This window comes from Microtus pennsylvanicus, chromosome Y (assembly GCF_037038515.1).
Source record: "Microtus pennsylvanicus isolate mMicPen1 chromosome Y, mMicPen1.hap1, whole genome shotgun sequence".
NCBI lineage: Eukaryota > Metazoa > Chordata > Mammalia > Rodentia > Cricetidae > Microtus > Microtus pennsylvanicus.
The window spans coordinates 38,223,184-38,367,362 of NC_134602.1; the positions used below are offsets into that span (position 1 = coordinate 38,223,184).

Sequence of the window (144,179 nt, forward strand, 5' to 3'; positions counted from 1 at the left end):
CTGAGCCTAACTCCTGGGGGATTCCTCCAGTTATTTCTCCTTTCTTAGATAGTTTACACTCTCACTATTACTGTGAGAGTGTTTCTGTAGCAAATATTCTTCTCAAGATGAGAAGAAATTTCAATGTTACAATCCATTTGTTATTGTGATTTAAATACACACACACAAACACACACAAGTTAATGCACATACACTAATGTTATCTCAATTAATGGGGCCATTCTGGGGATGTCAAGATCGATATCTCTCGAGTGGTTCTCAGAAGGCCATAGGGTGACCCTCTCTAGGTACTTAAGCAGGGAGGAGAAGTTGACCGCTCTGTGACATGTCCCTAGGAACTATGTGTGCCTTGTCCCATAGTCAGACTGATGACTGACTATCTTGAAAACCACCATGGAACTTTTGTTTGGCAAATGATGGAGATCAAGTCAGGGTCAAAATCAGAAAACTAGATGGAGCTTCCAAGCTCCAGTGGAAGAGCAGATGGATGGAGAAAAAGAGCAAGGATGTCAGGAATATAAGGGCTTGGTCCACACTATGTGACACTGTGCCTGAACTAAGGGGATTTCAACTAATCCAGTGACCTGGGAATGAAAGAACATGGGATAAAACTGGAAGCTCTGAATGTGGCTGACAATTGGGGCAGACGGGGAAGCCAAAGATAATGGCACTTGCAATTGTCTGCATATCATACACTGGCTTTTTGTGATCATATTTTTTGTGGATGCATACCTTGCTAAATCTAGATGGATAAAGGGGGGCTTGGACTTCCCACAGCTCAAAGTACCCTGCCCTCTATTTGGACTGGTGTTTGAGTGGAGAGGTTTATTTGCAGAGCAAGAAGAATGTGGGAGGAGGAAGAGAAGTGGAAATTTTGATAATTATTATTATGAAGTAATGGAAAAATCAATAGAAAATAACCAATGAGGACATTGGAGCTAGGAAAAAAAAACATTCATGTGAGTTGTTGACTCAAACCAAAAATTATTTTACAGAAAAAAAAAACACATAAAGGCGTTTTGTTACTTGGAAAATATGACTCAAGTAATTGGGAAGAAGATTGGGGTTTTTATTTTGGGTCTTCATGGGGCTGTATGAGCAGCATTTTAGGACCTGTATGCTGGATATTTCTGGGGGTTAGTAGGGAAGAAACCTGGCTAGGAGGAGTTTTATGACATAAGTAGAGCCTTGATGATGTCACAAAGCTTTGGTTGGGGGTGGCAACTCTGTTCCACATGAAGCACTAGTCTTCTGTGAAGGTGGGCTTACTATCTTCACGGTGGCTGAGGAGGTCAGTTCAGCTCTTGGGCTCCACAACTGTTCAACCGAATTTCCAGAAGTTGGAATCTAGAGAGCCAAGATATTTTCTTTTGGTAAATATGTTTAGGAAGCAACTAGGACCACTGTAGTGAAAGAAAGGTTTCTTTCAAATCTGCTCTGGGTCCAAAATTTATGTCGTTAACAGCTCCTATATTTGATAGCTGGGGGACGGTTAATGTCGGGTATTCTCCCCACTCTATCTTTGCTAAAAATGTCCAATTCCTCAGTCCACTTAAATGGCAAAGATCCTCTTTGTCCATATGTGTTTTTAAAGATAATTATTTCTAATAGGTGCTGTTGCACAGATTAATGTTTCTTTCTTTTGGCAGTTTGACTCACAGTACTCACTTCTCTAATGAAGATACAGAATATCTTTATGTAATCAACCTGGATCTGGATCAGGAGACACAATAGAGAGAGCCAGTGGACTGGAGTGCCATGACCTTGGGCAGGTGGTTATAGATCAGCCAACTAACCAGTAGCTTGAGTGGTAAGAAGAGGAGTGGCTGTTCTTTGAATTCTTTGCCATCTGTTCAGATATTTCTTTCTCACTTTAGGTATAGGCATAGCTTCCTCTCTCATTGATATAGTAAGTCAGGAAGTAGGTTTCTCAGCAGAGGTCAATTGCATTTTGCAGCAGGAATATGTCTCTGATACACATATACTGAGCTGTAGACAAGATTTTGATAATTTTCCTATTAATTTCTTAAGAACATATTACATTTAGGTATCCAAATCTATTCAGCCCTGCCTTTTTCACCTGCTCCAAAGTTATTCCTAAAAAGAGCCTTGACCTCACATCCTACCTTCTTATCATTGCAGGCACTTATGGTGGAGGAAACCACTTTGTGTCTGATTTAAACTGAAGAGTTCTTCCTATGCAGAGATTGGCAGCTATGAAGCCCAAGCACAGAAACAGAGCCAAGAGACAGAGGAACAGGAGTGCTGTGGCCTATCTCAGAAAGTCTCCCGCCATGATGAAGATGCCTCTTAGTATGAGTTGCATGCCACATCTCCAGAAGAAGAATAGGCCATCGCTCCAGAAGCAAAAACTTAGTAAGCCTTTTGAGGCCCTGGAGAATATTGTTGGCCGCAGAATTTCTCATGGCTGGAAGGAAGCCAATGAACCAGTCACCCATTGGAAAGCCATCATTCTAGATCAACTGCCAACATATCCCTCTCTCTATTTGTTGAAATATGATGGGATTGATTGTGTCTATGGCTTGGAGCTTCATAGTGATGAAAGGATTTTAAACCTGAAGATCCTGCCTAATAATGTGCCATTTCCTCAGGTGACAGACACTCATCTCTCAAACACCATAGTTGGCAGAGCAGTGAAACATACATTCATGGGCACAAATGGCTCTAAGAATGACTGGAACGGGATGGTCCTAGAAGAGGTGCCAATCATGAAGACCTGGTTTTATATTACCTACAAGAAAGATCCGGTCTTGTACATTTACCACCTCCTGGATGACTACCTGGAAGGCAACCTCCACATCATGCCAGGCTCTAAGGAAGAGTGGAGTGGCGTGGTCCCAGATGAGGTGCAGACCATAACGACCTGTTTCTACATTGTCAACGAGAATGATCCGGTCCTGTACCTTTACCACCATCATGATGATTCCATTGAAGGCAACCTCCACATCACGCCTGAATGTCCTCCAGGAGAGGTGACTTTGGAATTAGGCAGGGATTCCTTGGAGGGCAAAAGAGTGCAGTACAACAAAAAAGATGGAAACCAAGAGATAGGTAAAATTATTTGCCAAGTTCCCACCAAACCTTCTGTGTATTTCATCAAGTTTGATAATGACTTCCATATCTATGTCTATGATTTGGTGAAGATCTGTTAAAGTGAAATTCTCAAATTTTGAGGGGCAGACTTAATTCTCTCCTTGGGAATGTGTGTTTTCAGAGATACCTCAGGTCTTCTATGAATCCTGGTATCTTTTCCAATGGATTATTCTTTCTCAAAGAATAAAAATTTGTTAACATGTTGTGTTATTTGGTCAATGATGGATTGTGTTTGGTGGATGGGGCATCAGAGAAATACATGCCTTAAAACAAAGCAGGATTTATGGTCTTTTCCCCTTGGAGAGTAAAGGACTGGGGATGCGTGGTGTGGTAAAAGACAAGATGGCTGTCAAGGAAGCAGTGGAGAGGGGACAAAAAGTTGTATGATCTCGGGGCGGTATGAAGCTTGAGGGAAAACCATGTCAAATGGAAAGATGTGACCGCTATCAGCGTGAGGTATTGGGACTTAAGAGGATAAAGAGTAGATTAATCAGGAAGGGACACAAATGTATACTCAAAATCAGAGAAAATTAGGTTTCATTTGATGAATGGTTTAATTCGTACTGGCTGTAAGTCAAAGGATGTTTGATCTCCACTAGAGCATGTTGCTTAGTGAAAAGTGTCTCCGCTTAGTTGATCTTCTCCAGTAAGTTGGACATCAAGCTACCTACTTAGTTTTGACAGAATTCTGTCTGCCACCTACTTTGTCATGCCTGGATTCGGTATGCCTTGAACTCTCATAGGTCTTATCCATGCCATCCAACCCTTGTCAGTTCATTTAAATAATTGCACTGCCATATCTTGAAAACAGTGTTCCCTTTCATTGATCATGTTCTGTAGTACTTGTGCTATAAAACTCATGAACACACTCACCCACACACAGGATAAACATGTACATATGATGCCCACTAGTGTGTGACATGCACACATATGATGAATGCACCAAACTCCATAATATCAGTAAAGTAGAGAATCCATGATGCTAGGTGGAGTCTGGCAAAGACCCCACACACCCATCAAACCGCCAAATACCAGTATGGTACTGATGTCTGACTCCCATCCTGTAAGGAACCTGCCATCCTGTAACTGGGCTATTTTTGGTTCCTTCATCTTCACAAACTTGGTTAAAATGTTAGAGTTGTCAAACTGGGAGTTAGGGTCCAGCATGTAGATCAGCTGTCCCAGGTCAGGTGATTTGGCTACAATTTGGGTGAGAAATTGTACCAGGGAATTCTGGTACACCCTCTCCTCTTCTTCTCCCTGTCCTCATCATCACTCTTGTGGGTGGGCCTGGAGAAAAAAGAAGGTAAAATGGAATAAGCCTCCTCCTTAGTGGAAAACCTTGTCAATCCTTAATTTGACCTGACTCTCTGAGGGAATGCAGCACATTTTTTCCTACTAGGTCTCCTCATTCATTGGTTCACTCATTTTTCCAATGAATGATTGAATTCATCCATTCTTCCTTGTCTCTCTCTCTTCTTTCTTCCCTTCTTCCATGTCCCCCTTGATTGTAGAAATTTGAGCAGCAGGGCTGCATCCCCATGGGGCCGCTTTGTAAGGTTATGCTCCGAAATAACAACACAAAACTATTCATTTCAACACTGCCTGCCCCATTATTTTCAGCCTCTTAACCCATGTCTAATAATGTATGTTGCAGCACGAGGTGCGCTTAGAAGGAAAGATTTAGCATGTCTGACCTGGTGGCTGGCTGTATCGCCATCTGCCTCAGAGTGCAGAGCTACCATTTCTGCCCATGGGAGAGGTGCATGGCATCTCTAAGCTCAATTCCTATTCCTCCCAGCATTCTCTTATGTTTATTCCACCCACCTATGTTCTAACCTTTCAGGCCAAACAGTTTCTTTATTTAATTAACCAATGACCTATACTCCATCATTACTCCTATTTCTGTTTAAACAAGAACGGAATCTTTAACTTTAACAAAGCAAAATTACATATAACAAAACAGTTATCAAGCAAGAATTACAGTTACAATATTTATTTCTATTTTCTTTTATCATAACAATGGAAAACTATAGCTATCTATCTATTCTTCAACTCCATCAGAGACTCCAGAATAATACAGTATTACCTAAGCAAACAAAAAGTAAGCCATTTTCAAACTCTAGAAATGACAGAGACATGTCGCTGCCTGGACAGTCACCCAAAGTTCCTCTGTACCGTTGGTGTTACCATCCTCAACCTACAGGCCCATAGTTTCCAGCAGACATTTCCATGAAGCAGGAAATTTCAAAGGCAGTCACTATCTGCTTGTCTGGAAGAATGTTTTGCTGACACTTTCCTGAATCAGGAACACGAAAAGATCATCTCGCCTTTAGGCAAGTTTAGTAGTCCTCTCTCTGAGTGTTTTCTGTGTACAGTTTATGCAACAATCCAGGCAAGAGCAGTTTCTTCCCCAAATGGCTATCAAACTCCATAAGGATCCTTTTTGATGCCCATCTTCTTCCTGAAGTAGATATGTGCTGCCAAGAGTAGAGTGTCTCACTGTCATGAAAAACCCTAAGGTACTAAAACATTAAATACCCTATTTTGTAGTCTAGAGAGATATGAATAATGCCTATCTAACTGAAATATATATATCTATGTAGCTAGAAAATCCAACTAACATGACTACAAACTTGACTATTATTAATGATTATCCATTAATAACCTATATACATTATATTTTTAAATGAACTACACAATCACAATACCTTAATTAAGATCAAAAATGCATATACATATAACAAAATTGACGTAAAATCTCTATCAGTAAAGCAAAATCTATACTAATGCAAATATTCATATCTATATCACATCCCACTTTAAATATAAAAGAACATTTATAAGCCATATTTGGGAACGTGGGTGCAGTTTTTTCTCTCCAAAATGCTTCCTGCTGAATGGTGGCATCATTATTGATTTATCTCAGTTGGCAGTTGAGCGAAGCAATTTTTTAAAGGTGTTCACAGCAACTTTTAAGTAGGGCTTGGTCCATCCTACCATATTAGGATAGAGGCATCCACAGACTATCACCCTCTGTGAAAACAAAATAGAAACTCCTTTCCAAAGCATCATGTCCTTAGATCCAAATTTCAAAGTCAAGGCATTTTCAAAATATCTATGTTGGATTATTTCAGCAGCTTTTATAAAGAAACATCTTTTAGCAGGTATTGCTACTGCCTCAAAATTCAAATGATTCAAAAAGAGCATAATAGCATACAATATCAAAATTCGCTGTGAATTTTCCATCTTTGTGCGCTTCAACTTAACCTCTATTTTGTTTACTTTTCCTTTTTATTTTTTGCCTTTTGAGACATATTCTCTGTATCTTTGACCTGGAATAACTCTGTATACCTGTCTGTCCTTGAAGTCTCAGAGATCTGCCTCTCTCTGCCTTTCAGGCATTGGGATTAAAGGTGTATGCTACTACACATTGAACTCACAAAGATCTGTTTGTCTCTGCCTTCAAGGCACTGGGATTAAAGGCATGTGCTACCTCACCTTGAAGGTACAGAGGTCAATCTCCCTCTGCCCCCCATGTGTTGGGTTTACAGGTGTGTACTACCACACCCAACAACTCTCTTCCTTTTTTTAACTTTAAGAACTTCAAATTTTAGCCTGCACATATTTTTAACACACTGTAAATCATTTAAAAATTTTCTTTGTCTTTGAATCTTTCTTTACTCTATTTCTCTCTCTGTTTTTCTGACCACATGAGTCTTTCATTTACCAAGCAATCTCAGTAGGACTAAAGCCGTGGCTTTGCTGACCAGATGTAGCCCATTCCTTAGCTTTCTGCCATTCCAAGCTTGTGGCTGAGGTACCGAACAGAGCCGCATTCAGTGCCACAAGTCTACAGTGTTTCAAGGTCCTTGCCATCAAAGAGGCTGCAACAGACCACACTCAAGCCCTCTTTCTGTAGCTGGCCCTCCTTCCTCAAACAGTCAGAGTTTGCCCAGGCAGGATGACACAGAAAGCCGGCATTTTAAAACAACACAGTTTTTTTTCCTGCTACTGCTGAAAACATATAAGAATTCAGTTGGCTTTTATCAACACCATTTAAATGTTTTGTGGCAGGACCTCTTAAGGGCTTCAGGGTTTTGCAGCTGAAGCTGAGTCAGCAAGCCTCTTTTAGATGAGAGCCCTTGCTTTCTTCTAGCAAGCAGAGCAGACCGAGAAATCGCTGCTACCAAGAAAACATGCTTTAATCTTTCCCATGCTTTCTCAGGCTTTCAGTGGATTCAGTTGTCCACAAGGCAGCAAGCCATTTTGTAGTTATTTGAGCAGCGAGACTGTGTCCCTAGCACCATGGCCGCATGAAGGTTATGCCTGAAATAAATACACAAAAACTGTATTCTTTTAAAAACTTCTGGCCCATTAGATTCAGCATTTTAACCCATTTCTAATAATCAGTGTAGTATAACGAGGTGCACTTACCAGGAAAAATTCAGCATGTCTGACATGGTGGCTGGCTGCATCGACATCTTCCTCAGAGAGCAGAGCTATGGCATCTGCCGGGGAGAGGGGAGCATAGCTTCTCTGAGCTCACTACCTCTTCCTCCCGGCATTCTATTTTGTTTACTCCACCTACCTATGTTCTAACCTATCAGCTGAAGCGGATTCTTTCTTTAATTAATCAATAAACTTCTTCTGACACTTTATCCCTTCAACAGCTTGCCCATATAAATCTCCCATGTGTCTTCTGTTGTATAATCTTTCATTTGTAAAGAACTTGCACTCTCAGGGGAGGATTTTTCTGACATCTCTGTGGATGAAGATCATATGAGGAAGATCAGATGAGCAACCATGACAACTCTAATGCTGTAGAGTTAGGTGGATCAGAGATTGATGGCTGACATTCCTGTGCTATGCATCAGATGCCCCTGAACTCTGGCCCTGTTGACAGACAGGCAGACATCAAGTTGGTCACACATACTTAACTCATTCAGGTTCACAGATACTGTAAATGGAGTTTTAATTCTTCTCCTAAACTAATAAAAAAACCAAGATTAGGAGAAGAGAAGAGCCTGAAGTAAGGCCTCAAAATGGGTCATTTTGCAAAGGAAAGGTTACCTGCCTCCATGTATGCTGTCTCCCTTTCTTAGTCAAATCCATCCTTCCAGTGTCTAGCTAACAGCTAACCACAGGATTGAACCCAACTGCCTTTGATTTCTGAAATAAGTGATGTCCCCTTAAGGTCTCATAACAGCACAGGAAGGTTTGTAAGACTGTCCCAGCAACAATTTAAAGCAATTCTAGGACACCAAAGATGCAGCAAATTTGGTTAATTGGTAATAGAGATCGTTCTGAAGGGACAAAATAATTTAGAATTAAACAGATTGGTGTACTCACGATGAATTTATGTGATATGGCACACACAGGCTTCTGGTTCTGAATACTTCATGCTCGGTGGGTTTTGGAGATTGTCGTGACCCTGAACCTAGCTGGAGGCTTTGGGGCCTTGAAAGGACAAGACTTAATATTTCAGGACATCCTTGTACTTGGTCCCCACTGTTTACTGATTTCCTTACAGAGAATGAGCAGCCATCTACTCCTGCTGCCATGCCTTCCCCACATGAACAGAGAGAAGACCCTATACACACAGGTCGCTTGTATCACATGTGAAGGCATAAGTCACAAACAAACTCCCACAGCAGTTTAGAATTGTGATTAATAGAATGATTAGTTCTTGAAAGGGGAAAAACTTAGAGATCACAATCCCTTACAAAAGACCTCTGCAGGATCAGAAAAGGAGCCTAGTAGCTGGAAGGGAAGCTCAAGCAAGAGATCAAGCTGAAGGTAGAAGTTGCTTTTTAAAAGAGAGAGAGGCCACAACTCAATGGGCTGGTATCTCAGTGGCTATTCAGGAAACATCACAGAGAAAGGATCTGCTTCATGCATGAGAGTCACCGATGATTTCCCTTTAAGAAAAAAACCCATCAAAACTCCCAATAACATCATCAGCATTCAACAACATGTCTATGATTTCTTTGCCTTGCCTTTGATTGTGCAGTAAATGATGCTGATAGTTAATCTGTGCAATTAATGCAAATTTCCTTGTAACTGACTAGACAGAATTGACAAGTTATCTTAAACACAGCAGGGAGTCACTCTACGATGGAACTGGTTCATCATCACCTGTGTGACAGTGACATAATTAAGATCTTTCCTTTGTCTATAAATCTCATTATGTTCAACATGATATGTTGTCATACAGGTTTGTTAGGGTTTTGTCCCACTGGTGGTTTCCTTGGTATTCTTACATAATTTTTGCCAGATCCAATCAGTTTTGCCATGCACTCTCAGCTCCACGTCATTGTGTTCCCCTTATGTTCCAGTCCAGGCATTTTAGACCTCTTGTAACTGTTGTAAGAGTATCTCATGTTCCACCTAAATGATTTAGGGTTTTATTTAGGCTGGGTTTTATCTTCCATCACTGAGTTCATTGACTTTCCTTGGGCGTAATTCCTGGGACACTGAGCCTAACTCCTGGGGGATTCCTCCAGTTATTTCTCCTTTCTTAGATAGTTTACACTCTCACTATTACTGTGAGAGTGTTTCTGTAGCAAATATTTTTCTCAAGATGAGAAGAAACTTCAATATTACAATCCATTTGTTATTGTGATTAAAATACACACACACAAACACACACAAGTTAATGCACATACACTGATGATATCTCAATTTATGGGGCCATTCTGGGGAAGTCAAGATCGATATCTCTCGAGTGGTTCTCAGAAGGCCATAGGGTGACCCTCTCTAGGTACTTAAGCAGGGAGGAGAAGTTGACCGCACTGTGACATGTCCCTAGGAACTATGTGTGCCTTGTCCCATATTCAGACTGATGACTGACTATCTTGAAAACCACCATGGAACTTTTGTTTGGCAAATGATGGAGATCAAGTCAGGGTCAAAATCAGAAAACTAGATGGAGCTTCCAAGCTCCAGTGGAAGAGCAGATGGATGGAGAAAAAGAGCAAGGATGTCAGGAATATAAGGGCTTGGTCCACACTATGAGACACTGTGCCTGAACTAAGGGGATTTCAACTAATCCAGTGACCTGGGAAAGAAAGAACACGGATCAAACTGGAAGCTCTGAATGTGGCTGACAATTGGGGCAGACGGAGTAGCCAAAGATAATGGCACTTGCAATTGTCTGCATATCATACACTGGCTTTTTGTGATCATATTTTTTGTGGATGCATACCTTGCTAAATCTGGATGGATGAAGGGTGGGCTTGGACTTCCCACCGCTCTAAGTACCCTGCCCTCTATTTGGACTGGTGTTTGAGTGGAGAGGTTTATTTGCGGAGCAAGAAGAATGTGGGAGGAGGAAGAGAAGTGGAAAGTTTGATAATTATTATTATGAAGTAATGGAAAAATCAATAGAAAATAACCAATGAGGACATTGGAGCTAGGAAAAAAAAAATTCATGTGAGTTGTTGACTCAGACCAAAAATTATTTTACAGAAAAAAAAAACACATAAAAAGGTTGAGTTACTTGGAAAATATGACTCAAGTAATTGGGAAGAAGATTGGGGTTTTTATTTTGGGTCTTCATGGGGCTGTATGAGCAGCATTTTAGGACCTGTATGCTGAATATTTCTGGGGGTTAGTAGGGAAGAAACCTGGCTAGGAGGAGTTTTATGACATAAGTAGGGCCTTGATGATGTCACAAAGCTTTGGTTGGGGGTGGCAACTCTGTTCCACATGAAGCACTGGTCTTCTGTGAAGGTGGGCTTACTATCTTCACGGTGGCTGAGGAGGTCAGTTCAGCTCTTGGGCTCCACAACTGTTCAACCGAATTTCCAGAAGTTGGAATCTAGAGAGCCAAGATATTTTCTTTTGGTAAATATGTTTAGGAAGCAACTAGGACCTCTGTAGTCAAAGAAAGGTTTCTTTCACATCTGCTCTGGGTCCAAAATTTATGTCGTTAACAGCTCCTATATTTGATAGCTGGGGGACGATTAATGTCAGGTATTCTCCCCAGTCTATCTTTGCTAAAAATGTCCAATTCATCAGTCCACTTAAATGGCAAAGATCCTCTTTGTCCATATGTGTTTTTAAAGATAATTATTTCTAATAGGTGCTGTTGCACAGATTAATGTTTCTTTCTTTTGGCAGTTTGACTCACAGTACTCACTTCTCTAATGAAGATACAGAATATCTTTATGTAATCAACCTGGATCTGGATCAAGAGACACAATAGAGAGAGCCAGTGGACTGGAGTGCCATGACCTGGGCAGGTGGTTATAGATCAGCCAACTAACCAGTAGCTTGAGTGGTAAGGAGAGGAGTGGCTGTTCTTTGAATTCTTTGCCATCTGTTCAGATATTTCTTTCTCACTTTAGGTATAGGCATAGCTTCCTCTCTCATTGATATAGTAAGTCAGGAAGTAGGTTTCTCAGTAGAGGTCAATTGCATTTTGCAGCAGGAATATGTCTCTGATACACATATACTGAGCTGTAGACAAGAGTTTGATACTTTTCCTATTAATTTCTTAAGAATATATTACATTTAGGTATCCAAATCCATTCAGCCCTGCCTTTTTCACCTGCTCCAAAGTTATTCCTAAAAAGAGCCTTGACCTCACATCCTCACCTTCTTATCCTTGCAGGCACTTATGGTGGAGGAAACCACTTTGTGTCTGATTTAATCTGAAGAGTTCATCCTATGCAGAGATTGGCAGCTATGAAGCCCAAGCACAGAAACAGAGCCAAGAGACAGTGGAACAGGAGTGCTGTGGCCTATCTCAGAAAGTCTCCCGCCATGATGAAGATGCCTCTTAGTATGAGTTGCATGCCACATCTCCAGAAGAAGAATGGGCCATCGCTCCAGAAGCAAAAACTTAGTAAGCCTTTTGAGGCCCTGGAGAATATTGTTGGCCGCAGAATTTCTCATGGCTGGAAGGAAGTCAATGAACCAGTCACCCATTGGAAAGCCATCATTCTAGATCAACTGCCAACATATCCCTCTCTCTATTTGTTGAAATAAGATGGGATTGATTGTGTCTATGGCTTGGAGCTTCCTAGTGATGAAAGGATTTTAAACCTAAAGATCCTGCCTAATAATGTGCCATTTCCTCAGGTGACAGACACTCATCGCTCAAACACCATATTTGGCAGAGCAGTGAAACATACATTCATGGGCACAAATGGCTCTAAGAATGACTGGAACGGGATGGTCCTAGAAGAGGTGCCAATCATGAAGACCTGGTTTTATATTACCTACAAGAAAGATCCGGTCTTGTACATTTACCACCTCCTGGATGACTACCTGGAAGGCAACCTCCACATCATGCCAGGCTCTAAGGAAGAGTGGAGTGGCGTGGTCCCAGGTGAGGTGCAGACCATAACGACCTGTTTCTACATTGTCAACGAGAATGATCCGGTCCTGTACCTTTACCACCATCATGATGATTCCATTGAAGGCAACCTCCACATCACCCCCGAATGTCCTCCAGTAGAGGTGACTTTGGAATTAGGCAGGGATTCCTTGGAGGGCAAAAGAGTGCAGTACAACAAAAAAGATGGAAACCAAGAGATAGGTAAAATTATTTGCCAAGTTCCCAACAAACCTTCTGTGTATTTCATCAAGTTTGATAATGACTTCCATATCTATGTCTATGATTTGGTGAAGATCTGTTAAAGTGAAATTCTCAAATTTTGAGGGGCAGACTTAATTATCTCCTAGGGAATGTGTGTTTTCAGAGATACCTCAGGTCTTCTATGTATCCTGGTATCTTTTCCAATGGATTATTCTTTCTCAAAGAATAAAAATTTGTTAACATGTTGTGTTATTTGGTCAATGATGGATTGTGTTTGGTGGATGGGGCATCATAGAAATACATGCCTTAAAACAAAGCAGGATTTATGGTCTTTTCCCCTTGGAGAGTAAAGGACTGGGGATGCGTGGTGTGGTAAAAGACAAGATGGCTGTCAAGGAAGCAGTGGAGAGGGGACAAAAAGTTGTATGATCTCGGGGCGGTATGAATCTTGAGGGAAAACCATGTCAAAAGGAAAGATGTGACTGATATCAGCGTGAGGTATTGGGACTTAAGAGGATAAAGAGTAGATTAATCAGGAAGGGACACAAATGTATACTCAAAATCAGAGAAAATTAGGTTTCATTTGATGAATGGTTTAATTCGTACTGGCTGTAAGTCAAAGGATGTTTGATCTCCACTAGAGCATGTTGCTTAGTGAAAAGTGTCTCCGCTCAGTTGCTCTTCTCCAGTAGGTTGGACAACAAGCTACCTACTTAGTTTTGCCAGAATTCTGTCTGCCACCTACTTTGTAACGCCTGGATTCGGTATGCCTTGAACTCTCATAGGTCTTATCCATGCCATCCAACCCTTGTCAGTTCATTTAAATAATTGCCCTGCCATATCTGGAAAACAGTGTTCCCTTTCATTGATCATGTTCTGTAGGACTTGGGCTATAAAACTCATGAACACACTCACCCACACACAGGATAAACATGTACATATGATGCCCACTAGTGTGTGACATGCACACATAGGATGAATGCACAGAACTCCATAATATCAGTAAAGTAGGGAATCCATGATGCCAGGTGGAGTCTGGCAAAGACCCCACACACCCATCAAACCGCCAAATACCAGTATGGTACTGATGTCTGACTCCCATCCTGTAAGGAACCTGCCGTCCTGTAACTGGGCTATTTTTGGTTCCTTCATCTTCACAAACTTGGTTAAAATGTTAGGGTTGTCAAACTGGGAGTTAGGGTCCAGCATGTAGATCAGCTGTCCCAGGTCAGGTGATTTGGCTACAATTTGGGTGAGAAATTGTACCAGGGAATTCTGGTACACCCTCTCCTCTTCTTCTCCCTGTCCTCATCATCACTCTTGTGGGTGGGCCTGGAGCACAAAGAAGGTAAAATGGAATAAGCCTCCTCCTTAGTGGAAAACCTTGTCAATCCTTAATTTGACCTGTCTCTCTGAGGGAATGCAGCACATTTTTTCCTACTAGGTCTCCTCATTCATTGGTTCACTCATTTTTCCAATGAATGATTGAATTCATCCATTCTTCCTTGTCTCTATCTCTTCTTTCTTCCCTTCTTCCATTTCCCCCTTGATTGTAGAAATTTGAGCAGCAGGGCTGCATCCCCATGGGGCCGCCTTGGAAGGTTATGCTCCGAAATAACAACACAAAACTATTCATTTCAACACTGCCTGCCCCATTATTTTCAGCCTCTTAACCCATGTCTAATAATGTATGTTGCAGCACGAGGTGCGCTTAGAGGAAAGATTTAGCATGTCTGACCTGGTGGCTGGCTGTATCGCCATCTGCCTCAGAGTGCAGAGCTACCATTTCTGCCCATGGGAGAGGTGCATGGCATCTCTAAGCTCAATTCCTATTCCTCCCAGCATTCTCTTATGTTTGTTCCACCCACCTATGTTCTAACCTTTCAGGCCAAACAGTTTCTTTATTTAATTAACCAATGACCTATACTCCATCATTACTCCTATTTCTGTTTAAACAAGAACGGAATCTTTAACTTTCACATAGCAAAATTACATATAACAAAACAGTTATCAAGCAAGAATTACAGTTACAATATTTATATCTATTTTATCTTCTATCATAACAATGGAAAACTATAACTATCTCTCTCTTCTTCAACTCCATCAGAGACTCCAGAATAATACAGTATTACCTAAGCAAACAAAAAGTAAGCCATTTTCAAACTCTAGAAATGACAGAGACATCTCGCTGCCTGGACAGTCACCCAAAGTTCCTCTGTACCGTTGGTGTTACCATCCTCAGCCTACAGGCCCATAGTTTCCAGCAGACATTTCCATGAAGCAGGAAATTTCAAAGGCAGTCACTATCTGCTTGTCTTGAAGAATGTTTTGCTGACCCTTTCCTGAATCAGGAATACGAAAAGATCATCTCACCTTTAGGCAAGTTCAGTAGTCCTCTCTCTGAGTGTTTTCTGTGTACAGTTTATGCAACAACCCAGGCAAGAACAGTTTCTTCCCCAAATGGCTATCAAACTCCATAAGGATCCTCTGTGATGCCCATCTTCTTCCTGAAGTAGATATGTGCTGCCAAGAGTAGAGTGTCCTACTGTCATGAAAAACCCTAAGGTGCTAAAACATTAAATACCCTATTTTGTAGTATAGAGAGATATGAATAATGCCTATCTAACTGAAATATATATATATATATATATATATATATATATATATATATATATATAAATATATATATCTATGTAGCTAGAAAATCTAACTAACATGACTACAAACTTGACTATTATTAATGATTATCCATTAATAACCTATATACATTATATTTTTAAATGAACTACACAATCACAATACCTTAATTAAGATCAAAAATGCATATACATATAACAAAATTGACGTAAAATCTCTATCAGTAAAGCAAAATCTATACTAATGCAAATATTCATATCTATATCACATCCCACTTTAAATATAAAAGAACATTTATAAGCCATATTTGGGAACGTGGGTGCAGTTTTTTCTCTCCAAAATGCTTCCTGCTGAATGGTGGCATCATTATTGATTTATCTCAGTTGGCAGTTGAGCGAAGCAATTTTTTAAAGGTGTTCAGAGCAACCTTTAAGTAGGGCGTGGTCCATCCTACCATATTAGGATAGAGGCATCCACAGACTATCACACTCTGTGAAAACAAAATAGAAACTCCTTTCCAAAGCATCATGTCCTTAGATCCAAATTTCAAAGTCAAGGCATTTTCAAAATATCTATGTTGGATTATTTCAGCAGCTTTTATAAAGAAACATCTTTTAGCAGCCATTGCTACTGCCTCAAAATTCAAATGATTCAAAAAGAGCATAATAGCATACAATATCAAAATTCGCTGTGAATTTTCCATCTTTGTGCGCTTCAATTTAACCTCTTTTGTTTATTTTCTTTTTTATTTTTTTCCTTTTGAGACAGGTTCTCTGTATCTTTGACCTGGAATAACTCTGTATACCTGTCTGTCCTTGAAGTCTCAGAGATCTGCCTCTCTCTGCCTTTCAGGCATTGGGATTAAAGGTGTATGCTACTACACATTGAACTCACAAAGATCTGTTTGTCTCTGCCTTCAAGGCACTGGGATTAAAGGCGTGTGCTAACTCACCTTGAAGGTACAGAGGTCAATCTCCCTCTGCCTCCCATGTGTTGGGTTTACAGGTGTGTACTACCACACCCAACAACTCTCTTCCTTTTTTTAACTTTAAGAACTTCAAATTTTAGCCTGCACATATTTTTAACACACTGTAAATCATGTAAAAATTTTCTTTGTCTTTGAATCTCTCTTTACTCTATATCTCTCTCTGTTTTTCTGACCACATGAGTCTTTCATTTACCAAGCAATCTCAGTAGGACTAAAGCCGTGGCTTTGCTGGCCAGATGTAACCCATTCCTTAGCTTGTGGCTGAGGTACCGAACAGAGCCTCATTCAGTGCCACAAGTCTACAGTGTTTCAAGTTCCTTGCTTCAAAGAGGCTGCAACAGACAACACTCAAGCCCTCTTTCTGTAGCTGGCCCTCCTTCCTCAAACAGTCAGAGTTTGCCCAGGCAGGATGGCCCAGAAAGCCGGCATTTTAAAACAACACAGTTTTTTTTCCTGCTACTGTTGAAAACATACAAGCATTCAGTTGGCTTTTATCAACACCATTTAAATGTTTTGTTGCAGGACCTCTTAAGGGCTGCAGGGTTTGCAGCTGAAGCTGAGTCAGCAAGCCTCTTTCAGATGAGAGCCCTTGCTTTCTTCTAGCAAGCAGAGCAGACCGAGAAATCGCTGCTACCAAGAAAACATGCTTTACTCTTTCCCAAGCTTTCTCAGGCTTTCAGTGGATTCAGTTGTCCACAAGGCTGCAAGCCATTCTGTAGTTATTTGAGCAGCGAGGCTGTGTCCCCAGCACCATGGCCGCATGAAGGATATGCCTGAAATAAATACACAAACACTGTATTCTTTTAAACACTGCTGGCCCATTAGATTCAGCATTTTAACCCATTTCTAATAATCAGTGTAGTATAACGAGGTGCACTTACCAGGAAAAATTCAGCATGTCTGACATGGTGGCGGGCTGCATCGACATCTGCCTCAGAGAGCAGAGCTATGGCATCTGCCGGGGAGAGGGGAGCATGGCTTCTCTGAACTCACTACCTCTTCCTCCCGGCATTCTATTTTGTTTACTCCACCTACCTATGTTCTAACCTATCAGCTGAAGCGGATTCTTTCTTTAATTAATCAATAAACTTCTTCTGTCACTTTATCCTTTCAACAGCTTGCCCATATAAATCTCCCATGTTTCTTCTGTTGTATAATCTTTCATTTGTGAAGAACTTGCACTCTCAGGGGAGGATTTTTCTGACATCTCTGTGGATGGAGATCATATGAGGAAGATCAGATGAGCAACCATGACAACTCTAATGCTGTAGAGTTAGGTGGACCAGAGATTGATGGCTGACATTCCTGTGCTATGCATCAGATGCCCCTGAACTCTGGCCCTGTTGACAGACAGGCAGACATCAAATTGGTCACACATACTTAACTCATTCGGGTTCACAGATACTGTAAATGGAGTTTTAATTCTTATCCTAAACTAATAAAAAAACCAAGATTAGGAGAAGAGAAGAGCCTGAAGTAAGGCCTCAAAATGGGTCATTTTGCAAAGGAAAGGTTACCTGCCTCCAGGTATGCTGCCTCCCTTTCTTAGTCAAATCCATCCTTCCAGTGTCTAGCTAACAGCTAACCATAGGATTGAACCCAACTGCCTTTGATTTCTGAAATAAGTGCTGTCCCCTTAAGGTCTCATAACAGCACAGGAAGGTTTGTAAGACTGTCCCAGCAACAATTTAAAGCAATTCTAGGACACCAAAGATGCAGCAAATTTGGTTTATTGGTAATATAGATCGTTCCGATGGGACAAAATAATGTAGCATTAAAAAAAAAAAACAGATTGGTGTACTCACGATGAATTTATGTGATATGGCACACACAGGCTTCTAGTTCTAAACACTTCATGCTCGGTGGGGTTTGGAGATTGTCTTGACCCTGAAACTAGCTGGAGGCTATGGGGCCTTGAAAGGACAAGACTTAATATTTCAGGACATCCTTGTACTTGGTGCCCACTGTTTACTGATTTCCTTACAGAGAATGAGCAGCCATCTACTCCTGCTGCCATGCCTTCCCCACATGAACAGAGAGAAGACCCTATACACACAGGTCGCTTGTATCACATGTGAAGGCATAAGTCACAAACAAACTCCCACAGCAGTTTAGAATTGTGATTAATAGAATGATTAGTTCTTGAAAGGGGAAAAACTTAGAGATCACAATCCCTTACTGTAGTAATATGGACGGTGGCAGGGTTGCGTCCCCAAATCCCCAGCCGCCTGGCTCGGCTAGCTTATGCCCCAAATAATTACACGGACACTGTATTCTTTTAAACACTGCTCTGGCCCATTTCTAATCATCTGTGTAGCGCCCCTATGTGTGCTTACCGGGAAGATTCTAGCCTAAGTCCATCCTGGGTTGGAGCTTCATAGCGTGCGTCTTCCCTGGAGCAGGTAGCATGGCGTCTCTTCTGTGTCTGCTCCGGAGAGCAGAGCTGCGGAGTCTGACCTCACTTCCTCTTCCTCCTGGCATTCTGTTCTGTCTACTCCTCCCACCTATCTTCTAACCAATGAAATGGGCTGAGGCAGTTCCTTTATTGCTTAGCCAATGAAATCAACAGATTGATATATGACACTCCCACATCACTTCCACTTTTTCTGTTTAAACAAAAAAAGGAAGGCTTTAACCTTAACATAGCAAAATTACATATAACAAAACAGTTATCAAGTAAAAATTACATCAGAAACATTCATACATATAACAAAATTAACCGTAAATCTCTATCAATAAAGCAAAATCTATACTAATGCAAATTATTCATGTCTATATCATATCCCCCTTTAAATGTAAAAGAACATTTATAAACTATATTTGGGAACATGGGTGCAGTTTTTTCTCTCCAAACTGCTTCCTGCTGAATGGGGGCGCTGTTAATCAGATCATTTAGGGTGTAACCTGTGTGCCAGGTTTATCTCAGTTGGCAGTTGAGTGACGTAATTTTTTGAGGGCGTTCACAGGAACATTTCAGGAGGTCGTGGTCTATCATACCAAATCGGGATAGAAGAAATCCAAAGGGTCTGGTCCTCTGTGAAAACAAAAGAAGACTCTCTCCAAAGCATCATATCCTTAGACCCAAATTCTGATATCATACCCTCATGATATCCGTTCTGGTTCCACTGGGCAGCCCATATAATGAAATGTCTCTCTGTACTTAGCTCCTTCACAGTCAAAAATTTTAAAGAAAACACAATAATACAAAGAATCCAGACTCTCTGTGAATTTTTCATCTTTACGCGGCTTATTTTTACTCTATCACTTTACTTTATTCTGTCTCTTTAAAGACTTTATCTTTTTTTTTTTAAACCATTAACTTTATTCTCTATATTCTTTTTCTTCTCTCTCCCAAGCCTACGTACATTCATCCAACAGTGTGACTCGTTTAGTGGTCTGAATCTGTCCTATTGTGAATCTGCAATTTTTTACTATCCAGGAGCACTTTTGATTTGCGCCTTTAAATCACTAGGCGCTTAAGAATCTAAGCTGTGACATTCCTACGTTAACTTTTTGCTTTTTGAGCGCACATCTGTAGACCAGGCTGTCTTTGAACTCTCAGAGATCCGCCTGTCTCTGCCTCCCAGGCATTGGGATTAAAGGTGTTTGCTACTACACCTTGAACTCACAGAGATCTGTTTGTCTCTGCCTTCTAGGCACTGGGATTAAAGGCGTGTGCTACCACACCTTGAAGTCACAGAGGTCTATCTCCCTCTGCCTCCCAAGTGTTGGGATTAAAGGTGTGTACACACAACAACTCTCTTCCTTTTTTTTTTGTTTTTTGCTTTAAGAACTTCAACTTTCAGCTTGCATATATTTTAACACACTTTAAACCACTCAGAAATTTTCTCTGTCTTTGAATCTCTCTTTAACTGTATATCTCTTTTTTTCTGACCACGTGAGTCTTTAATTTGCCAAGCAATCTCAGTAGGACTAAAGGCATGGCTTTGCCAGCTAGATCCAGTCCATTCCTTAGCTTTCCAGCCTCATGGCAGATATACAGGCTGCAGCCATGTTTATAGCCACACCTCTATGGCGGTTCAAGGTCCCTGCCAGCCAGCAAGCTACAACAGACAACACTCAAATCCTCTCTCGGTAGCTGGCCCTCCTGCCTCAAACAGTCAGAGTTTGCCCTGGCAGGATGGCCCAGAAAGCCGGCATTTTTAAACAGCGCAGCTTTTTTCCTGCTACGGCTGAAAACCGAAAAACATGCGTTCAGCTTTTCGTCAACACTGTTTAAGTGTTTCGTGGCAGGACCTCTTAATGAGCTGCAGGCTTTGCAGCTGAAGCTGAGTCAGGAAGCCTCTCTTAGATGAGGTGCTTGCTTGCCTCTAGCAAGTAGAGCAGACCCAAGAAATTGCCGTAAGAAACATGCTTTACTCTATTCTTTTCTAAGCTTTCTCAGGCTTTCTGTGGACTCAGTTAGCCACACGTCTGGGCGTCATTTGTAGTAATATGGACGGTGGCAGGGTTGCGTCCCCAAATCCCCAGCCGCCTGGCCCGGCTAGCTCAGTCGGTAGAGCATGGGACTCTTAATCCCAGGGTCGTGGGTTCGAGCCCCACGTTGGGCGCCATTTGTAGTAATATGGACGGCGGCAGGGTTGCGTCCCCAAATCCCCAGCCGCCTGGCTCGGCTAGCTTATGCCCCAAATAATGACACGGACACGATATTCTTTTAAACACTGCTCTGGCCCATTTCTAATCATCTGTGTAGCGCCCCTAGGTGCGCTTACCGGGAAGATTCTAGCCTAAGTCCATCCTGGGTTGGAGCTTCATAGCGTGCGTCTTCCCTGGAGCAGGTAGCATGGCGTCTCTCCTGCGTCTGCTCCGGAGAGCAGAGCTGCGGAGTCTGACCTCACTTCCTCTTCCTCCTGGCATTCTGTTCTGTCTACTCCTCCCACCTATCTTCTAACCAATGAAATGGGCCGAGGCAGTTCCGTTATTGCTTAGCCAATGAAATCAACAGATTGATATATGACACTCCCACCTCACCTTACATAAGCCCTCTGCAGGATCAGAAAAGGAGCCTAGTAGCAGGAAGGGAAGCTCAAGCAAGGGATCAAGCTGAAGGTAGAAGTTGCTTTTTAAAAGAGAGAGAGACCACAACTCAATGGGCTGGTATCTCAGTGGCTATTCAGGAAACATCACAGAGAAAGGATCTGCTTCATGCATGAGAGTCACCGATGAGAGTCACCCTTTAAGAAAAAAACCCATCAAAACTCCCAATAACATCATCAGCATTCAACAACATGTCTATGATTTCTTTGCCTTGCCTTTGATTGTGCAGTAAATGATGCTGATAGTTAATCTGTGCAATTAATGCAAATTTCCTTGTAACTGACTAGACAGAATTGACAGGTTATCTTAAACACAGCAGGGAGTCACTCTACGATGGAACTGGTTCATCATCACCTGTGTGACAGTGACATAATTAAGATCTTTCCTTTGTCTATAAATCTCATTATGTTCAACATGATATGTTGTCATACAGATTTCTTAGGGTTTTGTCCCACTGGTGGTTTCCTTGGTATGCTTACATAATTTTTGCCAGATCCAATCAGTTTTGCCATGCACTCTCAGCTCCACGTCATTGTGTTCCCCTTATGTTCCAGTCCAGGCATTTTAGACCTCTTGTAACTGTTGTAAGAGTATCTCATGTTCCACCTAAATGATTTAGGGTTTTATTTAGGCTGGGTTTTATCTTCCATCACTGAGTTCATTGACTTTCCTTGGGCGTAATTCCTGGGACACTGAGCCTAACTCCTGGGGGATTCCTCCAGTTATTTCTCCTTTCTTAGATAGTTTACACTCTCACTATTACTGTGAGAGTGTTTCTGTAGCAAATATTCTTCTCAAGATGAGAAGAAACTTCAATATTACAATCCATTTGTTATTGTGATTTAAATACACCCACACAAACACACACAAGTTAATGCACATACACTAATGTTATCTCAATTAATGGGGCCATTCTGGGGATGTCAAGATCAATATCTCTCGAATGGTTCTCAGAAGGCCATAGGGTGACCCTCTCTAGGTACTTAAGCAGGGAGGAGAAGTTGACCGCACTGTGACATATCCCTAGGAACTATGTGTGCCTTGTCCCATAGTCAGACTGATGACTGACTATCTTGAAAACCACCATGGAACTTTTGTTTGGCAAATGATGGAGATCAAGTCAGGGTCAAAATCAGAAAACTAGATGGAGCTTCCAAGCTCCAGTGGAAGAGCAGATGGATGGAGAAAAAGAGCAAGGATGTCAGGAATATAAGGGCTTGGTCCACACTATGAGACACTGTGCCTGAACTAAGGGGATTTCAACTAATCCAGTGACCTGGGAATGAAAGAACATGGGATCAAACTGGAAGCTCTGAATGTGGCTGACAATTGGGGCAGACGGAGAAGCCAAAGATAATGGCACTTGCAATTGTCTGCATATCATACACTGGCTTTTTGTGATCATATTATTTGTGGATGCATACCTTGCTAAATCTAGATGGATAAAGGGGGGCTTGGACTTCCCACAGCTCAAAGTACCCTGCCCTCTATTTGGACTGGTGTTTGAGTGGAGAGGTTTATTTGCAGAGCTAGAAGAATGTGGGAGGAGGAAGAGAAGTGGAAATTTTGATAATTATTATTATGAAGTAATGGAAAAATCAATAGAAAATAACCAATCAGGACATTGGAGCTAGGAAAAAAAAACATTCATGTGAGTTGTTGACTCAAACCAAAAATTATTTTACAGAAAAAAAAACACATAAAGGCGTTTTGTTACTTGGAAAATATGACTCAAGTAATTGGGAAGAAGATTGGGGTTTTTATTTTGGGTCTTCATGGGGCTGTATGAGCAGCATTTTAGGACCTGTATGCTGGATATTTCTGGGGGTTAGTAGGGAAGAAACCTGGCTAGGAGGAGTTTTATGACATAAGTAGAGCCTTGATGATGTCACAAAGCTTTGGTTGGGGGTGGCAACTCTGTTCCACATGAAGCACTAGTCTTCTGTGAAGGTGGGCTTACTATCTTCACGGTGGCTGAGGAGGTCAGTTCAGCTCTTGGGCTCCACAACTGTTCAACCGAATTTCCAGAAGTTGGAATCTAGAGAGCCAAGATATTTTCTTTTGGTAAATATGTTTAGGAAGCAACTAGGACCACTGTAGTGAAAGAAAGGTTTCTTTCAAATCTGCTCTGGGTCCAAAATTTATGTCGTTAACAGCTCCTATATTTGATAGCTGGGGGACGATTAATGTCAGGTATTCTCCCCACTCTATCTTTGCTAAAAATGTCCAATTCCTCAGTCCACTTAAATGGCAAAGATCCTCTTTGTCCATATGTGTTTTAAAAGATAATTATTTCTAATAGGTGCTGTTGCACAGATTAATGTTTCTTTCTTTTGGCAGTTTGACTCACAGTACTCACTTCTCTAATGAAGATACAGAATATCTTTATGTAATCAACCTGCATCTGGATCAGGAGACACAATAGAGAGAGCCAGTGGACTGGAGTGCCATGACCTTGGGCAGGTGGTTATAGATCAGCCAACTAACCAGTAGCTTGAGTGGTAAGGAGAGGAGTGGCTGTTCTTTGAATTCTTTGCCATCTGTTCAGATATTTCTTTCTCACTTTAGGTATAGGCATAGCTTCCTCTCTCATTGATATAGTAAGTCAGGAAGTAGGTTTCTCAGTAGAGGTCAATTGCATTTTGCAGCAGGAATATGTCTCTGATACACATATACTGAGCTGTAGACAAGAGTTTGATAATTTTCCTATTAATTTCTTAAGAACATATTACATTTAGGTATCCAAATCTATTCATCCCTGCCTTTTTCACCTGCTCCAAAGTTATTCCTAAAAAGAGCCTTGACCTCACATCCTCACCTTCTTATCCTTGCAGGCACTTATGGTGGAGGAAACCACTTTGTGTCTGATTTAAACTGAAGAGTTCTTCCTATGCAGAGATTGGCAGCTATGAAGCCCAAGCACAGAAACAGAGCCAAGAGACAGAGGAACACGAGTGCTGTGGCCTATCTCAGAAAGTCTCCCGCCATGATGAAGATGCCTCTTAGTATGAGTTGCATGCCACATCTCCAGAAGAAGAATGGGCCATCGCTCCAGAAGCAAAAACTTAGTAAGCCTTTTGAGGCCCTGGAGAATATTGTTGGCCGCAGAATTTCTCATGGCTGGAAGGAAGCCAATGAACCAGTCACCCATTGGAAAGCCATCATTCTAGATCAACTGCCAACATATCCCTCTCTCTATTTGTTGAAATATGATGGGATTGATTGTGTCTATGGCTTGGAGCTTCATAGTGATGAAAGGATTTTAAACCTGAAGATCCTGCCTAATAATGTGCCATTTCCTCAGGTGACAGACACTCATCTCTCAAACACCATAGTTGGCAGAGCAGTGAAACATACATTCATGGGCACAAATGGCTCTAAGAATGACTGGAACGGGATGGTCCTAGAAGAGGTGCCAATCATGAAGACCTGGTTTTATATTACCTACAAGAAAGATCCGGTCTTGTACATTTACCACCTCCTGGATGACTACCTGGAAGGCAACCTCCACATCATGCCAGGCTCTAAGGAAGAGTGGAGTGGCGTGGTCCCAGATGAGGTGCAGACCATAACGACCTGTTTCTACATTGTCAACGAGAATGATCCGGTCCTGTACCTTTACCACCATCATGATGATTCCATTGAAGGCAACCTCCACATCACGCCTGAATGTCCTCCAGGAGAGGTGACTTTGGAATTAGGCAGGGATTCCTTGGAGGGCAAAAGAGTGCAGTACAACAAAAAAGATGGAACCCAAGAGATAGGTAAAATTATTTGCCAAGTTCCCAACAAACCTTCTGTGTATTTCATCAAGTTTGATAATGACTTCCATATCTATGTCTATGATTTGGTGAAGATCTGTTAAAGTGAAATTCTCAAAATTTGAGGGGCAGACTTAATTCTCTCCTTGGGAATGTGTGTTTTCAGAGATACCTCAGGTCTTCTATGAATCCTGGTATCTTTTCCAATGGATTATTCTTTCTCAAAGAATAAAAATTTGTTAACATGTTGTGTTATTTGGTCAATGATGGATTGTGTTTGGTGGATGGGGCATCACAGAAATACATGCCTTAAAACAAAGCAGGATTTATGGTCTTTTCCCCTTGGAGAGTAAAGGACTGGGGATGCGTGGTGTGGTAAAAGACAAGATGGCTGTCAAGGAAGCAGTGGAGAGGGGACAAAAAGTTGTATGATCTCGGGGCGGTATGAAGCTTGAGGGAAAACCATGTCAAATGGAAAGATGTGACCGCTATCAGCGTGAGGTAATCGGACTTAAGAGGATAAAGAGTAGATTAATCAGGAAGGGACACAAATGTATACTCAAAATCAGAGAAAATTAGGTTTCATTTGATGAATGGTTTAATTCGTACTGGCTGTAAGTCAAAGGATGTTTGATCTCCACTAGAGCATGTTGCTTAGTGAAAAGTGTCTCCGCTCAGTTGCTCTTCTCCAGTAAGTTGGACATCAAGCTACCTACTTAGTTTTGACAGAATTCTGTCTGCCACCTACTTTGTCATGCCTGGATTCGGTATGCCTTGAACTCTCATAGGTCTTATCCATGCCATCCAACCCTTGTCAGTTCATTTAAATAATTGCCCTGCCATATCTGGAAAACAGTGTTCCCTTTCATTGATCATGTTCTGTAGGACTTGGGCTATAAAACTCATGAACACACTCACCCACACACAGGATAAACATGTACATATGATGCCCACTAGTGTGTGACATGCACACATATGATGAATGCACAGAACTCCATAATATCAGTAAAGTAGGGAATCCATGATGCTAGGTGGAGTCTGGCAAAGACCCCACACACCCATCAAACTGCCAAATACCAGTATGGTACTGATGTCTGACTCCCATCCTGTAAGGAACCTGCCGTCCTGTAACTGGGCTATTTTTGGTTCCTTCATCTTCACAAACTTGGTTAAAATGTTAGGGTTGTCAAATTCGGAGTTAGGGTCCAGCATGTAGATCAGCTGTCCCAGGTCAGGTGATTTGGCTACAATTTGGGTGAGATATTGTACCAGGGAATTCTGGTACACCCTCTCCTCTTCTTCTCCCTGTCCTCATCATCACTCTTGTGGGTGGGCCTGGAGAAAAAAGAAGGTAAAATGGAATAAGCCTCCTCCTTAGTGGAAAACCTTGTCAATCCTTAATTTGACCTGTCTCTCTGAGTGAATGCAGCACATTTTTACATACTAGGTCTCCTCATTCATTGGTTCACTCATTTTTCCAATGAATGATTTAATTCATCCATTCTTCCTTGTCTCTCTCTCTTCTTTCTTCCCTTCTTCCATGTCCCCCTTGATTGTAGAAATTTGAGCAGCAGGGCTGCATCCCCATGGGGCCGCCTTGTAAGGTTATGCTCCGAAATAACAACACAAAACTATTCATTTCAACACTGCCTGCCCCATTATTTTCAGCCTCTTAACCCATGTCTAATAATGTATGTTGCAGCACGAGGTGCGCTTAGAAGGAAAGATTTAGCATGTCTGACCTGGTGGCTGGCTGTATCGCCATCTGCCTCAGAGTGCAGAGCTACCATTTCTGCCCATGGGAGAGGTGCATGGCATCTCTAAGCTCAATTCCTATTCCTCCCAGCATTCTCTTATGTTTATTCCACCCACCTATGTTTTAACCTTTCAGGCCAAACAGTTTCTTTATTTAATTAACCAATGACCTATACTCCATCATTACTCCTATTTCTGTTTAAACAAGAACGGAATCTTTAACTTTAACATAGCAAAATTACATATAACAAAACAGTTATCAAGCAAGAATTACAGTTACAATATTTATATCTATTTTACCTTTTATCATAACAATGGAAAACTATAGCTATCTATCTATTCTTCAACTCCATCAGAGACTCCAGAATAATACAGTATTACCTAAGCAAACAAAAAGTAAGCCATTTTCAAACTCTAGAAATGACAGAGACATCTCGCTGCCTGGACAGTCACCGAAAGTTCCTCTGTACCGTTGGTGTTACCATCCTCAACCTACAGGCCCATAGTTTCCAGCAGACATTTCCATGAAGCAGGAAATTTCAAAGGCAGTCACTATCTGCTTGTCTTGAAGAATGTTTTGCTGACACTTTCCTGAATCAGGAACACGAAAAGATCATCTCGCCTTTAGGCAAGTTCAGTAGTCCTCTCTCTGAGTGTTTTCTGTGTACAGTTTATGCAACAATCCAGGCAAGAGCAGTTTCTTCCCCAAATGGCTATCAAACTCCATAAGGATCCTTTTTGATGCCCATCTTCTTCCAGAAGTAGATATGTGCTGCCAAGAGTAGAGTGTCTCACTGTCATGAAAAACCCTAAGGTACTAAAACATTAAATACCCTATTTTGTAGTCTAGAGAGATATGAATAATGCCTATCTAACTGAAATATATATATATATATATATATATATGTAGCTAGAAAATCTAACTAACATGACTACAAACTTGACTATTATTAATGATTATCCATTAATAACCTATATACATTATATTTTTAAATGAACTACACAATCACAATACCTTAATTAAGATCAAAAATGCATATACATGTAACAAAATTGACCTAAAATCTCTATCAGTAAAGCAAAATCTATACTAATGCAAATATTCATATCTATATCACATCCCACTTTAAATGTAAAAGAACGTTCATAAGCCATATTTGGGAACGTGGGTGCAGTTTTTTCTCTCCAAAATGCTTCCTGCTGAATGGTGGCATCATTATTGATTTATCTCAGTTGGCAGTTGAGCGAAGCAATTTTTTAAAGGTGTTCACAGCAACCTTTAAGTAGGGCGTGGTCCATCCTACCATATTAGTATAGAGGCATCCACAGACTATCACCCTCTGTGAAAACAAAATAGAAACTCCTTTCCAAAGCATCATGTCCTTAGATCCAAATTTCAAAGTCAAGGCATTTTCAAAATATCTATGTTGGATTATTTCAGCAGCCTTTATAAAGAAACATCTTTTAACAGCTATTGCTACTGCCTCAAAATTCACATGATTCAAAAAGAGCATAATAGCATACAATATCAAAATTCGCTGTGAATTTTCCATCTTTGTGTGCTTCAATTTAACCTCTATTTTGTTTATTTTTCCTTTTTATTTTTTGCCTTTTGAGACAGGTTCTCTGTATCTTTGACCTGGAATAACTCTGTATACCTGTCTGTCCTTGTAGTCTCAGAGATCTGCCTCTCTCTGCCTTTCAGGCATTGTGATTAAAGGTGTATGCTACTACACATTGAACTCACAATTATCTGTTTGTCTCTGCCTTCAAGGCACTGGGATTAAAGGCGTGTGCTACCTCACATTGAAGGTACAGAGGTCAAACCTCCCTCTGCCTCCCATGTGTTGGGTTTACAGGTGTGTACGACCACACCCAACAACTCTCTTCCTTTTTTTAACTTTAAGAACTTCAAATTTTAGCCTGCACATATTTTTAACACACTGTAAATCATTTAAAAATTTTCTTTGTCTTTGAATCTCTCTTTACTCTATTTCTCTCTCTGTTTTTCTGACCACATGAGTCTTTCATTTACCAAGCAATCTCAGTAGGACTAAAGCCGTGGCTTTGCTGGCCAGATGTAGCCCATTCCTTAGCTTTCTGCCATTCCAACCTTGTGGCTGAGGTACCGAACAGAGCCGCATTCAGTGCCACAAGTCTACAGTGTTTCAAGGTCCTTGCCATCAAAGAGGCTGCAACAGACCACACTCAAGCCCTCTTTCTGTAGCTGGCCCTCCTTCCTCAAATAGTCAGAGTTTGCCCAGGCAGGATGGCCCAGAAAGCCGGCATTTTAAAACAACACAGTTTTTTTTTCCTGCTACTGCTGAAAACATACAAGCATTCTGTTGGCTTTTATCAACACCATTTAAATGTTTTGTGGCAGGACCTCTTAAGGGCTGCAGGGTTTTGCAGCTGAAGCTGAGTCAGCAAGCCTCTTTTAGATGAGAGCCCTTGCTTTCTTCTAGCAAGCAGAGCAGATCGAGAAATCGCTGCTACCAAGAAAACATGCTTTACTCTTTCCCAAGCTTTCTCAGGCTTTCAGTGGATTCAGTTGTCCACAAGGCTGCAAGCCATTCTGTAGTTATTTGAGCAGCGAGGCTGTGTCCCCAGACCCACGGCCGCATGAAAGTTATGCCTTAAATAAATACATAAAAACTGTATTCTTTTAAACACTGCTGGCACATTAGATTCAGCATTTTAACCCATTTCTAATAATCAGTGTAGTATAATGAGGTGCACTTACCAGGAAAAATTCAGCATGTGTGACATGGTGGCTGGCTGCATCGACATCTGCCTCAGAGAGCAGAGCTATGGCATCTGCCGGGGAGAGGGCAGCATGGCTTCTCTGAGCTCACTACCTCTTCCTCCCGGCATTCTATTTTGTTTACTCCACCTACCTATGTTCTAACCTATCAGCTGAAGCGGATTCTTTCTTTAATTAATCAAAACACTTCTTCTGTCACTTTATCCTTTCAACAGCTTGCCCATATAAATCTCCCATGTGTCTTCTGTTGTATAATCTTTCATTTGTAAAGAACTTGCACTCTCAGGGGAGGATTTTTCTGACATCTCTGTGGATGGAGATCATATGAGGAAGATCAGATGAGCAACCATGACAACTCTAATGCTGTAGAGTTAGGTGGACCAGAGATTGATGGCTGACATCCCTGTGCTATGCATCAGATGCCCCTGAACTCTGGCCCTGTTGACAGACAGGCAGACATCAAGATGGTCACACATACTTAACTCATTCAGGTTCACAGATACTGTAAATGGAGTTTTAATTCTTCTCCTAAACTAATAAAGAAACCAAGATTAGGAGAAGAGAAGAGCCTGAAGTAAGGCCTCAAAATGGGTCATTTTGCAAAGGAAAGGTTACCTGCCTCCATGTATGCTGCCTCCCTTTCTTAGTCAAATCCATCCTTCCAGTGTCTAGCTAACAGCTAACCATAGGATTGAACCCAACTGCCTTTGATTTCTGAAATAAGTGCTGTCCCCTTAAGGTCTCATAACAGCACAGGAAGGTTTGTAAGACTGTCCCAGCAACAATTTAAAGCAATTCTAGGACACCAAAGATGCAGCAAATTTGGTTTATTGGTAATATAGATCGTTCTGATGGGAAAAAATGATGTAGCATTAAAAAAAAAAACAGATTGGTGTACTCACGATGAATACATTATATGGCACACACAGGCTTCTGATTCTGAATACTTCATGCTCGGTGGGTTTTAGAGATTGTCGTGACCCTGAAACTAGCTGGAGGCTTTGGGGCCTTGAAAGGACAAGACTTAATATTTCAGGACATCCTTGTACTTGGTCCCCACTGTTTACTGATTTCCTTACAGAGAATGAGCAGCCATCTACTCCTGCTGCCATGCCTTCCCCACATGAACAGAGAGAAGACCCTATACACACAGGTCGCTTGTATCACATGTGAAGGCATAAGTCACAAACAAACTCCCACAGCAGTTTAGAATTGTGATTAATAGAATGATTAGTTCTTGAAAGGGGAAAAACTTCGAGATCACAATCCCTTACAAAAGCCCTCTGCAGGATCAGAAAAGGAGCCTAGTAGCCGGAAGGGAAGCTCAAGCAAGAGATCAAGCTGAAGGTAGAAGTTGATTTTTAAAAGAGAGAGAGACCACAACTCAATGGGCTGGTATCTCAGTGGCTATTCAGGAAACATCACAGAGAAAGGATCTGCTTCATGCATGAGAGTCACCGATGATTTCCCTTTAAGAAAAAAACCCATCAAAACTCCCAATAACATCATCAGCATTCAACAACATGTCTATGATTTCTTTGCCTTGCTTTTGATTGTGCAGTAAATGATGCTGATAGTTAATCTGTGCAATTAATGCAAATTTCCTTGTAACTGACTAGACAGAATTGACAGGTTATCTTAAACACAGCAGGGAGTCACTCTACGATGGAACTGGTTCATCATCACCTGTGTGACAGTGACATAATTAAGATCTTTCCTTTGTCTATAAATCTCATTATGTTCAACATGATATGTTGTCATACAGATTTCTTAGGGTTTTGTCCCACTGGTGGTTTCCTTGGTATGCTTACATAATTTTTGCCAGATCCAATCAGTTTTGCCATGCACTCTCAGCTCCACGTCATTGTGTTCCCCTTATGTTCCAGTCCAGGCATTTTAGACCTCTTGTAACTGTTGTAAGAGTATCTCATGTTCCACCTAAATGATTTAGGGTTTTATTTAGGCTTGGTTTTATCTTCCATCACTGAGTTCATTGACTTTCCTTGGGCGTAATTCCTGGGACACTGAGCCTAACTCCTGGGGGATTCCTCCAGTTATTTCTCCTTTCTTAGATAGTTTACACTCTCACTATTACTGTGAGAGTGTTTCTGTAGCAAATATTCTTCTCAAGATGAGAAGAAATTTCAATGTTGCAATCCATTTGTTATTGTGATTTAAATACACACACACAAACACACACAAGTTAATGCACATACACTAATGTTATCTCAATTAATGGGGCCATTCTGGGGATGTCAAGATCGATATCTCTCGAGTGGTTCTCAGAAGGCCATAGGGTGACCCTCTCTAGGTACTTAAGCAGGGAGGAGAAGTTGACCGCTCTGTGACATGTCCCTAGGAACTATGTGTGCCTTGTCCCATAGTCAGACTGATGACTGACTATCTTGAAAACCACCATGGAACTTTTGTTTGGCAAATGATGGAGATCAAGTCAGGGTCAAAATCAGAAAACTAGATGGAGCTTCCAAGCTCCAGTGGAAGAGCAGATGGATGGAGAAAAAGAGCAAGGATGTCAGGAATATAAGGGCTTGGTCCACACTATGAGACACTGTGCCTGAACTAAGGGGATTTCAACTAATCCAGTGACCTGGGAATGAAAGAACATGGGATCAAACTGGAAGCTCTGAATGTGGCTGACAATTGGGGCAGACGGAGAAGCCAAAGATAATGGCACTTGCAATTGTCTGCATATCATACACTGGCTTTTTGTGATCATATTATTTGTGGATGCATACCTTGCTAAATCTAGATGGATAAAGGGGGGCTTGGACTTCCCACAGCTCAAAGTACCCTGCCCTCTATTTGGACTGGTGTTTGAGTGGAGAGGTTTATTTGCAGAGCTAGAAGAATGTGGGAGGAGGAAGAGAAGTGGAAATTTTGATAATTATTATTATGAAGTAATGGAAAAATCAATAGAAAATAACCAATGAGGACATTGGAGCTAGGAAAAAAAAACATTCATGTGAGTTGTTGACTCAAACCAAAAATTATTTTACAGAAAAAAAAAACACATAAAGGCGTTGAGTTACTTGGAAAATATGACTCAAGTAATTGGGAAGAAGATTGGGGTTTTTATTTTGGGTCTTCATGGGGCTGTATGAGCAGCATTTTAGGACCTGTATGCTGGATATTTCTGGGGGTTAGTAGGGAAGAAACCTGGCTAGGAAGAGTTTTATGACATAAGTAGAGCCTTGATGATGTCACAAAGATTTGGTTGGGGGTGGCAACTCTGTTCCACATGAAGCACTAGTCTTCTGTGAAGGTGGGCTTACTATCTTCACGGTGGCTGAGGAGGTCAGTTCAGCTCTTGGGCTCCACAACTGTTCAACCGAATTTCCAGAAGTTGGAATCTAGAGAGCCAAGATATTTTCTTTTGGTAAATATGTTTAGGAAGCAACTAGGACCACTGTAGTGAAAGAAAGGTTTCTTTCAAATCTGCTCTGGGTCCAAAATTTATGTCGTTAACAGCTCCTATATTTGATAGCTGGGGGACGATTAATGTCGGGTATTCTCCCCACTCTATCTTTGCTAAAAATGTCCAATTCCTCAGTCCACTTAAATGGCAAAGATCCTCTTTGTCCATATGTGTTTTAAAAGATAATTATTTCTAATAGGTGCTGTTGCACAGATTAATGTTTCTTTCTTTTGGCAGTTTGACTCACAGTACTCACTTCTCTACTGAAGATACAGAATATCTTTATGTAATCAACCTGCATCTGGATCAGGAGACACAATAGAGAGAGCCAGTGGACTGGAGTGCCATGACCTTGGGCAGGTGGTTATAGATCAGCCAACTAACCAGTAGCTTGAGTGGTAAGGAGAGGAGTGGCTGTTCTTTGAATTCTTTGCCATCTGTTCAGATATTTCTTTCTCACTTTAGGTATAGGCATAGCTTCCTCTCTCCTTGATATAGTAAGTCAGGAAATAGGTTTCTCAGTAGAGGTCAATTGCATTTTGCAGCAGGAATATGTCTCTGATACACATATACTGAGCTGTAGACAAGAGTTTGATAATTTTCCTATTAATTTCTTAAGAACATATTACATTTAGGTATCCAAATCTATTCAGCCCTGCCTTTTTCACCTGCTCCAAAGTTATTCCTAAAAAGAGCCTTGACCTCACATGCTCACCTTCTTATCCTTGCAGGCACTTATGGTGGAGGAAACCACTTTGTGTCTGATTTAAACTGAAGAGTTCTTCCTATGCAGAGATTGGCAGCTATGAAGCCCAAGCACATAAACAGAGCCAAGAGACAGAGGAACACGAGTGCTGTGGCCTATCTCAGAAAGTCTCCCGCCATGATGAAGATGCCTCTTAGTATTAGTTGCATGCCACATCTCCAGAAGAAGAATGGGCCATCGCTCCAGAAGCAAAAACTTAGTAAGCCTTTTGAGGCCCTGGAGAATATTGTTGGCCGCAGAATTTCTCATGGCTGGAAGGAAGCCAATGAACCAGTCACCCATTGGAAAGCCATCCTTCTAGATCAACTGCCAACATATCCCTCTCTCTATTTGTTGAAATATGATGGGATTGATTGTGTCTATGGCTTGGAGCTTCATAGTGATGAAAGGATTTTAAACCTGAAGATCCTGCCTAATAATGTGCCATTTCCTCAGGTGACAGACACTCATCTCTCAAACACCATAGTTGGCAGAGCAGTGAAACATACATTCATGGGCACAAATGGCTCTAAGAATGACTGGAACGGGATGGTCCTAGAAGAGGTGCCAATCATGAAGACCTGGTTTTATATTACCTACAAGAAAGATCCGGTCTTGTACATTTACCACCTCCTGGATGACTACCTGGAAGGCAACCTCCACATCATGCCAGGCTCTAAGGAAGAGTGGAGTGGCGTGGTCCCAGATGAGGTGCAGACCATAACGACCTGTTTCTACATTGTCAACGAGAATGATCCGGTCCTGTACCTTTACCACCATCATGATGATTCCATTGAAGGCAACCTCCACATCACGCCTGAATGTCCTCCAGTAGAGGTGACTTTGGAATTAGGCAGGGATTCCTTGGAGGGCAAAAGAGTGCAGTACAACAAAAAAGATGGAACCCAAGAGATAGGTAAAATTATTTGCCAAGTTCCCAACAAACCTTCTGTGTATTTCATCAAGTTTGATAATGACTTCCATATCTATGTCTATGATTTGGTGAAGATCTGTTAAAGTGAAATTCTCAAATTTTGAGGGGCAGACTTAATTCTCTCCTTGGGAATGTGTGTTTTCAGAGATACCTCAGGTCTTCTATGAATCCTGGTATCTTTTCCAATGGATTATTCTTTCTCAAAGAATAAAAATTTGTTAACATGTTGTGTTATTTGGTCAATGATGGATTGTGTTTGGTGGATGGGGCATCACAGAAATACATGCCTTAAAACAAAGCAGGATTTATGGTCTTTTCCCCTTGGAGAGTAAAGGACTGGGGATGCGTGGTGTGGTAAAAGACAAGATGGCTGTCAAGGAAGCAGTGGAGAGGGGACAAAAAGTTGTATGATCTCGGGGCGGTATGAAGCTTGAGGGAAAACCATGTCAAATGGAAAGATGTGACCGCTATCAGCGTGAGGTATTGGGAATTAAGAGGATAAAGAGTAGATTAATCAGGAAGGGACACAAATGTATACTCAAAATCAGAGAAAATTAGGTTTCATTTGATGAATGGTTTAATTCGTACTGGCTGTAAGTCAAAGGATGTTTGATCTCCACAAGAGCTTGTTGCTTAGTGAAAAGTGTCTCCGCTCAGTTGCTCTTCTCCAGTAAGTTGGACATCAAGCTACCTACTTAGTTTTGACAGAATTCTGTCTGCCACCTACTTTGTCATGCCTGGATTCGGTATGCCTTGAACTCTCATAGGTCTTATCCATGCCATCCAACCCTTGTCAGTTCATTTAAATAATTGCCCTGCCATATCTGGAAAACAGTGTTCCCTTTCATTGATCATGTTCTGTAGGACTTGGGCTATAAAACTCATGAACACACTCACCCACACACAGGATAAACATGTACATATGATGCCCACTAGTGTGTGACATGCACACATATGATGAATGCCCCCAACTCCATAATAACAGTAAAGTAGGGAATCCATGATGCTAGGTGGATTCTGGCAAAGAACCCACACACCCATCAAACCGCCAAATACCAGTATGGTACTGATGTCTGACTCCCATCCTGTAAGGAACCTGCCGTCCTATAACTCGGCTATTTTTGGTTCCTTCATCTTCACAAACTTGGTTAAAATGTTAGTGTTGTCAAACTGCGAGTTAGGGTCCAGCATGTAGATCAGCTGTCCCAGGTCAGGTGATTTGGCTACAATTTGGGTGAGAAATTGTACCAGGGAATTCTGGTACACCCTCTCCTCTTCTTCTCCCTGTCCTCATCATCACTCTTGTGGGTGGGCCTGGAGCACAAAGAAGGTAAAATGGAATAAGCCTCCTCCTTAGTGGAAAACCTTGTCAATCCTTAATTTGACCTGACTCTCTGAGGGAATGCAGCACATTTTTTTCCTACTAGGTCTCCTCATTCATTGGTTCACTCATTTTTCCAATGAATGATTGAATTCATCCATTCATCCCTGTCTCTATCTCTTCTTTCTTCCCTTCTTCCATGTCCCCCTTGATTGTAGAAATTTGAGCAGCAGGGCTGCATCCCCATGGGGCCGCCTTGTAAGGTTATGCTCCGAAATAACAACACAAAACTATTCATTTCAACACTGCCTGCCCCATTATTTTCAGCCTCTTAACCCATGTCTAATAATGTATGTTGCAGCACGAGGTGCGCTTAGAAGGAAAGATTTAGCATGTCTGACCTGGTGGCTGGCTGTATCGCCATCTGCCTCAGAGTGCAGAGCTACCATTTCTGCCCATGGGAGAGGTGCATGGCATCTCTAAGCTCAATTCCTATTCCTCCCAGCATTCTCTTATGTTTATTCCACCCACCTATGTTCTAACCTTTCAGGCCAAACAGTTTCTTTATTTAATTAACCAATGACCTATACTCCATCATGACTCCTATTTCTGTTTAAACAAGAACGGAATCGTTAACTTTAACATAGCAAAATTACATATAACAAAACAGTTATCAAGCAAGAATTACAGTTACAATATTTATATCTATTTTATCTTTTATCATAAAAATGGAAAACTATAACTATCTCTCTCTTCTTCAACTCCATCAGAGACTCCAGAATAATACAGTATTACCTAAGCAAACAAAAAGTAAGCCATTTTCAAACTCTAGAAATGACAGAGACATCTCGCTGCCTGGACAGTCACCCAAAGTTCCTCTGTACCGTTAGTGTTACCATCCTCAGCCTACAGGCCCATAGTTTCCAGCAGACATTTCCATGAAGCAGGAAATTTCAAAGGCAGTCACTATCTGCTTGTCTTGAAGAATGTTTTGCTGACCCTTTCCTGAATCAGGAACACGAAAAGATCACCTCACCTTTAGGCAAGTTCAGTAGTCCTCTCTCTGAGTGTTTTCTGTGTACAGTTTATGCAACAACCCAGGAAAGAACAGTTTCTTCCCCAAATGGCTATCAAACTCCATAAGGATCCTCTGTGATGCCCATCTTCTTCCTGAAGTAGATATGTGCTGCCAAGAGTAGAGTGCCTCACTGTCATGAAAAACCCTAAGTTGCTAAAACATTAAATACCCTATTTTGTAGTCTAGAGAGATATGAATAATGCCTATCTAACTGAAATATATATATATATATATATATATATATATATATATATATATATATATATATGTGTGTGTAGCTAGAAAATCTAACTAACATGACTACAAACTTGACTATTATTAATGATTATCCATTAATAACCTATATACATTATATTTTTAAATGAACTACACAATCACAATACCTTAATTAAGATCAAAAATGCATATACATGTAACAAAATTGACCTAAAATTTCTATCAGTAAAGCAAAATCTATACTAATGCAAATATTCATATCTATATCACATCCCACTTTAAATGTAAAAGAACATTTATAAGCCATATTTGGGAACGTGGGTGCAGTTTTTTCTCTCCAAAATGCTTCCTGCTGAATGGTGGCATCATTATTGATTTATCTCAGTTGGCAGTTGAGCGAAGCAATTTTTTAAAGGTGTTCACAGCAACCTTTAAGTAGGGCGTGGTCCATCCTACCATATTAGGATAGAGGCATCCACAGACTATCACCCTCTGTGAAAACAAAATAGAAACTCCTTTCCAAAGCATCATGTCCTTAGATCCAAATTTCAAAGTCAAGGCATTTTCAAAATATCTATGTTGGATTATTTCAGCAGCTTTTATAAAGAAACATCTTTTAGCAGCTATTGCTACTGCCTCAAAATTCAAATGATTCAAAAAGAGCATAATAGCATACAATATCAAAATTCGCTGTGAATTTTCCATCTTTGTGCGCTTCAATTTAACCTCCATTTTGTTAATTTTTCCTTTTTATTTTTTGCCTTTTAGGCAGGGTCTCTGTATCTTTGACCTGGAATAACTCTGTATACCTGTCTGTCCTTGAAGTCTCAGAGATCTGCCTCTCTCTGCCTTTCAGGCATTGGGATTAAAGGTGTATGCTACTACACATTGAACTCACAAAGATCTGTTTGTCTCTGCCTTCAAGGCACTGGGATTAAAGGTGTGTGCTACCTCACCTTGAAGGTACAGAGGTCCATCTCCCTCTGCCTCCCATGTGTTGGGTTTACAGGTGTGTACTACCACACCCAACAACTCTCTTCCTTTTTTTAACTTTAAGAACTTCAAATTTTAGCCTGCACATAGTTTTAACACACTGTAAATCATTTAAAAATTTTCTTTGTCTTTGAATCTCTCTTTACTCTATTTCTCTCTCTGTTTTTCTGACCACATGAGTCTTTCATTTACCAAGCAATCTCAGTAGGACTAAAGCTGTGGCTTTGCTGGCCAGATGTAGACCATTCCTTAGCTTTCTGCCATTCCAACCTTGTGGCTGAGGTACCGAACAGAGCCGCATTCAGTGCCACAAGTCTACAGTGTTTCAAGGTCCTTGCCATCAAAGAGGCTGCAACAGACAACACTCAAGCCCTCTTTCTGTAGCTGGCCCTCCTTCCTCAAACAGTCAGAGTTTGCCCAGGCAGGATGGCCCAGAAAGCCGGCATTTTAAAACAACACAGTTTTTTTTTTCCTGCTACTGCTGAAAACATACAAGCATTCTGTTCGCTTTTATCAACACCTTTAAATGTTTTGTGGCAGGACCTCTTAAGGGCTGCAGAGTTTTGCAGCTGAAGCTGAGTCAGCAAGCCTCTTTTAGATGAGAGCCCTTGCTTTCTTCTAGCAAGCAGAGCAGACCGAGAAATCGCTGCTACCAAGAAAACATGCTTTACTCTTTCCCAAGCTTTCTCAGGCTTTCAGTGGATTCAGTTGTCCACAAGGCTGCAAGCCATTCTGTAGTTATTTGAGCAGCGAGGCTGTGTCTCCAGCACCACGGCCGCATGAAAGTTGTGCCTGAAATAAATACACAAAAACTGTATTCTTTTAAACACTGCTGGCCCATTAGATTCAGCATTTTAACCCATTTCTAATAATCAGTGTAGTATAACGAGTTGCACTTACCAGGAAAAATTCAGCATGTCTGACATGGTGGCTGGCTGCATGGTCATCTGCCTCAGAGAGCAGAGCTATGGCATCTGGCGGGGAGAGGGGAGCATGGCTTCTCTGAGCTCACTACCTCTTCCTCCCGGCATTCTATTTTGTTTACTCCACCTACCTATGTTCTAACCTATCAGCTGAATAGGATTCTTTCTTTAATTAATCAAAAAACTTCTTCTGTCACTTTATCCTTTCAACAGCTTGCCCATATAAATCTCCCATGTGTCTTCTGTTGTATAATCTTTCATTTGTAAAGAACTTGCACTCTCAGGGGAGGATTTTTCTGACATCTCTGTGGATGGAGATCATATGAGGAAGATCAGATGAGCAACCATGACAACTCTAATGCTGTAGAGTTAGGTGGACCAGAGATTGATGGCTGACATCCCTGTGCTATGCATCAGATGCCCCTGAACTCTGGCCCTGTTGACAGACAGGCAGACATCAAGTTGGTCACACATACTTAACTCATACGGGTTCACAGATACTGTAAATGGAGTTTTAATTCTTCTCCTAAACTAATAAAGAAACCAAGATTAGGAGAAGAGAAGAGCCTGAAGTAAGGCCTCAAAATGGGTCATTTTGCAAAGGAAAGGTTACCTGCCTCCATGTATGCTGTCTCCCTTTCTGAGTCAAATCCATCCTTCCAGTGTCTATCTAACAGCTAACCATAGGATTGAACCCAACTGCCTTTGATTTCTGAAATAAATGCTGTCCCCTTAAGGTCTCATAACAGCACAGGAAGGTTTGTAAGACTGTCCCAGCAACAATTTAAAGCAATTCTAGGACACCAAAGATGCAGCAAATTTGGTTTATTGGTAATATAGATAGTTCTGATGGGACAAAATAGTTTAGAATTAAAAAAAAACAGATTGGTGTATTCACGATGAATATGTGATATGGCACACACAGGCTTCTGGTTCTGAATACTTCATGCTCGGTGGGTTTTGGAGATTGTCGTGACCCTGAAACTAGCTGGAGGCTTTGGGGCCTTGAAAGGACATGACTTAATATTTCAGGACATCCTTGTACTTGGTTCCCACTGTTTACTGATTTCCTTACAGAGAATGAGCAGCCATCTACTCCTGCTGCCATGCCTTCCCCACATGAACAGAGAGAAGACCCTATACACGCAGGTCGCTTGTATCACATGTGAAGGCATAAGTCACAAACAAACTCCCACAGCAGTTTAGAATTGTGATTAATAGAATGATTAGTTCTTGAAAGGGGAAAAACTTCGAGATCACAATCCCTTACAAAAGCCCTCTGCAGGATCAGAAAAGGAGCGTAGTAGCCGGAAGGGAAGCTCAAGCAAGAGATCAAGCTGAATGTAGAAGTTGATTTTTAAAAGAGAGAGAGACCACAACTCAATGGGCTGGTATCTCAGTGGCTATTCAGGAAACATCACAGAAAAAGGATCTGCTTCATGCATGAGAGTCACCAATGAGAGTCACCCTTTAAGAAAAAAACCCATCAAAACTCCCAATAACATCATCAGCATTCAACAACATGTCTATGATTTCTTTGCCTTGCCTTTGATTGTGCAGTAAATGATGCTGATAGTTAATCTGTGCAATTAATGCAAATTTCCTTGTAACTGACTAGACAGAATTGACAGGTTATCTTAAACACAGCAGGGAGTCACTCTACGATGGAACTGGTTCATCATCACCTGTGTGACAGTGACATAATTAAGATCTTTCCTTTGTCTATAAATCTCATTATGTTCAACATGATATGTTGTCATACAGATTTCTTAGGGTTTTGTCCCACTGGTGGTTTCCTTGGTATGCTTACATAATTTTTGCCAGATCCAATCAGTTTTGCCATGCACTCTCAGCTCCACGTCATTGTGTTCCCCTTATGTTCCAGTCCAGGCATTTTAGACCTCTTGTAACTGTTGTAAGAGTATCTCATGTTCCACCTAAATGATTTAGGGTTTTATTTAGGCTGGGTTTTATCTTCCATCACTGAGTTCATTGACTTTCCTTGGGCGTAATTCCTGGGACACTGAGCCTAACTCCTGGGGGTTTCCTCCAGTTATTTCTCCTTGCTGAGAAAGTTTACACTCTCACTATTACTGTGAGAGTGTTTCTGTAGCAAATATTCTTCTCAAGATGAGAAGAAACTTCAATATTACAATCCATTTGTTATTGTGATTTAAATACACAGACACAAACACACACAAGTTAATGCACATACACTGATGATGTCTCAATTTATGGGGCCATTCTGGGGATGTCAAGATCGATATCTCTCGAGTGGTTCTCAGAAGGCCATAGGGTGACCCTCTCTAGGTACTTAAGCAGGGAGGAGAAATTGACCACTCTGTGACATGTCCCTAGGAACTATGTGTGCCTTGTCCCATAGTCAGACTGATGACTGACTATCTTGAAAACCACCATGGAACTTTTGTTTGGCAAATGATGGAGATCAAGTCAGGGTCAAAATCAGAAAACTAGATGGAGCTTCCAAGCTCCAGTGGAAGAGCAGATGGATGGAGAAAAAGAGCAAGGATGTCAGGAATATAAGGGCTTGGTCCACACTATGAGACACTGTGCCTGAACTAAGGGGATTTCAACTAACCCAGTGACCTGGGAATGAAAGAACATGGGATCAAACTGGAAGCTCTGAATGTGGCTGACAATTGGGGCAGACGGAGAAGCCAAAGATAATGGCACTTGCAATTGTCTGCATACCATACACTGGCTTTTTGTGATCATATTATTTGTGGATGCATACCTTGCTAAATCTAGATGGATAAATGGGGGCTTGGACTTCCCACAGCTCAAAGTACCCTGCCCTCTATTTGGACTGGTGTTTGAGTGGAGAGGTTTATTTGCAGAGCAAGAAGAATGTGGGAGGAGGAAGAGAAGTGGAAAGTTTGATAATTATTATTATGAAGTAATGGAAAAATCAATAGAAAATAACCAATGAGGACATTGGAGCTAGGAAAAAAAAACATTCATGTGAGTTGTTGACTCAAACCAAAAATTATTTTACAGAAAAAAAAACACATAAAGGCGTTGAGTTACTTGGAAAATATGACTCAAGTAATTGGGAAGAAGATTGGGGTTTTTATTTTGGGTCTTCATGGGGCTGTATGAGCAGCATTTGAGGACCTGTATGCTGGATATTTCTGGGGGTTAGTAGGGAAGAAACCTGGCTAGGAGGAGTTTTATGACATAAGTAGAGCCTTGATGATGTCACAAAGCTTTGGTTGGGGGTGGCAACTCTGTTCCACATGAAGCACTAGTCTTCTGTGAAGGTGGGCTTACTATCTTCACGGTGGCTGAGGAGGTCAGTTCAGCTCTTGGGCTCCACAACTGTTCAACCGAATTTCCAGAAGTTGGAATCTAGAGAGCCAAGATATTTTCTTTTGGTAAATATGTTTAGGAAGCAACTAGGACCTCTGTAGTCAAAGAAAGGTTTCTTTCAAATCTGCTCTGGGTCCAAAATTTATGTCGTTAAGAGCTCCTATATTTGATAGCTGGGGGACGGTTAATGTCAGGTATTCTCCCCTCTCTATCTTTGCTAAAAATGTCCAATTTCTCAGTCCACTTAAATGGCAAAGATCCTCTTTGTCCATATGTGTTTTAAAAGATAATTATTTCTAATAGGTGCTGTTGCACAGATTAATGTTTCTTTCTTTTGGCAGTTTGACTCACAGTACTCATTTCTCTAATGAAGATACAGAATATCTTTATGTAATCAACCTGGATCTGGATCAGGAGACACATTAGAGAGAGCCAGTGGACTGGAGTGCCATGACCTTGGGCAGGTGGTTATAGATCAGCCAACTAACCAGTAGCTTGAGTGGTAAGGAGAGGAGTGGCTGCTCTTTGAATTCTTTGCCATCTGTTCAGATATTTCTTTCTCACTTTAGGTATAGGCATAGCTTCCTCTCTCATTGATATAGTAAGTCAGGAAGTAGGTTTCTCAGTAGAGGTCAATTGCATTTTGCAGCAGGAATATGTCTCTGATACACATATACTGAGCTGTAGACAAGAGTTTGATAATTTTCCTATTAATTTCTTAAGAACATATTCCATTTAGGTATCCAAATCTATTCAGCCCTGCCTTTTTCACCTGCTCCAAAGTTATTCCTAAAAAGAGCCTTGACCTCACATGCTCACCTTCTTATCCTTGCAGGCACTTATGGTGGAGGAAACCACTTTGTGTCTGATTTAAACTGAAGAGTTCTTCCTATGCAGAGATTGGCAGCTATGAAGACCAAGCACAGAAACAGAGCCAAGAGACAGTGGAACAAGAGTGCTGTGGCCTATCTCAGAAAGTCTCCCACCATGATGAAGATGCCTCTTAGTATGAGTTGCATGCCACATCTCCAGAAGAAGAATGTGCCATCGCTCCAGAAGCAAAAACTTAGTAAGCCTTTTGAGACCCTGGAGAATATTGTTGGCCGCAGAATTTCTCATGGCTGGAAGGAAGCCAATGAACCAGTCACCCATTGGAAAGCCATCATTCTAGATCAACTGCCAACATATCCCTCTCTCTATTTGTTGAAATATGATGGGATTGATTGTGTCTATGGCTTGGAGCTTCATAGTGATGAAAGGATTTTAAACCTGAAGATCCTGCCTAATAATGTGCCATTTCCTCAGGTGACAGACACTCATCTCTCAAACACCATAGTTGGCAGAGCAGTGAAACATACATTCATGGGCACAAATGGCTCTAAGAATGACTGGAACGGGATGGTCCTAGAAGAGGTGCCAATCATGAAGACCTGGTTTTATATTACCTACAAGAAAGATCCAGTGTTGTACATTTACCACCTCCTGGATGACTACCTGGAAGGCAACCTCCACATCATGCCAGGCTCTAAGGAAGAGTGGAGTGGCGTGGTCCCAGATGAGGTGCAGACCATAACAACCTGTTTCTACATTGTCAACGAGAATGATCCGGTCCTGTACCTTTACCACCATCATGATGATTCCATTGAAGGCAAGCTCCACATCACGCCTGAATGTCCTCCAGTAGAGGTGACTTTGGAATTAGGCAGGGATTCCTTGGAGGGCAAAAGAGTGCAGTACAACAAAAATGATGGAACCCAAGAGATAGGTAAAATTATTTGCCAAGTTCCCAACAAACCTTCTGTGTATTTCATCAAGTTTGATAATGACTTCCATATCTATGTCTATGATTTGGTGAAGATCTGTTAAAGTGAAATTCTCAAATTTTGAGGGGCAGACTTAATTCTCTCTTTGGGAATGTGTTTATTCAGAGATACCTCAGGTCTTCTATGAATCCTGGTATCTTTTCCAATGGATTATTCTTTCTCAAAGAATAAAAATTTGTTAACATGTTGTGTTATTTGGTCAATGATGGATTGTGTTTGGTGGATGGGGCATCACAGAAATACATGCCTCAAAACAAAGCAGGATTTATGGTCTTTTCCCCTTGGAGAGTACAGGACTGGGGATGCGTGGTGTGGTAAAGGACAAGATGGCTGTCAAGGAAGCAGTGGAGAGGTGACAAAAAGTTGTATGATCTCGGGGCTGTATGAAGCTTGAGGGAAAACCATGTCAAATGGAAAGATGTGACCGCAATCAGCATGAGGTATTGGGACTTAAGAGGATAAAGAGTAAATTAATCAGGAAGGGACACAAATGTATACTCAAAATCAGAGAAAATTAGGTTTCATTTGATGAAAGGTTTAATTCGTACTGGCTGTAAGTCAAAGGATGTTTGATCTCCACTAGAGCATGTTGGTTAGTGAAAAGTGTCTCCGCTCAGTTGCTCTTCTCCAGTAAGTTGGACATCAAGCTACCTACTTAGTTTTGCCAGAATTCTGTCTGCCACCTACTTTGTCATGCCTGGATTCGGTATGCCTTGAACTCTCATAGGTCTTATCCATGCCATCCAACCCTTGTCAGTTCATTTAAATAATTGCCCTGCCATATCTGGAAAACAGTGTTCCCTTTCATTAATCATGTTCTGTAGTACTTGGGCTATAAAACTCATGAACACACTCACCCACACACAGGATAAACATGTACATATGATGCCCACTAGTGTGTGACATGCACACATATGATGAATGCACCGAACTCCATAATATCAGTAAAGTAGGGAATCCATGATGCTAGGTGGAGTCTGGCAAAGACCCCACACACCCATCAAACCGCCAAATACCAGTATGGTACTGATGTCTGACTCCCATCCTGTAAGGAACATGCCATCCTGTAACTGGGCTACTTTTGGTTCCTTCATCTTCACAAACTTGGTTAAAATGTTAGAGTTGTCAAACTGGGAGTTAGGGTCCAGCATGTAGATCAGCTGTCCCAGGTCAGGTGATTTGGCTACAATTTGGGTGAGAAATTGTACCAGGGAATTCTGGTACACCCTCTCCTCTTCTTCTCCCTGTCCTCATCATCACTCTTGTGGGTGGGCCTGGAGCACAAAGAAGGTAAAATGGAATAAGCCTCCTCCTTAGTGGAAAACCTTGTCAATCCTTAATTTGACCTGACTCTCTGAGGGAATGCAGCACATTTTTTCCTACTAGGTCTCCTCATTCATTGGTTCACTCATTTTTCCAATGAATGATTGAATTCATCCATTCTTCCCTGTCTCTCTCTCTTCTTTCTTCCCTTCTTCCATTTCCCCCTTGATTGTAGAAATTTGAGCAGCAGGGCTGCATCCCCATGGGGCCGCCTTGTAAGGTTATGCTCCGAAATAACAACACAAAACTATTCATTTCAACACTGCCTGCCCCATTATTTTCAGCCTCTTAACCCATGTCTAATAATGTATGTTGCAGCACGAGGTGCGCTTAGAAGGAAAGATTTAGCATGTCTGACCTGGTGGCTGGCTGTATCGCCATCTGCCTCAGAGTTCAGAGCTACTATTTCTGCCCATGGGAGAGGTGCATGGCATCTCTAAGCTCAATTCCTATTCCTCCCAGCATTCTCTTATGTTTATTCCACCCACCTATGTTCTAACTTTTCGGGCCAAACAGTTTCTTTATTTAATTAACCAATGACCTATACTCCATCGTTACTCCTATTTCTGTTTAAACAAGAACGGAATCTTTAACTTTAACATAGCAAATTTACATATAACAAAACAGTTATCAAGCAAGAATTACAGTTACAATATTTATATCTATTTTATCTTTTATCATAACAATGGAAAACTATAACTATCAACTCATCAGAGACTCCAGAATAATACAGTGTTACCTAAGCAAACAAAAAGTAAGCCATTTTCAAACTCTAGAAATGACAGGGACATCTCGCTGCCTGGACAGTCACCCAAAGTTCCTCTGTACCATTGGTGTTTCCATCCTCAGCATACTGGCCCATAGTTTCCAGCAGACATTTCCATGAAGCAGGAAATTTCAAAGGCAGTCACTATCTGCTTGTCTTGAAGAATGTTTTGCTGACCCTTTCCTGAATCAGGAACAGGAAAAGATCATCTCACCTTTAGGCAAGTTCAGTAGTCCTCTCTCTGAGTGTTTTCTGTGTACAGTTTATGCAACAATCCAGGCAAGAGCAGTTTCTTCCCCAAATGGCTATCAAACTCCATAAGGATCCTCTTTGATGCCCATCTTCTTCCTGAAGTAGACACGTGCTGCCAAGAGTAGAGTGTCTCACTGTCATGAAAAACCCTAAGGTACTAAAACATTAAATAACCTATTTTGTAGTCTAGAGAGATATGAATAATGGCTATCTAACTGAAATATATATATCTATGTAGCTAGAAAATCTAACTAACATGACTACAAACTTGACTATTATTAATGATTATCCATTAATAACCTATATACATTATATTTTTAAATGAACTACACAATCACAATACCTTAATTGAGATCAAAAATGCATATACATATAACAAAATTGACCTAAAATCTCTATCAGTAAAGCAAAATCTATACTAATGCAAATATTCATATCTATATCACATCCCACTTTAAATGTAAAAGAACATTTATAAGCCATATTTGGGAATGTGGGTGCAGTTTTTTCTCTCCAAAATGCTTCCTGCTGAATGGTGGTATCGTTATTGATTTATCTCAGTTGGCAGTTGAGTGAAACAATTTTTTAAAGGTGTTCACAGCAACCTTTAAGTAGGGCGTGGTCCATCCTACCATATTAGGATAGAGGCATCCACAGACTATCACCCTCTTTGAAAACAAAATAGAAACACCTTTCCAAAGCATCATGTCCTTAGATCCAAATTTCAAAGTCAAGGCATTTTCAAAATATCTATGTTGGATTATTTCAGCAGCTTTTATAAAGAAACATCTTTTAGCAGCTATTGCTACTGCCTCAAAATTCAAATGATTCAAAAAGAGCATAATAGCATACAATATCAAAATTCGCTGTGAATTTTCCATCTTTGTGCGCTTCAATTTAACCTCTATTTTGTTTATTTTTCCTTTTTATTTTTTGCCTTTTGAGACAGGTTCTCTGTATCTTTGACCTGGAATAACTCTGTAGACCTGTCTGTCCTTGAAGTCTCAGAGATCTGCCTCTCTCTGCCTTTCAGGCATTGGGATTAAAGGTGTATGCTACTACACATTGAACTCACAAAGATCTGTTTGTCTCTGCCTTCAAGGCACTGGGATTAAAGGCCTGTGCTACCTCACCTTGAAGGTACAGAGGTCAATCTCTCTCTGCCTTCCATGTGTTGGGTTTACAGGTGTGTACTACCACACCCAACAACTCTCTTCCTTTTTTTAACTTTAAGAACTTCAAATTTTAGCCTGCACATATTTTTAACACACTGTAAATCATTTCAAATTTTTCTTTGTCTTTGAATCTCTCTTTACTCTATTTCCCTCTCTGTTTTTCTGACCACATGAGTCTTTCATTTACCAAGCAATCTCAGTAGGACTAAAGCCGGGGCTTTGCTGGCCAGATGTAGCCCATTCCTTAGCTTTCTGCCATTCCAACCTTGTGGCTGAGGTACCGAACAGAGCCGCATTCAGTGCCACAAGTCTACAGTGTTTCAAGGTCCTTGCCATCAAAGAGGCTGCAACAGACAACACTCAAGCCCTCTTTCTGTAGCTGGCCCTCCTTCCTCAAACAGTCAGAGTTTGCCCAGGCAGGATGGCCCAGAAACCCGGCATTTTAAAACAACACAGTTTGTTTTCATGCTACTGCTGAAAACATACAAGCATTCAGTTGGCTTTTATCAACACCATTTAACTGTTTTGTGGCAGGACCTCTTAAGGGCTGCAGGGTTTTGCAGCTGAAGCTGAGTCAGCAAGCCTCTTTTAGATGAGAGCCCTTGCTTTCTTCTAGCAAGCAGAGCAGACCGAGTAATCGCTGCTACCAAGAAAACATGCTTTACTCTCTCCCAAGCTTTCTCAGGCTTTCAGTGGATTCAGTTGTTTACAAGGTTGCAAGCCATTCTGTAGTTATTTGAGCAGCGAGGCTGTGTCCCCAGCACCACGGCCGCATGAAGGTTATGCCTGAAATAAATACACAAAAACTGTATTCTTTTAAACACTGCTGGCCTATTACATTCAGCATTTTAACCCATTTCTAATAATCAGTGTAGTATAACGAGGTGCACTTACCAGGAAAAATTCAGCATGTCTGACATGGTGGCTGGCTGCATCGACATCTGCCTCAGAGAGCAGAGCTATGGCATCTGGCGGGGAGAGGGGAGCATGGCTTCTCTGAGCTCACTACCTCTTCCTCCCGGCATTCTATTTTGTTTACTCCACCTACCTATGTTCTAACCTTTCAGCTGAAGCGGATTCTTTCTTTAATTAATCAAAACACTTCTTCTGTCACTTTATCCTTTCAACAGCTTGCCCATATAAATCTCCCATGTGTCTTCTGTTTTATAATCTTTCATTTGTAAAGAACTTGCACTCTCAGGGGAGGATTTTTCTGACATCTCTGTGGATGGAGATCATATGAGGAAGATCAGATGAGCAACCATGACAACTCTAATGCTGTAGAGTTAGGTGGACCAGAGATTGATGGCTGACATTCCTGTGCTATGCATCAGATGCCCCTGAACTCTGGCCCTGTTGACAGACAGGCAGACATCAAGTTGGTCACACATACTTAACTCATTCGGGTTCACAGATACTGTAAATGGAGTTTTAATTCTTCTCCTAAACTAATAAAAAAACCAAGATTACGAGAAGAGAAGAGCCTGAAGTAAGGCCTCAAAATGGGTCATTTTGCAAAGGAAAGGTTACCTGCCTCCATGTATGCTGTCTCCCTTTCTTAGTCAAATCCATCCTTCCAGTGTCTAGCTAACAGCTAACCATAGGATTGAACCCAACTGCCTTTGATTTCTGAAATAAGTGCTGTCCCCTTAAGGTCTCATAACAGCACAGGAAGGTTTGTAAGACTGTCCCAGCAACAATTTAAAGCAATTCTAGGACACCAAAGATGCAGCAAATTTGGTTAATTGGTAATATCGATCGTTCTGATGGGACAAAATAGTTTAGAATTAAAAAAAAACAGATTGGTGTACTCACGATGGATTTATGTGATAGGGCACACAGGCTTCTGGTTCTGAATACTTCATGCTCGGTGGGTTTTGGAGATTGTCGTGACCCTGAAACTAGCTGGAGGCTTTGGGGCCTTGAAAGGACAAGACTTAATATTTCAGGACATCCTTGTACCTGGTCCCCACTGTTTACTGATTTCCTTAAAGAGAATGAGCAGCCATCTACTCCTGCTGCCATGCCTTCCCCACATGAACAGAGAGAAGACCCTATACACACAGGTCGCTTGTATCACATGTGAAGGCATAAGTCACAAACAAACTCCCACAGCAGTTTAGAATTGTGATTAATAGAATGATTAGTTCTTGAAAGGGGAAAAACTTAGAGATCACAATCCCTTACAAAAGCCCTCTGCAGGATCAGAAAAGGAGCCTAGTAGCCGGAAGGGAAGCTCAAGCAAGAGATCAAGCTGAAGGTAGAAGTTGCTTTTTAAAAGAGAGAGAGACCACAACTCAATGGGCTGGTATCTCAGTGGCTATTCAGGAAACATCACAGAGAAAGGATCTGCTTCATGCCTGAGAGTCACCAATGATTTCCCTTTAAGAAAAAAACCCATCAAAACTCCCAATAACATCATCAGCATTCAACATGTCTATGATTTCTTTGCCTTGCCTTTGATTGTGCAGTAAATAATGCTGATAGTTAATCTGTGCAATTAATGCAAATTTCCTTGTAACTGACTAGACTGAATTGACAGGTTATCTTAAACACAGCAGGGAGTCACTCTACGATGGAACTGGTTCATCATCACCTGTGTGACAGTGACATAATTAAGATCTTTCCTTTGTCTATAAATCTCATTATGTTCAACATGATATGTTGTCATAAAGATTTCTTAGGGTTTTGTCCCACTGGTGGTTTCCTTGGTATGCTTACATAATTTTTGCCAGATCCAATCAGTTTTGCCATGCACTCTCAGCTCCACGTCATTGTGTTCCCCTTATGTTCCAGTCCAGGCATTTTAGACCTCTTGTAACTGTTGTAAGAGTATCTCATGTTCCACCTAAATGATTTAGGGTTTTATTTAGGCTGGGTTTTATCTTCCATCACTGAGTTCATTGACTTTCCTTGGGCGTAATTCCTGGGACACTGAGCCTAACTCCTGGGGGATTCCTCCAGTTATTTCTCCTTTCTTAGATAGTTTACACTCTCACTATTACTGTGAGAGTGTTTCTGTAGCAAATATTCTTCTCAAGATGAGAAGAAACTTCAATATTACAATCCATTTGTTATTGTGCTTTAAATACACACACAAACACACACAAGTTAATGCACATACACTGATGATATCTCAATTTATGGGGCCATTCTGGGGATGTCAAGATCGATATCTCTCGAATGGTTCTCAGAAGGCCATAGGGTGACCCTCTCTAGGTACTTAAGCAGGGAGGAGAAGTTGACTGCACTGTGACATGTCCCTAGGAACTATGTGTGCCTTGTCCCATAGTCAGACTGATGACTGACTATCTTGAAAACCACCATGGAACTTTTGTTTGGCAAATGATGGAGATCAAGTCAGGGTCAAAATCAGAAAACTAGATGGAGCTTCCAAGCTCCAGTGGAAGAGCAGATGGATGGAGAAAAAGAGCAAGGATGTCAGGAATATAAGGGCTTGGTCCACACTATGAGACACTGTGCCTGAACTAAGGGGATTTCAACTAATCCAGTGACCTGGGAATGAAAGAACATGGGATCAAACTGGAAGCTCTGAATGTGGCTGACAATTGGGGCAGACGGAGAAGCCAAAGATAATGGCACTTGCAATTGTCTGCATATCATACACTGGCTTTTTGTGATCATATTTTTTGTGGATGCATACCTTGCTAAATCTGGATGGATGAAGGGTGGGCTTGGACTTCCCACAGCTCAAAGTACCCTGCCCTCTATTTGGACTGGTGTTTGAGTGGAGAGGTTTATTTGCGGAGCAAGAAGAATGTGGGAGGAGGAAGAGAAGTGGAAAGTTTGATAATTATTATTATGAAGTAATGGAAAAATCAATAGAAAATAACCAATAACATTGGAGCTAGGAAAAAAAAAAACATTCATGTGAGTTGTTGACTCAAACCAAAAATTATTTTACAGAAAAAACACCTAAAGGGGTTGAGTTACTTGGAAAATATGACTCAAGTAATTGGGAAGAAGATTGGGGTTTTTATTTTGGGTCTTCATGGGGCTGTATGAGCAGCATTTGAGGACCTGTATGCTGCATATTTCTGGGGGTTAGTAGGGAAGAAACCTGGCTAGGAGGAGTTTTATGACATAAGTAGAGCCTTGATGATGTCACAAAGCTTTGGTTGGGGGTGGCAACTCTGTTCCACATGAAGCACTAGTCTTCTGTGAAGGTGGGCTTACTATCTTACTGAGGAGGTCAGTTCAGCTCTTGGGCTCCACAACTGTTCAACAGAATTTCCAGAAGTTGGAATCTAGAGAGCCAAGATATTTTCTTTTGGTAAATATTTTTAGGAAGCAACTAGGACCTCTGTAGTCAAAGAAAGGTTTCTTTCAAATCTGCTCTGGGTCCAAAATTTATGTCGTTAACAGCTCCTATATTTGATAGCTGGGGGACGGTTAATGTCAGGTATTCTCCCCACTCTATCTTTGCTAAAAATGTCCAATTCCTCAGTCCACTTAAGTGGCAAAGATCCTCTTTGTCCATATGTGTTTTAAAAGATAATTATTTCTAATAGGAGCTGTGGCACAGATTAATGTTTCTTTTGGCAGTTTGACTCACAGTACTCACTTCTCTAATGAAGATACAGAATATCATTATGTAATCAACCTGGATCTGGATCAGGAGACACAATAGAGAGAGCCAGTGGACTGGAGTGCCATGACCTTGGGCAGGTGGTTATAGATCAGCCAACTAACCAGTAGCTTGAGTGGTAAGGAGAGGAGTGGCTGTTCTTTGAATTCTTTGCCATCTGTTCAGATATTTCTTTCTCACTTTAGGTATAGGCATAGCTTCCTCTCTCATTGATATAGTAAGTCAGGAAGTAGGTTTCTCAGTAGAGGTCAATTGCATTTTGCAGCAGGAATATGTCTCTGATACACATATACTGAGCTGTAGACAAGAGTTTGATAATTTTCCTATTAATTTCTTAAGAACATATTCCATTTAGGTATCCAAATCTATTCAGCCCTGCCTTTTTCACCTGCTCCAAAGTTATTCCTTAAAAAGAGCCTTGACCTCACATCCTCACCTTCTTATCCTTGCAGGCACTTATGGTGGACGAAACCACTTTGTGTCTGATTTAAACTGAAGAGTTCTTCCTATGCAGAGATTGGCAGCTATGAAGCCCAAGCACAGAAACAGAGCCAAGAGACAGTGGAACAGGAGTGCTGTGGCCTATCTCAGAAAGTCTCCCACCATGATGAAGATGCCTCTTAGTATGAGTTGCATGCCACATCTCCAGAAGAAGAATGGGCCATCGCTCCAGAAGCAAAAACTTAGTAAGCCTTTTGAGGCCCTGGAGAATATTGTTGGCCGCAGAATTTCTCATGGCTGGAAGGAAGCCAATGAACCAGTCACCCATTGGAAAGCCATCATTCTAGATCAACTGCCAACATATCCCTCTCTCTATTTGTTGAAATATGATGGGATTGATTGTGTCTATGGCTTGGAGCTTCATAGTGATGAAAGGATTTTAAACCTGAAGATCCTGCCTAATAATGTGCCATTTCCTCAGGTGACAGACACTCATCTCTCAAACACCATAGTTGGCAGAGCAGTGAAACATACATTCATGGGCACAAATGGCTCTAAGAATGACTGGAACGGGATGGTCCTAGAAGAGGTGCCAATCATGAAGACCTGGTTTTATATTACCTACAAGAAAGATCCGGTCTTGTACATTTACCACCTCCTGGATGACTACCTGGAAGGCAACCTCCACATCATGCCAGGCTCTAAGGAAGAGTGGAGTGGCGTGGTCCCAGATGAGGTGCAGACCATAACGACCTGTTTCTACATTGTCAACGAGAATGATCCGGTCCTGTACCTTTACCACCATCATGATGATACCATTGAAGGCAACCTCCACCTCACGCCTGAATGTCCTCCAGGAGAGGTGACTTTGGAATTAGGCAGGGATTCCTTGGAGGGCAAAAGAGTGCAGTACAACAAAAAAGATGGAACCCAAGAGATAGGTAAAATTATTTGCTAAGTTCCCAACAAACCTTCTGTGTATTTCATCAAGTTTGATAATGACTTCCATATCTATGTCTATGATTTGGTGAAGATCTGTTAAAGTGAAATTCTCAAATTTTGAGGGGCAGAATTAATTCTCTCTTTGGGAATGTGTTTTTTCAGAGATACCTCAGGTCTTCTATGAATCCTGGTATCTTTTCCAGTGGACTATTCTTTCTCAAAGAATAAAAATTTGTTAACATGTTGTGTTATTTGGTCAATGATGGATTGTGTTTGGTGGATGGGGCATCACAGAAATACATGCCTCAAAACAAAGCAGGATTTATGGTCTTTTCCCCTTGGAGAGTAAAGGACTGGGGATGCGTGGTGTGGTAAAGGACAAGATGGCTGTCAAGGAAGCAGTGGAGAGGGGACAAAAAGTTGTATGACCTCGGGGCGGTATGAAGCTTGAGGGAAAACCATGTCAAATGGAAAGATGTGACCGCTATCAGCGTGAGGTATTGGGACTTAAGAGGATAAAGAGTAGATTAATCAGGAAGGGACACAAATGTCTACTAAAATCAGAGAAAATTAGGTTTCATTTGATGAATGGTTTAATTCATACTGGCTGTAAGTCAAAGGATGTTTGATCTCCACTAGAGCATGTTGCTTAGTGAAAAGTGTCTCCGCTCAGTTGCTCTTCTCCAGCAAGTTGGACATCAAGCTACCTACTTACTTTTGCCAGAATTCTGTCTGCCACCTACTTTGTCATGCCTTGATTCGGTATGCCTTGAACTCTAATAGGTCTTATCCATGCCATCCAACCCTTGTCAGTTCATTTAAATAATTGCCCTGCCATATCTGGAAAACAGTGTTCCCTTTCATTGATCATGTTCTGTAGTACTTGGGCTATAAAACTCATGAACACACTCACCCACACACAGGATAAACATGTACATATGATGCCCACTAGTGTGTGACATGCACACATATGATGAATGCACCAAACTCCATAATATCAGTAAAGTAGAGAATCCATGATGCTAGGTGGAGTCTGGCAAAGACCCCACACACCCATCAAACCGCCAAATACCAGTATGGTACTGATGTCTGACTCCCATCCTGTAAGGAACCTGCCATCCTGTAACTGGGCTATTTTTGGTTCCTTCATCTTCACAAACTTGGTTAAAATGTTAGAGTTGTCAAACTGGGAGTTAGGGTCCAGCATGTAGATCAGCTGTCCCAGGTCAGGTGATTTGGCTACAATTTGGGTGAGAAATTGTACCAGGGAATTCTGGTACACCCTCTCCTCTTCTTCTCCCTGTCCTCATCATCACTCTTGTGGGTGGGTCTGGAGCACAAAGAAGGTAAAATGGAATAAGCCTCCTCCTTAGTGGAAAACCTTGTCAATCCTTAATTTGACCTGACTCTCTGAGGGAATGCAGCACATTTTTTCCTACTAGGACTCTTCATACATTGGTTCACTCATTTTTCCAACGAATGATTGAATTCATCCATTCTTCCCTGTCTCTCTCTCTTCTTTCTTCCCTTCTTCCATTTCCCCCTTGATTGTAGAAATTTGAGCAGCAGGGCTGCATCCCCATGGGGCCGCCTTGTAAGGTTATGCTCCGAAGTAACAAAACAAAACTATTCATTTCAACACTGCCTGCCCCATTATTTTCAGCCTCTTAACCCATGTCTAATAATGTATGTTGCAGCACGAGGTGCGCTTAGAAGGAAAGATTTAGCATGTCTGACCTGGTGGCTGGCTGTATCGCCATCTGCCTCAGAGTGCAGAGCTACCATTTCTGCCCATGGGAGAAGTGCATGGTATCTCTAAGCTCAATTCCTATTCCTCCCAGCATTCTCTTATGTTTATTCCTCCCACCTATGTTCTAACCTTGCTGGCCAAACAGTTTCTTTATTTAATTAAACAATGTCCTATACTCCATCATTACTCCTATTTCAGTTTAAACAAGAACGGAATCTTTAATTTTAACATAGCAAAATTACATATAACAAAACAGTTATCAAGCAAGAATTACAGTTACAATATTTATATCTATTTTATCTTTTATCATAACAATGAAAAACTATAACTATCTATCTCTTCTTCAACTCCATCAGAGACTCCAGAATAATACAGTATTACATAAGCAAACAAAAAGTAAGCCATTTTCAAACTCTAGAAATGACAGAGACATCTCGCTGCCTGGACAGTCACCCAAAGTTCCTCTGTACCGTTGGTGTTTCCATCCTCAGCCTACAGGCCCATTGTTTCCAGCAGACATTTCCATGAAGCAGGAAATTTCAAAGGCAGTCACTATATGCTTGTCTTGAGGAATGTTATGCTGACCCTTTCCTGAATCAGGAACACGAAAAGATCATCTCACCTTTAGGCAAGTTCAGTAGTCCTCTCTCTGAGTGTTTTCTGTGTACAGTTTATGCAACAATCCAGGCAAGAGCAGTTTCTTCCCCAAATGGCTATCAAACACCATAAGGATCCTCTTTGATGCCCATCTTCTTCCTGAAGTAGACATGTGCTGCCAAGAGTAGAGTGTCTCACTGTCATGAAAAACCCTAAGGTACTAAAACATTAAATAGCCTATTTTGTAGTCTAGAGAGATATGAATAATGCCTATCTGACTGAAATATATATATCTATGTAGCTAGAAAGTCTAACTAACATGACTATAAACTAGACTATTATTAATGATTATCCATTAATAACCTATATACATTATATTTTTAAATGAACTACACAATCACAATACCTTAATTGAGATCAAAAATGAATATACATATAACAAAATTGACCTAAAATCTCTATCAGTAAAGCAAAATCTATACTATGCAAATATTCATATCTATATCACATCCCACTTTAAATGTAAAAGAACGTTTATAAGCCATATTTGGGAATGTGGGTGCAGTTTTTTTCTCTCCAAAATGCTTCCTGCGGAATGGGGGCATCATTATAGATTTATCTCAATTGGCAGTTGAGCGAAGCAAATTTTTAAAGGTGTTCACAGCAACCTTTAAGTAGGGCGTGGTCCATCCTGCCATATTAGGATAGAGGCATCCACAGACTATCACCCTCTTTGAAAACAAAATAGAAACACCTTTCCAAAGCATCATGTCCTTAGATCCAAATTTCAAATCAAGGCATTTTCAAAATATCTATGTTGGATTATTTCAGCAGCTTTTATAAAGAAACACCTTTTAGCAGCTATTGCTACTGCCTCAAAATTCAAATGATTCAAAAAGAGCATAATAGCATACAATATCAAAATTCGCTGTGAATTTTCCATCTTTGTGCGCTTCAATTTAACCTCTATTTTGTTTATTTTTCCTTTGTATTTTTTGCCTTTTGAGACAGGTTCTCTGTATCTGTGACCTGGAATAACTCTGTATACCTGTCTGTCCTTGAAGTCTCAGAGATCTGACTCTCTCTGCCTTTCAGGCATTGGGATTAAAGGTGTATGCTACTACACATTGAACTCACAACGATCTGTTTGTCTCTGCCTTCAAGGCACTGGGATTAAAGGTGTGTGCTACCTCACCTTGAAGGTACAGAGGTCAATCTCCCTCTGCCTCCCATGTGTTGGGTTTACAGGTGTGTACTACCACACCCAACAACTCTCTTCCTTTTTTTAACTTAAGAACTTCAAATTTTAGCCTGCACATATTTTTAACACACTGTAAATCATTTCAAATTTTTCTTTGTCTTTGAATCTCTCTTTACTCTATTTCTCTCTCTGTTTTTCTGACCACATGAGTCTTTCATTAACCAAGCAATCTCAGTAGGACTAAAGCCGGGGCTTTGCTGGCCAGATGTAGACCATTCCTTAGCTTTCTGCCATCCCAACCTTGTGGCTGAGGTACCGAACCGAGCCGATTCAAAGCCACAAGTCTACAGTGTTTCAAGGTCCTTGCCATCAAAGAGGCTGCAACAGACAACACTCAAGCCCTCTTTCTGTAGCTGGCCCTCCTTCCTCAAACAGTCAGAGTTTGCCCAGGCAGGATGGCCCAGAAACCCGGCATTTTAAAACAACACAGTTTGTTTTCCTGCTACTGCTGAAAACATACAAGCATTCAGTTGGCTTTTATCAACACCATTTAACTGTTTTGTGGCAGGACCTCTTAAGGGCTGCAGGGTTTTGCAGCTGAAGCTGAGTCAGCAAGCCTCTTTTAGATGAGAGACCTTGCTTTCTTCTAGCAAGCAGAGCAGACCGAGAAATCACTGCTACCAAGAAAACATGCTTTACTCTTTCCCAAGATTTCTCAGGCTTTCAGTGGATTCAGTTGTTTACAAGGTTGCAAGCCATTCTGTAGTTATTTGAGCAGCGAGGCTTTTTCCCCAGCACCACGGCTGAATGAAGGTTATGCCTGAAATAAATACACAAAAACTGTATTCTTTTAAACACTGCTGGCCCATTAGATTCAGCATTTTAACCCATTTCTAATAATCAGTGTAGTATAACGAGTTGCACTTACCAGGAAAAATTCAGCATGTCTGACATGGTGGCTGGCTACATCGACATCTGCCTCAGAGAGCAGAGCTATGGCATCTGCCGGGGAGAGGGGAGCATGGCTTCTCTGAGCTCACTACCTCTTCCTCCCGGCATTCTATTTTGTTTACCCCACCTACCTATGTCCTAACCTATCAGCTGAAGTGGATTCTTTCTTTAATTAATCAATAAACTTCTTCTGTCACTTTATCCTTTCAACAGCTTGCCCATATAAATCTCCCATGTGTCTTCTGTTGTATAATCTTTCATTTGTAAAGAACTTGCACTCTCAGGGGAGGATTTTTCTGACATCTCTGTGGATGGAGATCATATGAGGAAGATCAGATGAGCAACCATGACAACTCTAATGCTGTAGAGTTAGGTGGACCAGAGATTGATGGCTGACATTCCTGTGCTATGCATCAGATGCCCTGAACTCTGGCCCTGTTGACAGACAGGCAGACATCAAGTTGGTCACACATACTTAACTCATTCAGGTTCACAGATACTGTAAATGGAGTTTTAATTCTTCTCCTAAACTAATAAAAAAAAACAAATAAGAGAAGAGAAGAGCCTGAAGTAAGGCCTCAAAATGGGTCATTTTGCAAAGGAAAGGTTACCTGCCTCCATGTATGCTGTCTCCCTTTCTTAGTCAAATCCATCCTTCCAGTGTCTAGCTAACAGCTAACCATAGGATTGAACCCAACTGCCTTTGATTTCTGAAATAAGTGCTGTCCCCTTAAGGTCTCATAACAGCACAGGAAGGTTTGTAAGACTGTCCCAGCAACAATTTAAAGCAATTCTAGGACACCAAAGATGCAGCAAATTTGGTTAATTGGTAATATAGATCGTTCTAATGGGATAAAATAATTTAGAATTAAAAAAAAAAAACAGATTGGTGTACTCACGATGAATACGTGATATGGCACACACAGGCTTCTGGTTCTGAATACTTCATGCTCGGTGGGTTTTAGAGATTGTCGTGACCCTGAAACTAGCTGGAGGCTTTGGGGCATTGAAAGGACAAGACTTAATATTTCAGGACATCCTTTTACTTGGTTCCCACTGTTTACTGATTTCCTTACAGAGAATGAGCAGCCATCTACTCCTGCTGCCATGCCTTCCCCACATGAACAGAGAGAAGACCCTATACACACAGGTCGCTTGTATGACATGTGAAGGCATAAGTCACAAACAAACTCCCACAGCAGTTTAGAATTGTGATTAATAGAATGATTAGTTCTTGAAAGGGGAAAAACTTAGAGATCACAATCCCTTACAAAAGCCCTCTGCAGGATCAGAAAAGGAGCCTAGTAGCCGGAAGGGAAGCTCAAGCAAGAGATCAAGCTGAAGGTAGAAGTTGCTTTTTAAAAGAGAGAGAGACCACAACTCAATGGGCTGGTATCTCAGTGGCTATTCAGGAAACATCACAGAGAAAGGATCTGCTTCATGCATGAGAGTCACCGATGATTTCCCTTTAAGAAAAAAACCCATCAAAACTCCCAATAACATCATCAGCATTCAACAACATGTCTATGATTTCTTTGCCTTGCCTTTGATTGTGCAGTAAATAATGCTGATAGTTAATCTGTGCAATTAATGCAAATTTCCTTGTAACTGACTAGACTGAATTGACAGGTTATCTTAAACACAGCAGGGAGTCACTCTACGATGGAACTGGTTCATCATCACCTGTGTGACAGTGACATAATTAAGATCTTTCCTTTGTCTATAAATCTCATTATGTTCAACATGATATGTTGTCATACAGATTTCTTAGGGTTTTGTCCCACTGGTGGTTTCCTTGGTATGCTTACATAATTTTTGCCAGATCCAATCAGTTTTGCCATGCACTCTCAGCTCCACGTCATTGTGTTCCCCTTATGTTCCAGTCCAGGCATTTTAGACCTCTTGTAACTGTTGTAAGAGTATCTCATGTTCCACCTAAATGATTTAGGGTTTTATTTAGGCTGGGCTTTATCTTCCATCACTGAGTTCATTGACTTTCCTTGGGCGTAATTCCTGGGACACTGAGCCTAACTCCTGGGGGATTCCTCCAGTTATTTCTCCTTTCTTAGATAGCTTACACTCTCACTATTACTGTGAGAGTGTTTCTGTAGCAAATATTCTTCTCAAGATGAGAAGAAACTTCAATATTACAATCCATTTGTTATTGTGCTTTAAATACACACACAAACACACACAAGTTAATGCACATACACTGATGATATCTCAATTTATGGGGCCATTCTGGGGATGTCAAGATCGATATCTCTGAGTGGTTCTCAGAAGGCCATAGGGTGACCCTCTCTAGTTACTTAAGCAGGGAGGAGAAGTGGACCGCACTGTGACATGTCCCTAGGAACTATGTGTGCCTTGTCCCATAGTCAGACTGATGACTGACTATCTTGAAAACCACCATGGAACTTTTGTTTGGCAAATGATGGAGACCAAGTCAGGGTCAAAATCAGAAAACTAGATGGAGCTTCCAAGCTCCAGTGGAAGAGCAGATGGATGGAGAAAAAGAGCAAGGATGTCAGGAATATAAGGGCTTGGTCCACACTATGAGACACTGTGCCTGAACTAAGGGGATTTCAACTAATCCAGTGACCTGGGAATGAAAGAACATGGGATCAAACTGGAAGCTCTGAATGTGGCTGACAATTGGGGCAGACGGAGAAGCCAAAGATAATGGCACTTGCAATTGTCTGCATATCATACACTGGCTTTTTGTGATCATATTTTTTGTGGATGCATACCTTGCTAAATCTGGATGGATGAAGGGTGGGCTTGGACTTCCCACAGCTCAAAGTACCCTGCCCTCTATTTGGACTGGTGTTTGAGTGGAGAGGTGTATTTGCAGAGCAAGAAGAATGTGGGAGGAGGAAGAGAAGTGGAAAGTTTGATAATTATTATTATGAAGTAATGGAAAAATCAATAGAAAATAACCAATGAGGACATTGGAGCTAGGAAAAAAAAATCATGTGAGTTGTTGATTCAGACCTAAAATTATTTTACAGAAAAAAAAACACATAAAGGGGTTGAGTTACTTGGAAAATATGACTCAAGTAATTGGGAAGAAGATTGCGGTTTTTATTTTGGGTCTTCATGGGGCTGTATGAGCAGCATTTTAGGACCTGTATGGTGCATATTTCTGGGGGTAAGTAGGGAAGAATCCTGGCTAGGAGGAGTTTTATGACATAAGTAGAGCCTTGATGATGTCACAAAGCTTTGGGTTGGGGGTGGCAACTCTGTTCCCCATGAAGCACTAGTCTTCTGTGAAGGTGGGCTTACTATCTTCACGGTGGCTGAAGAGGTCAGTTCAGCTCTTGGGCTCCACAACTGTTCAACCGAATTTCCAGAAGTTGGAATCTAGAGAGCCAAGATATTTTCTTTTGGTAAATATGTTTAGGAAGCAACTAGGACCTCTGTAGTCAAAGAAAGGATTCTTTCAAATCTGCTCTGGGTCCAAAATTTATGTCGTTAACAGCTCCTATATTTGATAGCTGGGGGACGGTTAATGTCAGGTATTCACCCCACTCTATCTTTGCTAAAAATGTCCAATTCCTCAGTCCACTTAAATGGCAAAGATCCTCTTTGTCCATATGTGTTTTAAAAGATAATTATTTCTAATAGGTGCTGATGCACAGATTAATGTTTCTTTTTTTTGGCAGTTTGACTCACAGTACTCACTTCTCTAATGAAGATACAGAATATCATTATGTAATGAACCTGGATCTAGATTACCAGACACAATAGAGAGAGCTAGTGGACTGGAGTGCCATGACCTTGGGCAGGTGGTTATAGATCAGCCAACTAACCAGTAGCTTGAGTGGTAAGGAGAGGAGTGGCTGTTCTTTGAATTCTTTGCCATCTGTTCAGATATTTCTTTCTCACTTTAGGTATAGGCATAGCTTCCTCTCTCATTGATATAGTAAGTCAGGAAGTAGGTTTCTCAGTAGAGGTCAATTGCATTTTGTAGCAGGAATATGTCTCTGATACACATATACTGAGCTGTAGACAAGAGTTTGATAATTTTCCTATTAATTTCTTAAGAACATATTCCATTTAGGTATCCAAATCTATTCAGCCCTGCCTTTTTCACCTGCTCCAAAGTTATTCCTAAAAAGAGCCTTGACCTCACATCCTCACCTTCTTATCCTCGCAGGCACTTATGGTGGAGGAAACAACTTTGTGTCTGATTTAAACTGAAGAGTTCTTCCTATGCAGAGATTGGCAGCTATGAAGCCCAAGCACAGAAACAGAGCCAAGAGACAGTGGAATAGGAGTGCTATGGCCTATCTCAGAAAGTCTCCCGCCATGATGAAGATGCCTCTTAGTATGAGTTGCATGCCACATCTCCAGAAGAAGAATGGGCCATCGCTCCAGAAGCAAAAACTTAGTAAGCCTTTTGAGACCCTGGAGAATATTGTTGGCCGCAGAATTTCTCATGGCTGGAAGGAAGCCAATGAACCAGTCACCCATTGGAAAGCCATCATTCTAGATCAACTGCCAACATATCCCTCTCTCTATTTGTTGAAATATGATGGGATTGATTGTGTCTATGGCTTGGAGCTTCATAGTGATGAAAAGATTTTACCCTGAAGATCCTGCCTAATAATGTGCCATTTCCTCAGTTGACAGACACTCATCTCTCAAACACCATAGTTGGCAGAGCAGTGAAACATACATTCATGGGCACAAATGGCTCTAAGAATGACTGGAACGGGATGGTCCTAGAAGAGGTGCCAATCATGAAGACCTGGTTTAATATTACTACAAGAAAGATCCAGTCTTGTACATTTACCACCTCCTAGATGACTACCTGGAAGGCAACCTCCACATCATGCCAGGCTCTAAGGAAGAGTGGAGTGGCGTGGTCCCAGATGAGGTCCAGACCATAACGACCTGTTTCTACATTGTCAACGAGAATGATCCGGTCCTGTACCTTTACCACCATCATGATGATTCCATTGAAGGCAACCTCCACATCACGCCTGAATGTCCTCCAGTAGAGGTGACTTTGGAATTAGTCAGGGATTCCTTGCAGGGCAAAAGAGGGCAGTACAACAAAAAAGATGGAACCCAAGAGATAGGTAAAATTATTTGCCAAGTTCCCAACAAACCTTCTGTGTATTTCATCAAGTTTGATAATGGCTTCCATATCTATGTCTATGATTTGGTGAAGATCTGATAAAGTGTAATTCTCAAATTTTGAGGGGCAGACTTAATTCTCTCTTTGGGAATGTGTTTTTTCAGAAATACCTCAGGTCTTCTATGAATCCTGGTATCATTTCCAATGGATTATTCTTTCTCAAAGAAGAAAAATTTGTTAACATGTTGTGTTATTTGGTCAATGATGGATTGTGTTTGGTGGATGGGGCATCACAGAAATACATGGCTCAAAACAAAGCAGGATTTATGGTCTTTTCCCCTTGGAGAGTAAAGGACTGGGGATGCGTGGTGTGGTAAAGGACAAGATGGCTGTCAAGGAAGCAGTGGAGAGGGGACAAAAAGTTGTATGATCTCGGGGCGGTACGAAGCTTGAGGGAAAACCATGTCAAATGGAAAGATGTGACCGATATCAGCGTGAGGTATTGGGACTTAAGAGGATAAAGAGTAGATTAATCAGGAAGGGACACAAATGTATACTCCAAATCAGAGAAAATTAGGTTTCATTTGATGAATGGTTTAATTCATACTGGCTGTAAGTCAAAGGATGTTTGATCTCCACTAGAGCATGTTGCTTAGTGAAAAGTGTCTCTGCTCAGTTTCTCTTCTCCAGTAAGTTGGACATCAAGCTACCTACTTAGTTTTGCCAGAATTCTGTCTGCCACCTACTTTGTCATGCCTGGATTCGGTATGCCTTGAACTCTCATAGGTCTTATCCATGCCATCCAATCCTTGTCAGTTCATTTAAATAATTGCTCTGCCATATCTGGAAAACAGTGTTCCCTTTCATTGATCATGTTCTGTAGTACTTGGGCTATAAAACTCATGAACACACTCACCCACACACAGGATAAATATGTACATATGATGCCCACTAGTGTGTGACATGCATACATAGAATGAATGCACCGAACTCCATAATATCAGTAAAGTAGGGAATCCATGATGCTAGGTGGAGTCTGGCAAAGACCCCACACACCCATCAAACTGCCAAATACCAGTATGGTACTGATGTCTGACTCCCATCCTGTAAGGAACCTGCCATCCTGTAACTGGGCTATTTTTGGTTCCTTCATCTTCACAAACTTGGTTAAAATGTTAGAGTTGTCAAACTGGGAGTTAGGGTCCATCATGTAGATTTGCTGTCCCAGGTCAGGTGATTTGGCTACAATTTGGGTGAGAAATTGTACCAGGGAATTCTGGTACACCCACTCCTCTTCTTCTCCCTGTCCTCATCATCACTCTTGTGGGTGGGCCTGGAGCACAAAGAAGGTAAAATGGAATGAGCCTCCTCCTTAGTGGAAAACCTTGTCAATCCTTAATTTGACCTGACTCTCTGAGGGAATGCAGCACATTTTTTCCTACTAGGTCTCCTCATTCATTGGTTCACTCATTTTTCCAATGAATGATTAAATTCATCCATTCTTCCTTGTCTCTCTCTCTTCTTTCTTCCCTTCTTCCATTTCCCCTTGATTGTAGAAATTTGAGCAGCAGGGCTGCATCCCCATGGGGCCGCCTTGTAAGGTTATGCTCCGAAATAACAACACAAAACTATTCATTTCAACACTGCCTGCCCCATTATTTTCAGCCTCTTAACCCATGTCTAATAATGTATGTTGCAGCACGAGGTGCGCTTAGAAGGAAAGATTTAGCATGTCTGACCTGGTGGCTGGCTGTATCGCCATCTGCCTCAGAGTGCAGAGCTACCATTTCTGCCCATGGGAGAGGTGCATGGCATCTCTAAGCTCAATTCCTATTCCTCCCAGCATTCTCTTATGTTTATTCCACCCACCTATGTTCTAACCTTTCAGGCCAAACAGTTTCTTTATTTAATTAACCAATGACCTATACTCCATCATTACTCCTTTTTCTGTTTAAACAAGAACGGAATCTTTAACTTTAACATAGCAAAATTACATATAACAAAACAGTTATCAAGCAAGAATTACAGTTACAATATTTATATCTATTTTATCTTTTATCATAACAATGGAAAACTATAACTATCTATCTCTTCTTCAATTCCATCAGAGACTCCAGAATAATACAGTATTACCTAAGCAAACAAAAAGTAAGCCATTTTCAAACTCTAGAAATGACAGGGACATCTCGCTGCCTGGACAGTCACCCAAAGTTCCTCTGTACCGTTGGTGTTTCCATCCTCAGCCTACAGGCCCATAGTTTCCAGCAGACATTTCCATGAAGCAGGAAATTTCAAAGGCAGTCACTATCTGCTTGTCTGGAAGAATGTTTTGCTGACCCTTTCCTGAATCAGGAACACAAAAAGATCATCTCACATTTAGGCAAGTTCAGTAGTCCTCTCTCTGAGTGTTTTCTGTGTACAGTTTATGCATCTATCCAGGCAAGAGCAGTTTCTTCCCCAAATGGCTATCAAACTCCATAAGGATCCTCTGTGATGCCCATCTTCTTCCTGAAGTAGATATGTGCTGCCAAGAGTAGAGTTTCTCACTGTCATGAAAAACCCTAAGGTACTAAAACATTAAATAGCTTATTTTGTAGTCTAGAGAGTTATGAATAATGCCTATCTGACTGAAATATATATATATATCTATGTAGCTAGAAAATCTAACTAACATGACTACAAATTTGACTATTATTAATGATTATCCATTAATAACCTATATACATTATATTTTTAAATGAACTACACAATCACAATACCTTAATTGAGATCAAAAATGCATATACATATAACACAATTGACCTAAAATCTCTATCAGTAAAGCAAAATCTATACTAATGCAAATATTCATATCTATATCACATCCCACTTTAAATGTAAAAGAACGTTTATAAGCCATATTTGGGAACGTGGGTGCAGTTTCTTCTCTCCAAAATGCTTCCTGCTGAATGGTGGCATCATTATTGATTTATCTCAGTTGGCAGTTGAGCGAAGCAATTTTTTAAAGGTGTTCACAGCAACCTTTAAGTAGGGCGTGGTCCATCCTGCCATATTAGGATAGAGGCATCCACAGACTATCACACTCTGTGAAAACAAAATAGAAATTCCTTTCCAAAGCATCATGTCCTTAGATCCAAATTTCAAAGTCAAGGCATTTTCAAAATATCTATGTTGGATTATTTCAGCAGCTTTTATAAAGAAACATCTTTTAGCAGCTATTGCTACTGCCTCAAAATTCAAATGATTCAAAAAGAGCATAATAGCATACCATATCAAAATTCGCTGTGAATTTTCCATCTTTGTGCGCTTCAATTTAACCTCTATTTTGTTTATTTTTCCTTTTTATTTTTTGCCTTTGGAGACAGGTTCTCTGTATATTTGACCTGGAATAACTCTGTATACCTGTCTGTCCTTGAAGTCTCAGAGATCTGCCTCTCTCTGCCTTTCAGGCATTGGGATTAAAGGTGTATGCTACTACACATTGAACTCACAAAGATCTGTTTGTCTCTGCCTTCAAGGCACTGGGATTAAAGGCGTGTGCTACCTCACCCTGAAGGTACAGAGGTCAATCTCCCTCTGCCTCCCATGTGTTGGGTTTACAGGTGTGTACTACCACACCCAACAACTCTCTTCCTTTTTTTAACTTTAAGAACTTCAAATTTTAGCCTGCACATATTTTTAACACACTGTAAATCATTTAAAAATTTTCTTTGTCTTTGAATCTCTCTTTACTCTATTTCTCTCTCTGTTTTTCTGACCACATGAATCTTTCATTTACAAAGCAATCTCAGTAGGACTAAAGCCGTGGCCTTGCTGGCCAGATGTAGCCCATTCCTTAGCTTTCTGCCATTCCAAGCTTGTGGCTGAGGTACCGAACAGAGCCGCATTCAGTGCCACAAGTCTACAGTGTTTCAAGGTCCTTGCCATCAAAGAGGCTGCAACAGACAACACTCAAGCCCTCTTTCTGTAGCTGGCCCCCTTCCTCAAACAGTCAGAGTTTGCCCAGCAGGATGGCCCAGAAAGCTGGCATTTTAAAGTAGCATTTTTTCCTGCTACTGCTGAAAACATACAAGCATTCAGTTGGCTTTTATCAACACCATTTAAATGTTTTGTGGCCGGACCTCTTAAGGGCTGCAGGGTTTTGCAGCTGAAGCTGAGTCAGCAAGCCTCTTTTAGATGAGAGCCCTTGCTTTTTCTAGCAAGCAGAGCAGACCGAGAAATCGCTGCTACCAAGAAAACATGCTTTACTCTTTCCCAAGCTTTCTCAGGCTTTCAGTGGATTCAGTTATCCACAAGGCTGCAAGCCATTCTGTCGTTATTTGAGCAGCGAGGCTGTGTCCCCAGCACCACGACCGCATGAAGGTTATGCCTGAAATAAATACACCAAATCTTTATTCTTTTAAACACTGCTGGCCAATTAGATTCAGCATTTTAACCCATTTCTAATAATCAGTGTAGTATAACGAGTTGCACTTACCAGGAAAAATTCAGCATGTCTGACATGGTGGCTGGCTGCATCGACATCTGCCTCAGAGAGCAGAGCTATGGCACCTGGCGGGGAGAGGGGAGCATGGCTTCTCTGAGCTCACTACCTCTTCCTCCCGGCATTCTATTTTGTTTACTCCACCTACCTATGTTCTAACCTATCAGCTGAAGCGGATTCTTTCTTTAATTAATCAATAAACTTCTTCTGTCACTTTATCCTTTCAACAGCTTGCCCATATAAATCTCCCATGTGTCTTCTGTTGTATAATCTTTCATTTGTAAAGAACTTGCACTCTCAGGGGAGGATTTTTCTGACATCTCTGTGGATGGAGATCATATGAGGAAGATCAGATGAGCAACCATGACAACTCTAATGCTGTAGAGTTAGGTGGACCAGAGATTGATGGCTGACATTCCTGTGCTATGCATCAGATGCCCCTGAACTCTGGCCCTGTTGACAGACAGGCAGACATCAAGTTGGTCACACATACTTAACTCATTCGGGTTCACAGATACTGTAAATGGAGTTTTAATTCTTCTCCTAAACTAATAAAAAAACCAAGATTAGTAGAAGAGAAGAGCCTGAAGTAAGGCCTCAAAATGGGTCATTTTGCAAAGGAAAGGTTACCTGCCTCCATGTATGCTGTCTCCCTTTCTTAGTCAAATCCATCCTTCCAGTGTCTAGCTAACAGCTAACCATAGGATTGAACCCAACTGCCTTTGATTTCTGAAATAAATGCTGTCTCAAGGTCTCATAAGAGCACAGGAAGGTTTGTAAGACTGTCCCAGCAACAATTTAAAGCAATTCTAGGACACCAAAGATGCAGCAAATTTGGTTAATTGGTAATATAGATCGTTCTGATGGGAGAAAATAATTTAGAATTAAAAAAAACAGATTGGTGTACTCACGATGAATTTATGTGATATGGCACACACAGGCTTCTGGTTCTGAATACTTCATGCTCGGTGGGTTTTGGAGATTGTCGTGACCCTGAACCTAGCTGGAGGCTTTGGGGCCTTGAAAGGACAAGACTTAATATTTCAGGACATCCTTTTACTTGGTCCCCACTGTTTACTGATTTCCTTACAGAGAATGAGCAGCCATCTACTCCTGCTGCCATGCCTTCCCCACATGAACAGAGAGAAGACCCGATACACACAGGTCGCTTGTATCACATGTGAAGGCATAAGTCACAAACAAACTCCCACAGCAGTTTAGAATTGTGATTAATAGAATGATTAGTTCTTGAAAGGGGAAAAATTTAGAGATCACAATCCCTGACAAAAGCTCTCTGCAGGATCAGAAAAGGAGCCTAGTAGCCGGAAGGGAAGCTGCCCTCTGCAGGATCAGAAATGGAGCCTAGTAGCCGGAAGGGAAGCTCAAGCAAGAGATCAAGCTGAAGGTAGAACTTGCTTTTCAAAAGAGAGAGAGACCACAACTCAATGCGCTGGTATCTCAGTGGCTATTCAGGAAACATCACAGAGAAAGGATCTGCTTCATGCATGAGAGTCACCGATGATTTCCCTTTGAGAAAAAAACCCATCAAAACTCCCAATAACATCATCAGCATTCAACAACATGTCTATGATTTCTTTGCCTTGCCTTTGATTGTGCAGTAAATGATGCTGATAGTTAATCTGTGCAATTATGCAAATTTCCTTGTAACTGGCTAGACAGAATTGACAGGTTATCTTAAACACCGATGGAACTGGTTCATCATCACCTGTGTGACAGTGACATAATTAAGATCTTTCCTTTGTCTATAAATCTCATTATGTTCAACATGATATGTTGTCATACAGATTTCTTAGGGTTTTGTCCCACTGGTGGTTTCCTTGGTATGCTTACATAATTTTTGCAAGATCCAATCAGTTTTGCCATGCACTCTCAGCTCCACGTCATTGTGTTCCCCTTATGTTCCAGTCCAGGCATTTTAGACCTCTTGTAACTGTTGTAAGAGTATCTCATGTTCCACCTAAATGATTTAGGGTTTTATTTAGGCTGGGTTTTATCTTCCATCACTGAGTTCATTGACTTTCCTTGGGCGTAATTCCTGGGACACTGAGCCTAACTCCTGGGGGATTCCTCCAGTTATTTCTCCTTTCTTAGATAGTTTACACTCTCACTATTACTGTGAGAGTGTTTCTGTAGCAAATATTCTTCTCAAGATGAGAAGAAATGTCAATGTTACAATCCATTTGTTATTGTGATTTAAATACACACACACAAACACACACAAGTTAATGCACATACACTAATGTTATCTCAATTAATGGGGCCATTCTGGGGATGTCAAGATCGATATCTCTCGAGTGGTTCTCAGAAGGCCATAGGGTGACCCTCTCTAGGTACTTAAGCAGGGAGGAGAAGTTGACCGCTCTGTGACATGTCCCTAGTAACTATGTGTGCCTTGTCCCATAGTCAGACTGATGACTGACTATCTTGAAAACCACCATGGAACTTTTGTTTGGCAAATGATGGAGATCAAGTCAGGGTCAAAATCAGAAAACTAGATGGAGCTTCCAAGCTCCAGTGGAAGAGCAGATGGATGGAGAAAAATAACAAGGATGTCAGGAATATAAGGGCTTGGTCCACACTATGAGACACTGTGCCTGAACTAAGGGGATTTCAACTAATCCAGTGACCTGGGAATGAAAGAACATGGGATCAAACTGGAAGCTCTGAATGTGGCTGACAATTGGGGCAGACGGAGTAGCCAAAGATAATGGCACTTGCAATTGTCTGCATATCATACACTGGCTTTTTGTGATCATATTTTTGTGGATGCATACCTTGCTAAATCTGGATGGATGAAAGGTGGGCTTGGACTTCCCACAGCTCAAAGTACCCTGCCCTCTATTTGGACTGGTGTTTGAGTGGAGAGGTTTATTTGCGGAGCAAGAAGAAAGTGGGAGGAGGAAGAGAAGTGGAAAGTTTGATAATTATTATTATGAAGTAATGGAAAAATCAATAGAAAATAACCAATGAGGACATTGGAGCTAGGAAAAAAAAAACATTCATGTGAGTTGTTGACTCAAACCAAAAATTATTTTACAGAAAAAAAAAACACATAAAGGCGTTGAGTTACTTGGAAAATATGACTCAAGTAATTGGGAAGAAGATTGGGGTTTTTATTTTGTGTCTTCATGGGGCTGTATGAGCAGCATTTTAGGACCTGTATGCTGGATATTTCTGGGGGTTAGTAGGGAAGAAACCTGGCTAGGAGGAGTTTTATGACATAAGTAGAGCCTTGATGATGTCACAAAGCTTTGGTTGGGGGTGGCAACTCTGTTCCACATGAAGCACTGGTCTTCTTTGAAGGTGGGCTTACTATCTTCACGGTGGCTGAGGAGGTCAGTTCAGCTCTTGGGCTCCACAACTGTTCCACTGAATTTCCAGAAGTTGGAATCTAGAGAGCCAAGATATTTTCTTTTAGTAAATATGTTTAGGAAGCAACTAGGACCTCTGTAGTCAAAGAAAGGTTTCTTTCAAATCTGCTCTGGGTCCAAAATTTATGTCGTTAACAGCTCCTATATTTGATAGCTGGGGACGGTTAATGTCAGGTATTCTCCCCACTATATCTTTGCTAAAAATATCCAATTCCTCAGTCCACTTAAATGGCAAAGATCCTCTTTGTCCATATGTGTTTTAAAAGATAATTATTTCTAATAGGTGCTGTTGCACAGATTAATGTTTCTTTCTTTTGGCAGTTTGACTCACAGTACTCACTTCTCTAATGAAGATACAGAATATCTTTATGTAATCAACCTGGATCTGGATCAGGAGACACAATAGAGAGAGCCAGTGGACTGGAGTGCCATGACCTTGGGCAGGTGGTTATAGATCAGCCAACTAACCAGTAGCTTGAGTGGTAAGAAGAGGAGTGGCTGTTCTTTGAATTCTTTGCCATCTGTTCAGATATTTCTTTCTCACTTTAGGTATAGGCATAGCTTCCTCTCTCATTGATATAGTAAGTCAGGAAGTAGGTTTCTCAGTAGAGGTCAATTGCATTTTGCAGCAGGAATATGTCTCTGATACACATATGCTGAGCTGTAGACCAGAGTTTGATAATTTTCCTATTAATTTCTTAAGAACATATTACATTTAGGTATCCAAATCTATTCAGCCCTGCCTTTATCACCTGCTCCAAAGTTATTCCTAAAAAGAGCCTTGACCTCACATCCTCACCTTCTTATCCTTGCAGGCACTTATGGTGGAGGAAACCACTTTGTGTCTGATTTAAACTGAAGAGTTCTTCCTATGCAGAGATTGGCAGCTATGAAGCCCAAGCACAGAAACAGAGCCAAGATACAGTGGAACGGGAGTGCTGTGGCCTATCTCAGAAAGTCTCCCGCCATGATGAAGATGCCTCTCAGTATGAGTGGCATGCCATATCTCCAGAAGAAGAATGGGCCATCGCTCCAGAAGCAAAAACTTAGTAAGCCTTTTGAGGCCCTGGAGAATATTGTTGGCCGCAGAATTTCTCATGGCTGGAAGGAAGCCAATGAACCAGTCACCCATTGGAAAGCCATCATTCTAGATCAACTGCCAACATATCCCTCTCTCTATTTGTTGAAATATGATGGGATTGATTGTGTCTATGGCTTGGAGCTTCATAGTGATGAAAGGATTTTAAACCTGAAGATCCTGCCTAACAATGTGCCATTTCCTCAGGTGACAGACACTCATCTCTCAAACACCATAGTTGGCAGAGCAGTGAAACATACATTCATGGGCACAAATGGCTCTAAGAATGACTGGAACGGGATGGTCCTAGAAGAGGTGCCAATCATGAAGACCTGGTTTTATATTACCTACAAGAAAGATCCGGTCTTGTACATTTACCACCTCCTGGATGACTACCTGGAAGGCAACCTCCACATCATGCCAGGCCCTAAGGAAGAGTGGAGTGGCGTGGTCCCAGATGAGGTGCAGACCATAAAGACCTGTTTCTACATTGTCAACGAGAATGATCCGGTCCTGTACCTTTACCACCATCATGATGATTCCATTGAAGGCAACCTCCACATCACGCCTGAATGTCCTCCAGTAGAGGTGACTTTGGAATTAGGCAGGGATTCCTTGGAGGGCTAAAGAGTGCAGTACAACAAAAAAGATGGAACCCAAGAGATAGGTAAAATTATTTGCCAAGTTCCCAACAAACCTTCTGTGTATTTCATCAAGTTTGATAATGACTTCCATATGTATGTCTATGATTTGGTGAAGATCTGTTAAAGTGAAATTCTCAAATTTTGAGGGGCAGACTTAATGCTCTCTTTGGGAATGTGTTTTTTCAGAGATACCTCAGGTCTTCTATGAATCCTGGTATCTTTTCCAATGGATTATTCTTTCTCAAAGAATAAAAATTTGTTAACATGTTGTGTTATTTGGTCAATGATGAATTGTGTTTGGTGGATGGGGCATCACAGAAACACATGCCTCAAAACAAAGCAGGATTTATGGTCTTTTCCCCTTGGAGAGTAAAGGACTGGGGATGTGTGGTGTGGTAAAGGACAAGATGGCTGTCAAGGAAGCAGTGGAGAGGGGACAAAAAGTTGTATGATCTCGGGGCGGTACGAAGCTTGAGGGAAAACCATGTCAAATGGAAAGATGTGACCGATATCAGCGTGAGGTATTGGGACTTAAGAGGATAAAGAGTAGATTAATCAGGAAGGGACACAAATGTATACTCCAAATCAGAGAAAATTAGGTTTCATTTGATGGAAGTGTTAATTCATACTGGCTGTAAGTCAAAGGATGTTTGATCTCCACTAGAGCATGTTGCTTAGTGAAAAGTGTCTCCGCTCAGTTGCTCTTCTCCAGTAAGTTGGACATCAAGCTACCTACTTAGTTTTGACAGAATTCTGTCTGCCACCTACTTTGTCATGCCTGGATTCGGTATGCCTTGAACTCTCATAGGTCTTATCCATGCCATCCAACCCTTGTCAGTTCATTTAAATAATTGCCCTGCCATATCTGGAAAACAGTGTTCCCTTTCATTGATCATGTTCTGTAGTACTTGGGCTATAAAACTCATGAACACACTCACCCACACACAGGATAAACATGTACATATGATGCCCACTAGTGTGTGACATGCACACATATGATGAATGCACCGAACTCCATAATATCAGTAAAGTAGGGAATCCATGATGCTAGGTGGAGTCTGGCAAAGACCCCACACACCCATCAAACCGCCAAATACCAGTATGGTACTGATGTCTGACTCCCATCCTGTAAGAAACCGGCTTTGCCCTATGTACATAACACACATCCGATCCCATACGGGTCTGCCAGGTCCTCTAGCACAAGGTAATGCAGAAATTGATCAATTATTGATTGGTAGTGTGCTTCAAGCCTCTGAATTTCATAAAAAACATCATGTTAATAGCAAAGTTTTGAAGAAAGAGTTTTCTATTACATGGCAACAAGCTAAGGAGATTGTGAAGAAATGCCCTACCTGCTCTTTCTATAACCAAACGCCACTGCCAGCAGGAGTTAATCCAAAGGGCACTCATAGAAATGAAATCTGGCAGATGGATGTGTTCCACTTTGCAGAATTTGGCAAATTGAAGTATGTTCATCACACCATCGACACTTATTCAGGCTTTCAGTGGGCAACTGCTTTATGTTCAGAAAAAGCTGATTCAGTAATCACTCATTTATTAGAAGTCATGGCTATCATGGGTATACCTACACAAATAAAGACAAATAATGGTCCTGCTTATGTCTCTAGGAAGATGAAACGGTTTTTTGATCATTACAATATCAAGCATGTTACAGGTATACCATACAAACCTACAGGTCAAGCAGTCATAGAAAGATCAAATCGAACTATAAAGGATATGTTGAACAAACAGAAAGGAGTGGAAAACACCCCTAGAAATAGGTTACATAATGCTTTGTTAACCTTGAATTTTCTCAACGCTAACGAGAAGGGAACGACGGCTGCAGAAAGACATTGGATAATGGAAAAGTCTGCTGAACTAAATCAACCAGTTTATTTCAAGGATGTACTGACCTCACAATGGAAGCCAGGAGATGTGCTGCGTTGGGGAAGAGGTTTTGCTCTTACCTCCACAGGTGAGGAAAAATTATGGATACCGTCAAAATTAATAAAGGTTCGGTTTGAGGAAGGGAAGTCACTTGGAAAAGATAAATAACAATTCATTCACAAGGATGACCGACGTACAGATGGTAAGGATTACTAATAGGATGGGGGCAGGGTTCTTTTCTTATCTCCACAGGAAAATATTCATCTCCAAAGAATTTGAGGGACCCTGAATATTTAATTACTGATGGATGGAAAATAGTTACGACCCATTAAACATCAACAATAAAATTCTATACATATCGTAAGTATTGATTTCATATATATATATATATATATATATATACATATATATATATATATATATATATTTATATGTTTTATTGAACACTTCTTTATAAATGTGTAGAGCTGGTTTTGGAGTTGGACTATGGCTCAGTCCTTCTTCAATTCCAAGCCTGTTGATAAGAGGTATTTCAAATTTTCTGTCTCAGGTCAGGAGCCATGAAATGGGACAGAATAAGAATAATTTTATACTTGATAAACTTTCTTTGCCTTCCCTCACATCTGTGTCTTTCTTTATATGTCAGTATAAGTCCTTGTTGTTAATGTTTAAATTTCCCATAACAAGCAACATATTTTCCTACAGTAATTTTTGAAGTTTCCAGGATGAAGATGGGGCCCCACAACATCAACTCAATCTGGTTTTTATGACGTCATGAATTTTTTTTTAAGCACTAATTTTAGACCTGTTTTTTGGTACCAACTGCAAGAGACAATTTCATATGATGCACATTTTTGACAACACTCTGGCCGGACCTTCTCGAAACACACAGAGACTAGTTATAATTTTCTTAAGTCAAAGGTTAATTTGGGAATTTTACCATCGTTTGCTTTCACAGGGGCCCCTAAGAAGAACGTCGCCCCCATGTCAGCTAGAAGCAATCTAAGAGGACGACGTCCCCTCTCCCAACAGAGTTTGCCCACAGGGTTAGGGACATCTTTTAGTGGTTGGTTTAGGAGTGAGGGGATGGGGAGATATTGTATGTAATTAGGGATAAAAAAAAAGGGGGATTAACTGGGTTGATGGGATGATTGGTATTTGTGACTTACTGTTTTTAGAAAATTATGTTGGTACTGTTTCTTGTATATTGATATATTGAATATTGAATGTGAGTGTTCCTACCTCTATTTTGGTATAAGAGTATGCTTATATTGTATGGATACATCTATCATATCACAATGTACATTTCTACCTCTGGTACTATTTATGTAATAACATTGTTTACATTTGATAAGTAATGACATTGTTTACAGGTGAAGATCATTGTCTTCATACATTGCACAATTGTTTATTCCCTTAGTTTTCAAATTAGATAGGTATTGAGAATTACATGTTTGTCATATTATTTTTAGGTTAATCAGGTCTTTTAGATACATAGAGATTATTTTCAGTATAGATAGTATAATCTTCAGCCTCTTTGAAGAGCTGTAGAAAATGGCCTTTAATCTAACCTAGAATTCTGTGCCATCGAGACACAATTTACTCCTGGCAACACCACTCTACTCCCGAGAGAACGTTGAGCACCAAAGACACTCCACTGGGAGCTTGTCTTCCTGGCAGAACTGGCCTTTGGGTTAAGAAAAACCCATACCTCAACTACTGACTAAGATATAAACAGGATTGTCTTATCTTGCCAAGACAGGGTAGGATAATCCTAAGAAAGTTCCTTGCATTTGAGAATGGTATGTCAGTTATGTTAGGCCTTAGCCAAAGTTGGTTGACTCAACATTGCAAACGAGATTTTGGGTGATTGCCCAGGCAGTCAGTTGTCTCTGTCATTTGTTGCACATTTTGGATATCTCTTTTTTGTTAAGTAATATTTACTCCCTTCTCAGATCTTTGATGGAGTTGAAGATTATTTAATTGTAGTTACTCTTTAGCAAAACTTTTGCTCTCAATATTGTTTGTTATATTTATCATTTGTTATTATTGTTATAGTTATATTTGGTTTAGTTGTGTCTTATTTAGACAAAAGGGGGAGATGAAGGGGTTAAATCAGCTCCCTTTAGAGGGCGGGGTTTGCCTCAGGCGAATCCCTGCCAATAAAGGGTGCGCGGAGAGGCGGCTCGCCCCTTTTTTGTTCCTCGCTACCTGTGCTACGCTGGAACTTTGGTTCAGTAAGTTTAACAATAAACTAGTAAATATTCTTTGATATCTGCATTGCCTTTATTTTGTCAGTTCCTTTTCTGCTTCAGCTGTTAATTCTCTGGGACTGTTTAAATCTTTATCACCATCCAAGGTCTTGTTCAAATGAATTATTAGATCAGGTGTTATCCCAATAGTTGGTCGTAAACTGGAAATGTCTCCTAACAGTCTTTGAAAGTCATTAAGAGTCCGTAAGCGATCTCTCCAAATTTGTGCCTTCTGTGTCTTAATTTTTTGCAAACCTATTCTATAACCTAAATAATTAACAGAATCTCCCTTCTGAATCTTTTCAGGAGCAATTTGCAATCCCCATTTAGGTAACAGTATCTGTATTTCTTCAAACAGTCTGTTCAAGGTATCTATGTTTGAATCAGATAACAATATGTCGTCCATGTAATGGTATACAATAGATTTGGGAAATTTCTTGCGTATTATTTGCAATGGTTGGTTCACAAAATATTGGCACAGGGAGGGGCTATTTAACATACCCTGGGGGAGGACGGTCCAGTGGTACCTCCTCGAAGGTTGAGAATTATTATAAGTAGGCACTGTGAAGGCAAATTTTTCTCTATCTTCTTTTTGCAAAGGTATAGTGAAAAAACAATCCTTTAAATCAATAACTATGAGAGGCCATCCTTTTGGTAATAAAGAGGGCAATGGAATTCCAGATTGCAGAGGGCCCATAGCTTGAATAACCTTGTTGATGGCCCTGAGATCTGTCACCATTCTCCATTTACCTGATTTTTTCTTAACCACAAATACAGGAGAATTCTAAGGGCTGGTAGATTCTTCTATATGTCCAGCATCTAGTTGCTCTTGTACCAGCTGTTCTAAAGCCTGTAGCTTTTCCTCAGCTAAAGGCCATTGCTTTGTCCATATTGGTTTCTCAGTCAACCATTTTAGAGGCAAGGCTGTTGGTATTTCTGAAGGGACATCAATTGCTTGTTCCTGCACAGCCCTAATGGCCGGTTTTGTCCTTTTGTAATAACTTTTAATATTCCTTTCAGAAATATGGGCTCTAGAAGTAGCAGGAATGTTAATTTGAGTATTCCATTGTTGTAATAGGTCACGACCCCATAAATTCATTGCAATATTGGCTACATAAGGCCTTAATTTTCCTATTTGTCCCTCAGGCCCTATACATTCAACCCATCTCGTGCTCTGCCTTACTCGACATAGGGTTCCAATTCCCAGGAGCTGAACATTTACATTCTGAAGAGGCCAATATGGATGCCAAGATTCTGGGGGTAATGATACTTACATCAGCACCTGTGTCCAGTAGGCCAGTAATAAAAATGCCATTTACACACACTCTCAGCTTAGGTCTTTGATCATTTATAGAAGTTTGCCAAAACACACGTAACTCATCTTTCTGATTACTATTGCTTGTAACAGCAGGCATGTGGCTTTCTAATTGTCCTGACGAGGCATGTTCTCTGCAGAAACTGGGAATGTCTGAACCATGTTTGCCATGGGGGCCTGAGAGGCCCCCCCTCTCACGTTTCCCATCTGTATCAGGTTGCCTTGTCTATCTCTTGTAGACCTGCATTCATTCGTCCAGTGTCTGCCCTTCCCACATCTTCTACATAAACCTGAAGGCTGATTCCTTCTATTCCTGTTATTTCTAGAAGACACATTATTATTATTTCTGAAAACCCGTTGTTTACAATTCCTTTTCATATGACCCATTTTGCCACAATTAAAACATTTGGTATTCTGGTGTCTCCTTTTACCATTGGAAATTGCTTCTTCTACCCATGCTTCAGTGCCATAGTCAAATGTGTCAACATCTAGTGTATGCAAGACCCATTCTTCCAAGGACGCTGATCTGAACATTAAAGGCCTCAAGATCCTTTTGCATTCCACATTAGCATTTTCGTAAGCCAAAGACTCAATTATTATACGTCTTGCTTCTGGGTCAGGTATCCCCATTTGTACAGCCTTAGTTAATCTTTGTAAAAAGTCACTAAAGGGTTCTCTCTGACCCTGTTTAACTGTGACAAATGATTCCATTCTCTGTCCTGGGTCTTGTACTCTGTCCCAAGCCCTTAAGGCTGCTGTAGTACACATGGAGAGTATGTTTTCATCCAAATTAGCTTGTTCCTGAGGGTCTGAAAAGAGCCCTTCACCTAGAATTTTATCTAGGGAAACGTCAATTCCCTTCGCCTTTTCCTGCTGTTCTAAAAGTCTAGCCTCTTGCCTGAATAAGCATTTCCATTTTAATTGCGGTCCACTCTCAAGGACCGCGGATCTCAGCTGGAGCCAGTCCAAGGGGGTTGCTTTGCTTGTTGTGGCCCAAGATTTTAGCATCTCTTTAACAAAAGGGGAGTGCATCCCAAAAGACATGATGGCCTGTTTAATTTCTTTGAGATCATTCATACGGACAGGCTCCCATGTATCTTCCTTGATGACCCTAGGGTTTCTGGAACCAACCACCTTTTCTGTTGTTATTACAGGAAAGGCATGTAGAGCTGTAGGTAGAGCTTTGTGAAAATTTTCCCGGAGGGATTTATCCACAGATGTAGTTAAAATTTGCCTTTCTACCCTTTGCTCTTCTTCATCAGAATTTAGAAATTCCTCAATCTTTTCAATTCTATTCACCATTGCTTTTTGTAATGTCTGAATCTCCTGCCCAGAATTATGTTCTAAAGCCTTCATTGAGGATTCTAGAGTATGAAATTTGTCCAGTAGAGATAACTTGTCATCTTTGGACATAATTTTTATGGCATAAACCGTGCCTTCTTGTATTGACAATCTTTCCGCCAATCTGTCATAAGCTTTAGACAAAATTCGATTGTCACATTCAGCAGTTTTGATTCTCTCAGTTAACGTTTCAGTTCCTACAGAAAGGGACTGCTGAAACTTACGATCTAATTCAGCTGTTCCTTCTTCCATAGTAATGAATTTCTCCTTAACATCAGAAAGGGACTGCTGAAACTTACGATCTAATTCAGCTGTTCCTTCTTCCATAGAAATGAATTTCTCCTTAACATCAGAAAGGGACTGCTGAAACTTACGATCTAATTCAGCTGTTCCTTCTTCCATAGTAATGAATTTCTCCTTAACATCAACCTGTACTTTTTCTAGATTTTGCTCAGTTAACCAAGTCATGTTAAACAAAGATTTGTTTTCTTCCTGGAGAACTTCAAACTGATTCTTGAGAAGATTGTTGTCGCTCTCAATAGTTTTCAAACGTTCAACCTCTGCCTTAAGAGATTTGATCATTTTCCTATTATCAAACCAAATAGTGCTAAGGAAAATTAAGAATCCCAGGAATATCCATATATGTGGTGTGGTAGACACCTCTTGTAAGATCTCCCAAATGGTGCACTCAAAAGAACTATTGAAATAGGCTGCGGTCACGTTCTCAGACATTATTTAGAAAAGAAAAAGTTCTCTTACCTGTAATAACTGGTTCCTGCCAGTGGTGGCAAAAGAGTCCAGTTGAATCCACGTGTCCTAAATCTGAAATAAAACGACTCAAAAACAAAATTGAAACAGACACCAGGCTGATAAGAATTTTTTGCCGGGGCTCTCAGGCCGCTGTCACGTGACCTGAGCGCTGGCGGCGGTCGGAGGGGGAGCAGCAGACAAAGGCAGCACGCGCGCCGGCGGGCGGGCACGGGAAATCTGGCCGGGGCGGCTCGGAACAGAGGCTTAGGCGCTGTTAAAAAGGCTCTGTCGATATCAAACTCACTGCTTGATACTCTAACAAACAGCAGGGAAAATCGAGTTGCTCAGAATCTCAGCTGTTTCAGCGCGCGCCCAGAGAGACTGCTCAGAATCTCAACTTCTTCCGCGCGCGCCCAGAGAGACGGCCGCTGCGACCTGGGGTGGAAGAGACTCCGATTCGGGGCCGGTTCTCGGCAAACCCCACGGGGCAGGCGCCAGATGTTCCCGCACAAAATAAAGGCAATGCAGATATCAGAGAATATTTACAAGTTTATTGTTAAACTTACTGAACCAAAGTTCCAGCGTAGCACAGGTAGCGAGGAACAAAAAAGGGGCGAGCCGCCTCTCCGCGCACCCTTTATTGGCAGGGATTCGCCTGAGGCAAACCCCGCCCTCTAAAGGGAGCTGATTTAACCCCTTCACTTGGGCTATAAAACTCATGAACACACTCACCCACACACAGGATAAACATGTACATATGATGCCCACTAGTGTGTGACATGCACACATATGATGAATGCACCGAACTCCATAATATCAGTAAAGTAGGGAATCCATGATGCTAGGTGGAGTCTGGCAAAGACCCCACACACCCATCAAACCGCCAAACACCAGTATGGTACTGATGTCTGACTCCCATCCTGTAAGGAACCTGCCATCCTGTAACTGGGCTATTTTTGGTTCCTTCATCTTCACAAACTTGGTTAAAATGTTAGAGTTGTCAAACTGGGAGTTAGGGTCCAGCATGTAGATCAGCTGTCCCAGGTCAGGTGATTTGGCTACAATTTGGGTGAGAAATTGTACCAGGGAATTCTGGTACACCAGAATTCTCCTCTTCTTCTCCCTGTCCTCATCATCACTCTTGTGGGTGGGCCTGGAGCACAAAGAAGGTAAAATGGAATAAGCCTCCTCCTTAGTGGAAAACCTTGTCAATCCTTAATTTGACCTGACTCTGAGGGAATGCAGCACATTTTTTCCTACTAGGTCTCCTCATTCATTGGTTCACTCATTTTTCCAATGAATGATTGAATTCATCCATTCTTCCTTGTCTCTCTCTCTTCTTTCTTCCCTTCTTCCATTTCCTCCTTGATTGTAGAAATTTGAGCAGCAGGGCTGCATCCCCATGGGGCCGCCTTGTAAGGTTATGCTCCGAAATAACAACACAAAACTATTCATTTCAACACTGCCTGCCCCATTATTTTCAGCCTCTTAACCCATGTCTAATAATGTATGTTGCAGCACGAGGTGCGCTTAGAAGGAAAGATTTTGCATGTCTGACCTGGTGGCTGGCTGTATCGCCATCTGCCTCAGAGTGCAGAGCTACCATTTCTGCCCATGGGAGAGGTGCATGGCATCTCTAAGCTCAATTCCTATTCCTCCCAGCATTCTCTTATGTTTATTCCACCCACCTATGTTCTAACCTTTCAGGCCAAACAGTTTCTTTATTTAATTAACCAATGACCTATACTCCATCATTACTCCTATTTCTGTTTAAACAAGAACGGAATCTTTAACTTTAACAAAGCAAAATTACATATAACAAAACAGTTATCAAGCAAGAATTACAGTTACAATATTTATATCTATTTTATCTTTTATCATAACAATGGAAAACTATAACTATCTATCTATTCTTCAACTCCATCAGAGACTCCAGAATAATACAGTATTACCTAAGCAAACAAAAAGTAAGCCATTTTCAAACTCTAGAAATGACAGAGACATCTCGCTGCCTGGACAGTCACCCAAAGTTCCTCTGTACCGTTGGTGTTTCCATCCTCAGCCTACAGGCCCATAGTTTCCAGCAGACATTTCCATGAAGCAGGAAATTTCAAAGGCAGTCACTATCTGCTTGTCTGGAAGAATGTTTTGCTGACCCTTTCCTGAATCAGGAACACGAAAAGATCATCTCACCTTTAGGCAAGTTCAGTAGACCTCTCTCTGAGTGTTTTCTGTGTACAGTTTATGCAACAATCCAGGCAAGAGCAGTTTCTTCCCCAAATGGCTATCAAACTCCATAAGGATCCTCTTTGATGCCCATCTTCTTCCTGAAGTAGATATGTGCTGCCAAGAGTAGAGTGTCTCACTGTCATGAAAAACCCTAAGGTACTAAAACATTAAATACCCTATTTTGTAGTCTAGAGAGTTATGAATAATGCCTATCTAACTGAAATATATATATCTATGTAGCTAGAAAATCTAACTAACATGACTACAAACTTGACTATTATTAATGATTATCCATTAATAACCTATATACATTATATTTTTAAATGAACTACACAATCACAATACCTTAATTAAGATCAAAAATGCATATACATATAACAAAATTGACCTAAAATCTCTATCAGTAAAGCAAAAGCTATACTAATGCAAATATTCATATCTATATCACATCCCACTTTAAATGTAAAAGAACATTTATAAGCCATATTGGGAACGTGGGTGCAGTTTTTTCTCTCCAAAATGCTTCCTGCTGAATGGTGGCATCATTATTGATTTATCTCAGTTGGCAGTTGAGCGAAGCAATTTTTTAAAGGTGTTCACAGCAACCTTTAAGTAGGGCGTGGTCCATCCTGCCATATTAGGATAGAGGCATCCACAGACTATTACCCTCTGTGAAAACAAAATAGAAACTCCTTTCCAAAGCATCATGTCCTAGATCCAAATTTCAAAGTCAAGGCATTTTCAAAATATCTATGTTGGATTATTTCAGCAGCTTTTATAAAGAAACATCTTTTAGCAGCAATTGCTACTGCCTCAAAATTCAAATGATTCAAAAAGAGCATAATAGCATACCATATCAAAATTCGCTGTGAATTTTCCATCTTTGTGCGCTTCAATTTAACCTCTATTTTGTTTATTTTTCCTTTTTTTTTTTTGCCTTTTGAGACAGGTTCTCTGTATCTTTGACCTGGAATAACTCTGTATACCTGTCTGTCCTTGAAGTCTCAGAGATCTGCCTCTCTCTGCCTTTCAGGCATTGGGATTAAAGGTGTATGCTATTACACATTGAACTCACAAAGATCTGTTTGTCTCTGCCTTCAAGGCACTGGGATTAAAGGCGTGTGCTACCTCACCTTGAAGGTACAGAGGTCAATCTCCCTCTGCCTCCCATGTGTTGGGTTTACAGGTGTGTACTACCACACCCAACAACTCTCTTCCGTTTTTTAACTTTAAGAACTTCAAATTTTAGCCTGCACATATTTTTAACACACTGTAAATCATTTAAAAATTTTCTTTGTTTTTGAATCTTTCTTTTCTCTATTTCTCTCTGTGTTTTTCTGACCACATGAGTCTTTCATTTACCAAGCAATCTCAGTAGGACTAAAGCCATGGCTTTGCTGGCCAGATGTAGCACATTCCTTAGATTTCTACAATTCCAAGCTTGTGGCTGAGGTACCGAACAGAGCCGCATTCAGTACCACAAGTCTGCTGTGCTTCAAGGTCCTTGCCATCAAAGACGCTGCAACAGACAACACTCAAGCCCTCGTTCTGTAGCTGGCCCTCCTTCCTCAAACAGTCAGAGTTTGCCCAGGCAGGATGGCCCAGAATCCCGGCATTTTAAAACAACACAGTTTTTTTTTCTGCTACTGCTGAAAACATACAAGCATTCAGTTGGCAAATTTGGTTAATTGGTAATATAGATCGTTCTGATGGGACAAAATAATTTAATTAAAAAAAAAATTGGTGTACTCACGATGAATTTATGTGATATGGCACACACAGGCTTCTGGTTCTGAATACTTCATGCTCGGTGGATTTTAGAGATTGTCGTGACCCTGAAACTAGCTGGAGGCTTTGGGGCCTTGAAAGGACAAGACTTAATATTTCAGGACATCCTTGTACTTGGTTCCCACTGTTTACTGATTTCCTTACAGAGAATGAGCAGCCATCTACTCCTGCTGCCATGCCTTCCCCACATGAACAGAGAGAAGACCCTATACACACAGGTCGCTTGTATCACATGTGAAGGCATAAGTCACAAACAAACTCCCACAACAGTTTAGAATTGTGATTAATAGAATGATTAGTTCTTGAAAGGGGAAAAACTTAGAGATCACAATCCCTTACAAAAGCCCTCTGCAGGATCAGAAAAGGAGCCTAGTAGCCGGAAGGGAAGCTCAAGCAAGGGATCAAGCTGAAGGTAGAAGTTGATTTTTAAAAGAGAGAGAGACCACAACTCAATGGGCTGGTATCTCAGTGGCTATTCAGGAAACATCACAGAGAAAGGATCTGCTTCATGCATGAGAGTCACCGATGATTTCCCTTTAAGAAAAAAACCCATCAAAACTCCCAATAACATCATCAGCATTCAACAACATGTCTATGATTTCTTTGCCTTGCCTTTGATTGTGCAGTAAATGATGCTGATAGTTAATCTGTGCAATTAATGCAAATTTCCTTGTAACTGACTAGACAGAATTGACAGGTTATCTTAAACACAGCAGGGAGTCACTCTATGATGGAACTGGTTCATCATCACCTGTGTGACAGTGACATAATTAAGATCTTTCCTTTGTCTATAAATCTCATTATGTTCAACATGATATGTTGTCATACAGATTTCTTAGGGTTTTGTCCCACTGGTGGTTTCCTTGGTATGCTTACATAATTTTTGCAAGATCCAATCAGTTTTGCCATGCACTCTCAGCTCCACGTCATTGTGTTCCCCTTATGTTCCAGTCCAGGCATTTTAGACCTCTTGTAACTGTTGTAAGAGTATCTCATGTTCCACCTAAATGATTTAGGGTTTTATTTAGGCTGGGTTTTATCTTCCATCACTGAGTTCATTGACTTTCCTTGGGCGTAATTCCTGGGACACTGAGCCTAACTCCTGGGGGATTCCTCCAGTTATTTCTCCTTTCTTAGATAGTTTACACTCTCACTATTACTGTGAGAGTGTTTCTGTAGCAAATATTCTTCTCAAGATGAGAAGAAATTTCAATGTTACAATCCATTTGTTATTGTGATTTAAATACACACACAGAAACACACACAAGTTAATGCACATACACTAATGTTATCTCAATTAATGGGGCCATTCTGGGGATGTCAAGATCGATATCTCTCGAGTGGTTCTCAGAAGGCCATAGGGTGACCCTCTCTAGGTACTTGAGCAGGGAGGAGAAGTTGACCGCTCTGTGACATGTCCCTAGGAACTATGTGTGCCTTGTCCCATAGTCAGACTGATGACTGACTATCTTGAAAACCACCATGGAACTTTTGTTTGGCAAATGATGGAGATCAAGTCAGGGTCAAAATCAGAAAACTAGATGGAGCTTCCAAGCTCCAGTGGAAGAGCAGATGGATGGAGAAAAAGAGCAAGGATGTCAGGAATATAAGGGCTTGGTCCACACTATGAGACACTGTGCCTGAACTAAGGGGATTTCAACTAATCCAGTGACCTGGGAATGAAAGAACATGGGATCAAACTGGAAGCTCTGAATGTGGCTGACAATTGGGGCAGACGGAGAAGCCAAAGATAATGGCACTTGCAATTGTCTGCATATCATACACTGGCTTTTTGTGATCATATTTTTTGTGGATGCATACCTTGCTAAATCTAGATGGATAAAGGGGGGCTTGGACTTCCCACAGCTCAAAGTACCCTGCCTCTATTTGGACAGGTGTTTGAGTGGAGAGGTTTATTTGCAGAGCAAGAAGAATGTGGGAGGAGGAAGAGAAGTGGAAATTTTGATAATTATTATTATGAAGTAATGGAAAAATCAATAGAAAATAACCAATGAGGACATTGGAGCTAGGAAAAAAAAACATTCATGTGAGTTGTTGACTCAAACCAAAAATTATTTTACAGAAAAAAAAACACATAAAGGCGTTGAGTTACTTGGAAAATATGACTCAAGTAATTGGGAAGAAGATTGGGGTTTTTATTTTGGGTCTTCATGGGGCTGTATGAGCAGCATTTTAGGACCTGTATGCTGGATATTTCTGGGGGTTAGTAGGGAAGAAACCTGGCTAGGAGGAGTTTTATGACATAAGTAGAGCCTTGATGATGTCACAAAGCTTTGGTTGGGGGTGGCAACTCTGTTCCACATGAAGCACTAGTCTTCTGTGAAGGTGGGCTTACTATCTTCACGGTGGCTGAGGAGGTCAGTTCAGCTCTTGGGCTCCACAACTGTTCAACCGAATTTCCAGAAGTTGGAATCTAGAGAGCCAAGATATTTTCTTTTGGTAAATATGTTTAGGAAGCAACTAGGACCTCTGTAGTCAAAGAAAGGTTTCTTTCAAATCTGCTCTGGGTCCAAAATTTATGTCGTTAACAGCTCCTATATTTGATAGCTGGGGGACGGTTAATGTCGGGTATTCTCCCCACTCTATCTTTGCTAAAAATGTCCAATTCCTCAGTCCACTTAAATGGCAAAGATCCTCTTTGTCCATATGTGTTTTAAAAGATAATTATTTCTAATAGGTGCTGTTGCACAGATTAAGGTTTCTTTCTTTTGGCAGTTTGACTCACAGTACTCACTTCTCTAATGAAGATACAGAATATCTTTATGTAATCAACCTGGATCTGGATCAGGAGACACAATAGAGAGAGCCAGTGGACTGGAGTGCCATGACCTTGGGCAGGTGGTTATAGATCAGCCAACTAACCAGTAGCTTGAGTGGTAAGGAGAGGAGTGGCTGTTCTTTGAATTCTTTGCCATCTGTTCAGATATTTCTTTCTCACTTTAGGTATAGGCATAGCTTCCTCTCTCATTGATATAGTAAGTCAGGAAGTAGGTTTCTCAGTAGAGGTCAATTGCATTTTGCAGCAGGAATATGTCTCTGATACACATATACTGAGCTGTAGACAAGAGTTTGATAATTTTCCTATTAATTTCTTAAGAACATATTACATTTAGGTATCCAAATCTATTCAGCCCTGCCTTTTTCACCTGCTCCAAAGTTATTCCTAAAAAGAGCCTTGACCTCACATGCTCACCTTCTTATCCTTGCAGGCACTTATGGTGGAGGAAACCACTTTGTGTCTGATTTAAACTGAAGAGTTCTTCCTATGCAGAGATTGGCAGCTATGAAGCCCAAGCACAGAAACAGAGCCAAGAGACAGAGGAACAGGAGTGCTGTGGCCTATCTCAGAAAGTCTCCCGCCATGATGAAGATGCCTCTTAGTATGAGTTGCATGCCACATCTCCAGAAGAAGAATGGGCCATCGCTCCAGAAGCAAAAACTTAGTAAGCCTTTTGAGGCCCTGGAGAATATTGTTGGCCGCAGAATTTCTCATGGCTGGAAGGAAGCCAATGAACCAGTCACCCATTGGAAAGCCATCATTCTAGATCAACTGCCAACATATCCCTCTCTCTATTTGTTGAAATATGATGGGATTGATTGTGTCTATGGCTTGGAGCTTCATAGTGATGAAAGGATTTTAAACCTGAAGATCCTGCCTAATAATGTGCCATTTCCTCAGGTGACAGACACTCATCTCTCAAACACCATAGTTGGCAGAGCAGTGAAACATACATTCATGGGCACAAATGGCTCTAAGATTGACTGGAACGGGATGGTCCTAGAAGAGGTGCCAATCATGAAGACCTGGTTTTATATTACCTACAAGAAAGATCCGGTCTTGTACATTTACCACCTCCTGGATGACTACCTGGAAGGCAACCTCCACATCATGCCAGGCTCTAAGGAAGAGTGGAGTGGCGTGGTCCCAGATGAGGTGCAGACCATAACGACCTGTTTCTACATTGTCAACGAGAATGATCCGGTCCTGTACCTTTACCACCATCATGATGATTCCATTGAAGGCAACCTCCACATCACGCCTGAATGTCCTCCAGGAGAGGTGACTTTGGAATTAGGCAGGGATTCCTTGGAGGGCAAAAGAGTGCAGTACAACAAAAAAGATGGAAACCAAGAGATAGGTAAAATTATTTGCCAAGTTCCCAACAAACCTTCTGTGTATTTCATCAAGTTTGATAATGACTTCCATATCTATGTCTATGATTTGGTGAAGATCTGTTAAAGTGAAATTCTCAAATTTTGAGGGGCAGACTTAATTCTCTCTTTGGGAATGTGTTTTTTCAGAAATACCTCAGGTCTTCTATGAATCCTGGTATCTTTTCCAATGGATTATTCTTTCTCAAAGAATAAAAATTTGTTAACATGTTGTGTTATTTGGTCAATGATGGATTGTGTTTGGTGGATGGGGCATCACAGAAATACATGCCTCAAAACAAAGCAGGATTTATGGTCTTTTCCCCTTGGAGAGTAAAGGACTGGGGATGTGTGGTGTGGTAAAGGACAAGATGGCTGTCAAGGAAGCAGTGGAGAGGGGACAAAAAGTTGTAAGATCTCGGGGCGGTATGAAGCTTGAGGGAAAACCATGTCAAATGGAAAGATGTGACCGATATCAGCGTGAGGTATTGGGACTTAAGAGGATAAAGAGTAGATTAATCAGGAAGGGACACAAATGTATACTCAAAATCAGAGAAAATTAGGTTTCATTTGATGAATGGTTTAATTCGTACTGGCTGTAAGTCAAAGGATGTTTGATCTCCACTAGAGCATGTTGCTTAGTGAAAAGTGTCTCCGCTCAGTTGCTCTTCTCCAGTAAGTTGGACATCAAGCTACCTACTTAGTTTTGACAGAATTCTGTCTGCCACCTACTTTGTCATGCCTGGATTCGGTATGCCTTGAACTCTCATAGGTCTTATCCATGCCATCCAACCCTTGTCAGTTCATTTAAATAATTGCCCTGCCATATCTGGAAAACAGTGTTCCCTTTCATTGATCATGTTCTGTAGGACTTGGGCTATAAAACTCATTAACACACTCACCCACACACAGGATAAACATGTACATATGATGCCCACTAGTGTGTGACATGCACACATATGATGAATGCACAGAACTCCATAATATCAGTAAAGTAGGGAATCCATGAAGCTAGGTGGAGTCTGTCAAAGACCCCACACACCCATCAAACCGCCAAATACCAGTATGGTACTGATGTCTGACTCCCATCCTGTAAGGAACCTGCCGTCCTGTAACTCGGCTATTTTTGGTTCCTTCATCTTCACAAACTTGGTTAAAATGTTAGGGTTGTCAAACTGGGAGTTAGGGTCCAGCATGTAGATCAGCTGTCCCAGGTCAGGTGATTTGGCTACAATTTGGGTGAGAAATTGTACCAGGGAATTCTGGTACACCCTCTCCTCTTCTTCTCCCTGTCCTCATCATCACTCTTGTGGGTGGGCCTGGAGCACAAAGAAGGTAAAATGGAATAAGCCTCCTCCTTAGTGGAAAACCTTGTCAATCCTTAATTTGACCTGACTCTCTGAGGGAATGCAGCACATTTTTTCCTACTAGGTCTCCTCATTCATTGGTTCACTCATTTTTCCAATGAATGATTGAATTCATCCATTATTCCTTGTCTCTCTCTCTTCTTTCTTCCCTTCTTCCATGTCCCCCTTGATTGTAGAAATTTGAGCAGCAGGGCTGCATCCCCATGGGGCCGCCTTGTAAGGTTATGCTCCGAAATAACAACACAAAACTATTCATTTCAACACTGCCTGCCCCATTATTTTCAGCCTCTTAACCCATGTCTAATAATGTATGTTGCAGCACGAGGTGCGCTTAGAAGGAAAGATTTAGCATGTCTGACCTGGTGGCTGGCTGTATCGCCATCTGCCTCAGAGTGCAGAGCTACCATTTCTGCCCATGGGAGAGGTGCATGGCATCTCTAAGCTCAATTCCTATTCCTCCCAGCATTCTCTTATGTTTATTCCACCCACCTATCTTCTAACCTTTCAGGCCAAACAGTTTCTTTATTTAATTAACCAATGACCTATACTCCATCATTACTCCTATTTCTGTTTAAACAAGAACGGAATCGTTAACTTTAACATAGCAAAATTACATATAACAAAACAGTTATCAAGCAAGAATTACAGTTACAATATTTATATCTATTTTATCTTTTATCATAACAATGGAAAACTATAACTATCTCTCTCTTCTTCAACTCCCTCAGAGACTCCAGAATAATACAGTATTACCTAAGCAAACAAAAAGTAAGCCATTTTCAAACTCTAGAAATGACAGAGACATCTCGCTGCCTGGACAGTCACCCAAAGTTCCTCTGTACTGTTGGTGTTACCATCCTCAGCCTACAGGCCCATAGTTTCCAGCAGACATTTCCATGAAGCAGGAAATTTCAAAGGCAGTCACTATCTGCTTGTCTTGAAGAATGTTTTGCTGACCCTTTCCTGAATCAGGAACACGAAAAGATCATCTCACCTTTAGGCAAGTTCAGTAGTCCTCTCTCTGAGTGTTTTCTGTGTACAGTTTATGCAACAACCCAGGCAAGAACAGTTTCTTCCCCAAATGGCTATCAAACTCCATAAGGATCCTCTGTGATGCCCATCTTCTTCCTGAAGTAGATATGTGCTGCCAAGAGTAGAGTGCCTCACTGTCATGAAAAACCCTAAGTTGCTAAAACATTAAATACCCTATTTTGTAGTCTAGAGAGATATGAATAATGCCTATCTAACTGAAATATATATATATATATATATGTATATATATATCTATGTAGCTAGAAAATCTAACTAACATGACTACAAACTTGACTATTATTAATGATTATCCATTAATAACCTATATACATTATATTTTTAAATGAACTACACAATCACAATACCTTAATTAAGATCAAAAATGCATATACATGTAACAAAATTGACCTAAAATTTCTATCAGTAAAGCAAAATCTATACTAATGCAAATATTCATATCTATATCACATCCCACTTTAAATGTAAAAGAACATTTATAAGCCATATTTGGGAACGTGGGTGCAGTTTTTTCTCTCCAAAATGCTTCCTGCTGAATGGTGGCATCATTATTGATTTATCTCAGTTGGCAGTTGAGCGAAGCAATTTTTTAAAGGTGTTCACAGCAACCTTTAAGTAGGGCGTGGTCCATCCTACCATATTAGGATAGAGGCATCCACAGACTATCACCCTCTGTGAAAACAAAATAGAAACTCCTTTCCAAAGCATCATGTCCTTAGATCCAAATTTCAAAGTCAAGGCATTTTCAAAATATCTATGTTGGATTATTTCAGCAGCTTTTATAAAGAAACATCTTTTAGCAGCTATTGCTACTGCCTCAAAATTCAAATGATTCAAAAAGAGCATAATAGCATACAATATCAAAATTCGCTGTGAATTTTCCATTTTTGTGCGCTTCAATTTAACCTCTATTTTGTTAATTTTTCCTTTTTATTTTTTGCCTTTTAGGCAGGGTCTCTGTATCTTTGACCTGGAATAACTCTGTATACCTGTCTGTCCTTGTAGTCTCAGAGATCTGCCTCTCTCTGCCTTTCAGGCATTGGGATTAAAGGTGTATGCTACTACACATTGAACTCACAAAGATCTGTTTGTCTCTGCCTTCAAGGCACTGGGATTAAAGGCGTGTGCTACCTCACCTTGAAGGTACAGAGGTCAATCTCCCTCTGCCTCCCATGTGTTGGGTTTACAGGTGTGTACTACCACACCCAACAACTCTCTTCCTTTTTTTAACTTTAAGAACTTCAAATTTTAGCCTGCACATAGTTTTAACACACTGTAAATCATTTAAAAATTTTCTTTGTCTTTGAATCTCTCTTTACTCTATTTCTCTCTCTGTTTTTCTGACCACATGAGTCTTTCATTTACCAAGCCATCTCAGTAGGACTAAAGCTGTGGCTTTGCTGGCCAGATGTAGCCCATTCCTTAGCTTTCTGCCATTCCAACCTTGTGGCTGAGGTACCGAACAGAGCCGCATTCAGTGCCACAAGTCTACAGTGTTTCAAGGTCCTTGCCATCAAAGAGGCTGCAACAGACAACACTCAAGCCCTCTTTCTGTAGCTGGCCCTCCTTCCTCAAACAGTCAGAGTTTGCCCAGGCAGGAGGGCCCAGAAAGCCGGCATTTTAAAACAACACAGTTTTTTTTTTCCTGCTACTGCTGAAAACATACAAGCATTCTGTTCGCTTTTATCAACACCATTTAAATGTTTTGTGGCAGGACCTCTTAAGGGCTGCAGAGTTTTGCAGCTGAAGCTGAGTCAGCAAGCCTCTTTTAGATGAGAGCCCTTGCTTTCTTCTAGCAAGCAGAGCAGACCGAGAAATCGCTGCTACCAAGAAAACATGCTTTACTCTTTCCCAAGCTTTCTCAGGCTTTCAGTGGATTCAGTTGTCCACAAGGCTGCAAGCCATTCTGTAGTTATTTGAGCAGCGAGGCTGTGTCCCCAGCACCACGGCCACATGAAAGTTGTGCCTGAAATAAATACACAAAAACTGTATTCTTTTAAACACTGCTGGCCCATTAGATTCAGCATTTTAACCCATTTCTAATAATCAGTGTAGTATAACGAGGTGCACTTACCAGGAAAAATTCAGCATGTCTGACATGGTGGCTGGCTGCATCGACATCTGCCTCAGAGAGCAGAGCTATGGCATCTGCCGGGGAGAGGGCAGCATGGCTTCTCTGAGCTCACTACCTCTTCCTCCCGGCATTCTATTTTGTTTACTCCACCTACCTATGTTCTAACCTATCAGCTGAATAGGATTCTTTCTTTAATTAATCAAAAAACTTCTTCTGTCACTTTATCCTTTCAACAGCTTGCCCATATAAATCTCCCATGTGTCTTCTGTTGTATAATCTTTCATTTGTAAAGAATTTGCACTCTCAGGGGAGGATTTTTCTGAAATCTCTGTGGATGGAGATCATATGAGGAAGATCAGATGAGCAACCATGACAACTCTAATGCTGTAGAGTTAGGTGGACCAGAGATTGATGGCTGACATCCCTGTGCTATGCATCAGATGCCCCTGAACTCTGGCCCTGTTGACAGACAGGCAGACATCAAGTTGGTCACACATACTTAAATCATACGGGTTCACAGATACTGTAAATGGAGTTTTAATTCTTCTCCTAAACTAATAAAGAAACCAAGATTAGTAGAAGAGAAGAGCCTGAAGTAAGGCCTCAAAATGGGTCATTTTGCAAAGGAAAGGTTACCTGCCTCCATGTATGCTGTCTCCCTTTCTGAGTCAAATCCATCCTTCCAGTGTCTAGCTAACAGCTAACCATAGGATTGAACCCAACTGCCTTTGATTTCTGAAATAAATGCTGTCCCCTTAAGGTCTCATAACAGCACAGGAAGGTTTGTAAGACTGTCCCAGCAACAATTTAAAGCAATTCTAGGACACCAAAGATGCAGCAAATTTGGTTTATTGGTAATATAGATAGTTCTGATGGGACAAAATAGTTTAGAATTAAAAAAAAACAGATTGGTGTATTCACGATGAATATGTGATATGGCACACACAGGCTTCTGGTTCTGAATACTTCATGCTCGGTGGGTTTTTGAGATTGTCGTGACCCTGAAACTAGCTGGAGGCTTTGGGGCCTTGAAAGGACAAGACTTAATATTTCAGGACATCCTTGTACTTGGTTCCCACTGTTTACTGATTTCCTTACAGAGAATGAGCAGCCATCTACTCCTGCTGCCATGCCTTCCCCACATGAAAAGAGAGAAGACCCTATACACACAGGTCGCTTGTATCACATGTGAAGGCATAAGTCACAAACAAACTCCCACAGCAGTTTAGAATTGTGATTAATAGAATGATTAGTTCTTGAAAGGGGAAAATCTTAGAGATCACAATCCCTTACAAAAGCCCTCTGCAGGATCAGAAAAGGAGCCTAGTAGCCGGAAGGGAAGCTCAAGCAAGAGATCAAGCTGAAGGTAGAAGTTGATTTTTAAAAGAGAGAGAGACCACAACTCAATGGGCTGGTATCTCAGTGGCTATTCAGGAAACATCACAGAGAAAGGATCTGCTTCATGCATGAGAGTCACCGATGATTTCCCTTTAAGAAAAAAACCCATCAAAACTCCCAATAACATCATCAGCATTCAACAACATGTCTATGATTTCTTTGCCTTGCCTTTGATTGTGCAGTAAATGATGCTGATAGTTAATCTGTGCAATTAATGCAAATTTCCTTGTAACTGACTAGACAGAATTGACAGGTTATCTTAAACACAGCAGGGAGTCACTCTACGATGGAACTGGTTCATCATCACCTGTGTGACAGTGACATAATTAAGATCTTTCCTTTGTCTATAAATCTCATTATGTTCAACATGATATGTTGTCATACAGATTTCTTAGGGTTTTGTCCCACTGGTGGTTTCCTTGGTATGCTTACATAATTTTTGCAAGATCCAATCAGCTTTGCCATGCACTCTCAGCTCCACGTCATTGTGTTCCCCTTATGTTCCAGTCCAGGCATTTTAGACCTCTTGTAACTGATGTAAGAGTATCTCATGTTCCACCTAAATGATTTAGGGTTTTATTTAGGCTGGGTTTTATCTTCCATCACTGAGTTCATTGACTTTCCTTGGGCGTAATTCCTGGGACACTGAGCCTAACTCCTGGGGGATTCCTCCAGTTATTTCTCCTTTCTTAGATAGTTTACACTCTCACTATTACTGTGAGAGTGTTTCTGTAGCAAATATTCTTCTCAAGATGAGAAGAAATTTCAATGTTACAATCCATTTGTTATTGTGATTTAAATACACACACACAAACACACACAAGTTAATGCACATACACTAATGTTATCTCAATTAATGGGGCCATTCTGGGGATGTCAAGATCGATATCTCTCGAGTGGTTCTCAGAAGGCCATAGGGTGACCCTCTCTAGGTACTTAAGCAGGGAGGAGAAGTTGACCGCTCTGTGACATGTCCCTAGGAACTATGTGTGCCTTGTCCCATAGTCAGACTGATGACTGACTATCTTGAAAACCACCATGGAACTTTTGTTTGGCAAATGATGGAGATCAAGTCAGGGTCAAAATCAGAAAACTAGATGGAGCTTCCAAGCTCCAGTGGAAGAGCAGATGGATGGAGAAAAAGAGCAAGGATGTCAGGAATATAAGGGCTTGGTCCACACTATGAGACACTGTGCCTGAACTAAGGGGATTTCAACTAATCCAGTGACCTGGGAATGAAAGAACATGGGATCAAACTGGAAGCTCTGAATGTGGCTGACAATTGGGGCAGACGGGGAAGCCAAAGATAATGGCACTTGCAATTGTCAGCATATCATACACTGGCTTTTTGTGATCATATTTTTTGTGGATGCATACCTTGCTAAATCTAGATGGATAAAGGGGGGCTTGGACTTCCCACAGCTCAAAGTACCCTGCCCTCTATTTGGACTGGTGTTTGAGTGGAGAGGTTTATTTGCAGAGCAAGAAGATTGTGGGAGGAGGAAGAGAAGTGGAAAGTTTGATAATTATTATTATGAAGTAATGGAAAAATCAATAGAAAATAACCAATGAGGACATTGGAGCTAGGAAAAAAAAACATTCATGTGAGTTGTTGACTCAAACCAAAAATTATTTTACAGAAAAAAAAAAAAAACACATAAAGGCGTTGAGTTACTTGGAAAATATGACTCAAGTAATTGGGAAGAAGATTGGGGTTTTTATTTTGGGTCTTCATGGGGCTGTATGAGCAGCATTTTAGGACCTGTATGCTGGATATTTCTGGGGGTTAGTAGGGAAGAAACCTGGCTAGGAGGAGTTTTATGACATAAGTAGAGCCTTGATGATGTCACAAAGCTTTGGTTGGGGGTGGCAACTCTGTTCCACATGAAGCACTAGTCTTCTGTGAAGGTGGGCTTACTATCTTCACGGTGGCTGAGGAGGTCAGTTCAGCTCTTGGGCTCCACAACTGTTCAACCGAATTTCCAGAAGTTGGAATCTAGAGAGCCAAGATATTTTCTTTTGGTAAATATGTTTAGGAAGCAACTAGGACCACTGTAGTGAAAGAAAGGTTTCTTTCAAATCTGCTCTGGGTCCAAAATTTATGTCGTTAACAGCTCCTATATTTGATAGCTGGGGGACGGTTAATGTCGGGTATTCTCCCCACTCTATCTTTGCTAAAAATGTCCAATTCCTCAGTCCACTTAAATGGCAAAGATCCTCTTTGTCCATATGTGTTTTAAAAGATAATTATTTCTAATAGTTGCTGTTGCACAGATTAAGGTTTCTTTCTTTTTGCAGTTTGACTCACAGTACTCACTTCTCTAATGAAGATACAGAATATCTTTATGTAATCAACCTGGATCTGGATCAGGAGACACAATAGAGAGAGCCAGTGGACTGGAGTGCCATGACCTTGGGCAGGTGGTTATAGATCAGCCAACTAACCAGTAGCTTGAGTGGTAAGGAGAGGAGTGGCTGTTCTTTGAATTCCTTGCCATCTGTTCAGATATTTCTTTCTCACTTTAGGTATAGGCATAGCTTCCTCTCTCATTGATATAGTAAGTCAGGAAGTAGGTTTCTCAGTAGAGGTCAATTGCATTTTGCAGCAGGAATATGTCTCTGATACACATATACTGAGCTGTAGACAAGAGTTTGATAATTTTCCTATTAATTTCTTAAGAACATATTCCATTTAGGTATCCAAATCTATTCAGCCCTGCCTTTTTCACCTGCTCCAAAGTTATTCCTAAAAAGAGCCTTGACCTCACATCCTCACCTTCTTATCCTTGCAGGCACTTATGGTGGAGGAAACCACTTTGTGTCTGATTTAAACTGAAGAGTTCTTCCTATGCAGAGATTGGCAGCTATGAAGCCCAAGCACAGAAACAGAGCCAAGAGACAGTGGAACAGGAGTGCTGTGGCCTATCTCAGAAAGTCTCCCGCCATGATGAAGATGCCTCTTAGTATGAGTTGCATGCCACATCTCCAGAAGAAGAATGGGCCATCGCTCCAGAAGCAAAAACTTAGTAAGCCTTTTGAGGCCCTGGAGAATATTGTTGGCCGCAGAATTTCTCATGGCTGGAAGGAAGCCAATGAACCAGTCACCCATTGGAAAGCCATCATTCTAGATCAACTGCCAACATATCCCTCTCTCTATTTGTTGAAATATGATGGGATTGATTGTGTCTATGGCTTGGAGCTTCATAGTGATGAAAGGATTTTAAACCTGAAGATCCTGCCTAATAATGTGCCATTTCCTCAGGTGACAGACACTCATCTCTCAAACACCATAGTTGGCAGAGCAGTGAAACATACATTCATGGGCACAAATGGCTCTAAGAATGACTGGAACGGGATGGTCCTAGAAGAGGTGCCAATCATGAAGACCTGGTTTTATATTACCTACAAGAAAGATCCGCTCTTGTACATTTACCACCTCCTGGATGACTACCTGGAAGGCAACCTCCACATCATGCCAGGCTCTAAGGAAGAGTGGAGTGGCGTGGTCCCAGATGAGGTGCAGACCATAACGACCTGTTTCTACATTGTCAACGAGAATGATCCGGTCCTGTACCTTTACCACCATCATGATGATTCCATTGAAGGCAACCTCCACATCACGCCTGAATGTCCTCCAGGAGAGGTGACTTTGGAATTAGGCAGGGATTCCTTGGAGGGCAAAAGAGTGCAGTACAACAAAAAAGATGGAAACCAAGAGATAGGTAAAATTATTTGCCAAGTTCCCAACAAACCTTCTGTGTATTTCATCAAGTTTGATAATGACTTCCATATCTATGTCTATGATTTGGTGAAGATCTGTTAAAGTGAAATTCTCAAATTTTGAGGGGCAGACTTAATTCTCTCCTTGGGAATGTGTGTTTTCAGAGATACCTCAGGTCTTCTATGAATCCTGGTATCTTTTCCAATGGATTATTCTTTCTCAAAGAATAAAAATTTGTTAACATGTTGTGTTATTTGGTCAACGATGGATTGTGTTTGGTGGATGGGGCATCACAGAAATACATGCCTTAAAACAAAGCAGGATTTATGGTCTTTTCCCCTTGGAGAGTAAAGGACTGGGGATGCGTGGTGTGGTAAAAGACAAGATGGCTGTCAAGGAAGCAGTGGAGAGGGGACAAAAAGTTGTATGATCTCGGGGCGGTATGAAGCTTGAGGGAAAACCATGTCAAATGGAAAGATGTGACCGCTATCAGCGTGAGGTATTGGGACTTAAGAGGGTAAAGAGTAGATTAATCAGGAAGGGACACAAATGTATACTCAAAATCAGAGAAAATTAGGTTTCATTTGATGAATGGTTTAATTCGTACTGGCTGTAAGTCAAAGGATGTTTGATCTCCACTAGAGCATGTTGCTTAGTGAAAAGTGTCTCCGCTCAGTTGCTCTTCTCCAGTAAGTTGGACATCAAGCTACCTACTTAGTTTTGACAGAATTCTGTCTGCCACCTACTTTGTCATGCCTGGATTCGGTATGCCTTGAACTCTCATAGGTCTTATCCATGCCATCCAACCCTTGTCAGTTCATTTAAATAATTGCCCTGCCATATCTGGAAAACAGTGTTCCCTTTCATTGATCATGTTCTGTAGTACTTGGGCTATAAAACTCATGAACACACTCACCCACACACAGGATAAACATGTACATATGATGCCCACTAGTGTGTGACATGCACACATAGGATGAATGCACCGAACTCCATAATATCAGTAAAGTAGGGAATCCATGATGCTAGGTGGAGTCTGTCAAAGACCCCACACACCCATCAAACCGCCAAATACCAGTATGGTACTGATGTCTGACTCCCATCCTGTAAGGAACCTGCCATCCTGTAACTGGGCTATTTTTGGTTCCTTCATCTTCACAAACTTGGTTAAAATGTTAGAGTTGTCAAACTGGGAGTTAGGGTCCAGCATGTAGATCAGCTGTCCCAGGTCAGGTGATTTGTCTACAATTTGGGTGAGAAATTATACCAGGGAATTCTGGTACACCCTCTCCTCTTCTTCTCCCTGTCCTCATCATCACTCTTGTGGGTGGGCCTGGAGCACAAAGAAGGTAAAATGGAATAAGCCTCCTCCTTAGTGGAAAACCTTGTCAATCCTTAATTTGACCTGACTCTCTGAGGGAATGCAGCACATTTTTTCCTACTAGGTCTCCTCATTCATTGGTTCACTCATTTTTCCAATGAATGATTGAATTCATCCATTCTTCCTTGTCTCTCTCTCTTCTTTCTTCCCTTCTTCCATGTCCCCCTTGATTGTAGAAATTTGAGCAGCAGGGCTGCATCCCCATGGGGCCGCTTTGTAAGGTTATGCTCCGAAATAACAACACAAAACTATTCATTTCAACACTGCCTGCCCCATTATTTTCAGCCTCTTAACCCATGTCTAATAATGTATGTTGCAGCACGAGGTGCACTTAGAAGGAAAGATTTAGCATGTCTGACCTGGTGGCTGGCTGTATCGCCATCTGCCTCAGAGTGCAGAGCTACCATTTCTGCCCATGGGAGAGGTGCATGGCATCTCTAAGCTCAATTCCTATTCCTCCCAGCATTCTCTTATGTTTATTCCACCTACCTATGTTCTAACCTTTCAGGCCAAACAGTTTCTTTATTTAATTAACCAATGACCTATACTCCATCATTACTCCTATTTCTGTTTAAACAAGAACGGAATCTTTAACTTTAACATAGCAAAATTACATATAACAAAACAGTTATCAAGCAAGAATTACAGTTACAATATTTATATCTATTTTCTTTTATCATAACAATGGAAAACTATAGCTATCTATCTATTCTTCAACTCCATCAGAGACTCCAGAATAATACAGTATTACCTAAGCAAACAAAAAGTAAGCCATTTTCAAACTCTAGAAATGACAGAGACATCTCGCTGCCTGGACAGTCACCCAAAGTTCCTCTGTACCGTTGGTGTTACCATCCTCAACCTACAGGCCCATAGTTTCCAGCAGACATTTCCATGAAGCAGGAAATTTCAAAGGCAGTCACTATCTGCTTGTTGAAGAATGTTTTGCTGACACTTTCCTGAATCAGGAACACGAAAAGATCATCTCGCCTTTAGGCAAGTTTAGTAGTCCTCTCTCTGAGTGTTTTCTGTGTACAGTTTATGCAACAATCCAGGCAAGAGCAGTTTCTTCCCCAAATGGCTATCAAACTCCATAAGGATCCTTTTTGATGCCCATCTTCTTCCTGAAGTAGATATGTGCTGCCAAGAGTAGAGTGTCTCACTGTCATGAAAAACCCTAAGGTACTAAAACATTAAATACCCTATTTTGTAGTCTAGAGAGATATGAATAATGCCTATCTAACTGAAATATATATATATATATATATATATATATATATATGTAGCTAGAAAATCTAACTAACATGACTACAAACTTGACTATTATTAATGATTATCCATTAATAACCTATATACATTATATTTTTAAATGAACTACACAATCACAATACCTTAATTAAGATCAAAAATGCATATACATGTAACAAAATTGACCTAAAATTTCTATCAGTAAAGCAAAATCTATACTAATGCAAATATTCATATCTATATCACATCCCACTTTAAATGTAAAAGAACGTTCATAAGCCATATTTGGGAACGTGGGTGCAGTTTTTTCTCTCCAAAATGCTTCCTGCTGAATGGTGGCATCATTATTGATTTATCTCAGTTGGCAGTTGAGTGAAGCAATTTTTTAAAGGTGTTCACAGCAACCTTTAAGTAGGGCGTGGTCCATCCTAACATATTAGTATAGAGGCATCCACAGACTATCACCCTCTGTGAAAACAAAATAGAAACTCCTTTCCAAAGCATCATGTCCTTAGATCCAAATTTCAAAGTCAAGGCATTTTCAAAATATCTATGTTGGATTATTTCAGCAGCTTTTATAAAGAAACATCTTTTAGCAGCTATTGCTACTGCCTCAAAATTCAAATGATTCAAAAAGAGCATAATAGCATACAATATCAAAATTCGCTGTGAATTTTCCATCTTTGTGCGCTTCAATTTAACCTCTATTTTGTTTATTTTTCCTTTTTATTTTTTGCCTTTTGAGACAGTTTCTCTGTATCTTTGACCTGGAATAACTCTGTATACCTGTCTGTCCTTGTAGTCTCAGAGATCTGCCTCTCTCTGCCTTTCAGGCATTGTGATTAAAGGTGTATCCTACTACACTTTGAACTCACAAAGATCTGTTTGTCTCTGCCTTCAAGGCACTGGGATTAAAGGCGTGTGCTACCTCACCTTGAAGGTACAGAGGTCAATCTCCCTCTGCCTCCCATGTGTTGGGTTTCCAGGTGTGTACGACCACACACAACAACTCTCTTCCTTTTTTTAACTTTAAGAACTTCAAATTTTAGCATGCACATATTTTTAACACACTGTAAATCATTTAAAAATTTTCTTTGTCTTTGAATCTCTCTTTACTCTATTTCTCTCTCTGTTTTTCTGACCACATGAGTCTTTCATTTACCAAGCAATCTCAGTAGGACTAAAGCCGTGGCTTTGCTGGCCAGATGTAGCCCATTCCTTAGCTTTCTGCCATTCCAAACTTGTGGCTGAGGTACCGAACAGAGCCGCATTCAGTGCCACAAGTCTACAGTGTTTCAAGGTCCTTGCCATCAAAGAGGCTGCAACAGACAACACTCAAGCCCTCTTTCTGTAGCTGGCCCTCCTTCCTCAAACAGTCAGAGTTTGCCCAGGCAGGATGTCCCAGAAAGCCGGCATTTTAAAACAACACAGTTTGTTTTCCTGCTACTGCTGAAAACATACAAGCATTCTGTTGGCTTTTATCAACACCATTTAAATGTTTTGTGGCAGGACCTCTTAAGGGCTGCAGGGTTTTGCAGCTGAAGCTGAGTCAGCAAGCCTCTTTTAGATGAGAGCCCTTGCTTTCTTCTAGCAAGCAGAGCAGATCGAGAAATCGCTGCTACCAAGAAAACATGCTTTACTCTTTCCCAAGTTTTCTCAGGCTTTCAGTGGATTCAGTTGTCCACAAGGCTGCAAGCCATTCTGTAGTTATTTGAGCAGCGAGGCTGTGTCCCCTGCACCACGGCCGCATGAAAGTTATGCCTGAAATAAATACACAAAAACTGTATTCTTTTAAACACTGCTGGCCCATTAGATTCAGCATTTTAACCCATTTCTAATAATCAGTGTAGTATAACGAGGTGCACTTACCAGGAAAAATTCATCATGTCTGACATGGTGGCTGGCTGCATGGACATCTGCCTCAGAGAGCAGAGCTATGGCATCTGCCGGGGAGAGGGGAGCATGGCTTCTCTGAGCTCACTACCTCTTCCTCCCGGCATTCTATTTTGTTTACTCCACCTACCTATGTTCTAACCTATCAGCTGAATAGGATTCTTTCTTTAATTAATCAAAAAACTTCTTCTGTCACTTTATCCTTTCAACAGCTTGCCCATATAAATCTCCCATGTGTCTTCTGTTGTATAATCTTTCATTTGTAAAGAACTTGCACTCTCAGGGGAGGATTTTTCTGACATCTCTGTGGATGGAGATCATATGAGGAAGATCAGATGAGCAACCATGACAACTCTAATGCTGTAGAGTTAGGTGGACCAGAGATTGATGGCTGACATCCCTGTGCTATGCATCAGATGCCCCTGAACTCTGGCCCTGTTGACAGACAGGCAGACATCAAGTTGGTCACACATACTTAACTCATTCAGGTTCACAGATACTGTAAATGGAGTTTTAATTCTTCTCCTAAACTAATCAAAAAACCAAGATTAGGAGAAGAGAAGAGCCTGAAGTAAGGCCTCAAAATGGGTCATTTTGCAAAGGAAAGGTTACCTGCCTCCATGTATGCTGTCTCCCTTTCTTAGTCAAATCCATCCTTCCAGTGTCTAGCTAACAGCTAACCATAGGATTGAACCCAACTGCCTTTGATTTCTGAAATAAGTGCTGTCCCCTTAAGGTCTCATAACAGCACAGGAAGGTTTGTAAGACTGTCCCAGCAACAATTTAAAGCAATTCTAGGACACCAAAGATGCAGCAAATTTGTTTATTGGTAATATAGATCGTTCTGATGGGAAAAAATGATGTAGCATTAAAAAAAAAACAGATTGGTGTACTCACGATGAATATGTGATATGGCACACACAGGCTTCTGGTTCTGAATACTTCATGCTCGGTGGGTTTTAGAGATTGTCGTGACCCTGAAACTAGCTGGAGGCTTTGGGGCCTTGAAAGGACAAGACTTAATATTTCAGGACATCCTTGTACTTGGTTCCCACTGTTTACTGATTTCCTTACAGAGAATGAGCAGCCATCTACTCCTGCTGCCATGCCTTCCCCACATGAACAGAGAGAAGACCCTATACACACAGGTCGCTTGTATGACATGTGAAGGCATAAGTCACAAACAAACTCCCACAGCAGTTTAGAATTGTGATTAATAGAATGATTAGTTCTTGAAAGGGGAAAAACTTAGAGATCACAATCCCTTACAAAAGCCCTCTGCAGGATCAGAAAAGGAGCCTAGTAGCCGGAAGGGAAGCTCAAGCAAGAGATCAAGCTGAAGGTAGAAGTTGATTTTTAAAAGAGAGAGAGACCACAACTCAATGGGCTGGTATCTCAGTGGCTATTCAGGAAACATCACAGAGAAAGGATCTGCTTCATGCATGAGAGTCACCGATGATTTCCCTTTAAGAAAAAAACCCATCAAAACTCCCAATAACATCATCAGCATTCAACAACATGTCTATGATTTCTTTGCCTTGCCTTTGATTGTGCAGTAAATGATGCTGATAGTTAATCTGTGCAATTAATGCAAATTTCCTTGTAACTGACTAGACAGAATTGACAGGTTATCTTAAACACAGCAGGGAGTCACTCTACGATGGAACTGGTTCATCATCACCTGTGTGACAGTGACATAATTAAGATCTTTCCTTTGTCTATAAATCTCATTATGTTCAACATGATATGTTGTCATACAGATTTCTTAGGGTTTTGTCCCACTGGTGGTTTCCTTGGTATGCTTACCTAATTTTTGCCAGATCCAATCAGTTTTGCCATACACTCTCAGCTCCACGTCATTGTGTTCCCCTTATGTTCCAGTCCAGGCATTTTAGACCTCTTGTAACTGTTGTAAGAGGATCTCATGTTCCACCTAAATGATTTAGGGTTTTATTTAGGCTGGGTTTTATCTTCCATCACTGAGTTCATTGACTTTTCTTGGGCGTAATTCCTGGGACACTGAGCCTAACTCCTGGGGGATTCCTCCAGTTATTTCTCCTTTCTTAGATAGTTTACACTCTCACTATTACTGTGAGAGTGTTTCTGTAGCAAATATTCTTCTCAAGATGAGAAGAAATTTCAATGTTACAATCCATTTGTTATTGTGATTTAAATACACACACACAAACACACACAAGTTAATGCACATACACTAATGTTATCTCAATTAATGGGGCCATTCTGGGGATGTCAAGATCGATATCTCTCGAGTGGTTCTCAGAAGGCCATAGGGTGACCCTCTCTAGGTACTTAAGCAGGGAGGAGAAGTTGACCGCTCTGTGACATGTCCCTAGGAACTATGTGTGCCTTGTCCCATAGTCAGACTGATGACTGACTATCTTGAAAACCACCATGGAACTTTTGTTTGGCAAATGATGAAGATCAAGTCAGGGTCAAAATCAGAAAACTAGATGGAGCTTCCAAGCTCCAGTGGAAGAGCAGATGGATGGAGAAAAAGAGCAAGGATGTCAGGAATATAAGGGCTTGGTCCACACTATGAGACACTGTGCCTGAACTAAGGGAATTTCAACTAATCCAGTGACCTGGGAATGAAAGAACATGGGATCAAACTGGAAGCTCTGAATGTGGCTGACAATTGGGGCAGACGGAGAAGCCAAAGATAATGGCACTTGCAATTGTCTGCATATCATACACTGGCTTTTTGTGATCATATTATTTGTGGATGCATACCTTGCTAAATCTGATTGGATAAAGGGGGGCTTGGACTTCCCACAGCTCAAAGTACCCTGCCCTCTATTTGGACTGGTGTTTGAGTGGAGAGGTTTATTTGCAGAGCTAGAAGAATGTGGGAGGAGGAAGAGAAGTGGAAAGTTTGATAATTATTATTATGAAGTAATGGAAAAATCAATAGAAAATAACCAATGAGGACATTGGAGCTAGGAAAAAAAAAACATTCATGTGAGTTGTTGACTCAAACCAAAAATTATTTTACAGAAAAAAAAAACACATAAAGGCGTTGAGTTACTTGGAAAATATGACTCAAGTAATTGAGAAGAAGATTGGGGTTTTTATTTTGGGTCTTCCTGGGGCTGTATGAGCAGCATTTTAGGACCTGTATGCTGGATATTTCTGGGGGTTAGTAGGGAAGAAACCTGGCTAGGAGGAGTTTTATGACATAAGTAGAGCCTTGATGATGTCACAAAGCTTTGGTTGGGGGTGGCAACTCTGTTCCACATGAAGCACTAGTCTTCTGTGAAGGTGGGCTTACTATCTTCACGGTGGCTGAGGAGGTCAGTTCAGCTCTTGGGCTCCACAACTGTCCAACCGAATTTCCAGAAGTTGGAATCTAGAGAGCCAAGATATTTTCTTTTGGTAAATATGTTTAGGAAGCAACTAGGACCACTGTAGTGAAAGAAAGGTTTCTTTCAAATCTGCTCTGGGTCCAAAATTTATGTCGTTAACAGCTCCTATATTTGATAGCTGGGGGACGGTTAATGTCGGGTATTCTCCCCACTCTATCTTTGCTAAAAATGTCCAATTCCTCAGTCCACTTAAATGGCAAAGATCCTCTTTGTCCATATGTGTTTTAAAAGATAATTATTTCTAATAGGTGCTGTTGCACAGATTAAGGTTTCTTTCTTTTGGCAGTTTGACTCACAGTACTCACTTCTCTAATGAAGATACAGAATATCTTTATGTAATCAACCTGGATCTGGATCAGGAGACACAATAGAGAGAGCCAGTGGACTGGAGTGCCATGACCTTGGGCAGGTGGTTATAGATCAGCCAACTAACCAGTAGCTTGAGTGGTAAGGAGAGGAGTGGCTGTTCTTTGAATTCTTTGCCATCTGTTCAGATATTTCTTTCTCACTTTAGGTATAGGCATAGCTTCCTCTCTCATTGATATAGTAAGTCAGGAAGTAGGTTTCTCAGTAGAGGTCAATTGCATTTTGCAGCAGGAATATGTCTCTGATACACATATACTGAGCTGTAGACAAGAGTTTGATAATTTTCCTATTAATTTCTTAAGAACATATTCCATTTAGGTATCCAAATCTATTCAGCCCTGCCTTTTTCACCTGCTCCAAAGTTATTCCTAAAAAGAGCCCTGACCTCACATCCTCACCTTCTTATCCTTGCAGGCACTTATGGTGGACGAAACCACTTTGTGTCTGATTTAAACTGAAGAGTTCTTCCTATGCAGAGATTGGCAGCTATGAAGCCCAAGCACAGAAACAGAGCCAAGAGACAGTGGAACAGGAGTGCTGTGGCCTATCTCAGAAAGTCTCCCGCCATGATGAAGATGCCTCTTAGTATGAGTTGCATGCCACATCTCCAGAAGAAGAATGGGCCATCGCTCCAGAAGCAAAAACTTAGTAAGCCTTTTGAGGCCCTGGAGAATATTGTTGGCCGCAGAATTTCTCATGGCTGGAAGGAAGCCAATGAACCAGTCACCCATTGGAAAGCCATCATTCTAGATCAACTGCCAACATATCCCTCTCTCTATTTGTTGAAATATGATGGGATTGATTGTGTCTATGGCTTGGAGCTTCATAGTGATGAAAGGATTTTAAACCTGAAGATCCTGCCTAATAATGTGCCATTTCCTCAGGTGACAGACACTCATCTCTCAAACACCATAGTTGGCAGAGCAGTGAAACATACATTCATGGGCACAAATGGCTCTAAGAATGACTGGAACGGGATGGTCCTAGAAGAGGTGCCAATCATGAAGACCTGGTTTTATATTACCTACAAGAAAGATCCGGTCTTGTACATTTACCACCTCCTGGATGACTACCTGGAAGGCAACCTCCACATCATGCCAGGCTCTAAGGAAGAGTGGAGTGGCGTGGTCCCAGATGAGGTGCAGACCATAACGACCTGTTTCTACATTGTCAACGAGAATGATCCGGTCCTGTACCTTTACCACCATCATGATGATTCCATTGAAGGCAACCTCCACATCACGCCCGAATGTCCTCCAGGAGAGGTGACTTTGGAATTAGGCAGGGATTCCTTGGAGGGCAAAAGAGTGCAGTACAACAAAAAAGATGGAAACCAAGAGATAGGTAAAATTATTTGCCAAGTTCCCAACAAACCTTCTGTGTATTTCATCAAGTTTGATAATGACTTCCATATCTATGTCTATGATTTGGTGAAGATCTGTTAAAGTGAAATTCTCAAATTTTGAGGGGCAGACTTAATTCTCTCCTTGGGAATGTGTGTTTTCAGAGATACCTCAGGTCTTCTATGAATCCTGGTATCTTTTCCAATGGATTATTCTTTCTCAAAGAATAAAAATTTGTTAACATGTTGTGTTATTTGGTCAATGATGGATTGTGTTTGGTGGATGGGGCATCACAGAAATACATGCCTTAAAACAAAGCAGGATTTATGGTCTTTTCCCCTTGGAGAGTAAAGGACTGGGGATGCGTGGTGTGGTAAAAGACAAGATGGCTGTCAAGGAAGCAGTGGAGAGGGGACAAAATGTTGTATGATCTCGGGGCGGTATGAACCTTGAGGGAAAACCATGTCAAATGGAAAGATGTGACCGATATCAGCGTGAGGTATTGGGACTTAAGAGGATAAAGAGTAGATTAATCAGGAAGGGACACAAATGTATACTCAAAATCAGAGAAAATTAGGTTTCATTTGATGAATGGTTTAATTCGTACTGGCTGTAAGTCAAAGGATGTTTGATCTCCACTAGAGCATGTTGCTTAGTGAAAAGTGTCTCCGCTCAGTTGCTCTTCTCCAGTAAGTTGGACAACAAGCTACCTACTTAGTTTTGCCAGAATTCTGTCTGCCACCTACTTTGTAACGCCTGGATTCGGTATGCCTTGAACTCTCATAGGTCTTATCCATGCCATCCAACCCTTGTCAGTTCATTTAAATAATTGCCCTGCCATATCTGGAAAACAGTGTTCCCTTTCATTGATCATGTTCTGTAGTACTTGGGCTATAAAACTCATGAACACACTCACCCACACACAGGATAAACATGTACATATGATGCCCACTAGTGTGTGACATGCACACATATGATGAATGCACAGAACTCCATAATATCAGTAAAGTAGGGAATCCATGATGCCAGGTGGAGTCTGGCAAAGACCCCACACACCCATCAAACCGCCAAATACCAGTATGGTACTGATGTCTGACTCCCATCCTGTAAGGAACCTGCCATCCTGTAACTGGGCTATTTTTGGTTCCTTCATCTTCACAAACTTGGTTAAAATGTTAGGGTTGTCAAACTGGGAGTTAGGGTCCAGCATGTAGATCAGCTGTCCCAGGTCAGGTGATTTGGCTACAATTTGGGTGAGAAATTGTACCAGGGAATTCTGGTACACCCTCTCCTCTTCTTCTCCCTGTCCTCATCATCACTCTTGTGGGTGGGCCTGGAGAAAAAAGAAGGTAAAATGGAATAAGCCTCCTCCTTAGTGGAAAACCTTGTCAATCCTTAATTTGACCTGTCTCTCTGAGGGAATGCAGCACATTTTTTCCTACTAGGTCTCCTCATTCATTGGTTCACTCATTTTTCCAATGAATGATTGAATTCATCCATTCTTCCTTGTCTCTATCTCTTCTTTCTTCCCTTCTTCCATTTCCCCCTTGATTGTAGAAATTTGAGCAGCAGGGCTGCATCCCCATGGGGCCGCCTTGTAAGGTTATGCTCCGAAATAACAACACAAAACTATTCATTTCAACACTGCCTGCCCCATTATTTTCAGCCTCTTAACCCATGTCTAATAATGTATGTTGCAGCACGAGGTGCGCTTAGAAGGAAAGATTTAGCATGTCTGACCTGGTGGCTGGCTGTATCGCCATCTGCCTCAGAGTGCAGAGCTACCATTTCTGCCCATGGGAGAGGTGCATGGCATCTCTAAGCTCAATTCCTATTCCTCCCAGCATTCTCTTATGTTTATTCCACCCACCTATGTTCTAACCTTTCAGGCCAAACGGTTTCTTTATTTAATTAACCAATGACCTATACTCCATCATTACTCCTATTTCTGTTTAAACAAGAACGGAATCTTTAACTTTCACATAGCAAAATTACATATAACAAAACAGTTATCAAGCAAGAATTACAGTTACAATATTTATATCTATTTTATCTTTTATCATAACAATGGAAAACTATAACTATCTCTCTCTTCTTCAACTCCTTCAGAGACTCCAGAATAATACAGTATTACCTAAGCAAACAAAAAGTAAGCCATTTTCAAACTCTAGAAATGACAGAGACATCTCGCTGCCTGGACAGTCACCCAAAGTTCCTCTGTACCGTTGGTGTTACCATCCTCAGCCTACAGGCCCATAGTTTCCAGCAGACATTTCCATGAAGCAGGAAATTTCAAAGGCAGTCACTATCTGCTTGTATTGAAGAATGTTTTGCTGACCCTTTCCTGAATCAGGAATACGAAAAGATCATCTCACCTTTAGGCAAGTTCAGTAGTCCTCTCTCTGAGTGTTTTCTGTGTACAGTTTATGCAACAACCCAGGCAAGAACAGTTTCTTCCCCAAATGGCTATCAAACTCCATAAGGATCCTCTGTGATGCCCATCTTCTTCCTGAAGTAGATATGTGCTGCCAAGAGTAGAGTGTCTCACTGTCATGAAAAACCCTAAGGTGCTAAAACATTAAATACCCTATTTTGTAGTCTAGAGAGATATGAATAATGCCTATCTAACTGAAATATATATATATATATATATATATATATATATATATATATATATATATGTAGCTAGAAAATCTAACTAACATGACTACAAACTTGACTATTATTAATGATTATCCATTAATAACCTATATACATTATATTTTTAAATGAACTACACAATCACAATACCTTAATTAAGATCAAAAATGCATATACATATAACAAAATTGACGTAAAATCTCTATCAGTAAAGCAAAATCTATACTAATGCAAATATTCATATTTATATCACATCCCACTTTAAATGTAAAAGAACGTTTATAAGCCATATTTGGGAACGTGGGTGCAGTTTCTTCTCTACAAAATGCTTCCTGCTGAATGGTGGCATCATTATTGATTTATCTCAGTTGGCAGTTGAGCGAAGCAATTTTTTAAAGGTGTTCACAGCAACATTAATTAGGGCGTGGTCCATCCTACTATATTACGATAGAGGCATCCACAGACTATCACCCTCTGTGAAAACAAAATAGAAACTCCTTTCCAAAGCATCATGTCCTTAGATCCAAATTTCAAAGTCAAGGCATTTTCAAAATATCTATGTTGGATTATTTCAGCAGCTTTTATATAGAAACATCTTTTAGCAGCTATTGCTACTGACTCAAAATTCAAATGATTCAAAAAGAGCATAATAGTATACAATATCAAAATTCGCTGTGAATTTTCCATCTTTGTGCGCTTCAATTTAACCTCTATTTTGATTATTTTCCTTTTTATTTTTTTGCCTGTTGAGACAGGTTCTCTGTATCTTTGACCAGGAATAACTCTGTATACCTGTCTGTCCTTGAAGTCTCAGAGATCTGCCTCTCTCTGCCTTTCAGGCATTGGGATTAAAGGAGTATGCTACTACACATTGAACTCACAAAGATCTGTTTGTCTCTGCCTTCAAGGCACTGGGATTAAAGGCGTGTGCTACCTCACCTTGAAGGTACAGAGGTCAATTTCCCTCTGCCTCCCATGTGTTGGGTTTACAGGTGTGTCCTACCACACCCAACAACTCTCTTCCTTTTTTTAACTTTAAGAACTTCAAATTTTAGCATGCACATATTTTTAACACACTGTAAATCATTTAAAAATTTTCTTTGTCTTTGAATCTCTCTTTACTCTATTTCTCTCTCTGTTTTTCTGACCACATGAGTCTATTATTTACCAAGCAATCTCAGTAGGACTAAAGCCGTGGCTTTGCTGGCCAGATGTAGCCCATTCCTTAGCTTTCTGCCATTCCAACCTTGTGGCTGAGGTACCGAACAGAGCCGCATTCAGTGCCACAAGTCTACAGTGTTTCAAGGTCCTTGCTTCAAAGAGGCTGCAACAGACAACACTCAAGCCCTCTTTCTGTAGCTGGCCCTCCTTCCTCAAACAGTCAGAGTTTGCCCAGGCAGGATGGCCCAGAGAGCCAGCATTTTAAAACAACACAGTTTGTTTTCCTGCTACTGCTGAAAACATGCAAGCATTGAGTTGGCTTTTATCAACACCAGTTAAATGTTTTGTGGCAGGACCTCTTAAGGGCTGCAGGGTTTTGCAGCTGAAGCTGAGTCAGCAAGCCTCTTTTAGATGAGAGCCCTTGCTTTCTTCTAGCAAGCAGAGCAGACCGAAAAATCGCTGCTACCAAGAAAACATGCTTTACTCTTTCCCAAGATTTCTCAGGCTTTCAGTGGATTCAGTTGTCCACAAGGCTGCAAGCCATTCTGTAGTTATTTGAGCAGCGAGGCTGTGTCCCCAGCACCATGGCCGCATGAAGGTTATGCCTGAAATAAATACACAAAAACTGTATTCTTTTAAACACTGGTGGCCCATTAGATTCAGCATTTTAACCCATTTCTAATAATCAGTGTAGTATAACGAGGTGCACTTACCAGGAAAAATTCAGCATGTCTGACATGGTGGCGGGCTGCATCGACATCTGCCTCAGAGAGCAGAGCTATGGCATCTGCCGGGGAGAGGGGAGCATGGCTTCTCTGAGCTCACTACCTCTTCCTCCCGGCATTCTATTTTGTTTACTCCACCTACCTATGTTCTAACCTATCAGCTAAAGCGGATTCTTTCTTTAATTAATCAAAAAACTTCTTCTGTCACTTTATCTTTTCAACAGCTTGCCCATATAAATCTCCCATATGTCTTCTGTTGTATAATCTTTCAGTTGTAAAGAACTTGCACTCTCAGGGGAGGATTTTTCTGACATCTCTGTGGATGGAGGTCATATGAGGAAGATCAGATGAGCAACCATGACAACTCTAATGCTGTAGAGTTAGGTGGACCAGAGATTGATGGCTGACATCCCTGTGCTATGCATCAGATGCCCCTGAACTCTGGCCCTGTTGACAGACAGGCAGACATCAAGTTGGTCACACATACTTAACTCATTCAGGTTCACAGATACTGTAAATGGAGTTTTAATTCTTCTCCTAAACTAATAAAAAAAAACTAAGATTAGGAGAGGAGAAGAGCCTGAAGTAAGGCCTCAAAAAGGGTCATTTTGCAAAGGAAAGGTTACCTGCCTCCATGTATGCTGTCTCCCTTTCTTAGTCAAATCCATCCTTCCAGTGTCTAGCTAACAGCTAACCATAGGATTGAACCCAACTGCCTTTGATTTCTGAAATAAGTGCTGTCCCCTTAAGGTCTCATAACAGCACAGGAAGGTTTGTAAGACTGTCCCAGCAACAATTTAAAGCAATTCTAGGACACCAAAGATGCAGCAAATTTGGTTAATTGGTAATATAGTTCGTTCTGATGGGACAAAATAATTTAGAATTGAAAAAAAAACAGATTGGTGTACTCACGATGAATTTATGTGATATGGCACACACAGGCTTCTGGTTCTGAATACTTCATGCTCGGTGGGTTTTGGAGATTGTCGTGACCCTGAACCTAGCTGGAGGCTTTGGGGCCTTGAAAGGACAAGACTTAATATTTCAGGACATCCTTGTACTTGGTCCCCACTGTTTACTGATTTCCTTACAGAGAATGAGCAGCCATCTACTCTTGCTGCCATGCCTTCCCCACATGAACAGAGAGAAGACCCTATACACACAGGTCGCTTGTATCACATGTGAAGGCATAAGTCACAAACAAACTCCCACAGCAGTTTAGAATTGTGATTAATAGAATGATTAGTTCTTGAAAGGGGAAAAACTTAGAGATCACAATCCCTTACAAAAGCCCTCTGCAGGATCAGAAAAAGAGCCTAGTAGCCGGAAGGGAAGCTCAAGCAAGAGATCAAGCTGAAGGTAGAAGTTGCTTTGTAAAAGAGAGAGAGACCACAACTCAATGGGCTGGTATCTCAGTGGCTATTCAGGAAACATCACAGAGAAAGGATCTGCTTCATGCATGAGAGTCACCGATGATTTCCCTTTAAGAAAAAAACCCATCAAAACTCCCAATAACATCATCAGCATTCAACAACATGTCTATGATTTCTTTGCCTTGCCTTTGATTGTGCAGTAAATGATGCTGATAGTTAATCTGTGCAATTAATGCAAATTTCCTTGTAACTGACTAGACAGAATTGACAGGTTATCTTAAACACAGCAGGGAGTCACTCTACGATGGAACTGGTTCATCATCACCTGTGTGACAGTGACATAATTAAGATCTTTCCTTTGTCTATAAATCTCATTATGTTCAACATGATATGTTGTCATACAGATTTCTTAGGGTTTTGTCCCACTGGTGGTTTCCTTGGTATGCTTACATAATTTTTGCCAGATCCAATCAGTTTTGCCATGCACTCTCAGCTCCACGTCATTGTGTTCCCCTTATGTTCCAGTCCAGGCATTTTAGACCTCTTGTAACTGTTGTAAGAGTATCTCATGTTCCACCTAAATGATTTAGGGTTTTATTTAGGCTGGGTTTTATCTTCCATCACTGAGTTCATTGACTTTCCTTGGGCGTAATTCCTGGGACACTGAGCCTAACTCCTGGGGGATTCCTCCAGTTATTTCTCCTTTCTTAGACAGTTTACACTCTCACTATTACTGTGAGAGTGTTTCTGTAGCAAATATTCTTCTCAAGATGAGAAGAAACTTCAATGTTACAACCCATTTGTTATTGTGATTTAAATACACAGACAGAAAACACACAAGTTAATGCACATACACTGATGATATCTCAATTCATGGGGCCATTCTGGGAAAGTCAAGATCGAAATCTCTCGAGTGGTTCTCAGAAGGCCATAGGGTGACCCTCTCTAGTTACTTAAGCAAGGAGGAGAAGATGAACGCACTGTGACATGTCCCTAGGAACTATGTGTGCCTTGTCCCATAGTCAGACTGATGACTGACTATCTTGAAAACCACCATGGAACTTTTGTTTGGCAAATGATGGAGATCAAGTCAGGGTCAAAATCAGAAAACTAGATGGAGCTTCCAAGCTCCAGTGGAAGAGCAGATGGATGGAGAAAAAGAGCAAGGATGTCAGGAATATAAGGGCTTGGTCCACACTATGAGACACTGTGCCTGAACTAAGGGGATTTCAACTAATCCAGTGACCTGGGAATGAAAGAACATGGGATCAAACTGGAAGCTCTGAATGTGGCTGACAATTGGGGCAGAAGCAGAAGCCAAGGATAAGGGCACTTGCAATTGTCTGCATATCATACACTGGCTTTTTGTGATCATATTTTTTGTGGATGCATACCTTGCTAAATCTGGATGGATGAAGGGTGGGCTTGGACTTCCCACAGCTCAAAGTACCCTGCCCTCTATTTGGACTGGTGTTTGAGTGGAGAGGTTTATTTGCGGAGCAAGAAGAATGTGGGAGGAGGAAGAGAAGTGGAAAGTTTGATAATTATTATTATGAAGTAATGGAAAAATCAATAGAAAATAACCAATCAGGATATTGGAGCTAGGAAAAAAAAAACATTCATGTGAGTTGTTGACTCAGACCAAAAATTATTATACAGAAAAAAAAAAAACATAAAGGGGTTGAGTTACTTGGAAAATATGACTCAAGTAATTGGGAAGAAGACGGGGGTTTTTATTTTGGGTCTTCATGGGGCTGTATAAGCAGCATTTTAGGACCTGTATGCTGGATATTTCTGGGGGTTAGTAGGAAAGAAACCTGGCTAGGAGGAGTTTTATGACATAAGTAGAGCCTTGATGATGTCACAAAGCTTTGGTTGGGGGTGGCAACTCTGTTCCTCATGAAGCACTAGTCTTCTGTGAAGGTGGGCTTACTATCTTCACGGTGGCTGAGGAGGTCAGTTCAGCTCTTGGGCTCCACAACTGTTCAACCGAATTTCCAGAAGTTGGAATCTAGAGAGCCAAGATATTTTCTTTTGGTAAATATGTTTAGGAAGCAACTAGGACCTCTGTAGTCAAAGAAAGGTTTCTTTCAAATCTGCTCTGGGTCCAAAATTTATGTCATTAACAGCTCCTATATTTGATAGCTGGGGGACGGTTAATGTCGGGTATTCTCCCCACTCTATCTTTGCTAAACATGTCCAATTCCTCAGTCCACTTAATGGCAAAGATCTTCTTTGTCCATATGTGTTTTAAAAGATAATTATTTCTAATAGGTGCTGTTGCACAGATTAATGTTTCTTTCTTTTGGCAGTTTGACTCACAGTACTCACTTCTCTAATGAAGATACAGAATATCTTTATGTAATCAACCTGGATCTGGATCAGGAGACACAATAGAGAGAGCCAGTGGACTGGAGTGCCATGACCTTGGGCAGGTGGTTATAGATCAGCCAACTAACCAGTAGCTTGAGTGGTAAGGAGAGGAGTGGCTGTTCTTTGAATTCTTTGCCATCTGTTCAGATATTTCTTTCTCACTTTAGGTATAGGCATAGCTTCCTCTCTCATTGATATAGTAAGTCAGGAAGTAGGTTTCTCAGTAGAGGTCAATTGCATTTTGCAGCAGGAATATGTCTCTGATACACATATACTGAGCTGTAGACAAGATTTTGATAATTTTCCTATTAATTTCTTAAGAACATATTCCATTTAGGTATCCAAATCTATTCAGCCCTGCCTTTTTCACCTGCTCCAAAGTTATTCCTAAAAAGAGCCTTGACCTCACATCCTCACCTTCTTATCCTTGCAGGCACTTATGGTGGACGAAACCACTTTGTGTCTGATTTAAACTGAAGAGTTCTTCCTATGCAGAGATTGGCAGCTATGAAGCCCAAGCACAGAAACAGAGCCAAGAGACAGTGGAACAGGAGTGCTGTGGCCTATCTCAGAAAGTCTCCCGCCATGATGAAGATGCCTCTTAGTATGAGTTGCATGCCACATCTCCAGAAGAAGAATGGGCCATCGCTCCAGAAGCAAAAACTTAGTAAGCCTTTTGAGGCCCTGGAGAATATTGTTGGCCGCAGAATTTCTCATGGCTGGAAGGAAGCCAATGAACCAGTCACCCATTGGAAAGCCATCATTCTAGATCAACTGCCAACATATCCCTCTCTCTATTTGTTGAAATATGATGGGATTGATTGTGTCTATGGCTTGGAGCTTCATAGTGATGAAAGGATTTTAAACCTGAAGATCCTGCCTAATAATGTGCCATTTCCTCAGGTGACAGACACTCATCTCTCAAACACCATAGTTGGCAGAGCAGTGAAACATACATTCATGGGCACAAATGGCTCTAAGAATGACTGGAACGGGATGGTCCTAGAAGAGGTGCCAATCATGAAGACCTGGTTTTATATTACCTACAAGAAAGATCCGGTCTTGTACATTTACCACCTCCTGGATGACTACCTGGAAGGCAACCTCCACATCATGCCAGGCTCTAAGGAAGAGTGGAGTGGCGTGGTCCCAGATGAGGTGCAGACCATAAAGACCTGTTTCTACACTGTCAACGAGAATGATCCGGTCCTGTACCTTTATCACCATCATGATGATTCCATTGAAGGCAACCTCCACATCACGCCTGAATGTCCTCCAGTAGAGGTGACTGTGGAATTAGACAGGGATTCCTTGGAGGGAAAAAGAGTGCAGTACAACAAAAAAGATGGAACCCAAGAGATAGGTAAAATTATTTGCCAAGTTCCCAACAAACCTTCTGTGTATTTCATCAAGTTTGATAATGACTTCCATATCTATGTCTATGATTTGGTGAAGATCTGTTAAAGTGAAATTCTCAAATTTTGAGGGGCAGACGTAATTCTCTCTTTGGGAATGTGTTTTTTCAGAGATACTTCAGGTCTTCTATGAAAGCTGGTATTTTTTCCAATAGATTATTCTTTCTCAAAGAATAAAAATTTGTTAACATGTTGTGTTATTTGGTCAATGATGGATTGTGTTTGGTGGATGGGGCATCACAGAAATACATGCCTCAAAACAAAGCAGGATTTATGGTCTTTTCCCCTTGGAGAGTAAAGGACTGGGGATGTGTGGTGTGGTAAAGGACAAGATGGCTGTCAAGGAAGCAGTGGAGAGGGGACAAAAAGTTGTAAGATCTCGGGGCGGTATGAAGCTTGAGGGAAAACCATGTCAAATGGAAAGATGTGACCGATATCAGCGTGAGGTATTGGGACTTAAGAGGATAAAGAGTAGATTAATCAGGAAGGGACACAAATGTATACTCAAAATCAGAGAAAATTAGGTTTCATTTGATGAATGGTTTAATTCGTACTGGCTGTAAGTCAAAGGATGTTTGATCTCCACTAGAGCATGTTGCTTAGTGAAAAGTGTCTCCGCTCAGTTGCTCTTCTCCAGCAAGTTGGACATCAAGCTACCTACTTAGTTTTGCCAGAATTCTGTCTGCCACCTACTTTGTCATGCCTGGATTCGGTATGCCTTGAACTCTCATAGGTCTTATCCATGCCATCCAACCCTTGTCAGTTCATTTAAATAATTGCCCTGCCATATCTGGAAAACAGTGTTCCCTTTCATTGATCATGTTCTGTAGTACTTGGGCTATAAAACTCATGAACACACTCACCCACACACAGGATAAACATGTACATATGATGCCCACTAGTGTGTGACATGCACACATATGATGAATGCACCGAACTCCATAATATCAGTAAAGTAGGGAATCCATGATGCTAGGTGGAGTCTGGCAAAGACCCCACACACCCATCAAACCACCAAATACCAGTATGGTACTGATGTCTGACTCCCATCCTGTAAGGAACCTGCCATCCTGTAACTGGGCTATTTTTGGTTCCTTCATCTTCACAAACTTGGTTAAAATGTTAGAGTTGTCAAACTGGGAGTTAGGGTCCAGCATGTAGATCAGCTGTCAGAGGTCAGGTGATTTGGCTACAATTTGGGTGAGAAATTGTACCAGGGAATTCTGGTACACCCTCTCCTCTTCTTCTCCCTGTCCTCATCATCACCCTTGTGGGTGGGCCTGGAGCACAAAGAAGGTAAAATGGAATAATCCTCCTCCTTAGTGGAAAACCTTGTCAATCCTTAATTTGACCTGACTCTCTGAGGGAATGCAGCACATTTTTTCCTACTAGGTCTCCTCATTCATTGGTTCACTCATTTTTACAATGAATGATTGAATTCATCCATTCTTCCTTGTCTCTCTCTCTTCTTTCTTCCCTTCTTCCATTTCCCCCTTGATTGTAGAAATTTGAGCAGCAGGGCTGCATCCCCATGGGGCCGCCTTGTAAGGTTATGCTCCGAAATAACAACACAAAACTATTCATTTCAACACTGCCTGCCCCATTATTTTCAGCCTCTTAACCCATGTCTAATAATGTATGTTGCAGCACGAGGTGCGCTTAGAAGGAAAGATTTAGCATGTCTGACCTGGTGGCTGGCTGTATCGCCATCTGCCTCAGAGTGCAGAGCTACCATTTCTGCCCATGGGAGAGGTGCATGGCATCTCTAAGCTCAATTCCTATTCCTCCCAGCATTCTCTTATGTTTATTCCGCCCACCTATGTTCTAACCTTTCAGGCCAAACAGTTTCTTTATTTAATTAACCAATGACCTATACTCCATCGTTACTCCTATTTCTGTTTAAACAAGAACGGAATCTTTAACTTTCACATAGCAAAATTACATATAACAAAACAGTTATCAAGCAAGAATTACAGTTACAATATTTATATCTATTTTATCTTTTATCATAACAATGGAAAACTATAACTATCAACTCATCAGAGACTCCAGAATAATACAGTGTTACCTAAGCAAACAAAAAGTAAGCCATTTTCAAACTCTAGAAATGACAGAGACATCTCGCTGCCTGGACAGTCACCCAAAGTTCCTCTGTACCATTGGTGTTTCCATCCTCAGCATACAGGCCCATAGTTTCCAGCAGACATTTCCATGAAGCAGGAAATTTCAAATGCAGTCACTATCTGCTTGTCTTGAAGAATGTTTTGCTGACCCTTTCCTGAATCAGGAACACGAAAAGATCATCTCACCTTTAGGCAAGTTCAGTAGTCCTCTCTCTGAGTGTTTTCTGTGTACAGTTTATGCAACAATCCAGGCAAGAGCAGTTTCTTCCCCAAATGGCTATCAAACTCCATAAGGATCCTCTTTGATGCCCATCTTCTTCCTGAAGTAGACATGTGCTGCCAAGAGTAGAGTGTCTCACTGTCATGAAAAACCCTAAGGTACTAAAACATTAAATAGCCTATTTTGTAGTCTAGAGAGATATGAATAATGCCTATCTAACTGAAATATATATATATATATGTAGCTAGAAAATCTAACTAACATGACTACAAACTTGACTATTATTAATGATTATCCATTAATAACCTATATACATTATATTTTTAAATGAACTACACAATCACAATACCTTAATTGAGATCAAAAATGCATATACATATAACAAAATTGACCTAAAATCTCTATCAGTAAAGCAAAATCTATACTAATGCAAATATTCATATCTATATCACATCCCACTTTAAATGTAAAAGAACGTTTATAAGCCATATTTGGGAATGTGGGTGCAGTTTTTTTCTCTCCAAAATGCTTCCTGCTGAATGGTGGCATCGTTATTGATTTATCTCAGTTGGCAGTTGAGCGAAGCAATTTTTTAAAGGTGTTCACAGCAACCTTTAAGTAGGGCGTGGTCCATCCTACCATATTAGGATAGAGGCATCCACAGACTATCACCCTCTTTAAAAACAAAATAGAAACTCCTTTCCAAAGCATCATGTCCTTAGATCCAAATTTCAAAGTCAAGGCATTTTCAAAATATCTATGTTGGATTATTTCAGCAGCTTTTATAAAGAAACATCTTTTAGCAGCTATTGCTACTGCCTCAAAATTCAAATGATTCAAAAAGAGCATAATAGCATACAATATCAAAATTCGCTGTGAATTTTCCATCTTTGTGCGCTTCAATTTAACCTCTATTTTGTTTATTTTTCCTTTTTATTTTTTGCTTTTTGAGACAGGTTCTCTGTATCTTTGACCTGGAATAACTCTGTATACCTGTCTGTCCTTGAAGTCTCAGAGATCTGCCTCTCTCTGTCTTTCAGGCATTGGGATTAAAGGTGTATGCTACTACACATTGAACTCACAAAGATCTGTTTGTCTCTGCCTTCAACGCACTGGTATTAAAGGCGTGTGCTACCTCACCCTGAAGGTACAGAGGTCAATCTCCCTCTGCCTCCCATGTGTTGGGTTTACAGGTGTGTACTACCACACCCAACAACTCTCTTCCTTTTTTTAACTTTAAGAACTTCAAATTTTAGCCTGCACATATTTTTAACACACTGTAAATCATTTAAAAATTTTCTTTGTCTTTGAATCTCTCTTTACTCTATTTCTCTCTCTGTTTTTCTGACCACATGAGTCTTTCATTTACCAAGCAATCTCAGTAGGACTAAAGCCGTGGCTTTGCTGGCCAGATGTAGCCCATTCCTTAGCTTTCTGCCATTCCAACCTTGTGGCTGAGGTACCGAACAGAGCCGCATTCAGTGCCACAAGTCTACAGTGTTTCAAGGTCCTTGCCATCAAAGAGGCTGCAACAGACAACACTCAAGCCCTCTTTCTGTAGCTGGCCCTCCTTCCTCAAACAGTCAGAGTTTGCCCAGGCAGGATGGCCGAGAAACCCGGCATTTTAAAACAACACAGTTTTTTTTTTCCTGCTACTGCTGAAAACATACAAGCATTCAGTTGGCTTTTATCAACACCATTTAAATGTTTTGTGGCAGGACCTCTTAACGGCTGCAGGGTTTTGCAGCTGAAGCTGAGTCAGCAAGCCTCTTTTAGATGAGAGACCTTGCTTTCTTCTAGCAAGCAGAGCAGACCTAGTAATCGCTGCTACCAAGAAAACATGCTTTACTCTTTCCCAAGCTTTCTCAGGCTTTCAGTGGATTCAATTGTTTACAAGGTTACAAGCCATTCTGTAGTTATTTGAGCAGCAAGGCTGTGTCCCCAGCACCACGGCCGCATGAAGGTTATGCCTGAAATAAATACACAAAAACTGTATTCTTTTAAACACTGCTGGCCTATTAGATTCAGCATTTTAACCCATTTCTAATAATCAGTGTAGTATAACGAGGTGCACTTACCAGGAAAAATTCAGCATGTCTGACATGGTGGCTGGCTGCATCGACATCTGCCTCAGAGAGCAGAGCTATGGCATCTGCCGGGGAGAGGGGAGCATGGCTTCTCTGAGCTCACTACCTCTTCCTCCCGGCATTCTATTTTGTTTACTCCACCTACCTATGTTCTAACCTATCAGCTGAAGCGGATTCTTTCTTTAATTAATCAATAAACTTCTTCTGTCACTTTATCCTTTCAACAGCTTGCCCATATAAATCTCCCATGTGTCTTCTGTTTTATAATCTTTCATTTGTAAAGAACTTGCACTCTCAGGGGAGGATTTTTCTGACATCTCTGTGGATGGAGATCATATGAGGAAGATCAGATGAGCAACCATGACAACTCTAATGCTGTAGAGTTAGGTGGACCAGAGATTGATGGCTGACATTCCTGTGCTATGCATCAGATGCCCCTGAACTCTGGCCCTGTTGACAGACAGGCAGACATCAAGTTGGTCACACATACTTAACTCATTCGGGTTCACAGATACTGTAAATGGAGTTTTAATTCTTCTCCTAAACTAATAAAAAAACCAAGATTAGGAGAAGAGAAGAGCCTGAAGTAAGGCCTCAAAATGGGTCATTTTGCAAAGGAAAGGTTACCTGCCTCCATGTATGCTGTCTCCCTTTCTTAGTCAAATCCATCCTTCCAGTGTCTAGCTAACAGCTAACCATAGGATTGAACCCAACTGCCTTTGATTTCTGAAATAAGTGCTGTCCCCTTAAGGTCTCATAACAGCACAGGAAGTTTTGTAAGACTGTCCCAGCAACAATTTAAAGCAATTCTAGGACACCAAAGATGCAGCAAATTTGGTTAATTGGTAATATAGATCGTTCTGATGGGACAAAATAGTTTAGAATTAAAAAAAAACAGATTGGTGTACACACGATGAATTTATGTGATATGGCACACACAGGCTTCTGGTTCTGAATACTTCATGCTCGGTGGGTTTTGGAGATTGTCGTGACTCTGAACCTAGCTGGAGGCTTTGGGGCCTTGAAAGGACAAGACTTAATATTTCAGGACATCCTTGTACTTGGTGCCCACTGTTTACTGATTTCCTTACAGAGAATGAGCAGCCATCTACTCCTGCTGCCATGCCTTCCCCACATGAACAGAGAGAAGACCCTATACACACAGGTCGCTTGTATCACATGTGAAGGCATAAGTCACAAACAAACTCCCACAGCAGTTTAGAATTGTGATTAATAGAATGATTAGTTCTTGAAAGGGGAAAAACTTAGAGATCACAATCCCTTACAAAAGCCCTCTGCAGGATCAGAAAAGGAGCCTAGTAGCCGGAAGGGAAGCTCAAGCAAGAGATCAAGCTGAACGTAGAAGTTGCTTTTTAAAAGAGAGAGAGACCACAACTCAATGGGCTGGTATCTCAGTGGCTATTCAGGAAACATCACAGAGAAAGGATCTGCTTCATGCATGAGAGTCACCGATGATTTCCCTTTAAGAAAAATCCCATCAAAACTCCCAATAACATCATCAGCATTCAACAACATGTCTATGATTTCTTTGCCTTGCCTTTGATTGTGCAGTAAATAATGCTGATAGTTAATCTGTGCAATTAATGCAAATTTCCTTGTAACTGACTAGACTGAATTGACAGGTTATCTTAAACACAGCAGGGAGTCACTCTACGATGGAACTGGTTCATCATCACCTGTGTGACAGTGACATAATTAAGATCTTTCCTTTGTCTATAAATCTCATTATGTTCAACATGATATGTTGTCATACAGATTTCTTAGGGTTTTGTCCCACTGGTGGTTTCCTTGGTATGCTTACATAATTTTTGCCAGATCCAATCAGTTTTGCCATGCACTCTCAGCTCCACGTCATTGTGTTCCCCTTATGTTCCAGTCCAGGCATTTTAGACCTCTTGTAACTGTTGTAAGAGGATCTCATGTTCCACCTAAATGATTTAGGGTTTTATTTAGGCTGGGTTTTATCTTCCATCACTGAGTTCATTGACTTTCCTTGGGCGTAATTCCTGGGACACTGAGCCTAACTCCTGGGGGATTCCTCCAGTTATTTCTCCCTTCTTAGAGAGTTTACACTCTCACTATTACTGTGAGAGTGTTTCTGTAGCAAATATTCTTCTCAAGATGAGAAGAAACTTCAATATTACAATCCATTTGTTATTGTGATTTAAATACACACACACAAACACACACAAGTTAATGCACATACACTGATGATATCTCAATTTATGGGGCCATTCTGGGGATGTCAAGATCGATATCTCTCGAATGGTTCTCAGAAGGCCATAGGGTGACCCTCTCTAGGTACTTAAGCAGGGAGGAGAAGTTGACTGCACTGTGACATGTCCCTAGGAACTATGTGTGCCTTGTCCCATAGTCAGACTGATGACTGACTATCTTGAAAACCACCATGGAACTTTTGTTTGGCAAATGATGGAGATCAAGTCAGGGTCAAAATCAGAAAACTAGATGGAGCTTCCAAGCTCCAGTGGAAGAGCAGATGGATGGAGAAAAAGAGCAAGGATGTCAGGAATATAAGGGCTTGGTAAACACTATGAGACACTGTGCCTGAACTAAGGGGATTTCAACTAATCCAGTGACCTGGGAATGAAAGAACATGGGATCAAACTGGAAGCTCTGAATGTGGCTGACAATTGGGGCAGACGGAGAAGCCAAAGATAATGGCACTTGCAATTGTCTGCATATCATACACTGGCTTTTTTTGATCATAATTTTGTGGATGCATACCTTGCTAAATCTGGATGGATGAAGGGTGGGCTTGGACTTCCCACAGCTCAAAGTACCCTGCCCTCTATTTGGACTGGTGTTTGAGTGGAGAGGTTTATTTGCGGAGCAAGAAGAATGTGGGAGGAGGAAGAGAAGTGGAAAGTTTGATAATTATTATTATGAAGTAATGGAAAAATCAATAGAAAATAACCAATAACATTGGAGCTAGGAAAAAAAAAACATTCATGTGAGTTGTTGACTCAGACCAAAAATTATTTTACAGAAAAAACACATAAAGGGGTTGAGTTACTTGGAAAATATGACTCAAGTAATTGGGAAGAAGATTGGGGTTTTTATTTTGGGTCTTCATGGGGCTGTATGAGCAGCATTTGAGGACCTGTATGCTGCATATTTCTGGGGGTTAGTAGGGAAGAAACCTGGCTAGGAGGAGTTTTATGACATAAGTAGGGCCTTGATGATGTCACAAAGCTTTGGTTGGGGGTGGCAACTCTGTTCCACATGAAGCACTAGTCTTCTGTGAAGGTGGGCTTACTATCTTACTGAGGAGGTCAGTTCAGCTCTTGGGCTCCACAACTGTTCAACCGAATTTCCAGAAGTTGGAATCTAGAGAGCCAAGATATTTTTTTTTGGTAAATATGTTTAGGAAGCAACTAGGACCTCTGTAGTCAAAGAAAGGTTTCTTTCAAATCTGCTCTGGGTCCAAAATTTATGTCGTTAACAGCTCCTATATTTGATAGCTGGGGGACTGTTAATGTCAGGTATTCTCCCCACTCTATCTTTGCTAAAAATGTCCAATTCCTCAGTCCACTTAAATGGCAAAGATCCTCTTTGTCCATATGTGTTTTAAAAGATAATTATTTCTAATAGGTGCTGTGGCACAGAATAATATTTCTTTTGGAAATTTGACTCACAGTACTCACTTCTCTAATGAAGATACAGAATATCTTTATGTAATCAACCTGGATCTGGATCAGGAGACACAATAGAGAGAGCCAGTGGACTGGAGTGCCATGACCTTGGGCAGGTGGTTATAGATCAGCCAACTAACCAGTAGCTTGAGTGGTAAGGAGAGGAGTGGCTGTTCTTTGAATTCTTTGCCATCTGTTCAGATATTTCTTTCTCACTTTAGGTATAGGCATAGCTTCCTCTCTCATTGATATAGTAAGTCAGGAAGTAGGTTTCTCAGTAGAGGTCAATTGCATTTTGCAGCAGGAATATGTCTCTGATACACATATACTGAGCTGTAGACAAGAGTTTGATAATTTTCCTATTAATTTCTTAAGAACATATTCCATTTAGGTATCCAAATCTATTCAGCCCTGCCTTTTTCACCTGCTCCAAAGTTATTCCTAAAAAGAGCCTTGACCTCACATCCTCACCTTCTTATCCTTGCAGGCACTTATGGTGGACGAAACCACTTTGTGTCTGATTTAAACTGAAGAGTTCTTCCTATGCAGAGATTGGCAGCTATGAAGCCCAAGCACAGAAACAGAGCCAAGAGACAGAGGAACAGGAGTGCTGTGGCCTATCTCAGATAGTCTCCCGCCATGATGAAGATGCCTCTTAGTATGAGTTGCATGCCACATCTCCAGAAGAAGAATGGGCCATCGCTCCAGAAGCAAAAACTTAGTAAGCCTTTTGAGGCCCTGGAGAATATTGTTGGCCGCAGAATTTCTCATGGCTGGAAGGAAGCCAATGAACCAGTCACCCATTGGAAAGCCATCATTCTAGATCAACTGCCAACATATCCCTCTCTCTATTTGTTGAAATATGATGGGATTGATTGTGTCTATGGCTTGGAGCTTCATAGTGATGAAAGGATTTTAAACCTGAAGATCCTGCCTAATAATGTGCCATTTCCTCAGGTGACAGACACTCATCTCTCAAACACCATAGTTGGCAGAGCAGTGAAACATACATTCATGGGCACAAATGGCTCTAAGAATGACTGGAACGGGATGGTCCTAGAAGAGGTGCCAATCATGAAGACCTGGTTTTATATTACCTACAAGAAAGATCCGGTCTTGTACATTTACCACCTCCTGGATGACTACCTGGAAGGCAACCTCCACATCATGCCAGGCTCTAAGGAAGAGTGGAGTGGCGTGGTCCCAGATGAGGTGCAGACCATAAAGACCTGTTTCTACACTGTCAACGAGAATGATCCGGTCCTGTACCTTTATCACCATCATGATGATTCCATTGAAGGCAACCTCCACATCACGCCTGAATGTCCTCCAGTAGAGGTGACTGTGGAATTAGACAGGGATTCCTTGGAGGGCAAAAGAGTGCAGTACAACAAAAAAGATGGAACCCATGAGATAGGTAAAATTATTTGCCAAGTTCCCAACAAACCTTCTGTGTATTTCATCAAGTTTGATAATGACTTCCATATCTATGTCTATGATTTGGTGAAGATCTGTTAAAGTGAAATTCTCAAATTTTGAGGGGCAGACATAATTCTCTCTTTGGGAATGTGTTTTTTCAGAGATACTTCAGGTCTTCTATGAATGCTGGTATTTTTTCCAATGGATTATTCTTTCTCAAAGAATAAAAATTTGTTAACATATTGTGTTATTTGGTCAATGATGGATTGTGTTTGGTGGATGGGGCATCACAGAAATACATGCCTCAAAACAAAGCAGGATTTATGGTCTTTTCCCCTTGGAGAGTAAAGGACTGGGGATGCGTGGTGTGGTAAAGGACAAGATGGCTGTCAAGGAAGCAGTGGAGAGGGGACAAAAAGTTGTAAGATCTCGGGGCGGTATGAAGCTTGAGGGAAAACCATGTCAAATGGAAAGATGTAACCGATATCAGCGTGAGGTATTGGGACTTAAGAGGATAAAGAGTAGATTAATCAGGAAGGGACACAAATGTATACTCAAAATCAGAGAAAATTAGGTTTCATTTGATGAATGGTTTAATTCGTACTGGCTGTAAGTCAAAGGATGTTTGATCTCCACTAGAGCATGTTGCTTAGTGAAAAGTGTCTCCGCTCAGTTGCTCTTCTCCAGCAAGTTGCACATCAAGCTACCTACTTAGTTTTGCCAGAATTCTGTCTGCCACCTACTTTGTCATGCCTGGATTCGGTATGCCTTGAACTCTCATAGGTCTTATCCATGCCATCCAACCATTGACAGTTCATTTAAATAATTGCCCTGCCATATCTGGAAAACAGTGTTCCCTTTCATTGATCATGTTCTGTAGGACTTGGGCTATAAAACTCATGAACACACTCACCCACACACAGGATAAACATGTACATATGATGCCCACTAGTGTGTGACATGCACACATATGATGAATGCACCGAACTCCATAATATCAGTAAAGTAGGGAATCCATGATGCTAGGTGGAGTCTGGCAAAGACCCCACACACCCATCAAACCGCCAAATACCAATATGGTACTGATGTCTGACTCCCATCCTGTAAGGAACCTGCCATCCTGTAACTGGGCTATTTTTGGTTCCTTCATCTTCACAAACTTGGTTAAAATGTTAGAGTTGTCAAACTGGGAGTTAGGGTCCAGCATGTAGATCAGCTGTCAGAGGTCAGGTGATTTGGCTACAATTTGGGTGAGAAATTGTACCAGGGAATTCTGGTACACCCTCTCCTCTTCTTCTCCCTGTCCTCATCATCACTCTTGTGGGTGGGCCTGGAGCACAAAGAAGGTAAAATGGAATAATCCTCCTCCTTAGTGGAAAACCTTGTCAATCCTTAATTTGACCTGACTCTCTGAGGGAATGCAGCACATTTTTTCCTACTAGGTCTCCTCATTCATTGGTTCACTCATTTTTACAATGAATGATTGAATTCATCCATTCTTCCTTGTCTCTCTCTCTTCTTTCTTCCCTTCTTCCATTTCCCCCTTGATTGTAGAAATTTGAGCAGCAGGGCTGCATCCCCATGGGGCCGCCTTGTAAGGTTATGCTCCGAAATAACAACACAAAACTATTCATTTCAACACTGCCTGCCCCATTATTTTCAGCCTCTTAACCCATGTCTAATAATGTATGTTGCAGCACGAGGTGCGCTTAGAAGGAAAGATTTAGCATGTCTGACCTGGTGGCTGGCTGTATCGCCATCTGCCTCAGAGTGCAGAGCTACCATTTCTGCCCATGGGAGAGGTGCATGGCATCTCTAAGCTCAATTCCTATTCCTCCCAGCATTCTCTTATGTTTATTCCGCCCACCTATGTTCTAACCTTTCAGGCCAAACAGTTTCTTTATTTAATTAACCAATGACCTATACTCCATCGTTACTCCTATTTCTGTTTAAACAAGAACGGAATCTTTAACTTTCACATAGCAAAATTACATATAACAAAACAGTTATCAAGCAAGAATTACAGTTACAATATTTATATCTATTTTATCTTTTATCATAACAATGGAAAACTATAACTATCAACTCATCAGAGACTCCAGAATAATACAGTATTACCTAAGCAAACAAAAAGTAAGCCATTTTCAAACTCTAGAAATGACAGAGACATCTCGCTGCCTGGACAGTCACCCAAAGTTCCTCTGTACCATTGGTGTTTCCATCCTCAGCATACAGGCCCATAGTTTCCAGCAGACATTTCCATGAAGCAGGAAATTTCAAAGGCAGTCACTATCTGCTTGTCTTGAAGAATGTTTTGCTGACACTTTCCTGAATCAGGAACACGAAAAGATCATCTCACATTTAGGCAAGTTCAGTAGTCCTCTCTCTGAGTGTTTTCTGTGTACAGTTTATGCAACAATCCAGGCAAGAGCAGTTTCTTTCCCAAATGGCTATCAAACTCCATAAGGATCCTCTTTGATGCCCATCTTCTTCCTGAAGTAGACATGTGCTGCCAAGAGTAGAGTGTCTCACTGTCATGAAAAACCCTAAGGTACTAAAACATTAAATAGCCTATTTTGTAGTCTAGAGAGATATGAATAATGCCTATCTAACTGAAATATATATATATCTATGTAGCTAGAAAATCTAACTAACATGACTACAAACTTGACTATTATTAATGATTATCCATTAATAACCTATATACATTATATTTTTAAATGAACTACACAATCACAATACCTTAATTGAGATAAAAAATGCATAAACATATAACAAAATTGACCTAAAATCTCTATCAGTAAAGCAAAATCTATACTAATGCAAATATTCATATCTATATCATATCCCATTTTAAATGTAAAAGAACGTTTATAAGCCATATTTGGGAATGTGGGTGCAGTTTTTTTCTCTCCAAAATGCTTCCTGCTGAATGGTGGCATCGTTATTGATTTATCTCAGTTGGCAGTTGAGCGAAGCAATTTTTAAAGGTGTTCACAGCAACCTTTAAGTAGGGCGTGGTCCATCCTACCATATTAGGATAGAGGCATCCACAGACTATCACCCTCTTTGAAAACAAAATAGAAACTCCTTTCCAAAGCATCATGTCCTTAGATCCAAATTTCAAAGTCAAGGCATTTTCAAAATATCTATGTTGGATTATTTCAGCAGCTTTTATAAAGAAACATCTTTTAGCAGCTATTGCTACTGCCTCAAAATTCAAATGATTCAAAAAGAGCATAATAGCATACAATATCAAAATTCGCTGTGAATTTTCCATCTTTGTGCGCTTCAATTTAACCTCTATTTTGTTTATTTTTCCTTTTTATTTTTTGCCTTTTGAGACAGGTTCTCTGTATCTTTGACCTGGAATAACTCTGTATACCTGTCTGTCCTTGAAGTCTCAGAGATCTGCCTCTCTCTGCCTTTCAGGCATTGGGATTAAAGGTGTATGCTACTACACATTGAACTCACAAAGATCTGTTTGTCTCTGCCTTCAAGGCACTGGGATTAAAGGCGTATCCTACCTCACCTTGAAGGTACAGAGGTCAATCTCCCTCTGCCTCCCATGTGTTGGGTTTACAGGTGTGTACTACCACACCCAACAACTCTCTTCCTTTTTTTAACTTTAAGAACTTCAAATTTTAGCCTGCACATATTTTTAACACACTGTAAATCATTTAAAAATTTTCTTTGTCTTTGAATCTCTCTTTACTCTATTTCTCTCTCTGTTTTTCTGACCACATGAGTCTTTCATTTACCAAGCAATCTCAGTAGGACTAAAGCCGTGGCTTTGCTGGCCAGATGTAGCCCATTCCTTAGCTTTCTGCCATTCCAACCTTGTGGCTGAGGTACCGAACAGAGCCGCATTCAGTGCCACAAGTCTACAGAGTTTCAAGGTCCTTGCCATCAAAGAGGCTGCAACAGACAACACTCAAGCCCTCTTTCTGTAGCTGGCCCTCCTTCCTCAAACAGTCAGAGTTTGCCCAGGCAGGATGGCCGAGAAACCCGGCATTTTAAAACAACACAGTTTTTTTTTTTCCTGCTACTGCTGAAAACATACAAGCATTCAGTTGTCTTTTATCAACACCATTTAAATGTTTTGTGGCAGGACCTCTTAAGGGCTGCAGGGTTTTGCAGCTGAAGCTGAGTCAGCAAGCCTCTTTTAGATGAGAGCCCTTGCTTTCTTCTAGCAAGCAGAGCAGACCTAGTAATCGCTGCTACCAAGAAAACATGCTTTACTCTTTCCCAAGCTTTCTCAGGCTTTCAGTGGATTCAATTGTTTACAAGGTTGCAAGCCATTCTGTAGTTATTTGAGCAGCAAGGCTGTGTCCCCAGCACCACGGCCGCATGAAGGTTATGCCTGAAATAAATACACAAAAACTGTATTCTTTTAAACACTGCTGGCCTATTAGATTCAGCATTTTAACCCATTTCTAATAATCAGTGTAGTATAACGAGGTGCACTTACCAGGAAAAATTCAGCATGTCTGACATGGTGGCTGGCTGCATCGACATCTGCCTCAGAGAGCAGAGCTATGGCATCTGCCGGGGAGAGGGGAGCATGGCTTCTCTGAGCTCACTACCTCTTCCTCCCGGCATTCTATTTTGTTTACTCCACCTACCTATGTTCTAACCTATCAGCTGAAGCGGATTCTTTCTTTAATTAATCAATAAACTTCTTCTGTCACTTTATCCTTTCAACAGCTTGCCCATATAAATCTCCCATGTGTCTTCTGTTTTATAATCTTTCATTTGTAAAGAACTTGCACTCTCAGGGGAGGATTTTTCTGACATCTCTGTGGATGGAGATCATATGAGGAAGATCAGATGAGCAACCATGACAACTCTAATGCTGTAGAGTTAGGTGGACCAGAGATTGATGGCTGACATTCCTGTGCTATGCATCAGATGCCCCTGAACTCTGGCCCTGTTGACAGACAGGCAGACATCAAGTTGGTCACACATACTTAACTCATTCGGGTTCACAGATACTGTAAATGGAGTTTTAATTCTTCTCCTAAACTAATAAAAAAACCAAGATTAGGAGAAGAGAAGAGCCAGAAGTAAGGCCTCAAAATGGGTCATTTTGCAAAGGAAAGGTTACCTGCCTCCATGTATGCTGTCTCCCTTTCTTAGTCAAATCCATCCTTCCAGTGTCTAGCTAACAGCTAACCATAGGATTGAACCCAACTGCCTTTGATTTCTGAAATAAGTGCTGTCCCCTTAAGGTCTCATAACAGCACAGGAAGGTTTGTAAGACTGTCCCAGCAACAATTTAAAGCAATTCTAGGACACCAAAGATGCAGCAAATTTGGTTAATTGGTAATATAGATCGTTCTGATGGGACAAAATAGTTTAGAATTAAAAAAAAACAGATTGGTGTACACACGATGAATTTATGTGATATGGCACACACAGGCTTCTGGTTCTGAATACTTCATGCTCGGTGGGTTTTGGAGATTGTCGTGACTCTGAACCTAGCTGGAGGCTTTGGGGCCTTGAAAGGGCAAGACTTAATATTTCAGGACATCCTTGTACTTGGTGCCCACTGTTTACTGATTTCCTTACAGAGAATGAGCAGCCATCTACTCCTGCTGCCATGCCTTCCCCACATGAACAGAGAGAAGACCCTATACACACAGGTCGCTTGTATCACATGTGAAGGCATAAGTCACAAACAAACTCCCACAGCAGTTTAGAATTGTGATTAATAGAATGATTAGTTCTTGAAAGGGGAAAAACTTAGAGATCACAATCCCTTACAAAAGCCCTCTGCAGGATCAGAAAAGGAGCCTAGTAGCCGGAAGGGAAGCTCAAGCAAGAGATCAAGCTGAACGTAGAAGTTGCTTTTTAAAAGAGAGAGAGACCACAACTCAATGGGCTGGTATCTCAGTGGCTATTCAGGAAACATCACAGAGAAAGGATCTGCTTCATGCATGAGAGTCACCGATGATTTCCCTTTAAGAAAAAAACCCATCAAAACTCCCAATAACATCATCAGCATTCAACAACATGTCTATGATTTCTTTGCCTTGCCTTTGATTGTGCAGTAAATAATGCTGATAGTTAATCTGTGCAATTAATGCAAATTTCCTTGTAACTGACTAGACTGAATTGACAGGTTATCTTAAACACAGCAGGGAGTCACTCTACGATGGAACTGGTTCATCATCACCTGTGTGACAGTGACATAATTAAGATCTTTCCTTTGTCTATAAATCTCATTATGTTCAACATGATATGTTGTCATACAGATTTCTTAGGGTTTTGTCCCACTGGTGGTTTCCTTGGTATGCTTACATAATTTTTGCCAGATCCAATCAGTTTTGCCATGCACTCTCAGCTCCACGTCATTGTGTTCCCCTTATGTTCCAGTCCAGGCATTTTAGACCTCTTGTAACTGTTGTAAGAGGATCTCATGTTCCACCTAAATGATTTAGGGTTTTATTTAGGCTGGGTTTTATCTTCCATCACTGAGTTCATTGACTTTCCTTGGGCGTAATTCCTGGGACACTGAGCCTAACTCCTGGGGGATTCCTCCAGTTATTTCTCCCTTCTTAGAGAGTTTACACTCTCACTATTACTGTGAGAGTGTTTCTGTAGCAAATATTCTTCTCAAGATGAGAAGAAACTTCAATATTACAATCCATTTGTTATTGTGATTTAAATACACACACACAAACACACACAAGTTAATGCACATACACTGATGATATCTCAATTTATGGGGCCATTCTGGGGATGTCAAGATCGATATCTCTCGAATGGTTCTCAGAAGGCCATAGGGTGACCCTCTCTAGGTACTTAAGCAGGGAGGAGAAGTTGACTGCACTGTGACATGTCCCTAGGAACTATGTGTGCCTTGTCCCATAGTCAGACTGATGACTGACTATCTTGAAAACCACCATGGAACTTTTGTTTGGCAAATGATGGAGATCAAGTCAGGGTCAAAATCAGAAAACTAGATGGAGCTTCCAAGCTCCAGTGGAAGAGCAGATGGATGGAGAAAAAGAGCAAGGATGTCAGGAATATAAGGGCTTGGTCCACACTATGAGACACTGTGCCTGAACTAAGGGGATTTCAACTAATCCAGTGACCTGGGAATGAAAGAACATGGGATCAAACTGGAAGCTCTGAATGTGGCTGACAATTGGGGCAGACGGAGAAGCCAAAGATAATGGCACTTGCAATTGTCTGCATATCATACACTGGCTTTTTTTGATCATAATTTTGTGGATGCATACCTTGCTAAATCTGGATGGATGAAGGGTGGGCTTGGACTTCCCACAGCTCAAAGTACCCTGCCCTCTATTTGGACTGGTGTTTGAGTGGAGAGGTTTATTTGCGGAGCAAGAAGAATGTGGGAGGAGGAAGAGAAGTGGAAAGTTTGATAATTATTATTATGAAGTAATGGAAAAATCAATAGAAAATAACCAATAACATTGGAGCTAGGAAAAAAAAAACATTCATGTGAGTTGTTGACTCAGACCAAAAATTATTTTACAGAAAAAACACATAAAGGGGTTGAGTTACTTGGAAAATATGACTCAAGTAATTGGGAAGAAGATTGGGGTTTTTATTTTGGGTCTTCATGGGGCTGTATGAGCAGCATTTGAGGACCTGTATGCTGCATATTTCTGGGGGTTAGTAGGGAAGAAACCTGGCTAGGAGGAGTTTTATGACATAAGTAGAGCCTTGATGATGTCACAAAGCTTTGGTTGGGGGTGGCAACTCTGTTCCACATGAAGCACTAGTCTTCTGTGAAGGTGGGCTTACTATCTTACTGAGGAGGTCAGTTCAGCTCTTGGGCTCCACAACTGTTCAACCGAATTTCCAGAAGTTGGAATCTAGAGAGCCAAGATATTTTTTTTTTGGTAAATATGTTTAGGAAGCAACTAGGACCTCTGTAGTCAAAGAAAGGTTTCTTTCAAATCTGCTCTGGGTCCAAAATTTATGTCGTTAACAGCTCCTATATTTGATAGCTGGGGGACTGTTAATGTCAGGTATTCTCCCCACTCTATCTTTGCTAAAAATGTCCAATTCCTCAGTCCACTTAAATGGCAAAGATCCTCTTTGTCCATATGTGTTTTAAAAGATAATTATTTCTAATAGGTGCTGTGGCACAGAATAATATTTCTTTTGGAAGTTTGACTCACAGTACTCACTTCTCTAATGAAGATACAGAATATCTTTATGTAATCAACCTGGATCTGGATCAGGAGACACAATAGAGAGAGCCAGTGGACTGGAGTGCCATGACCTTGGGCAGGTGGTTATAGATCAGCCAACTAACCAGTAGCTTGAGTGGTAAGGAGAGGAGTGGCTGTTCTTTGAATTCTTTGCCATCTGTTCAGATATTTCTTTCTCACTTTAGGTATAGGCATAGCTTCCTCTCTCATTGATATAGTAAGTCAGGAAGTAGGTTTCTCAGTAGAGGTCAATTGCATTTTGCAGCAGGAATATGTCTCTGATACACATATACTGAGCTGTAGACAAGAGTTTGATAATTTTCCTATTAATTTCTTAAGAACATATTCCATTTAGGTATCCAAATCTATTCAGCCCTGCCTTTTTCACCTGCTCCAAAGTTATTCCTAAAAAGAGCCTTGACCTCACATCCTCACCTTCTTATCCTTGCAGGCACTTATGGTGGAGGAAACCACTTTGTGTCTGATTTAAACTGAAGAGTTCTTCCTATGCAGAGATTGGCAGCTATGAAGCCCAAGCACAGAAACAGAGCCAAGAGACAGTGGAACAGGAGTGCTGTGGCCTATCTCAGAAAGTCTCCCGCCATGATGAAGATGCCTCTTAGTATGAGTTGCATGCCACATCTCCAGAAGAAGAATGGGCCATCGCTCCAGAAGCAAAAACTTAGTAAGCCTTTTGAGGCCCTGGAGAATATTGTTGGCCGCAGAATTTCTCATGGCTGGAAGGAAGCCAATGAACCAGTCACCCATTGGAAAGCCATCATTCTAGATCAACTGCCAACATATCCCTCTCTCTATTTGTTGAAATATGATGGGATTGATTGTGTCTATGGCTTGGAGCTTCATAGTGATGAAAGGATTTTAAACCTGAAGATCCTGCCTAATAATGTGCCATTTCCTCAGGTGACAGACACTCATCTCTCAAACACCATAGTTGGCAGAGCAGTGAAACATACATTCATGGGCACAAATGGCTCTAAGAATGACTGGAACGGGATGGTCCTAGAAGAGGTGCCAATCATGAAGACCTGGTTTTATATTACCTACAAGAAAGATCCGGTCTTGTACATTTACCACCTCCTGGATGACTACCTGGAAGGCAACCTCCACATCATGCCAGGCTCTAAGGAAGAGTGGAGTGGCGTGGTCCCAGATGAGGTGCAGACCATAAAGACCTGTTTCTACACTGTCAACGAGAATGATCCGGTCCTGTACCTTTATCACCATCATGATGATTCCATTGAAGGCAACCTCCACATCACGCCTGAATGTCCTCCAATAGAGGTGACTGTGGAATTAGACAGGGATTCCTTGGAGGGCAAAAGAGTGCAGTACAACAAAAAAGATGGAACCCAAGAGATAGGTAAAATTATTTGCCAAGTTCCCAACAAACCTTCTGTGTATTTCATCAAGTTTGATAATGACTTCCATATCTATGTCTATGATTTGGTGAAGATCTGTTAAAGTGAAATTCTCAAATTTTGAGGGGCAGACATAATTCTCTCTTTGGGAATGTGTTTTTTCAGAGATACTTCAGGTCTTCTATGAATGCTGGTATTTTTTCCAATGGATTATTCTTTCTCAAAGAATAAAAATTTGTTAACATGTTGTGTTATTTGGTCAATGATGGATTGTGTTTGGTGGATGGTGCATCACAGAAATACATGGCTCAAAACAAAGCAGGATTTATGGTCTTTTCCCCTTGGAGAGTAAAGGACTGGGGATGCGTGGTGTGGTAAAGGACAAGATGGCTGTCAAGGAAGCAGTGGAGAGGGGACAAAAAGTTGTAAGATCTCGGGGCGGTATGAAGCTTGAGGGAAAACCATGTCAAATGGAAAGATGTGACCGATATCAGCGTGAGGTATTGGGACTTAAGAGGATAAAGAGTAGATTAATCAGGAAGGGACACAAATGTATACTCAAAATCAGAGAAAATTAGGTTTCATTTGATGAATGGTTTAATTCGTACTGGCTGTAAGTCAAAGGATGTTTGATCTCCACTAGAGCATGTTGCTTAGTGAAAAGTGTCTCCGCTCAGTTGCTCTTCTCCAGCAAGTTGGACATCAAGCTACCTACTTAGTTTTGCCAGAATTCTGTCTGCCACCTACTTTGTCATGCCTGGATTCGGTATGCCTTGAACTCTCATAGGTCTTATCCATGCCATCCAACCCTTGTCAGTTCATTTAAATAATTGCCCTGCCATATCTGGAAAACAGTGTTCCCTTTCATTGATCATGTTCTGTAGGACTTGGGCTATAAAACTCATGAACACACTCACCCACACACAGGATAAACATGTACATATGATGCCCACTAGTGTGTGACATGCACACATATGATGAATGCACCGAACTCCATAATATCAGTAAAGTAGGGAATCCATGATGCTAGGTGGAGTCTGGCAAAGACCCCACACACCCATCAAACCACCAAATACCAGTATGGTACTGATGTCTGACTCCCATCCTGTAAGGAACCTGCCATCCTGTAACTGGGCTATTTTTGGTTCCTTCATCTTCACAAACTTGGTTAAAATGTTAGAGTTGTCAAACTGGGAGTTAGGGTCCAGCATGTAGATCAGCTGTCGGAGGTCAGGTGATTTGGCTACAATTTGGGTGAGAAATTGTACCAGGGAATTCTGGTACACCCTCTCCTCTTCTTCTCCCTGTCCTCATCATCACTCTTGTGGGTGGGCCTGGAGCACAAAGAAGGTAAAATGGAATAATCCTCCTCCTTAGTGGAAAACCTTGTCAGTCCTTAATTTGACCTGACTCTCTGAGGGAATGCAGCACATTTTTTCCTACTAGGTCTCCTCATTCATTGGTTCACTCATTTTTACAATGAATGATTGAATTCATCCATTCTTCCTTGTCTCTCTCTCTTCTTTCTTCCCTTCTTCCATTTCCCCCTTGATTGTAGAAATTTGAGCAGCAGGGCTGCATCCCCATGGGGCCGCCTTGTAAGGTTATGCTCCGAAATAACAACACAAAACTATTCATTTCAACACTGCCTGCCCCATTATTTTCAGCCTGTTAACCCATGTCTAATAATGTATGTTGCAGCACGAGGTGCGCTTAGAAGGAAAGATTTAGCATGTCTGACCTGGTGGCTGGCTGTATCGCCATCTGCCTCAGAGTGCAGAGCTACCATTTCTGCCCATGGGAGAGGTGCATGGCATCTCTAAGCTCAATTCCTATTCCTCCCAGCATTCTCTTATGTTTATTCCGCCCACCTATGTTCTAACCTTTCAGGCCAAACAGTTTCTTTACTTAATTAACCAATGACCTATACTCCATCGTTACTCCTATTTCTGTTTAAACAAGAACGGAATCGTTAACTTTAACATAGCAAAATTACATATAACAAAACAGTTATCAAGCAAGAATTACAGTTACAATATTTATATCTATTTTATCTTTTATCATAACAATGGAAATCTATAACTATCAACTCATCAGAGACTCCAGAATAATACAGTGTTACCTAAGCAAACAAAAAGTAAGCCATTTTCAAACTCTAGAAATGACAGAGACATCTCGCTGCCTGGACAGTCACCCAAAGTTCCTCTGTACCATTGGTGTTTCCATCCTCAGCATACAGGCCCATAGTTTCCAGCAGACATTTCCATGAAGCAGGAAATTTCAAAGGCAGTCACTATCTGCTTGTCTTGAAGAATGTTTTGCTGACCCTTTCCTGAATCAGGAACACGAAAAGATCATCTCACCTTTAGGCAAGTTCAGTAGTCCTCTCTCTGAGTGTTTTCTGTGTACAGTTTATGCAACAATCCAGGCAAGAGCAGTTTCTTCCCCAAATGGCTATCAAACTCCATAAGGATCCTCTGTGATGCCCATCTTCTTCCTGAAGTAGATATGTGCTGCCAAGAGTAGAGTGTCTCACTGTCATGAAAAACCCTAAGGTACTAAAACATTAAATAGCCTATTTTGTAGTCTAGAGAGATATGAATAATGCCTATCTAACTGAAATATATATATATATATCTATGTAGCTAGAAAATCTAACTAACATGACTACAAACTTGACTATTATTAATGATTATCCATTAATAACCTATATACATTATATTTTTAAATGAACTACACAATCACAATACCTTAATTGAGATCAAAAATGCATATACATATAACAAAATTGACCTAAAATCTCTATCAGTAAAGCAAAATCTATACTAATGCAAATATTCATATCTATATCACATCCCACTTTAAATGTAAAAGAACGTTTATAAGCCATATTTGGGAATGTGGGTGCAGTATTTTTCTCTCCAAAATGCTTCCTGCTGAATGGTGGCATCGTTATTGATTTATCTCAGTTGGCAGTTGAGCGAAGCAATTTTTTAAAGGTGTTCACAGCAACCTTTAAGTAGGGCGTGGTCCATCCTACCATATTAGGATAGAGGCATCCACAGACTATCACCCTCTTTGAAAACAAAATAGAAACTCCTTTCCAAAGCATCATGTCCTTAGATCCAAATTTCAAAGTCAAGGCATTTTCAAAATATCTATGTTGGATTATTTCAGAAGCTTTTATAAGAAACATCTTTTAGCAGCTATTGCTACTGCCTCAAAATTCAAATGATTCAAAAAGAGCATAATAGCATACAATATCAAAATTCGCTGTGAATTTTCCATCTTTGTGCGCTTCAATTTAACCTCTATTTTGTTTATTTTTTTTTTTATTTTTTGCCTTTTGAGACAGGTTCTCTGTATCTTTGACCTGGAATAACTCTGTATACCTGTCTGTCCTTGAAGTCTCAGAGATCTGCCTCTCTCTGCCTTTCAGGCATTGGGATTAAAGGTGTATGCTACTACACATTGAACTCACAAAGATCTGTTTGTCTCTGCCTTCAAGGCACTGGGATTAAAGGTGTGTCCTACCTCACCTTGAAGGTACAGAGGTCAATCTCCCTCTGCCTCCCATGTGTTGGGTTTACAGGTGTGTACTACCACACCCAACAACTCTCTTCCTTTTTTTAACTTTAAGAACTTCAAATTTTAGCCTGCACATATTTTTAACACACTGTAAATCATTTAAAAATTTTCTTTGTCTTTGAATCTCTCTTTACTCTATTTCTCTCTCTGTTTTTCTGACCACATGAGTCTTTCATTTACCAAGCAATCTCAGTAGGACTAAAGCCGTGGCTTTGCTGGCCAGATGTAGCCCATTCCTTAGCTTTCTGCCATTCCAACCTTGTGGCTGAGGTACCGAACAGAGCCGCATTCAGTGCCACAAGTCTACAGTGTTTCAAGGTCCTTGCCATCAAAGAGGCTGCAACAGACAACACTCAAGCCCTCTTTCTGTAGCTGGCCCTCCTTCCTCAAACAGTCAGAGTTTGCCCAGGCAGGATGGCCGAGAAACCCGGCATTTTAAAACAACACAGTTTTTTTTTTTTCCTGCTGCTGCTGAAAACATACAAGCATTCAGTTGGCTTTTATCAACACCATTTAAATGTTTTGTGGCAGGACCTCTTAACGGCTGCAGGGTTTTGCAGCTGAAGCTGAGTCAGCAAGCCTCTTTTAGATGAGAGCCCTTGCTTTCTTCTAGCAAGCAGAGCAGACCGAGAAATCGCTGCTACCAAGAAAACATGCTTTACTCTTTCCCAAGATTTCTCAGGCTTTCATTGGATTCAGTTGTCCACAAGGCTGCAAGCCATTCTGTAGTTATTTGAGCAGCGAGGCTGTGTCCCCAGCACCACGGCCGCATGAAGGTTATGCCTGCAATAAATACACAAAAACTGTATTCTTTTAAACACTGCTGGCCCATTAGATTCAGCATTTTAACCCATTTCTAATAATCAGTGTAGTATTATGAGGTGCACTTACCAGGAAAAATTCAGCATGTCTGACATGGTGGCTGGCTGCATCGACATCTGCCTCAGAGAGCAGAGCTATGGCATCTGCCGGGGAGAGGGGAGCATGGCTTCTCTGAGCTCACTACCTCTTCCTCCCGGCATTCTATTTTGTTTACTCCACCTACCTATGTTCTAACCTATCAGCTGAAGTGGATTCTTTCTTTAATTAATCAATAAACTTCTTCTGTCACTTTATCCTTTCAACAGCTTGCCCATATAAATCTCCCATGTGTCTTCTGTTGTATAATCTTTCATTTGTAAAGAACTTGCACTCTCAGGGGAGGATTTTTCTGACATCTCTGTGGATGGAGATCATATGAGGAAGATCAGATGAGCAACCATGACAACTCTAATGCTGTAGAGTTAGGTGGACCAGAGATTGATGGCTGACATTCCTGTGCTATGCATCAGATGCCCCTGAACTCTGGCCCTGTTGACAGACAGGCAGACATCAAGTTGGTCACACATACTTAACTCATTCGGGTTCACAGATACTGTAAATGGAGTTTTAATTCTTCTCCTAAACTAATAAAAAAACCAAGATTAGGAGAAGAGAAGAGCCTGAAGTAAGGCCTCAAAATGGGTCATTTTGCAAAGGAAAGGTTACCTGCCTCCATGTATGCTGTCTCCCTTTCTTAGTCAAATCCATCCTTCCAGTGTCTAGCTAACAGCTAACCATAGGATTGAACCCAACTGCCTTTGATTTCTGAAATAAGTGCTGTCCCCTTAAGGTCTCATAACAGCACAGGAAGGTTTGTAAGACTGTCCCAGCAACAATTTAAAGCAATTCTAGGACACCAAAGATGCAGCAAATTTGGTTAATTGGTAATATAGATCGTTCTGATGGGACAAAATAGTTTAGAATTAAAAAAAAACAGATTGGTGTACACACGATGAATTTATGTGATATGGCACACACAGGCTTCTGGTTCTGAATACTTCATGCTCGGTGGGTTTTGGAGATTGTCGTGACTCTGAATCTAGCTGGAGGCTTTGGGGCCTTGAAAGGACAAGACTTAATATTTCAGGACATCCTTGTACTTGGTGCCCACTGTTTACTGATTTCCTTACAGAGAATGAGCAGCCATCTACTCCTGCTGCCATGCCTTCCCCACATGAACAGAGAGAAGACCCTATACACACAGGTCGCTTGTATCACATGTGAAGGCATAAGTCACAAACAAACTCCCACAGCAGTTTAGAATTGTGATTAATAGAATGATTAGTTCTTGAAAGGGGAAAAACTTAGAGATCACAATCCCTTACAAAAGCCCTCTGCAGGATCAGAAAAGGAGCCTAGTAGCCGGAAGGGAAGCTCAAGCAAGAGATCAAGCTGAACGTAGAAGTTGCTTTTTAAAAGAGAGAGAGACCACAACTCAATGGGCTGGTATCTCAGTGGCTATTCAGGAAACATCACAGAGAAAGGATCTGCTTCATGCATGAGAGTCACCGATGATTTCCCTTTAAGAAAAAAACCCATCAAAACTCCCAATAACATCATCAGCATTCAACAACATGTCTATGATTTCTTTGCCTTGCCTTTGATTGTGCAGTAAATAATGCTGATAGTTAATCTGTGCAATTAATGCAAATTTCCTTGTAACTGACTAGACTGAATTGACAGGTTATCTTAAACACAGCAGGGAGTCACTCTACGATGGAACTGGTTCATCATCACCTGTGTGCCAGTGACATAATTAAGATCTTTCCTTTGTCTATAAATCTCATTATGTTCAACATGATATGTTGTCATACAGATTTCTTAGGGTTTTGTCCCACTGGTGGTTTCCTTGGTATGCTTACATAATTTTTGCCAGATCCAATCAGTTTTGCCATGCACTCTCAGCTCCACGTCATTGTGTTCCCCTTATGTTCCAGTCCAGGCATTTTAGACCTCTTGTAACTGTTGTAAGAGTATCTCATGTTCCACCTAAATGATTTAGGGTTTTATTTAGGCTGGGTTTTATCTTCCATCACTGAGTTCATTGACTTTCCTTGGGCGTAATTCCTGGGACACTGAGCCTAACTCCTGGGGGATTCCTCCAGTTATTTCTCCCTTCTTAGAGAGTTTACACTCTCACTATTACTGTGAGAGTGTTTCTGTAGCAAATATTCTTCTCAAGATGAGAAGAAACTTCAATATTACAATCCATTTGTTATTGTGATTTAAATACACACACACAAACACACACAAGTTAATGCACATACACTGATGATATCTCAATTTATGGGGCCATTCTGGGGATGTCAAGATCGATATCTCTCGAGTGGTTCTCAGAAGGCCATAGGGTGACCCTCTCTAGGTACTTAAGCAGGGAGGAGAAGTTGACCGCACTGTGACATGTCCCTAGGAACTATGTGTGCCTTGTCCCATAGTCAGACTGATGACTGACTATCTTGAAAACCACCATGGAACTTTTGTTTGGCAAATGATGGAGATCAAGTCAGGGTCAAAATCAGAAAACTAGATGGAGCTTCCAAGCTCCAGTGGAAGAGCAGATGGATGGAGAAAAAGAGCAAGGATGTCAGGAATATAAGGGCTTGGTCCACACTATGAGACACTGTGCCTGAACTAAGGGGATTTCAACTAATCCAGTGACCTGGGAATGAAAGAACATGGGATCAAACTGGAAGCTCTGAATGTGGCTGACAATTGGGGCAGACGGAGAAGCCAAAGATAATGGCACTTGCAATTGTCTGCATATCATACACTGGCTTTTTGTGATCACAATTTTGTGGATGCATACCTTGCTAAATCTGGATGGATGAAGGGTGGGCTTGGACTTCCCACAGCTCAAAGTACCCTGCCCTCTATTTG

General features: G+C 41.0%; 1 non-coding gene across 1 annotated transcript; it reads left to right on the forward strand.

The window, feature by feature from the left end:
* The first annotated feature begins 20,784 nt into the window (after positions 1–20,784).
* Trnak-cuu (transfer RNA lysine (anticodon CUU)) lies at positions 20,785–20,857 on the forward strand. The gene has a single exon. It is a non-coding gene; the product is annotated as a tRNA-Lys (tRNA).
* The last annotated feature ends 123,322 nt before the right edge of the window (positions 20,858–144,179 follow it).